This window comes from Cavia porcellus, unplaced genomic scaffold (genome assembly GCF_034190915.1).
Source record: "Cavia porcellus strain 051 isolate PalLab524CR breed Dunkin Hartley unplaced genomic scaffold, mCavPor4.1 scaffold_12, whole genome shotgun sequence".
In the NCBI taxonomy this organism is placed as follows: Eukaryota; Metazoa; Chordata; class Mammalia; order Rodentia; family Caviidae; genus Cavia; species Cavia porcellus.
In genome coordinates this window covers 8742695-8886873 of record NW_026947495.1, presented here as the reverse complement: position 1 = coordinate 8886873, position 144179 = coordinate 8742695, and the positions used below count along the sequence as shown (strand labels likewise).

The window sequence follows — 144179 nt, the reverse complement described above, 5'->3', positions numbered from 1 at the left end:
GCCATACCTTGGGGCAGCGTTATCCACTCGTATCTGAGATCAGGGCTTTCTTGGTTAATGGTGGGTAAAGTAAAGGCGAACCTATGAGTGTCCTCTGGATGCAGGGGGATTGAGAAGAAACAGTCTCTAAGATCTATAACATAAACTGGCCAGGACTGAGGGATGGCTGAGAGAGCTGGCAGCCCCCTCTGGACCGCCCCCAGGGACTGCATCTGCGCGTTGACCGCCCTTAGATCATGGAGCAGCCTCCATTTGCCAGACTTTTTCTTAATTATAAAAATGGGGGTGTTCCATGGGGAGGTTGACGGCTTAATGTGTCCTAATCTAAGTTGTGTACTGACTATTTCTGACAAGGCTAATAGCTTCTCCTTAGGCAGGGGCCACTGAGGTACCCAAACCGGATCATTTGACCTCCAGGTGATTTTGATCGAAGTGGGTAGGAGAGCTTCTTCAGCGGCCCCTAAGAAAAACCCAGCCCTTGCCTACCTTTTTTGTTCTCTACTGGTATTGGGGATGTCCGACCCTGTAGGGCATTGCCCAAGCCTTTGCCGGGGGTATATCCCTGGCTCCTGAGTATATTCTTAGCCTGGGGGGAGCAGTTTGATGTAAGCGTGACATCCATCTGAGTGAGGATGTCCCTTCCCCATAGAGACACTGGCAACTGCAACACAAATGGTTGGAAATGGCCCTGATGACCCTCCTCATCGCACCAGAGCAGGGTTGAAGCACTAACCTGAGGAGCTGACACCATCCCCAGGCCCTGCAGCGTGTTATCTGCAGTGTTGGTGGGCCAGTTGGAGGGCCAATCCTTTCTAGAGATAATGGAACGGTCAGCTCCTGTGTCTAGGAGCCCTGTTATATTCTTGCCATTGACCTTAAGTGAGAGCATGGGCCTTTTATCAAGTATTATATGGAGTCCCTCGAAGACTTCCCCTGAGGAACCGAAACCTTGACTTTCTCTAATTTTCTGCTTTGAGGGGAATCTCTTGTGGAGACTGGGGAGCAGCAAGAGCTGCGCTATCTTGTCTCCTTTATTGATTACCATAGTACCCACAAGAGATTGAACCATAATTTTAATGTGTCCTGTGTAGTCTGAGTCTATGACCCCCGGGACTACTATGAGACCCCGAAGGGCCGTGGAGGATCTCCCGATCACCAGACCCACGGAATTTTCGGGTAACGGTCCCTTAAAGGTGGTTTCAACCACTTGAACACCCATATCAGGCACTAATATAAGTCTGGAGGCGACACTGAGGTCCACACCTGCTGACCCAGGGGTGGCCCTTGTTGAAGGCTGCCATCCTGAGCTGTCCTGTCTCTGGGGCGGGGGCCCGCCTGTAAAGGGGGCCCCCTCTGGCCGTTTTTTGGCCCTCTAGCATCTAGTCCACAAATACGGTTGCCCTGAGCATCAAAGACCGACCTACACTCCTCAGCTTTGTGTGATCCCCTCTTGCATCGCCCACAAACATATGGTTCTTCATTCCTAGGGCGAGGCCTAGCATCTGTATTGTTTGGGCAATGACGTTTAATGTGTCCTGGCTCCCCGCAGGCAAAACACCCTTTAGCCTTACATTTCCCTTCTAACCCGCGAGGTCCCCTCTGCTGTACAGCCGCGGCCAGGAGAGCAGCCACTCCCGAGTTGGAGAGTGGCCCCCCTATCTCTCTACATATCCTAATCCAGGCGTTGAGGTCCTTGTTCTTATGAGGAGCTATCGCTGCCTTGCACTCCTTTGTACATTGCTCAAAAATCAGCTGCCTTACCAGCGGTCGAGCCACTCCCGGATCAGAAAATATCTTATCGGCAGCATCTTGCATTCGGGCCACAAAGTCAACAAATGGCTCTGTGGTACCCTGAATTATTTTTGAAAGACACAAGGAGGCTGTTCCGGCACCACTTACCTGCTTCCAGGCGCGGAGCCCTATGGCGTTGATTTGTTCATAGACAGCGCCGGGGAACTGAGTCTGATCATCAGCGTGCCGACCTTCTCCCATAAGCATTTCCTTGTTCCACCCCCGGTTTCCCCGACTGGCGTTTCTCTCAGCCTGCTCTGCAGAGAACTCTGCGTACCAGGCTCGCCAATCCAGGTAACTACCCGAGGGCAGACACGCCTTTGCCAGCTGAATCCAGTCCGCGGGGGTGAGGGGCCCAGAAGACAGGTTCTCCAGCATGGCAATGGTGTAAAGCGCAGTCGGCCCAAAGGTTGTAACTGCATTTTTAAGTTCTCTAATCTGCTTTATCTCAAAAGGCTCCCATGCATTACGTCCCTGGCCCATAGCTACTTGTACAGGAAATATCCCGTAGGGGCCACTATCTATCCCAGGTGGTGGATGTACCTCATGAGACAAACGTCCCCCCTGCCAAAGCCGCCTGTAAAAATACCGACCCGCCGGCGGCGGAGCATAAGACGGCGGCCGTGATTGGGCGGAAAATGGGGGCCCGTGCATCACTTCCTGTTCTGGCGAAGAGGAAGGGAGCTCCCGGGCGGCCGCCTCGTGGCGAGGGATCGCTTCCGGGAACAGCCCCCAAGGTGGGGCGGAAGGCTTCGCCTCCCTCTCGTGCCGGGGAGCGCTCAGGAGCTCTCTACTCCTCCGCAGACCAAGTTGAGCGGAGCGCAATTCACGGCGCAACGCTGGGAAAGAACCCTGCGACTCCTTATCGAGCGACTTAGGCTCCTGACAGCTGGTCTCTTTGGCCTCCTTGCCATTCAACTTTCCCTCGTCCTCGGAGTCAGACGACTCCGAGGCTAGAGCCCCGTCCTTCTCCTTAGCATCTTTGTTCCCCTTGACGGGCCCCTCTCGGGAGCTCCCCGACTGGGCCTGCTCAAATACCCTGCGTACTTTTGTAAGCTCTTGAGAGCTTTCTCCACAACCACCCTCGCTCTTAGTGTTGCTACCTAGCATGTTTCCCATCTTTTAATATGTTACTCACCGTGTGAGGCCCAAGGAATCCGCCACTTACGCGTGAGCCTGAGGGGAGTCTAAAAGCCCTGTAGGTGCGCGCCACCCAGAGCCCAGGCTTATCCCCAACTCACCTGTCTCGCAGCTCTGTACTGGAGCGTTGTCCGCTGTCACGTCTCGGGGGTGATCAGTCCCCGTGCGGGCCTCCAAATGTCGATGTCACTCCCGGCCGGCAGGAAGGACACACGACAAAGCCTGGCAGTGGACAACCTTTTCTTTTATTTTCCTTCTCCGTACAGTCTGCCCTGGGATCGCTCCCAGCCGAAGCCTCCTTTGGTCCGCTCCCCGCGGCTCCTTTTGGGCTTCTACTTCCGGGCTTCTTTTTCCCCCCCAGGGGTGGCACCAGTATATATACGGATACAGTGTCCAATCATGTTAAAGTAAGCAAGGCAAGCTGATTGGCTAACATCATCAGTTGCCAGGCAGACTATATTGTTGAGCGGGTTGCTTACGCGGTAAGCAGGAAACTAACGTGCTCGATGGGAGGGGTAATCTACCTCAGGCTTTACTCTTTACTACAGGCCTCACGTCCGCCAAGTGAGGCGACCAGGCTCGGGGCTGCGGCTCCCAACAGGTGAGCATGCGGGTTGGGCTCATAAAACAGATTTCCTATCCCTTCCAAAAGAGCACCAATGGGTAGTGAGGTACCGTCATGACTGTGCAGCATGACGCCTCACGAGGGGCGCCGACCCCTGGAGACCCTGCGTCAGTTATAAAGAAAGGGGGAGATGTTGGGCGCAGGCGCTCAACACAACCCGCATGGGACTAAGGACCACGTCAGCTTCCGCAATGCGCTACGTCCCTCTCCAAATTAGCCACCCCGTGCGCACCTCGTGCTCATTCCGTATTCGCCCCGTGCTGACTCTGTGGCAACCCCTGATTGACCACAGCTGGGTATATTAGCCAGAGCCCGTGTCTCATTCCAACCCTGCCTCCTTGTGGCAGCCTGTGATTGGTCACAGCTGAATATATAAGCCAGAGCCCGCAACAATAAAGTGGCAGTTACCTGTTACCCACAAGAGCGTCCTCTGTCTCATTGGGGGGCTGCGCCGGTCACTTGGGGGAACACTGTCCAAGTAAGTTGTTGAGACCTAAGTGTCTGGATCACTCCATGTAAATGCAAAGAAATTCTGACAGTCAGAGTGTAGAGGGATGGTAAAAACACATCTTTAAGATCTACAATTGTAAAGTGAGTGGTGGAGGGAGGGATATAAGAGAGAATGGTGTAAGGGGTTGTCACCACTGGGTGGAATGGGGTAATAGCACTATTGATTACCCTGAGGTCCTACTCTAGATGATAAAACCCATCGGGCTTGAGTACTGGGAGTATTATAGGGTGAATGGGTATGTTTAAGAAAACCATTATATAAAAGGCCCTTAATTATAGGTTTAAGTCCCTGTAAATGTTTGGGAGCTATGGGATATTGGGGAACACAAGGAAATATTGAAGGATTCCTGAGGTGAATTAAAATAGGCATAGCATGGATAGCGCAGGTGGGATTGGAGGTCTCCCAAACTATGGGATCAGCCAGAGAAGAAGGAAGGGGAGGGGATGACTTTGCAGCACACTGTGAGGCTGTTTGGAGGAGTAGAGCTGTGGGGAGGGAGAAGGTAAAGGAGAAGTTAAGCTTTTGAAGGAGATCTTTATCTAAAAGGGGTGTGGGGCATGTTGGAATTACTAGGAAGCTATGGGTAAAAAAGAGTGTCTGGAACCAGCATGGAATAGGTCCTGTCTGCAAAGGCTGTGTAGGCTGGCCATCAACACCCACAACAGAGACTGAGGACTTAATACCAGGACCTGAAAACTCAAGAAGTACACTATAAGTCGCCCCCATGTCTACAAGTACAGATAGTGTCTTACCTGAGACCTCCAGTGAGACTTGGGGCTCCAAGAAGGATATCTTAATGGGGGCTGTGGCCCCCAAGCCCCATCAGTCTTCAGCAGCATGGCCGAGTACATCAGTCAGCAATAAATCTGGCAGTGTTGGAATCTCCTGTGAGGGCGAGGAGTTAGAGAATGGCTTACCTGCCCTCTGGTGGCTAGGACAGTTGCTCTTCAAAATGGTCCTTGAGATTGCAATAGGGGCCAGGCCCCAAAGGAACACCAGGCTTGGGGCACTCTCTTGCCCAATGTCCTTCTTTGTTGCACTTGAAGCATGGTCTGGTAGGGGCTCGGGCAGCTCTGCCTTGTTTTGGCTTTCCTGTCTTGGGAGTCCCAAGTGCCACTGCTAAGAGATCAGATTGATATTTAGGAAATTTCTTTTTTTAATGCCTCTTTCTCCTCTTTTTGTGTTTTTTCTCTGTTGTTGAAAACATAGAAAGCTATATTAAAAAGGTCTCCTTGTGGGGTTTGAAGGCCATGTTCAGCCTTTTGTAACATTGCCCAAATATCAGGGGCAGACTGAGAAATAAAGTAAGAGTTAGCAATCATCCTTTCATTAGAGTCTGGGTTTAAATTAGTAAACTTAATTAAGGTGTCCCTAAGCTGATTCAGGAACACAGCTGGATTTTCATTAGCTTCCTGGACCTGTTCTAAAAGTTTGTTGTAGTTAGTATGTTTGTGAGCAATTTTATTAAGGCCCACAATTAGACATTCAGACATCTTCTCCATTTTGGTAATTCCAGTTAGGATCCTGTTCTGGCACTGCAGTAGGCCCAGGGCCATTTTCAGCGGTATTTGACTTATGTCTGTGATCGGCGTCTTCTTGAGCTGTTTGCCACAGCTGAGCTTGCTCTTGTGAGCTGAAGGTGGAGTTCAAAATCACATAAATATCCTTGAAATGTAAATTATAATGATTAGTTATAAATTCAAATTCTCTAACATAATTCTGTGGGTCAACAGAGAAGCAACCTAATTCATGGCTAGTCTGAGATAGGTCAGAAAGGGAGAAAGGTACGGGTATATTAACTAGTCCTTTGGGGCTAGCCTGTTCTCAAAGCAGGAGCAAAGATGGAGGCTGAGAAGGCTGTGGCGTAGATGGCCACTGAACAGCCAACCATCTGGTAGGTGTGTGTGGGCAATTACCTGATGATTGGCTTCAAAACAGTCACTCATCACCATGGGACAAGGAAATGCAGGCTGTTGGCAGGTCAGCCTAGCTGCTGCTGATTGCACAAGGAGCCACAAGGGGGTGGCCACTGACCATGAGACCCGTTGCAAGATGGTGGCACCCTGTCAGGTGGTGGAGGGCTGAGGGTTGGCAGCTGTCCTCCATGTGGGCTGCAACAACATGGCTGCTGGCAACCATGCGGCCTTCCAGAAGGCTGGAATGCCCCGGACTGTGTATGGTGAGCCGATGGAGAAAATGGCGACACAGTGGAAGGGGACAAAGAACTCTCAGATGGAACAGATGGCTTGGGTTGGGGGCATTGAGAAGTTGGAGACTGGGGAGAGATGCTAAGGGAAGGGTTAGAGACTGCTGTGGGTGAGGGAGGGGGAGAGGACGGCTCAAGGGGCAAAGAAACCTCTGGCTGAGAAGGCTGTGGGGTTTGATCTCAGGGATAGGGAGGAGGAGGAGTAAAGATGGGGGCACATCATCCAAAGGGTCTTGAGGGGAGGAGGGGATAGTTTCTGTACAGTAGAGTTAGCTAAAAATATTTGAGCTGCCATATATGATTTAATGAGAGAAGAGCATGTCCCTTAGGGTAAGGAAGGCCTGTACATACAAAATTTCTGCTAACTTGTCACTAGTGTAACAAAAGTCTTGGCAGTAAAAGATTGTTTAATTTTTATAATTTTCTTTAGACCAAGGGTACCAACATTATGAACCAGGCACCCCAGAGGTGTGTTTTTCAGGGGGCAGGAAATAGTATTCCCCATGACCAAATTAAAAGTGAGCCAAAAGGACAATTTTTCCTCAAGCTCTGAGAGCTCTGGTTCTCCTCCCAAGGAACGTGAAAATTGTTCCAGATCACACTTAACAAAAGAGATCATCACCTGTTTTGGAAGCATGATTAAAATGGCTCCAACCCGAATCATTGGCTGTCACCAAAAGGCGGGATCCCAGAGGACCAGAGTAACAGCTCTGCCTCAGATCATCCCAGGAACATGAGAACTGCTACCTTAGTCCAGGGATGGAATGGGTCATCAGATGTGGGCTCGGCCCTCAGAAACGGAAAGCCCCGTACAGAAATTGGCTCACCTGTGGTAAATGAGATAGGCCGGTGGTGTTTGCAGTTTGGTGATGACAAGTTGAGCAGCTCCTGCCTGTTGAGAAGTGAGGAATTAATCCAAGATATGATCCAGTCCGTGAATTAGCTGGGGGACTCAAACTGGGAGGACCCTGGAGTCACTCACGCTATCTTCTCGGTCAGGAAACCAAATGATAGGGTTTTTGGTGTGAGGAATGAGAAAAAATATAAAGAAACAGTAGCTTTTATTCCAAGGACATGGAGAAGAGCCCAAGGACTAAAGACGGCCAGGCCTCTTCTGATTGGCACGTGGGGTATGGGATATATATATATATATATATATATAAAACCTCTGACCAGGGGTGGGCTTAGGGCGGGCATTGGTGACGTATGAGCAGCTGAGTGGGACTTTCTTCGCACCACTGGTAAAGGAAAAGGAAGTTGTCATGGGGGAAGGAGGAAGTGACCTGAAGGTAAACAGCCCTTGGGTCCACTTCCCTCTGTTGTAATACTGTATCTAGGACAAAATCCTTTCAGCAACCACGGTGGAAATCAGTGTGGAGATTCCTCAAAAATTAGGATTCGAGGTCCCATTCAACATAGCTATTCCCTTTCTGGATATCTTCCCCCAAAATTAAAAAACATCATACCACAGTGATATATGTGCACCCATGTTTATAGCAGCACATTTTTTAGTAGCTACATCTTGGAAACAACCTAAATGGCCATCAATTGAGGAATGGATAAAAAGATGTGGTATTTTTATACAATGGAGTACTACTCAGCTGTAAAGAAGGATAAGCTGGAAACTTTTATATGTAAATGGTGCAACTTGAAACCATACTCATAAGTGAAATAAATAAGACACACATGTGGAAACATATTGTTTCACTAGTGTAAGAAACAATATATGTATATTATATGTATATTTTTATATATGTATGTAAAAATAGTTAAGATAGTTTTACTACTGATTTTCCTAAATTAACTGAAAAGAAAGATTTGTGCTGACACTGGTTCAGAAAATTGAAAGCAGATGTCTTGTGTTCTGGGTGAATGATTTGGATATGTCAAAGTGCAATGTATGTACCATTGTTGCCTCTTGATTGACGTGTTTTGAAGTTTTGTTTTAGCTCTTCTTTTTGTTCCTATTTGAAATAAAATGAGTTTAAAAATAAAGTAAAAAGCAACAGGTGAAAAAAAAGAAATTATCTGGCTGTGTCTAGATGTCCCCCTAAAGCCCTGTGGGGTCATAGGTGGGGTTTGGGAATGGCTGGATCTAGGGAATGTGACCCTGGAATTGAGAGTGCCCACTCTGGGGGTGTGAGTGGCATCACTCAAAGGGCAAGTGGCCTAGATGGAACAGAAAGACAGCTGTGGCTTCTGCGGCTTTGCTACCTCCTGCCTGCCCTGCGATGCCCTGTGCTGTTCTAATCTGCCTTGTAGCCAGCCAAATAGGACCAGAAACATCTACACATTGGGAACCAATACTCCTTTCCTCCTTGAACTTTGAGTGTCTGGTATTTTGTCTCAGCAACAAGAAAAGTGACTAAGACAGAAGCTATTTACTCCAAAAAATTTCATTGAACAGAGAAGGAAACAGCCTCAAAAACCAGTGACCAGCCTGTATCACAAAAGCATGGCCAACCAGTCAGAAGCACTGTCTAGGCTGAGGACCAGCAGGTCACACATGTTCCAGTGTATCGAAGCTGCCTTTCCTTCACAGTCCCCAATTTTGCATTAACCAGAGCAATTAGACAAGAGAAAGAAATAAAAGGAATAAGGATAGGAAAGGAAGAAAAAGTATTATTTGCAGCTGACATGGCATGATACTGTATATAGAAATCCCCAAAACTCCACCAAAAGACTTCTAGATTTAGTAAAAAAATAATTCAGTAGCATAATTGGAAACAAAATCAACTCTCAAAAATCAACAACATTCCTGTATATAAATAACAAACTCCCTAAGAGAGCAATTAGAGAAACATCTTTCTCAATAGCATCTAGAAAATGAAATACCTAGGAACCAACCTAGTAAAGGGAATAAAACCTCCACTTTGAAAACTACAGTATTCTGAAAAAGGAAATTGAAGAGGATATCAGAAAATGAAAGATATCCTTTGCTCTTGGGTAGGAAGAATCAATGGCCATACTTCCAAAACTGTTACACAGATTCAGTGCAATCCCAATCAAAATGCCACCAGCATATCTCACAGAGTTAGAGAAAATAATCCTAAAATTCATTTTGAACCAGAAGAGACCTAGAATAGCAAAGGTAATGGTGGGCAACAGAGGGTAGGGCAGGGGGCACTACTATCTATGATTTGAAATTATACTACCAGTCTATCATGATAAAAGCAGCATAGTGGGAAATCCCTGTGGAACCCCTTCTGTCTCCTAGGAGCTTTTCCTAGTCCCCATTCCTTTTCTCCAATAAATTTTCCTACTGTTAATCTCCATTGTTTTTCTTCATTCTTCATTCTTCCATTGTTTTTTGTTCGTTCTTCAACGTTGTGGGGCACGAACTGTAAATACTTCTGTAAAATGGGCTTGTAGGAGGCACACATGTAATCCTGGCACTCTGAGAGGCTGAGGCAGAAGGATCACAAATTTGAGCCCAATGTGCGCAAGTTAGTGACTTAATGAGAATTTATTTCAAAAAGTAAAAAAGGCTCAGGATATAGCTCAGTGCAGAGGTCCTGGATTCAGTTCTTAATACTGTGACTGGGTTGGAGTATATATATATATATATTTTTTTTTTTGTCTTTTTCCTTTTTATCGGTACCAGGGATTGAACTCACGACTGCCTGCTTGCAAGGCAGGCGCTTATGCCGCTGAGCTAAATCCCTAGCCCCCCCCCTTTTTTTTAAATCCTAATTTTTTTTTGTCTTTCTCTTTTTTTCGGTACCAAGGATCGAACTCACAAGCACACACTTGCAAGGCAGGCGCTTATGCCACTGAGCTAAATCCCCAGTCCCGGAGTATATTTTTTGTATAAAAATGAAATTATTGGGGCTGGAGATTTAGCTCAGTGGCATAAGCACCTTCTTGACAAGTGTGAGGTCGTAAGTTTGATCCCTGGTACCAAAAAAAAAAACAAAACAAAAAATGAAATCATGCCAGGGGTTTAGCTCAGCAGTGTAAGTGCCTGCTTGGCAAACACAAGGACGCGAGTTCGATCTCCAGCACCAAAAAAAAAAAAAAAAAAAAAAAAAAAAAAAAAATCATGACTATAAAACAGCAACATTTTCAGTTTCTGTTTTTCTGAGACAGCATGTCCCTAGTCAGCCCAGGCTGGCAGAGAATTTTCAGTCTTCCTGCCTCAGCCTCCTGAGTGCTAGGATAACAAGGGTGCACCACTGCACCGGCGGCCGTATTGTGTTGTTCGTCTTGCAGGATGAGGGGCTGAATCCAGGCGCTGACGCTCTGCAGGCCATGGCTGAGCCCTGCCCCTGAGCGAGCTCCCATCATCTTGTTACTGTTTGAGGATTTCTCATCTACAGGTTTTTCACCCTGATCAGATTAGCTAAATATTCGTCCCACAAGGGACTTGGCACTGTTAAAATCCCAGAGTATTCCTTTTAACCATCTCAACTGCCCGGAAACAGCAGGCTCCTGCACCCCGCTGGTTAAGGACCCCGGCGAGCAGTGGACTTAAATCAGCTTGGTTGGGGTGCTGGGGCCCGGCCCCGTCACTGGCCTCTCCCCACTTTCACACGGGACCAGGCTTTGGGCGTTGGACTCGGATCTCAGCTCTGCCTGCCCCGGTGCCCGCTCGGCCTGTGTCCCGCCAGGCCGGGCCCTGCTCCCCTCACAGCAGCCTGCGGGGTCAATGCACGAGCGTCCACTCCACTGGGAGACCTGGCTCCTTGTTCTGGCCACACCTCTATCACTGCAGCCCTCAGCAGAAGCCTCCTTCTCCAGCCCTGGAGGTGCCCGAGTGTCTGCCTGCCCTCCAGGACGGGCACAGCCGGCATCTGCCGTGACCTGCCTATTTTGCAGGAAGAGTCAGGAACCAACGCCCCCGGCTAGTGAGCAAGCGCTGTGTCTCTGAACACCAGCCCCATCCCCTTTCTGTGACCATTTTAGAATACACAGCCAGGAACGTGCGCATCGGGGTTGGCTGACTGCCCTCAAACTTAGCCCAGAGCTGCTGAGCTCAGAACCCTGGAACATGACAATGATGATGTCAGAAAAAAAGCTATCAGTGGGCAGGTGGGCACTGTAGGGTACCTACAAGCCTAGCACTCTAGGAGGCTGAGGCAGGAGGATTGCAAGTTGAATCCTGGTCTGGGCAATTTAATGACTTAGTGAGACCCTGCCCCAAAATAAAACATGAGAAAAGAGGCTGGAGCTGGAGCCCAATGAAAAGACCCTGAATTCTATCCCTAGTGCCACACAAGGAATAAGTTTTCTAAAGTGCAATTGTTTACATACTTAAGAAACACTGAGGGAGGACCAGCAGTACCCAAGACCCAGCTATGCTGGGACTTAGGCTTAGCTGCACAAGAAGGCAATTTGCCCGCCCTCTTGTAAGCACCCCTGGTGCCAACTGGGAGGAGAACCAGTCAGCTGTTCCCGTGAGCCTATCCTTGAGAGCTGAGAATCAAACATCCCCCCACCCCCCGCCGCCATCAGCAACTGGAAACAGAGTTCTGAGCATCTCTTGGGAGGATGACCATATGCAATATAGCAAATAAGGGGATGTCCTTCTATGTTCTGTTTGAAGGCAAAGGTTGTTTCCACTGTTATGTTTTGTAATGATTGTTATGCTCTATTCAATATTCTCCTTCAATTGGTTTTACAGTGTTCTGTTATTGGTTTAATTTTGCTACACCTAATTGACTGGACAACTATTGTGAAGATAGTGAGATTACTATAGTACCTATTACTACTATCCCAGTATCATGTGTTGAAGTTCTATACCAATGTCACTGCATTGTCTCAATTGGCTTTGTTCTGTCTTGCTCTGTTGTATTTTTACAACATTAAAAATAAAATAAAATCAACCACTGAACATACTGGACAAGGTGCATACATCTGTAATCCCAACACTCTTGGAGGCAGAGACAGGAGGGTCCCAAGTTCGAGTTTAGCCTGGGAAACGTGGCAACTTAGCAAAAGCCCGTCTCATGATAAAAAATAACAAAAGGGCTGGAGATGTAGCTCAGCATGGAGGCCCTGGGTTCAATCCAGAGCATCACACATACGCACTCCCCAAAGCAAAACACCCTCCAGACAAACCTGTCTTTGGTCCACCTGTGGTAGATTCTTACCCTGTGATTCACAACCTTTTCTTTTGTTTTGTATTTGGTTTTCTGAGGCAGAGTCTCACTATGCAGTTCAGGCCGGACTTGAACTCATTGTGTAATCCAGGGTGGCCTCAAACTCACAGCACTCCTCCTGCTTCAACTTCCTGAGTGCTGGGATTATGTGTGCCATCACAAGCTTAATGCTAACCTCCCTTTGAGTGTAGATAGGACTTGCAAACACTATCTGGTTTCACTTCTGAGATTAGATGTCTTCATACAACTGAGCTGAACAGATTTTTCAGCTGCCCAATACAGATTTTGGTATTGGGAGTGGCTCTAGAGAAACAACTGTAAAGATGAAATTCTTTTATGGCTTTAGGAGTTCTTGAAGTCAGTTCTCTAATTTGATGAGATCAAAAGATGCCACGGCCTTTCCTCCCAGTACTGCAGGGAGTAGAGTGCTGACAGTCCTTGGTGCATACTGTTTACAGTAGCATACAGTGCAGATCTGTGTGATCATCCTAGTCCAGCATTCACGAGGTGTAAGGCAGTTAGTGACTCCATATGTGATACTCCTGACTATTTTGGACAGCATGGGAAATATAACAGTGCTGGTTGGCTGCTGTTAGCATCTCTGGACAAATGAGTGAAGGAAAACAATTAGTTCAGAACATTCATTGGAAATCTAAAGTCTTCTGACTGTGAGGGCAAATTAATAAAGGAAAAGAAGGAACCCACGCTGGGCATGGTGGTACACGCCTGTAAGCCGAGCACTCAGGAGGCCAAGGTGGGAGGATCGCTGTGAGTTTGAGGCCAGCCTGGGCTACATAGTGAGTTTGAGATGAGTCTGAACTACATAGTGAGACCCTGTCCCAACCTCCCCTCCTGAAAAAGAAACCCAAAGATTCATATTCCCAACTTGGAAATTCTAAAACTTTCTAAGTGTGTTCTGAAAGAGAATCTCCTGTCCTTTAGCTACAGGGCCAAGGTTGCAGAAACCCAAACATGAGACCTCATAATTCAATTTTCTAAAATGCAGTGTGAATTTAATGCTCAGCTTCGAAGGCTGTCTGAAGCAAAAGTGCTGATTGGAAAAGAATCGGATCCTGTAAATCAGCTTATGGACATGTGGGAGGACCCTGACCAGGCTGAGGATGCAGTTTTAGTTACTTTTCTCTTGTGCTGAGACAAAATACCCAACCCCCAAAATTAGGGAAGGGAAATTTTATTTGGCTTACAGTTTGTGGAGGTTTCAGACCATAATCAACTGGCTCCCAGGCAGGGTGGTGTGTGCCAGGGCAACAGTTCATGGCAGAAAACAAGAGCAAAGGGGAAGGAGCACGCAAAGAAGACTCTGTCCCTTATTCTGTATGTAGGCCACATCCACCTGGGTGTAGCACTCACCCATCATCTCAGCATTGGATCATGAATGAACCACAAATTCTAGAAGCCTGCCTCCATGACTGTATGAGGCTTTGGGGGGACAGTCAGACACAAACCATAACAGGTGCTGAGCTCCTGGACTCTAAGGAGATTACTTTGCCACAGGAAGAGATTTCCCCACCCACAGTGACAGAGCCCCTGCTCTGCAATGTCAGCCTCTCTGAGTAACCCTGAGGAAACTAGTTCTTTGTTGACCACAGGACAGTGGAAACACTCCTCAGGACCTGCACCACTACCTGCTTTTACATCTAGTCCTACAATCAGGATCCACCAACAGAAGGCTCCTAAGGGCAAGGAACATAGTGTGACCCATGAGAAGATCTGCTGTTATCCCACAGAACTGCTTGAGTTTTCTAATTGCAGAAGCCTAATGACGAAGTATGGGAATGGATCTTACGGGTGTGGAATGACATCACAAAAACATATCTGAATCAGCTGTTTGTTGATTTGGGCCCATTAAGCAGAGATTCTGAATTTAATGTCACAGCTCATGGACTGAAGAAAGGTGTTAATAATTTATCTAGCTGACTGGCAGAAGTATGGCTCAAAAGACGGTCCACTGTGAATGAGTTAGAGTTACCTAATATTCCATAGTTTGTTACTGATGAGGGGATTCAGAGGCTCAGGAAAATGGGAATGCTAGAGTGTATCCTCCACATTGGGATGATCCAGAAAACATGCTCTTCACTAACTCCTTGAGAAACAGATTTGGGAGGGGAGCACCAGCACCTAAAGGGCCCTGTCACTGCTCTTTGTATGCCAGACCTTACACTGAGGATCAATATTACTCAGTTGAGAAACTTAAGGGGAGTGGGTTTGATTGGTTCCTGGAGTGGCAGGGTCAGGTAGCAGCACTTTAATCACCAAAGGCAGAGTCCACCCTGACCAGAATGAATAGCAGAAGCAGAATAATCTGACATGTATACATTAAGGTATTAGCTGATTGGCCAAGGTGTTTCCAAAAGAGAAATAGATGAAAGCCCTACTAAATTTTTTCTAGACTTAATAAAAAAATTAAGAGCAAAGGAACATAAATCTCCAAATTATAACAGAATCTCATGCCCTCAGCCAGTTCCCAGACTTGAGCCATTTTCAGACCCAGAACCTCTGCAATGAAGGGGAGGCCAAGATTCCCTTGAGGAAGGACCTTGGTGCACCAAAAGTTTATATGGTCAGTGTTCCTCCATCCTTAATAAGGCCTTCAAACAAAACAACTGCATATTGTGGGAACGGGAATGACCAGACATTTGGGGACTACTGGACACTGGTTCTGAACTAACACTGATTCCAAAGGTCTTTGTGGCCTCTGGTAGGAGTAGGAGGCCTATAGCATCAGGTGATCAATGAGGTTTTAGCAGCGGTCCGACTTACAGGGGGTCCAGTAGGTCCAGTGAGGCCATCCTGTAGCATTTCCTCTGTTCCAGAATGAACACTTGGGATATATAGTTAGTAAAGATATTCCTCATTTAATGGCTACCTGTTTAATGATCATTTGGACTTATAACCAAGGCTTGCAGCTTGGACTTATGAACACAGGAATTCAAGAAGCAGTGTGGCCTCATGGTGGCTTCTTTCTAGTATAGTACTCATTTTTGCTGATTGTACTGTATAGTACAGTAATGTGGTTTATGTTCTGCTATACATTATAGTACTGCATGTAAGAGTTATGCAAATAAAAGCAAAGTCATCAAGTAGGAGTTTCCTTTGATCACTTCTTTGTCTTAATATTGTACTGTACTATATATATGGTTACTCATTTAGTGAGCAAGTCCTTGAATGACTGAATTGAAGAATTGTAACTTAGTTATTAAGTGAAGAATGTCTGTATTTGGCCCAGCCCTCACATTGCGTCCTTTACCTGTAGTGTGAGGGCTGTTATAGTTGGAAAGCAGAGTTAGAGTTGCCTTTGCCTGGTAAAATAGTAAATCAAAGCCAATATCACATGTCTGGAGGGCTCACAGACATTAGCACCACATCAAGAACTTGAGGATGCAAGGGAGGTCGTTCCCATCACCTCTCCATTTCATCCTCTCATCTGGCCCTACAGAAGACTGGATGGCTCCTGGAGAGTGATGATGGGTTACTGTAAACCGAATCAAGTGGTGACTCTGACTGTAGCTGCTGTACCAGATGCTTCCTTGCTTGAGCCGATGAACACGTCTTCTGGTTCTTGGTACAGCTATTGATTTGGCAGAGGGCTTCTCCACACCTATCGATCAGGCCCATCAGAAACAATTTGCTTTCATCTGGCAAGGCCAGCCATGAACCTTTACTATTCCACCTCAGGATTCTACTAACTTACTGGCCGTGGGTCAACTTAGTACACACCGTTTTTGATCATCTCTCTCCCTCAAGGTATCACCCTGGTCCATTTCACTGGTGACGTTATGCTGAGTGAACTGGTGGTAGCAACCACTCTGGATGGATCTGTTGGTACAGCATTGAGAGACAGAGGATGGAAAATAAGGTCCAACTAAAATTCAGAGTTGTACCTCAATGAAATTTCTAGGAGTCTAGTGTGTGTGTGTGGGGGGGGGCATGTAGCCATACCCTTTCTAACATTTTATTACTTAATTTATTTATTTGGTACCGGGGATCAAACTGACAATCTCTTACTTGCCAGGCAGGTGCTTACATCATTGAGTTAAATCCTTCACCCTGCAATATCCTTTCTAAAATGAAGGGTAAATTGTTGCAACTGGTTCCCTCTACAAAAAAAAAAAAAAGGCCTAGTGGACCTATTTGGATTTCAGAAGCAACACATTTCTCCCATAGATATTTTACTCTGGCTAATTTACTGAGTGACTAGCAAACTGCTAGTTTTTGTTTTTGTTTTTGGTACTGAGGATCAGACTCACAACCTAGCACTTGCCAGGCAGGCACTCCTGCCGCTGAGATAAATCCCCAGCCCAAAGCTGCTAGGTTTTTTTTGAGTGGATCTCAGAACAAGAAAAGGTTCTGCAACAGGTCCAGGCCATTGTGCAGGTTGTGCTGCCACTGGGGCCATGTGATCTAGCATATTTGATGGTATCTGAAAAGTCAGTGGCAAGTAGAGATGTGGCTTGGAATCTCTGGCAGGCCCCATAGGTGAACCATAATGGAAGCCTTTAGGATTTTGGAACAAGACTCTGCCATCATTTGCAAATAGCTACTCTCCTTTTGAAAACCTGCTCTTGGCCTAAACACGGGACACTAGGTTATCATGTGACCCAAGCTGCATATCATGAGCTGGGTATCATCTTATCCACCACATCACAAGGTTGGATATGCACAACAACCGTCTATCATTATATGAGATCAAGCTGCAGCAGGTTCAGAAGGCACAAGTAAGTTACATGACGAGGTTGCCCAGACACCTGTGGCCTCTGCTTGTGCTGCATTGCCTTGTATCTCCCAGCATACACCTATAGCCTCTTGGGCTGTGACATATAATCAGCTGTCACAGGAAGAGAAGCATAGGGCCTGGTTTACAGATGGCTCTGCCATCCTTTAGTGGAAAGCTGTTGCATTCCAGTCCCTTTCTGGGACATTCCTAAAGGACAATGGTGAAGGGAAATCTTCACAGTGTGCAGAACTTCATATAGGGCACCTAGTACATCTTGCTTGCAAGGAGAAATGGCCAGGTGGGCCGCTGTATACTGATTCATGGGCCGTAGCCAGAGGTCTGGGTGGGTGGTCAGGATCTTGGAAATAAAATGACTAGAAAATTGGTGATAAAGATATTTGGGGAAGAGGTATATGGGTAGACCTCTTCTTACAAATAAGTGGTGTAAAGATATTTGTAATCATATGCAAATGCTCACCAAAATGTGACTTTAGTAGAAGAGGGCTTTAACAATCAGAAGGACTGTTCTATAGAAATTGGTTAACTTCTTTCTTCAGTCTCCCCATCACTGCCCGATGGGCCCATGAACAGAGTGGCCATGGTGGCAGGGATGGAGGTTATACATGGGTTCAGCAACACTAACTTGCACTTAGCAAACCTGATCTGGCTACAGCCACTGCTGAATGCCCAATATGCCAGCAGCAGAGACCAGCACAAAGTTCCTAATATGGCACTATTCCCACGTGTGATCAACCTGCAACCTAGGGGGCTGTTGATTGTATTGGACTGCTTCCATCATGGAAAGGACAGCACTTTGTCCTTATTGGCATAGACAATTATTATGAACATGCATTTTCTTTCACTGTACATAATGCTTCTGACAAATTTATGATTTGCAAACTCACAGGAAATCTTATCCACCATCATTGAATCCCACGAATCATTGCCTCTGGCCAAGGAATATATTTTACAGCCAAAGAAGTGAGTCCATGGACTTGTACTCATGGAACTCACTGGTTTTACCATGTTCCTCACCATCCAGAAGCAGCTAGAATGATAGAAAGGTGGGATAGCCTTTTGAAGACACAGGTACAATGCCAGCTAGGTGGCAATAGTTTTCAGAGCTTGGCAAGGGTCTTCAAAATGTTGTAGGTACTTTAAATCTGCATCTGCTATGTGGCACTGTGTCTCCCATAGCCCAGATTCATGGGTCCAGGAATCAAGGGGTGGAAGTAGGAATGGTACCACTCACCATTACCCTCAGTGACCCGCTAGCAAGAGTTTTGCTTCCTGTCCCCATGACTTCATGTTCTGCTGGCATAGAAGTCTTAGTTCCAGAGGAGGGAAGGCTTATACCAGGAAGCAAAACAATGATACCTTTGAACTGGAAGCTAAGACTTCCTCCTGATCATCTATTTTAAAGGGAAAAAGGTTTATTTAGCTTATAATATGTAGAAGTTTAATTCATAATCTGCTGGTTCCAAGGCAGGGTGGCACATGGCAGAGGGCAACTGTTCATGGTGGCATACAACAGTGAAAACAATGAGAGAGAAAGAGAGGGAGAGAGAGAGAGAGACAGAGAGAGACAGAGAGAGAGAGAGAGGGAGAGAGAGAAGCCCAACCCCTGGTCATTTTGGCCCCTTCATGACTCTAAAGAAAAAAGTAAAAAGGGAGTCATGGTATTAAGAGGGGTGATTGACCCAGACTATTGTGAGGAAATTGGACTACTACTCCACAATGGAAGAAAGGTAGACTACGGAGATTCTTTAGGGTACCTCCTAGTATTACCTGCCCTATTATTAAAAAAAATGGGAAACTACGACAAATGGTCTACAGCCTTCAGGAATGAAGGTGTGCGTCACTCCACCATGGAAAGAACCAAGACCTGCGGAGGTGCTTGCTGAAGGCCAAGGGAATACAAAATGGGTAGAGGAAAAAGACAGTTATAAAAACCAGGCATGACCCTGAGCTGGGTGTGGTGGCACACATCTGTAGTCCCAGCACTTGGGAGGCTGAGGCAGGAGGATCACTGTGGGTTTGAGGCCTGCCTAGACTACAAAGAGAGTTCAAGGCTACCCTGAACTGCATAGGGAGACCCTGTCTCAAAAGATCAACCAAACAAACCCTCAAAACAAAACCTATGTGTCTTAGTTACTTCTTACTTGTTACTGAGACAAAATACCTGATGCCCAAGGTTGGGAAAGGAAAGGTTTATTTCTTACAGTTTTTGGAGGTTTCAGTCCATACTCAGTTGGCTCCAAGGTAGGGTGGCATGGTGGAGCCGCAGTTCATGGCGGCTGCAAACAGCAAGGAGGAAACAGGCAAAAGAGAGTGAGACACACCTTCCTGCCATTACATTGTATGTTGGCTCCATCCCTAGGTGGGTGTAGCACTGACACCATCAATCCAAGCACTGAACAATGAGCCAATCACAAATGCATGAGGCCTGGGGGCCACTGACATAAACCGTGACACTATGAATCTGTGATCAGCTACAGAAATGAGGATTATATTTGTAATAGTTCTTTCCTAAAATGCTTGCTGTGTAATATAATTTTGATAGGCATAACACTGGTTTTTGAGCAGTGTTAAACCTATGTTATAATGTTTGAGGTTTGAAATGTTAGGGATAAGCAACACCCAAAAAGAGAAAACTTGCTTTCTCTTCTGGGGAAGGGAATTAGCACACTTCTTGTACACAGGGTAGCTGTACAATGTTAGGTGTAATTATGAACTTGTCTTTGAAGACTATGGAAAATGTGTCTGGTTGTCAAGTTGACAAGGGGTGGATTGTGATAGCTAATTGCTGGTGTCACCTCAAGTAAGAAACACCTAACTAAACTGGATCAGTACAGCTCTGGGTGTGGCTGAAGGGATTTACTGAAGACACAAGACCCGTAGGTGTGAGTGGTGGCACAGGCTTGGATCTCCTGAAGCGGACTGCACAGACAGCAGCAAGCTCCAGGCCTCCCATTTCCACTGGACCTGGAGCTCCAGCACACACACAGCCTATCGCATCCCTGCACACCTGACTCTGCTGGTGGCCGTGATCGGACTACTTTGTAAATACTTACATATCTGTGTGTTGTATATTAAATCTGTTTCTCTAGTTAGCACTGACTGGTAAGTGGTGCATGTTTGTAATCTCAGTACTCAGGAAGCTGAGGGAGGTAGATACTGAGTTTAAGGCTACTTAGTGAAACTCTGTGTGTCAAGAAAAAAAAGAAAAAAGGCTGGGGATACAGCTCAGTGGCACAGCGCCTGCCTAGGAGGCACAAGGTGCTGAGGTCAATTCTCGGTACCAGGAAAAAAAAAAGACGGGAACAGTCCAGTCACATGCCGTCAAATCAGAAGTCAATTTAAGTGACAGTTTGAAGGCACAGCTGTGTTTATTTGTATGACAAAAAATATATCCTTTATAAGGTTCGCTCCTGTGGGTGATGGGGTCTACGACAGGTTCCTGAGTTCTTGTGTGTGATTAATAAAGATTTGAACGTGGCACATGATGATAAGAAAAACGCAGCAGTTTCTAAAGGCAGCGCTGTGCTCAGTGTGAGCGGGCTCCTGGGAGAATGGCTCCAGCACCAGCGCAGTAGAGCCAAGGGCACCTCCCACCTGGCCTTCCAGAGCCACGCTGGCAGCTGACCAGCAGGTGCTGAGTCACGTGGGCAGCAACACCGCACATGTCCTTTCCCATAACAGGAAAAGACATGATCGGATATAACTGGATGTTGTCCATGCAGGCCATATGCATGACCTGTGACGAGCTCCAGGTGAAGAAAGGTCCCTACGCGTGATGGGGCGTGGTCAGCGCGCCTGTGTCACGGTTTGAAATTTTGGAATTTTCCAGCGCTGGGTTAGGGCGTCTTTGCTTTTTTTTTTTTTTTTTTTTTTTTTTTTTAATCTCGCCTCAATGTAGCTCTTGGCACAGGGCTTGGGGGTTGGCCCTGGGGTGCTGCTCAGGATCAAGGGAGTAGAAGGGAGGGCCCCGTAGCTCCAAGTGTATATTAGGGTTACGTTTTGTCTTTGTAAAATAAAAACTAAACTGTGTGCGAACTAAAATTTCTTTCTTATTCTTTCTTGAGTTGCTGGGGAATCAAATTTAGGCCTAAGCAAGTGCTCTACTACAGAGCTGTATTTCCGGCCTGAAATCAAGGATTTTTTAAAAAAGCTGGGTGCAGTGGGACATATCTGTAGTTTCAAGTGCTCAAAAGGTGAGACAGGCAGATGTCTTGCATGTAGCAATTCAGGGTCAGCCTAGACTATTCCAGCTAATAATAAGAAAAAATAAAAGTCTTTTATTATATACAATTAGGCATTAAGCATCACAAATGTCTGCTAATATCATACAAAAAGATAATCAGTGTGTTACCTGGGTCACAATACGCAACACCTACCACTTAAAGAAGGAGAAATGTAACTTGGACCGTGCTTTTATGGGACTTGGGCTGTGGTTGCCTGGTGCTAGGGCAGAATCCTCTAGCAGAAGGGCATGGAAGAACACGGAGGCTGGGCAGCCGAGCAGGGAGCAGTGGCAGAGAGGAAGGGGCCAGGACCAGAGATGACCACCCAGCAGGGAGGCCACTGGTTCCCTAGGTGGTTGCCAAGCCAGTCACACTGAGACGGTCATGGCCACCAGACATCAGGGATCCTAGTGAGCAGTGTAACATGTAGTCCTGCAGAGATCAAAAGTCAGAGCTGACTTGACCAGGTCTTTTCCACCATACCATGAAGTGCAAGCAGCAAAGACCAGGCCATGGAAAGGACAAAGGAAAGGACTGTATTCCTCATTTAGTGAACCGAGAGAGCGTGAGGGGGGAAGGGCCAGTGCCTCAGCCCACCAGGGCTAGGTGAGCAGCACGGCCTAGGGCCTGGAAGGTCCCGGATTGAGACACCCACAGATTCTGGGTCGAGCATGGGGCGTACAGGGGGGTGCCACCCACCTGGTCCTCCTGTGGAGGCGGGAAGTGGGAGCCCCCAAAGCCTCTTATGAAGACACTTGTCCCACGCGTGCAGGCTCTGTGCTCATGACCGATCGCCTTCTTCACTCCTGATAACGTGTACTAAGAGTTAGGGGTTAGTCCGCTGAGAGCATGCTGGGACATACACATTCAGTCTGTAGGAGTCACTTACAGATTAAAAATTGTCAAGGCAGGCCAAGGATATGGCTCAAAGGCACAGCGTCTACCTGGCAAGTGTGAGGCCCTGAGTTTAATTTCTGGTACAAAAAACTTTTGTTCAAAACACATCAAAGCTGGACATGGTTGGTGCACACCTGTGATCCCAAATTCAGGAGGCTGAGGCAGGAGGAGTCCAAGTTTGAGGCCAGCCCAAGTGACATAAGAAGATGCTGGCTCAAAAACAACTAGCAAATAATGGCAACAATAATAAAATAGGCAAGATAAATTATAATGTTTAGGGATATACAGTTCCCTGGTAAAATCATAAAGAAATTTACAAGTGTGATTACTATAAAGAAAATAGAAAGTGGATATGGCAGTACATGTTTGTAATCCCAACACTGTGGGAGGTGGGGACTGGAGGATCACAAGTTTAAGTACAGTTTGAGAAATTTAATAAGATCTTGTTTCAAAACTAAAAATAATCCCGGGCATGATGGCTTAGCCTGTAATCCCAGAACTTGGGAGGCTGAGACAGGTGGATTGTTGAAAGTTCACAGTCTGCCTGGGACACACAGTGAGACCTTGTTCTATCCCCCAGAAGACAATCAGGTATGGTGGTGCATGCTTGTAATCCCAGAATTTAGGAGGCGGAGGCAGGAGGATCTTAAGGCCAACCTGAGCTATATAGCAAATTCAAGGAGTTCCAGGCCAGTGTGGACTACATGATAAGACCCTGTGTTAACAGAAATAAAGAAAAACACTATAAACATTAAAAAATAAGGAAGGGGGCTAGAGATTTAGCTCAGTGGTGTAGGCACCTGCCTGGCAAGTGCAAGGCCGTAAATTCAATCCCCGGTACCAACAAAACAAAACAAAACAAACAAACAAAAAAAACCCCCAATAACAGAAAGGTAGAAAAATCCCAAAATGTTTGGAGATCAAATGTGTTCTAAATTAAAACATGAGGTCAAGCTGGGTGTGGCAGCTCATACCTGTCATCTCAGCACTCTGGAAGGTTGAGACCATGATTACAAATTTGAGCCCAGCCCATGCAATTTAGTGATTTATTGAGAACTTTCTCAAAATAATTGGAACAGGCAGAGATGCGCTGTGGTGTGCAGGCCCTGGACCCAATCCCCAGTACTACAAGAAAAAACAAAAGACACACAGGTTGAAAAAAATCTTGAGAGATTAAATATTTTGGTGCCAGGAACTGAACCCATGACCTCATGTTTGCCAGACAGGTGCTTATGCCCCTGAGCTAAATCCCTAGCCTGAGAAATTAAATATTTTGAACTAAATGAAAATAAAAATACAAATTATACAAACTTGTGGGATGCAGTGAAAGTAATATCTGGGAGGAAGTTCACAGCCCTAAAAAAAAAATCACAGAAATAAAGACCTGAAACTAAAAGTTCGCTTCCATGACAGGCAACTAAAGGAGTAGAAATTCTAAACCTCACAGGAGAAATCAATGAAACTATCAATAGGAAATGATCAACAAGCCCAAGTTGGTTCTGAAAAAATCCCATAAGGCTGATAAACTTCTAGCCAGGCTAATCAAGGGAAAAGTGGAAGTCACAAAATATCAAAAGCACGGTGTGATGGCACATTGCAACCTCTCCAGAGGCTGAGGCAGGAGGATGAGGAGGGAAGAGAGGAGAAGGGGGGTGGGAGGAGAAGGGGGGAGGAGGAGGGGCGAAGGGGGGAGAGAGGGAACAAGAGGGTACTGCTGAGCTTTACCAATGGGCACTTTCCTTGTTGTTTGGACAAAATACGCGACGCCCAAGGAGGAAAGGTTTATTTATCCTGGCTCACAGGTTGAGTCCATGGCCAGCAGGTGCTGAGGCAGAAACAGGAGGGCAGATGCAAGGGGAGTGAGAAAGGTGCTCAACTCAGGATGCTGAGAGAAGGGGGAGTTGGGCGGGTCATGCCCTCCGGGACACATGCATGCATCCATCCTGTCAGAAGTCCAAGCTAGGCCACTTCTTTTTTTTTTTTTTTTTTTTTTAATTTTATTTTAGGAGAAAAGAAAAAAAAGCAGAGAAAGGGTACAAGTCATACAGATTTGCAGAAAAAAAATGAACAGTAGGAAATCACTAGTTAATGGATTACATATTGTCATCTTAGAAATAATTGTTCAAGTCACAAAATTAAAGCTTGTAAAGTGGACATTCCATCAATGATACTGCAAACAGTTCTGTTCAATGATCCAATAAAACTCTGTGATATCATATTCTATCTTATACACTTAAATATACATGCAGTTATATAGTTTAGAGCACTTTCTTTTCCTCTCTTTTGTACAATGACTATTACACATTTTGGGTTTCATTGCTCCCACGGTTCTTATTGCTTTTTTGGAAGAGAGTAAAACCAAATGAGACATAACAGAACAGAATCGGTCAAGTCAAAAGGATGGACATAATAGATAATGTAAAAACATAATACAAGGTGATCAACAATGGTTACCATAATGCCTCCTGCTATCTCTAATAGAATTGCCTATATCCTTAGTTATAATACAATTGAACAAAACAGTAAAGAACAAAACCGACAAAACCAAACCATTGGAGACATTGTAGGTCTTCAAAAGTAGATAAAAGTCAACGAGAATGGGCGTTATAATGAATCTCATTATCTTCACAGCTGATGCCTAAATTTTCAAACCTGATACTATCCAGCAAAACAGAATAGGGGAACATCAGTTAAAAACCAGATGGTGAGAGTAATACAGGGCTTTAAATCGAGGTAATGGAAAGTCAAAGTGGGTTACTATAATATATCCTGCTATTTTTTTCCTTTAATTAAAAGGATAAAAAATTTTTAAAAAGTATTAAAAAAGTAAATAATGGAGTGGAGATTGAGATAAAAGAGGGCATAACAACGAAACAGCACAGATCAAAACATAACCATTTAAGCAGAATAGTGTTTCACCACCAGATAATCCTGACCTAAAAGTAGTTACCATATTGTCTCTTTCCTTGAAATCCTTGAGTACAACTTCGTATACTGTAGCATTAAGTATATCAAAACAATATAAAACCATTTAAGAGAATGACAGCATTACAGAGTATTTAGAATCGACTAACAGAAAATGAATAATGGTTTCTGTATAATCTCCTTATCTTTAAAAGGTTTTTGCTTATACTATCGTACATAATAAAATCCAGTAAGATACAACCTATTTAGACCATTGGAGACAGAAGGACAAAAGCTAGATGAGACTTCACAACAAGATGATACTAAATCAGTATTACCTATTAAGATGTCATTTTCTCCAAAATAGCTTTTCCTATCATCCAATCTTCTCTGTCTCATTTCTGTTGAGCTCTTATTCTGTCAGTAGCTGTCAGTTTGTCTTCTTCACTTTGTTCTCTGCTCCATTAGTTGTGGCCTCCACTATTTCTGGATTCTTTGTATTTTTCTTTTTTTAGAATATCCTGCAATACTCTCTGTAGAGTTGAATTGGTGGTTGCAAATTCCCCCAGTTCCTCTTTATCCTGGAAGCACCTTGTTTTTCCATCAATTTCCAGGGACAGTTGTGCAGGATATCTCAATCTTGGCTGGATATTATTATCTTTCAAAGCTTGAATTATTTCCCCCCACGCTCTTCGTGATTTGATGGTTTGTGCAGAGAAATCTGCTGTAATTCTGATGGGTGCTCCCTTGTAAGTGGTCTGTTTCTTGTCTCTGACAGCTTTTAATATTCTGTTCTTGTATTGAATTTCTGGAATTTTTATTATTATATGCCTGGGTGTTGCTCTGTTTGGGTTGTAGGTAGCTGGGGTCCTGTATGCCTCATACATCTGAGTATCTTTACCTTTTGCTAAATTAGGAAAATTCTCCTGGATTATTTCTGTGAGTAGCTTTTGTAGTTCATTTGTTTGTGTCCCTACTTCTTCTTTTATGTTCTTAATCCTTAAGTTATGGATCCTCTTATCATCTTCTTGTCTTTGTATTATTGCTGTTTGTTTCTTTGTTATTTTTAAGAAGTTTTTCATTTCATTCTCCCATATTACAATTCTGCCCTCCAGTTCAGATAGTCTGTCCTTAGTTTCTTTCAAGCTGTTATGCCAGTCTTCGATAGACTTCTTAGTTTCCTGGTAGTCTCTTTGAACCTGCTTCACGTATTCTATGCTTTCCCTGTTTTCTCCATCAAACAATTCTCCCCTCTTTTTCTGTTCTTCCATTCCACCATCTGTTTTTTCTTGGGTGGGGCTTAGCATTTCTCTAACTATTTTACATACTTCTAGCTTCAGGTCATTGATAACTTCATTCCTGAATTGGTCTATGAGGCTCTCTATATGGTGCTTTATGTGTATTGGTGCAGTGTCCGCTAGGCCACTTCTTGACTTGCAGCTCCGAGGCCCCTGGGCTCTGGGGCAGGTGTAAGCCAGCTGGAGGGTCACGCGGCGCCCGCTCCTAGGGTGCAGGGCGACCGAGTCAGCAGTGTGAGGGTGGCAGCCAGGTCCCAGAGGACCGGCCAGCCCGGAGCCCAGGCAAGGCTAAGGTGGATGGCCAGGTCCGTAACAGCTACCCTGGAGGGCTGTCCTGCCACAGCGTCTCTCTCTCTCTGCAGTCACCCCATTTGACCAAAGGTAAGTGTGGAAATACTTAGAAAATGCATCCAGTCTCATGAAAGCCAGCCTGATTTATTTACTTAAGGATGGCAAGAATAGTGAGCCTTTAGATTTTGTGAGTCTACTTGGCAGGAACTCCTTCCTTCCTTTCTTTCTATTTATTTTCTTTTTTCTTTCTCTCTGCTTTCTTTTTTTCTTTGTTTTTCTCTCTGTCTCTGCAATAGTATCTTGAGATGTTGCCTAGGTTGCCCACAACTCCTGGGCTCTAGTGATCCTGCCACCTGAGGCTATAAAGTAGCTGAGCCGCTGATGCCTGAATTTTTTAATGAGACTCAGACTGGAGCCTTAGAAGTATCTTGGACCTGGAAGTCACATCAAGGACTTGCTATCAGACTGTAACATCTACAGATTTCAGTGGATTCCTTGCATCCTGTGTCTGAGGATGACACAAATTGAAACTTTGCTGTGCCTGGTGAGGTTGTGCACACCTATAATCCTAGCAGTCAGGAGGCTGAGAAAGGAGGACTACCTCAAGTTTGAGACCAGCCTGAACTGTACAGTGGGACCCCAGGTCACGAAAAAGAAAAAACATAGTGAACTTAAGGCCAGCTTGAACTACATAGCAAAGCCCTGTCTGAAAACTCTAAAACAAAGTAAAATAAAATAAAATAAATTGACAGGAATTTCAGGCATGGTAGTGATGCCTGTGATCCCAGCACTCAGGAGCTGAGGCAGGAGAATTGCTGTGAGTTTGAGGCCAGCCTGGGTTACATCATGAGTTCAAGGCCAGCTTGAACTGCACAGTGAAACCGTGTCTCAGAACAAAACAAAACAATCTAAGGAGAGTAAGTCAAAATAAACCATCCTAATTTTCTTCCTTTGCTTCTTCCCTTTTAAAAGTTTATTTTTTTATTTGTATTTTTGGGACAGGGTTTGTTAGTGGCTACATCGCTGAGACAGAGTTTGAACTTGTGATCCTCCACCTCTGCCTCCCTGAGTGACGGGATTACAGATGTGCACCAACATGCCCAGCTAAAATCTCCTTTATCTCCTCCTCTGTAGTTCAGGCTGGTTTGAACTCTCTAACACAGGCTGGCCTCGAACTTTCAGCTCAGCCTCCCCAGTGTTGGGATTATGGGCTTGCACCCCCACACCTAGTCCTTTATTAAAAAAATGTGGTGGGCCAGTGAAGAAGTCATAAAGCAATACATTCTCCAGTGACTTTGGTGGGACCACTGGACCAGATGGGATCAGGGAGGTTAATTGTCGCAAGGTAAAGAAATCACTTCTAGAGGTTTCATATGTCAATAGTGTAGCTGTGGCCACCTCTTTGCAAGTTATCCTTAATATTATACACAGCTAAGCCAGGCCAAAAGGTTGTAGGCAGTCAAATGGGGCTAGGCCTAGAGAGAGCCAGGACAAATGTGAGACTCATCTCAACTGTAGCCAGAGACAGATCTGATGGAGACCAGGCCACAAGACACAGAAGAAATGACGGAGTCTGTGCACTTCCTCAAAGGCAAACACCAGGCCTGATGAAGCCTAAGTAGACGTCAGTCAACCCAGTGGGTGACAGAGACCTCCAGGCCCATCATTTCCTAGAAAAGGTCTTTGTTCTCTGCATGCACTCTTTTTAAAATTTTTTTTGCATGCACTCTTGTTATGTGATTTGTTCCCAAACAATTACACTCATTTCCTTATTGGTTACTCACAGCTGTAACCCACACTGCACCCACATGGGTTTTGTTTGTTTTTGCCTTTCTTGAGACAGGGTCTCACTATGTAGTCGAGGCTGGCCTTGAGCTCACTTTGTAGCCCAGGCTGGTCTCAGATTTGCAATGATCCCCTTGCCTCAGCCTCCTGAGTGCTGGGATTGCAGGTGTGCGCCATCATGCCTCTCCTATGTAGGTTTTGCTCTATAAAATTTCCCTGTAAAGCAGAGTCCTCGGCAACCCATTTGGACCCTTCCTGCCTCTCAGGAGTTGTATATTTCCCTCTTAATAAATATTTCCTAGTCTTAACCTCTGTTGTTCCTACAGTTCACACTTTGATTTTTAGAGAACATGAATTAGGCATATCAGACCTCCAGCAGGTTGGGGTTATAATATTTCCCATGTATCATATCTGGAGGTTCTGCTGTCACCCTGCAACTCTTGGCATTTCTCCCCTTTGCCTTTGGCATTGTGAACTCTAAAGCCCCATCGAAATGGCTGAGTGCCAGCTAACTGCTGCTGGGCCAATGGCTGCTCAGCCAGCTGCATGGTGAGAGGATCAGATAACAGGGATCCCGTCTCAGAACAGAAAGGGTTGAGGATGGGCTATCTGGCAGAGTGCTGGCCTAGCAGGTGCAAGGGTCTGGCTCAATGCCTCCTACAAACACAGCAGAACAGAACAAAAACTATTCACTTCTAAACAACTCCCTTTAGAGCCCCAAATCCACATCACCTTGTAGCCCTGAGATAATCTGAGCGTGTCACATGCCTCCTTCTTCCACTGCTGGGACCCACTAATGCAAAGTGCGGCTTCCCGTGCAGAGGTCATGTTTGACCAAGCAGCCCTGGGGGACAGGATGGGCTGCCCTTCATGCTGCTCGGACGAGCCTGCCCAGGGTCACTCCTCTGTAAGCATTCTCTGACACGTTTGAATTCTCCAAGATGACTTTTCTGGGAGACAGTAGCTACCCATCCTCTTCTCAGGGTACCAGGTCTTGAAAAAAACCTGATTCCCCCCACCCCATCAATTCCTGTCTTAGCATACTGGTTTTAAGTGCTAAGCAGATCAACCTGGATCTGGTGATAATAGCGTTCTAGCTCTCATTGTGGAGAGGAGAGGAGAGGAAAGGAGAGGAGAGGAGAGGAGAGGAGAGGAGAGGAGAGGAGAGGAGAGGAGAGGAGAGGAGAGGAGAGGTCTATTAAAGTTTCAAGTTCAGCTAATAATCATGAGACTTTTAGAGCAGACACAACAGGTCTGGATATTAAAGATCCCGAGGGACCAAGACAAAGTGGGCTTTCATTCTACTACACTGTGCTTCCCACAGTTGTGCCCTTGAGTCAGCCAACGTAGAGGCCACAGGTTGCTTTTACAATGCAGTTTCTTTGGAGAACTTTGACCCATCCTGGGAAGGTTGGTTGGATTCTGGGGCTCGCCCTCGCATGTGTGGCCTGCTTGTGAATAAGCCCTTTCTCTTTTACAAAGCTCAGTGAAGGGCAACACCTCAGGGTGGCTGAAGGGTCTGGGCTGCCAACAAGAGGATGCAAAGGTCTCACAGCTTTCCTTAAGCTTTTCACCTGCAGTTCCTAGATAGTTCCTCCCTCCTGATGTTGACCAGTCCTTCAATCATCTGTTGTGCTTTTTTTTTTTTTTTTTAATCAAATTGTCTTTCTGAGGAGCACCAGCTTCTTGACTTGCCAGCCACAGCGCCAGTCACAGTGGGGACAGAGATCACCTGCCTGGTCACCTCAGCTTCTCTCCATCACCTTGGCCTCTGGCTTTGAAAATTCCCTACACTGAATAGAGTGGTTTGGATTAGGGCCCTGTCAGCTTGAGGGCTGGCACAAGGTCCCTTCATTGATTTTTTTGTTGTTGTTGTTGTCTTTTTCCTTTTTTATTGGTACCAGGGATCGAACTCACAACTGCCTGCTTGCAAGGCAGGCGCTTATGCGGCTGAGCTAAACCTCCAGCCCCATTTTTTTTTTTTTTAAACTCCATCAGTATCTGTTCATTTTCCCAATTTTTGATTATCTAAAATTTTCCTCTTTAGTGTGCATTTCCAAAGGGATGAGTCTTAGATAAAATAGAGGCAGACCATCTATATCTCATCATAGATGGTTGTCAAATGGGTACAGATAGAAGCCCAGATAAAACAGGATAATCCAAACCGGACAGGGGTCTCACGGAGCCCAGGACTGAAATCGCAGGCAAAGGCGATAGCTGCGGGCGGGTCAGGGCCAGAGCGAGAGGCTGTGAGCCGGAGCAGGAGCCGGGAGCAGGCAGGAGCTGCACCGCCCGCCGCTGGGCCTGCGTCGGGGCTCTCCGTGTGAGCGGCGTGCGCGGTCCCCAGTCGCTGGCACAGGCGGCCCCGCGCTTTACAGTGACCAGAGGCTGCAGGCTTTCTACTGCAGAGCGGCTTTAAACTCCTCTGAAGCCTGCGCCCCCCGGGATCCCTACTGCGCCGCTCCTCCTCGTCTGTGTGTCTGTGTCGGGCTCTGCAGCACACAGGCTGTTTGCCTGGGCTTTCCGCCTGCTGGTTGCCTAGGGCGAGGCTAAAAAGCTAGTATGATAGGAGGATCCCCTAAAATCATGACCTGTGTGACAGGAAGGCTTATTTTGTAGAATAATTTAGGCAAGAGTCTTTTCATCTTGGTTTCTGGTTTCTTTTCTTTTCTTCTTCTTTTTTTTTTTTTTTTTTAACCAGATTGGATTCAGGGTGGAGTTCTTAGTGAAGAGGGAGATACAGTATATTTTGTCCCTGATTCAGTAGGAATGGCTCGAGAATGTTTTTATTTATTTATTTTGCGAAAAGGTTTCCTTACACAGTAAGGCTGACTTTGAACTCACTATGTAGCCTGGGCTGCCCTCGAATTCACAGCAATCCTCTTGCCTCAGCCTCCTGAGTTAGGATTACAGTTGTGCACCACCACACCTAGCTGGTTCAAAAATTTAACCAGAGTTAATGAAGTGGTTGAATGATTAAACCAAAGGATTTGTGTAAACACTTTATCTGATTGTTTTGATGGTCCTGGAGATAGAGCCCAGGGTCTCAAACGTGCTAGGCAGGCTCTCTGCAGCCAGCCCACATCCCTCACTCTGTCCACATTTGGAGAAGATACCAAAGTGAAAGGGTTAATAAATTCAGTTTTTCTTTCCAGCTCTTGCACTGAGCCCTTTTCTATTTCTATTTTTATTTATTTTTTAAATTTTGAGACAAGTTCTCACTGAGTTGCCCAGGCTGGGTCTAAACTGGCAGTCCTCCTGCCTCAGTTTCCGAGTGTGGGGATAGCAGGGCTCCCAGCACACGCAGCTTTCAGGGATTTTAATTTGTACACCCTGAAGAGGCCATTACAACAGACAAGTATGGCATTCTTTATTTTATTTTATTTCTTTATCTTAGAACTGGCAATCAAACTTACAACCTCATTCTTGCCAGGCAGGTGCTTGTGCTGCTGAGCTAAATCCCCAGCCCAGTGTTAAGTTCTTTGGAAATCAAGACTCCCATTTTTATATTGAATCTTGGGTTCTTCCCAGCCAAAATAAAAGCCACAGGGGGACACGGAGTTGTTTTGTTGCTTCTGTGAGCTGACAAATTACAGGTAGCCAGATGCGCCATCATCTCAGTCTGCTTACAGACCTCACTTGCTTGTAGAAAACAGAGCTGCGCACCCATGGGCAGCTCTCCACCACGGTGTTCTCACCACCACTGCACTGTCTCCTGGCCTGCCGGGGGCCATGATTGTGTCCAGGCAAACTTGGGCATCTCTCCAAGGGGCACGATGCTAATGCCCTACCAGAGCCCTACCAGTGAATCCAGTTTCCTGCCTGCTCCCAGAACCCTGGTGATTCGTGAATGACACGAAGTGGGAAAGGACTTAGAGGCTCTGTAACAGTCCACTGTTTGCAGAGGCCTCACTGCCCAGGAATGCGCTTGAGGCCCTGGGGCCCTGGAGCCCAGCCTCCCTGCTCCCTAGCCAGCTTCCCCGTCCACTGGAAGCCTCTCATGGGGCGGTGCTCTCACAGCTCTTAGGCGCCTTTCCCTGAGCTCACTCAGTGAGTAGTGCCTTTGCTGTGAGAGCCCCTTGATCACTGCAGCAAATGTTTCCCCTTCCCCTAGGGCACAGGAGAGCTAAATGAAAAGAAAACCCAAACCCTTGCCATTTTCCAAAAGTTAGAATCACTCCCGAGCAGTCTCTCTCGTGTGCCTTTCGGTTGCAGCCCAGAGCTCAGGAACAGGGTGCCGGAAGAGATGACAGAAACCTTGGTATGCACAGGTTACGCGGCCCTCTCAGCACAAGCTGGCCTTTGTTTGGAAGTCGAAATGATGATGCTCAGCAAAAAGTGCAAAGCTTAGACCCAAGAATGACAGCCTTCGGGGCTCCTGGAGGAAGACACAGACCCACAATGGTCAGTGGTGCCTTGCTTGGGTCCTTCAGAAGTTCTTCTGGGTCCCTCTGCAGATCATCAGAACTGCATATACACATGAGGACTGAAGCTTAGTTAAGTGATCTAACTGGCTTCTGGTTTTTTGGGGGGTGGGGTGGGGTGGGGGACAGAGACTCACCATGCAGCTTAGGCTGGCCTTGAACCCTCTCTGCCTCTGATCTCTCTGCCTCAGCCTTCCAAGGAATGCCAGGCATGCATCACCACAGTGGGCTCTGGGTTGGTTTGATTAGCAATTCAGGTATAAAGGCAGGGATCCTAAAAATTCAGAAAAGGCATTCCAATGAGTTGAACAGGGGCAGGTTGTCAGACAGAAAACAGCAGAAATGGAACAAAAAAGCAATCAAGACTCTGTTTCTCCATTGGTGTAGGCAAAAACTTTATGAATAAAACTCCGATAGCACAGGAACTATCACAGAGAATCAACAACTGGGATCTCATGTTATTAAAAATCTTTTGCACAACAAGAGAAACTATAACAGCAAAGCTGTGACCACAAACCTAGAGGCACAGAGTCAGCTTTATTACACCGGTGGACCTGCCTGAGTTGTCTCCAAAGAAACCAGCCCGACGGCCCAGGGAGTGAGAACTTCCTGGGGCTGCAGAAGTGGAAGCATGGAAGCAGAATTGTTTGTCATCTGGGAATTGGCTCTTATGGAAGTGGAAGTCCAGCCTTTTCTGGGGAGCAGAAGCTTGACTGAGTGACAGGAATTGAAGTAAAGTGGCGGTTTAAGCTGTCAGGATGTGAACATCATCTTACGTCCTGGGGGTGCATTTTCTTTTACAAAACCACCAACAGAGTGAGCCCACAATGTGGGAGAAAATGTCAGCTGTTCCTCAAGACACATGAAGAACTAAAAAAAAAAAAAAAAAAAATAGTCCTCCCAGATTTAAAGACCCAATCCAAAAATGGGCAGCTGAGATGAATACACACTTCTCAGATGAAGAAGTATGAACAGCAAATAAATATGTGAAAAAATATTCAGCATCATTGGTCCTTCAAGAGATGCAAATTAAAACAACACTGAGATTCCACCTCACCCTGGAAAGAATGGCTGCCATTAAGAAATCAATAACAAATGCTGGAGAGGCTGTGGGGAAAAAGGAACACTTCTCCACTGCTGGTGGGAGTGCAGACTAGTGCAGCCACTATGAAAATCTGTAGGAGTGGCTGAAGCTGGCGATGGATCACACGGTGTGAGGCTGGAGCAAGGTGGGTCCAAGAGCAAAGAGTGCCTGAGGTGAGCCACATGAGCACACTGCTGCCCTCCAGAGAACACTAAGCCCTGAGGTGACCATGCTTTCGGGTTGCTAAGCAGATGAGTGTCACTCCATATCAACCCGCTGAATGTATAAATACACATACCGCAGTGGTTGAGCAATTCCTTTCCTCCCATCTAGAGAGAGGGCTCCACCTGACCTCAGCTTTCTGTGTTCTGACTCTTATCTTTATTCCTCCATCCTCTCATTGTCCTTCCTCCCAGGAACTTCAAGAGCTGGACTGGATGCAGCAGAAATCAGTGTGGAGATTCCTCAGAAAACTAGGATTACAGGTTCCATTTAAGCCAGCTATTCCCCTTCTGGATATCTTCCCAGAAGAATTAAAAACATTACACAACAGTGACATATGTGCACCCATGTTTATAGCAGCACAATTTGGGAAACAACCCAAATGCCCATCAAGAAAAGGATAAAAAAGTTGTGGTCTTTTTATGCAATGGAATACTAGTCAGCCATAAATGAGGATAAACTGGAGACTTTTTATATGGATACAACTTGAGACCTGTCTTGGTTACTTTTCTCTCATTGCTGAGGCAAAATACTTGATGCCCAAAATGAAGGAAGGAAAGGTTTATTTAGCTTACGGTTATTTTGGAGTTCTCAGTCCGTACTCAGTTGGCTCTGAGGCAGGGTGGCATGGGTAAGGGGCAACCGTCATGGTGGCCACAAGTGACAGGAGTGAAAAGGGGAAAAAAAGGAAAAGCACACCTCAGTCCCTCCCTTACATTGTATGCTATCTCTGCCGCTGGGTGGGGGCAGCACTCACTGCCAATCCCAGGGCTAGATAAGGAGCCAGTCACAAATCTAGATTCAGCTGCCTCCATGACTACATGAGGTTTTGGGGGATATTTAAAAACAAACCACAACATTCCACCCTTGGTCCCCCAAGGCTTTATGCACAGCCTTTATGTAAAGTCACTTAGTCCATCTCCAAGAGTTGCCAAAATCCTACGAGTTTCAGCATTGCTGAAAAGTCCAAGCCCCAAGTCTCCTCCAAGATCTAAGGCAAATTCTTAGCTGTGAGCTCTGTACTAATGAAGACAAAGTTAAACAGTACCAACTTACAATGATACAAGATAAACATTTCCATTCCAAAAGGTACAAATGGGCTAGAAAGGAATGGGACCAAAGCAAGTCCAAAATCCAGCAGGGAAAACATTAAGTCATGGAGCTCCACGCTCAGCATCATGTGACACAATCTGGGTGTGAGCTCCAAAGGGCCTGTGTGGTTCCACCCCTATGGCACTCCTGGTGGTTGTAGCCCTTATGGGTTCTCTCTTAGTCTGGCTCTGCTCCCTCCTGGAAGGTTTCTTAGATGATCCATACTCCTGGCTTTTCCAAACTTCTGGGTTCTCCATTGACTTTTGGTTCCACACTCACAGCTTCACACACTGCCTGCTCAGGGGCACTCAGGCCTGCCTGGCCACTCAGGCCTTCTGAAATTGGGGTAGAAGTCTTTAACCTCAGAAATCTTGCTTTACGTATGCACCTAAACCCAGTGCCATGTGGATGCCAAGGTCTAATGCCAGCTGGAGCAGCAGCCAGGCTTTCCTCTCTCTTACCTGTAGGGGTCAAGTGCCTTGATTGATGAGTACTCTGGTCTTGATTGTGAGGAACACATTTTCTATGTTGCCTCCATTCTGGAACCTGGCATAGCTGCCACCATTTTGGAACCTCATGTGGCCTCTGTCACCATTCTGGAGCATGGAGCCCTGGGGCTTTTTCCTCAATGCAAAGTCTTTCACTTTTTCAGTTTTGGGCTGCAAAATATGGAGACCTTGTGTTGCTTGTGATGCCCCCAGGCCATCTTTTATATTTTACAGTTTGTTCTCTGCAATTGAGATCTCTTTAGCTTTATCTATGTAGTCCACAGCTTTACTAGAGTTTCCTTTCTGGCCAAACTCACAACGTTTTAAATCATCCTGCTGTGCTCTTTGCTCTTGATTCATAACATAGATCTGGCTAAAAGCCTGCTACAATAGCCACACCACAGCCTCAACATTAGACTGCCTTGAAATTTTTTCTGTCAGATCAATTAGTCCACCACCCTTAATCTCATTCTCAGGCAAAGTCTCTGGACAAGAGAAAATTTAGACAAATTTTCTACATCATCTGAAATCTAACAACCAATGCAGTCCTTCTTCCCAGCAGAAACCTCCTGAGCCTGGTCTCTACTGGCAGGATTTCTATCCATTTTCTGGTCTTCTGAGCTCTGACCAGAATCCCCCATACATAGTGGCCTAAGCTGGTCCAGTTCTGTGCTTACAGGTGACATCTCTGAACCTTTCCACTCTTCCCACAAGCCATTCCCAGTGGCTCTTGAACCACAAGGTCAGATATAGTTACAGCAATGGCCCCACTCCTGTGATACCAAATTCTGTTTTAGTCAGGGTTCTACTAGAGAAAACAGCTATAACACAAGATATACAAATATATAACAAATTATAAGATTGGCTTATGATGGTCATCCACAGAGTAGGATAAAGAAGTGTGCAGAGGGCATCTGCATGCTGGAGACCAAAGGATTCAATCCAAGGATTGGAGTTTGCTGAATGTACCATGCAAGTCTGCACCAGCAGACCAATGGGTCTGTGGTTGAAGGCTGAAGAAGCTATGCTGGAAGGCTGAAGAACCCAAGGCAGAAGCCCAAGAATCTGCATTAGAAGCCTGGAGATGACGTCTAAACTGAAGGCAAAGACTACTCCTCAGAAGAAGACAAATTCATCCATCCCTTCTCCTTCCCTTTTACAGCACTCAGGAGATGAGCCACCCGAGGGTGGGTCTTCTGCACCCTAGGATGTAGAATTGGTGAATCAATTTAGTTCAGCTTCTAAAGATCTCAAGTTGACACCATCAGTCAACCACTACAAAACTGTTGTAGTCAGGGGTTGTGCAGAGAACAACTGAAAACAGAACATAGAGTTTATAATATTATTTTTTGATGATTGCCCAGAGTTAACACAAGAAAATGCAGGAAGTCTTATCCACAACACTAAAGACAGAATATTTAGCCAAGGGCCTGAATCCCACAGCAATGTCCCACATGGGTTCTGATGAAGACCCAGAGCTCATTACAATACCTCCCATGAGTCCAACTGGAGGTGTAGAGCCCAAAAGAAGTACTCACGCCAGTCTCTTTTTGGAGCTGTACTGGGAAGGCCCAAAGGTTAGCGGTGGAAGCTAGAAAGTCTGTACCAGCAGGGTGAAGGAGCTGTGCTGGTAGGTTGAGGATTCTACGCTGAAGCAGAGAAGTCACACTCACAACAAAGACCAGGGCTGTCCTGAAAAGCACCACAGCCATCCTCAGCAACATGGAGGCCCTGAGCATGCAAAATAGTTAAGATAATTATACTACTAATTTCTCTAGTTCATTGAAAAGAAAGGTTTGTGCTAATATTGTTTGGACAATTAAATGCCTATATCATGTACTCTGTGTACCTAATTTAAAGATAACAACATGCAATGTATTAACTATTGTTGCTTTTCTAGTTTTGTTTCATTTTTTTCTCTTTAAAATAAAATTTAAGGGGCTGGGGATTTAGCTCAGCGGCATAAGCACCTGCCTTGCAAGCAGGCAGTTGTGAGTTCGATCCCTGGTACCGATAAAAATGAAAAAGACAAAAAGAATTAAAAAAATAAATAAAATTTTAAAAATAAATGATTTAACAACATCAACAAAAGGCTCTGTCTCTCCTCTCCTTCTCTTCCCCTGCCCTCTCTCCATCCCCAGATTTCCTGGCCAGTCAGGTAAATGACCTTGGTGTTGTGGAACTTTAGAATGAATCCATTTTGATTTGGAATCAAATGTAGGCACTTGAATCAAACCCACAGGCTCCTATAAACTTGGCTAACATATACTATTATAAACTAGTGCCTGTAGTCCAGCATCTGGGAGGCGGAGGCAGGAGGATTGCAAGTTTGAGCCTGCCCTGGACAATTTACCTTACTGAGGCTCTTTCTCAAAATTAAAAATAAAGATAAGAATTTGAGGGTCTGGAGATTTAGCTCAGTGGCATAAGCGCCTGCCTTGCAAGCGCATGGTTGTGAGTTTCACCCCTGGTTCTGATAAAAAAAAAAGTTACAAAAGTAAGAGTTTGAGATGAAGCTCTGAATTCAGTCCCTAGTGATAGGATTATATCCAAAAGATGAGAAGTATAAAACAAAAGAGGCCTTTATTCTGAGAACACGGAGAGAGAAAACCAACACTCCCCCCCCCCCTCTGGAGTCCGGCTTTCTCTCTGGCGGACACGGTGTAGGGGGTATATAAGTAGCCTAAGCTTAGGGCAGTGCCCTAAGGCCATTAGAGATGCACAGGTATCTCACTGGCACACATTTGGCGTCAGGGGCAGATTCCTAAGGGTGGGGGGAGTTAGAGTCACAGGTAAATCCCTAGGGGCGGGGGAGATAGGAGCTCCCTGGTTCTGGTTGAAGCTTTTCTGGTTACAGAGTCCTGTCTGGGCCAAAACCCTTACACCTAGTAAAGCAAAATCAAAACAAAACAAAACTAAGATGTTGAGCATACTACAATGCAGATTGCCCAACTTATTTTTATTTTTTTGGTACCAGGAATTGAACTTAGGACTTTGTTCCTGTCAGGCAGGTACTGTGCCACTGAGCTATATCCACAGCCCAGTCTCTGATTCATGATACTATTACATCCCAATGAATTTATTGTAAGTTGAAAATATACTAAATTGAACTTAATATACCTAAATTTACCAAACAGAATAGTGTAGCAACATAAAGCAGAATATCACATCTGTTTCTGCTCTCAATCTAAAGACTGACTGCAAGCCACAGCTACTGTCACTGTCCAGCCTAACGAGAGTGCTAGAGGCCTGGTGGGAATTAGGCCCTGGATTCAACCTTCAGCACTGTTTACAAAAAAAGTGGCACACACTAGTAATCCCAATTCTCAGGAGGCTGAGGCAGGAGGAATGCCATGATTTTAAAGGCAGCATAAGCTTCCTATTAAGACCATGTCTCCGACTTGAGCAACTATCTCTAAGATGATAATATGTAATCTATTAACTGGTGATTTCTTACTGTTTTTTTTTGTAGTTCTGTATTACTTGTACCCTTACACCACTTTGTTTTGTTTTTTCTCTTTTTCCTTTTAAATAAAATTAAAAAAAAATTAAGAGGTAGATAGGCTTTTCCTTTCTGCTCTGCATTAAACATTCCTTCTTAAAAAAAAAAAAAAAAAGACCATGTCTCGGAAAAAAAGATAGAGACTTCATGCAAATAACCACTAACATATAGCCAAATGTAAAATAGTGCAACCACTATGGAAATCAGTACGGAGATTTCTCAAAATTCCATATGACCCAGTGACCCCCTGCTAGGTATTCTCCCCGAGGAGCTTAAGTCATCATACTACAGTGATACTGGTACACCAATGTTTATGGCAGTGTAATTTGTAACAGCTAAATCCTGGAAGCAACCTGTATACTCATCAACAGATGACTGGATAAAGAAATTGTGGTACCTATATATATTGGAGTACTACTCAGCTATAAAGAAGAAAGATATTTTGAACATTTGTCAGAAAATGGATGCAGCTAGAAAATACAATTGAGTGAAATGGAACACACAAGCTTAAATGCCAATGACATCTTTCATCTCATGAAGGCAAAGTACAAACTAAGAGGAAAAGGAAGGTTAAAAGGAGACAAGGAGATGGCCCTCTTGCAGATGTGAAGGGGTCCAGTGGACCAAGGGGAGGAAGAAACAGATAGAGTAAAGATGTGCTAGGTACAAGGTCCTCATGGCCTCAGTGAGTGTGGACATTATATGCCATAAACATGAACCAGGATTAATATAAAAAAATTAATATCAATAAGAATGCAAAAGGGGAAATGGAGGCAGGGTACGAGAAGGAGATTAAAAGAGGAAGCAAGCTGTATTATGGACATGTACCCATTCCCCAAAGAGACTGTAAAATGTATGTACCACATACTAATAAAATTTTTAAAAGATTATAGCATAAATAAACCTATTTATACCTAACAATGGAACTCCAAAATATTTTACAAAGCAAAAACTGACAGAATTAAAGAGACAAAGGGATAGTCCTATAATAGTCACTCTCAGCCTGCTTGGCAGGTCCAAGGGAGAATTTTGAGGGTGAGGTCCCCAAGTTAAAGAATGCATGTGAACAAGACATCAACAACAGCAGGCAGCATGGAGGGGAGCAGAGCACAAGAGCTCAAGAGCCACCTGCATTTCATGATACAGCTCTGATACAGGACATTACCTTATGTTTACATTTTTCCATAGTTCTGTAACCAGCATGTGTTGACCTGTGCCTAGTCATGGTTACATAGCTGTATCTCACTGTGCACCTTCACTAGCTGAGTGGAATCACATCCTCACTTAAACACCCCTGAGCTTTGAAGCAGTCTTGAGTGGATTTCTACTGTCTTAGTTATTTTTTACTGGTCACTGAGACAAAATACCTGATGCCCAAAGTTGGGATAGGAAAGATTTATTTCTTACAGTTTTTGGAGGTTTCAGTCCATATTCAGTTGGCTCCAAGAAGGGTGGCATGGTGGGGCTGCACTTCATGGCAGCTGCAAACAGCAAGGCAGAAACCAGCAAGAGAGCAGGACGTGCCTTCTTCCTGCCATTACATCACATCCTGGCTCCACCCCTTTGTGGGTGTAGCACTGACACCATCAATCCAAGCACTATACAACGAACCATCACAAATGCACAGTGCAAATGCATGAGGCCTGAGGGCCACTGACATAGACCATGACACCCACTTTTTTGTTTATTTTTGCTTTTTGCTACTGAGTCTCCCTATGTAGTTCAAATTGGTCTTACTCATTATGTATTCTAGGCTGGCCTTGAATTCACAGTGATGCTCCTGCATCACCACGCCAGACTGAGGCACACTTTTATACTCCATTCTTAGTAATGTATTAACTAGCTAGATAGAAGCTGGGTGTGGCTATGCATGCCTGAAATCCCTGCACTTGGGAAGCTGAGGCAGAGGATTGCTACAAGTTTGAGCCCAGCCTGAAATACATGTTGAGACTCTGTCTCAAAAGCAAACAAACAAAATAACTAGATAAATCAATAAGGAAATAAGAAAGCCTGAACAATACTGTAAGCCAATGTGACCTAACAGACATATTCGTTAGGAAGAGCAGAATACACATTGTTCTGGACAAACGATGTGCTAGGGCACAAAACAAGTCCCAACAAATTTTTCAGTACTAGGGATCAAACCCAGGGCCTCCTGCGTGCTAAGCAAGTGCTGCTCTAACACTGAGCTACCTTTCTAGCCCTCAGTAAATTTAGAAAGACTAAAATCATATACAGGGGGGGATTTAGCTCAGTGGCATAAGCGCCTGCCTTGTAAGTGCGTGGTCGTGAGTTCGATCCCTGGTATTGATTAAAAAAAAAACCACAACTATAAAATCATATATGGTATTTTTTCTAATCACAATGGAATAAAACTAAAAATTAGCAACACAAGGAAAACCAGAAAATTCACAAACACGGAAATGAAAGTATTAATCAGTTGTCAAAAACAAATCACAAGGAAGTTTAGAAAGTACATTTGAAACAAACAAAACCAGAAACAAAGCTAAGTAAAATTTATGGTACACACTGGGTAGTGCTGAGAGAGAAATTTATAGCTAAAACTGTACATGCGGTGATAAAGAGAGATGATAAGTTAATAACCCAAAGATACACTAGGAAGTGAGAATAAGAAGAGCCAGGAAGCTTACCCAAGCAGAAGGAAGGACTTCCTAACAGTAGGCCAGCAATAAAAAAAATAGAGAAAATCAAGGAAACTAAAAGTTGGCTAAATGAATACAATTTATAACTGCTTAGATTGACTAAGGGGAAAAAATTACTAAACTCAGAAAGTGATGGTGCCACTAAATTTATTAGAAAGGGGAAGGATTAAATAATACGTCCTTTGAGCAACTGTCTTTATAAGGGCATACACTAATCTATTAGCAGACAAATTAGAACTTTTATAAGATGGAGTAAATGCCTGGAAACCCACAGTGCACTGAGCTGGCTAAAGAAGACAGGCACATAGGTGGGAGTCTCGGGGCGTGGGGCTGGTGGAGCAGAGCTCTGAGGGGCACTAGAGAGGGACCAGAGCCTGGCAGGAGCAGGGCTTGTCTCCTTGCCTTTGCAGTCACTGCATTGCCTTCCTGGGAGGCTTCCAGAGGGCTTGCGCAATGCTGAGGATTCCCACAGAAGGGCACATTCTTCAGACCAAGGCAGTGTTGCTATATATTCATGGCAAATCCTAGAGTGAGGGACCCCAGACCTAGTAGCCAAGAATATGTGGAATGGCTTTAGCAGGATGCATTACTCTGGGCTGGATTGGAAGCCTCTCTCTCTGCAGTGTGGTTTTCTTTAGTCAATGGTAATGCACAAAACCTACACGTTCATGCAGAGCTCATTCTGGCATTTTTAGGAAAAAAGAAACTGCTGATGCTTTTGGTTGTGGATAAACAATCGATTTTTCACCCGACTCCTGAAATTATGGGTTTGACTGAGCCTCTCCGGCAGGTGGTGTGGGGAGATTCATCTTTGGAAGATCTGCTGTGAGTGAAAAACATAGGTGAAAGGCCTCCAGAAAGCACCTCTTGGTGACTGCTCAGTGTTTTTTAATGGTGGTCCTGGGGCTCAAACCCAGGATCCTGTGCCTGCTAGGCCTTCAGCCCCAGCTGTCGCAGCTCAACTCTGAAAGACACTTCTCACACTCTTGAGAAGCATTTTGCTGCTTCAATTCTAGAGCACCTTAAGCAGTGGGACTGAGATTGAGGACCCAAAACGTGCACGGGCCACAGTGAGCAAAGGCTGCGGCTTCCACCCAAATCATGTACTGTGACAGTCGGCAGCCTCTCCAAATCAGAGTGCAAGGCCACCTGGCAGAAGCCTGCAGGAACCTACAAGGCTATTAGTGGATAATAAAATGCCTGTAGCTCTTCAGAAAGAAGGACCTGGAGAGGACCGGGGAAAGTAAAAGGAATTGAGATGTGTAACCTATGTGTTCCACACAAGGAATATAATCATCATGTTCTGCAAACACAGACTCCTAAAAATTTAATTAGACCACATTTTGAAAATTAAAAAACAACCTAGAAATAAGGATCTATAGTGAACATGATGCCAGTGGTGAAGGCTAAAAGTTTTTCCTGTCAGATAAGGACTGAGGCAGTAGCATCCACTTTTATCCTGTACAACGTGATGGCGGAAGTTCCAGAAAAATAAGCAAGATGCAGAAATAAAACACATGCAAATGGGAAAGAAAAATTTATCTCTGTGTGCAGATAACATGATCTTATAAGCAAAAAAAAACCCTAAAAATTCTACAAAATTTAGACAATTTAACAAATTAACAGGATACAAATTGACATACAAATTCAGCTATATTGTATACTCAAAACAAATAATCAAATAGCAAATTTAAGAAAAGATGCCAGTTTTGGTAGCATCAAAAAGAACACTTAGGAACTGAAACAGTGCAGTCTCTATAGAAAACAGCTTTGGTGGTTCCCAACAAAGCTAAATACACAGCATTACCAGACTCAGGCAATTCCAAAGTCCAAATGAAGTGAAACTAGAAACTTGAACCAGATACGCTTCCCAGTGTTCATGGAACCAGTGTTTATGATAGCCAGATGGTGGAGACAACCCCAGTATCCATCAACAGATAGATGAGAAAAATATACATATTCAATGGAGTATTGCTCATGCATGAAGTGCAATGAAACTCTGGTACATACTACAACAGGTACCAAATGAAAATCTGATGTTAAAACAAATATGGAAGAATACATGGGCAGTGGAAAATTTTGGAAATAGTGGTAATTTGGTGTGGTAGAACACACCTGTAATCCAAGAAGAGGCTGAGCCAGAAGGACTTGAGTTTGGGCCAGCCTGGGCTACATAGCCAGTTCAAAATTAGCCTGGAAGTCAGAGCCTGTACCACAAAAACAGGACGAAACCAAAAGGAAATAGAGATGATATTTGTGCAACATTATGCATGTAATTAATTTACATTTAAAGTGGCAAATTTCATTATACATTTCTTTAAAGTCTTAAAAATTAATAATCCACCCCAAAACTTCAAACTGTACCTTTATTTATAGTACTGGGACAAACTCATGGCTCTGCGCATGATGGTCAAATGTTCTACCTCGGAGCTATATTTTCAGTGAATTGTATTAAGTGAGGGAATGCTATGGTATATAAATTATACCTCAAATCTGTTTAAAACAAACATAAATGTTAAAATATTTACACCAGGTGTGGTATAAATTTTCCCAGGAAGATGAGGCAATAGGACTGTGCAATTCAGCACAATTGTTTAAAAAAAAACAGGGCTGGGGATGTAGGATAGTGGTACTAAGGCTCTAGATTCAGTCTGTAATACTCACAAGCAAACCATTGTATTTCTATGATGTAACACAAACAAACCAACATAAAATTATGTAAATGTTCTCATTTACAATGGTATAAAAAGCAATAAAGCAAAACAAAACAAAACAAACAAAAATAATAAAGTATAGCTCAGTAGATCTTTCTTAGTTTGCTTGCATAAGGTCCTAGGTTTGATCCCTGGCACTGCAAACACAACAAACAAATGCAAAAATTTTACTTTTTAAAAAAATTTTTTACTTAAAGGAAAAAAAGAAAAAAAAAACAGTATAAGGGTACAAGTAATACAGTATCACGAAAAAAAAAAACGGTAAGATATCACTAGTTAATAGATTACACATTGTCATCTTAGAAATAGTTGTTTAGGGGCTGGGGATTTAGCTCAGCGGCATAAGCACCTGCCTTGCAAGCAGGCAGTCGTGAGTTCGATCCCTGGTACCAATAAAAATGAGAAAGACAAAAAAAAAAAAGAAATAGTTGTTCAAATTATAGGATTAAAACATACAAAGTGGACATTCAAACAGTGAGACTGCAAACAGTTGTGTTCAATGATCCAACAAAAACTCAGTAATATGGTCATCTATCTTAACACACCTAAACACACTTGCAGTTGTATCTTTTAGAGCACTTTTTTTTCCTCTTTTCTTACAAAAAAATTTACACATTTTGGGTTTTATTACTACCATAGTTCTTATTACTTTTTTTTTGGAAGAGAATAAAACCAAATATGACAAAACAGTCAGTCAAAACAAAGGATAGACATAGCACATGACGTAAAAACAGAATACAAGGTTATCAACAATGGTTACCATAATGCCTCTTGCTTCCTTAAAAAGAATTGCCTATATCATTAGGTATAATAAAATTGAACAAAACAGTACAGAACAAGACCAGTAAAACCTAAACATTGGAAACATTACAGGACTTCAAAAGATGATAATAGTCAAACCAGAATGGGCATCATAGTGAATCTTATTGCCTTCAAAGTAGTTGCCTATACCCTCAAACTTGATACTATCAAACAGAACGAAACAGAGTCTAATCAGTCAAAACAAGATAGTGGGAGTAATACAGGGCTTCAAATCAAGTTAATAGGAAATCAAAAAAGTTACTATAATATATCCTGCTAATTTTTTTTATTTTTTCCCTTAACTAAAAAAATAATAAAATTTAATAAATAATTTTTTTAATGAATAAGGAGGAGATTGAGATAAAAGAGGACATAACAACATAATAATACAGGTCAAAGCATGACAATTTCAGCAACCTAGTGCTTCACCACCAAATAACCCAACTTAATAGTAGTTACCATAGTGTCTCTTTCCTTGAAATATTTGAATATAACTTCGTATACTATAGCATCAAACCTATCAAGACAGTGTGAAACCATTCAAGTGGATGAAAGTATTACAGGGTATTTAGAACCAGCTAACAGAAAATGAACACTGGTTTCTATATTATCTCTTTGCCTATAAAAATTTTTGTTTATACTATCACATATAATAAAATCCAGTAAGATACAACATGATAAAACTAACGGAGACAGAAGAGCAACAGTTTGGTGGGACTTCAAAACAAGATGATATTAAATCAGCACTAGCTATTATGATGCCTTGTTTTTCTTCAGAATAGCTATTTGTACTATCACAGACAATAATATCAAGCAGCCCAGAATAAAGCCATTCCAATTAATGAGTGAAAACTTTATAAGGCAAAAAATTTACTTTTTATTCATTTATTTATGCATTATTTATAAATTCATTTATTTTAACAAATAAAGTGAAAACCTTATACTTCAAATAGTGAAGATTATTCTTTGTTGAAAGAAATTAAAGTAGTATTTCTTTTCTTTTTTTTGTCTCTTTGAGACAGGGTCTTGCTATGTGGTTCAGGCTGGATCCTTTTATCTCAGCCTCCTGGGAGCTGTTTTACAGGAGTGTGCCACCACACCTGGCTAAAGTAGTACTTCTTTGAAATAAAATGAATTTGAATAAAAAAAGTAGTATGAAGTAAACTGAAAGCCAACCCATGTTCATGTATCAAAGACTTAATGCTGAGACAGTAACTTTTCCCAAAATATTCTACAGATTCAACATAACCTGTATCAAACTCTCAGTTGATTTCTTTGCAGAAACTGTCAGACTGATTCTGAAATTCACATGGAAATTTAAAAGAACAGCTAGATCAATTTTCAAAAAAAGTAACAGGACTAGGGATACAGCTCAGCAGCACAGCGCCTGTCTGGCAAGCCCAAGGCTGAGTTCGATTTCTGGTACCAGGAAAAAAAAAAAAAAAGAGTAACGGAGCAGGGTTATGGTGGTGTATGCCTGTAATCCCAGCATTTGGGAGGTTGAGGCAGGTGGGTCACTGTAAATTTGAGGCCAGCCTTGTCTACATAAGCCACTTCAAGGACAGCCTGCACTATACAGTGAGACTTTGTCTCAAAAAACACAAAAAGAAAGCAAACACACAAACCAAAAAGAGTAACAGAATGGAGAAACTACACGTCCCAACTTCAATACTACACAATTATAAGTAAAAGTGTTATGGTACATATATAGATTCTTGGAATAGAAAGTCCAGAAGTATACATTTGCACATATAAGTAATTGATCTTCAGTAAATTACTAATATAGTCCAATGGGCAAAAGAACAGTTTTTTTTTAAATGAATTGTTCTGGGACACGTGACTAACCACATTAAAAATTGAAGTTGGAGTTCCTATTTCACATCTTATACAAAAATCAGTTTAAAATGAATTAAACACTTAAATGAGGAAGTGGAAGAATTTATTTTGGGGGCAATGAAAATGTTCTAAAACTGACTGTGGTAAAAATGAACAATTCTATGAATATAGTGATCACTGAATTATACACCTCAAAGCAGGCAAATGTGTGAATTACATCTCCATATATTGTTTCCAATGAGGTAAAATAGGATGTAATCCCAGCATTGTAGGAGACTGAGGCAGGATGGTCTGAATACAGCCTGGCAATTTAGCAAGACTCTGCCAACAGTAAAATGTCTGGAGATGTAGCTCACTGTGAAGGCCTGGGTTCAATCTCCAGGACTGGCCAAAAAAAAAGGTAAATACTACTATCCAACTTTCAGTACCAACTTTGAGTAACCAAGTTCAACATGAGCAGTACTGGGTAAAGAACAAACAAGTAGGTCAAGGGAACAGAACAGACCTCTAAAATACAGCCAACTAGTCTTTGACAACGGAGCAACGGCAACTCAGCGGCTAAAGGATATTCTAACAACATGGGTAGGGCAAGATTTTTTTTTCTGGTGGTGTGAGGATCACAACCATGGCCTTCACCCTGAGCTATAATTCCAACCCCTTCCTTCCTTTCTTCATTCAAACACACGGCCTTGTTAAGCACTAAGTTGCCAGGCTGGGTTTTTTGATCCTCTTGCCTCAGTTTCCAAAACTATTGGGTTTACAGGTGTGCACTATCACACAAGGGTACACAAATGAGATTCTTTGGAATTTACACCTTCATAAAAATTAACTGAAAGTGAACTATAAACCTAAGTGGAGGTGATAAAATTCAAGTCTACAGAAGAAAACAAAAGAACATAAGTGATCTTGGATTTGGCAGTTTTTATTTTTTGCCATGTTCTGGGGATTGAATCCAGGGCCTAGTGAATGCCAGGCAAGTACTTACCACTGAGCTACACTCTCAGCCTTGAGTCTTTAGATGGAATGCCTAAAACAAGATTCATGAAAAGTATAAAACTGATGTTACTTTATTAAAAACTTTTTTTCAAAAGACACTGTTAAGAGAATGGAGGACCAGGGATACAGCTCAGTAGCACAGTGCCTGCCTGGCAAGCATAAAGTCTTGAGTTTGATCCCTGGTACAAAAAAAAAAAAAAAAAAAAAAAAAAAAAAGATGGTGATTAGCACATGAAAAGGTGCTTAGCTTCAAATGCCAAGGGAATGGCTGGGTAGAATCAGTGCACTGATGACACACTGGAGGCGATGGACATCCTGTATCCCTGGCGGCAGGAAGAACTCCTACAGCTGGCTCTGAAAGGCAACCTGACAGCTTCTCATCAAGCTAAGCATTGTTTCCCTCTGATCCAGAAATCACATCCTAGCTCAACACTTCCATACAAAAACCTACACACAATGTTTATAGTTTGGTTTGTACCAGCCCCAAACTGGCAGCAAACAAGATATCCTTCAAAAAGGAAAAGGGGAAACCAAGAGTTGCACAAAATAGAATGCACATGGACTACCCCTCAGCAAGAAAACAAACAAAACCAACCAAGCTTGATAGATAACATGCAAATAGATGTCAAAACAGGTTGTACCAAAGCCAGACACAAATAATTAGATACTCTAAATCAGTTCACTTGCAGGTAAAGGCAAAGCTAACCTGGCCTTGAACTATGCAGCCCTGGCTGGCCAGGGCTTGAGTCTCCCCCCTCAGCCTTGAGCACCGATTATGCAGGCACGCCCACACTAAAGACATAGGTTTCCAGTTGTCCATTTCATCACATGCTGGGTTGGACTGCATAAGCCTGAAGTAACATTTCAACTGCCCAAATGTGGGATTTTTATTAAGATAATAATTATTAGGATAAAGAAAAGATTACTAAATCTGTTGGCATTTCCTATTTAACAATCCTTTTGAATATCTAGGCTTCAAAAGTAGCATGAGAGGTTTTCTAGGCCAGGCAGATGGATTAAAACTTGTTTCCAGATATGTTGCTTTGATTTCCTATTGTAAATATCAGACACCATGTCTTATCATATTGCAACTGTTTTTAAGTAAGTAAATGACATTTTTTTTTGTAGTTTCTGGACTCCCAGTGCTGCCTCTTGGTCACAAATCCCTGGGACAAACAAATTTATCACTACTGAGAAGTTGTGCACAAGCATGTCTAGACAGATAATATAAATGCATAAAGTGGGGCTGGGGATTTAGCTCAGTGGCATAAGCGCCTGCCTTGCAAGCAGGGAGTCGTGAGTTCGATCCCTGGTACCGATAAAAACGAAAAAGACCAAAATAAATAAAATAAATAAATATTTATCTGTAATATTCAAAATCTGCTAATAACGCAGTGTCTTTCTACAGGTGAAGAAGCAACTTGTGGAACATCCAATGGCACAATCCTATTCACCAACAAAAGGAATGAACTGTTCAAACAAGTAACACAAATTATCTCAGTGAAAATTCCCACTAGGCTGAGTAACAGGGCCAAACTTCCTTGCCATTTTCACTTAGTTAAAATTCTAGAGAATACAAATAAATCTAGTGGTAGAAATCAGTTGGTGAGGAATTGGTAAGGGTAGGAGAAAAGAGATCCCAAAGATTCACAGGTAAGCTCTGGGGGCCAGTGGGTTCACTATCATCATTGTGGTGGTTTTGCTAACGTGTCAAAGGTCATCACCTCATTTAAAATGCGTAGTTTACAGCCAGCCATGATGGTGCACACCTGTAATTTCAGCACTCAGATGACATGAGTTCAAGCCCACCTTGAACTACAGTGAGATCCTGTCTCAAAAAATGTTTATCCAGGAGTTAGGGGTTTAGCTCAGTGGCACAGTGCTTGCCTGGGAAGCGTGAGGTCCTGAGTTCAACTCTTGGCACTTCCCCAAAACAAAATTAGTTTATAGACCAGGCATGGTAGTTCAGCAGAATCACCATGAGTTTGAGACCAGCCTGGGCTACATAGTGAGATTGAGGCTAGCCTGAATTGCACAGTGATACCCTCTCAAAACAAAACTTTAGTTTATAAAGTGAACTATGTATCTGGGTTTTTTTGGTACTAGGAATCAAACTCATAACTTCCCACTTACCAGGCAAGCACTTGAACCATTAAGCTAAATCCCTGGCCCTTCTTTAATCATTTTTAAAAGCCACTGTGTCATAACAAAGATTCATTTTGTTGCTTTTAGTGTATGTGCTGCCGAAGCAAGCACAATTCATTTTGTTTATCACAATTTTTTTGGGCAGTGTTGGAGATGGAACCCAGGGCTGTGTGCATTCCAGGCAAGCAATCTAACCTGGGCTATGTGCTCAGAACCCACTCCCCCAGCTTTGGATTGTATTATCTTTACAAAGTGAGCAAATCTACGGTCTTTGAGAAGGTTACATTCTGCTCAAAGGTTAAGTTCTGCTTAAATGGTGACAATACTTCTACAGAGCACATCTGTAACACAGGGTCACAAATACCTGACCTTTTCCTACCACCAGCCAGCAGAACACACAGGATCAGATGAAATTGGGAAGTAGGACCATCACCCCACTCTGCTGGTGCCTACAGACAACAGTTGGTATCTTCTTAGATCAGCTCCACGTTATAACAATGATGCAAGCCTCCATTAGCCTGTCCCTCTGGCTACACAGTGTTCTAGAGTGACATTCTGCACGGCTGCTTTCTACCCCGGTCCACTCTGATGAAAGCTAGCCACTGTAGAGTAGGGCTGTGTTGGAGAGCTGAGAGATTGGTGCTATGCACGCAGAGCGGAACATTGTGCACTAAAGAACAAGGTGGTCAGGTCTTACTGCTAGAAGTAACAGCCTCAGATGTAATACGATGGGTGGTCTTGTGTCCACAGGAAGCAAGACTGGGCTGCTTTACAAGACAGATTGAGAGAAATGAGAGCAATCTGTGAAGAGAATTCACCCACTTGAAGCCTCACCTGCTTACTGCAGCCTTAGCAAGTCCTGTAACTTCAGCAAGAAATTCTCCAGCATGACTGATTTGTATTAGCTGCGTCTTTAAGACAAGTGCCGGGGCTGGGGATTTAGCTCAGCGGCATAAGCGCCTGCCTTGTAAGTAGGCAGTTGTGAGTTCGATCCCTGGTACCGATAAAAATGAAAAAGACAAAAAAAAAAAAAAAAAAAGACAAGTGCCAACTGACTGTGTAACATGTTCAAATTAGTGGGGGTAAACAGAGCTCAATGCAGAATAACTGAACTTTAACAGAACAGACCCAGTGATGTGGGGAGGCCAGGTGAACACCTACATGATGTTCAATAAGACCCTGACATGCTTTAGAAAAGAACACAAACTGCTCATGTACAAAACCTCTTTGAGTCCTTTATTAACGTCTGGAAATGTGTGGCAATCACAATAAACAGCATCACACCAGCTACAGAAGTACAGAGAACCAGGAACGTACTTCAGAACAGGATCTCAGAGCAACATGAGGTACTGCCTGCTTTGAACTTCCATAGAATCTAATTCTGACACACCCAGGACAGACAGCGTAACAACTTCACTTGGAAATGGTTCTTTAAAAAAGCAACAAGAACTAATAGTTCAAACTTTTTAGTGTGCGATGTGGCAGCCTCTCTTGCTGTGGCACTGCTGTAAAGGGCAACTTGGCATCTGAAGCTTAGACGGAAGAGCTGACTGGGGCAAGGAGAAGAGGCTTTCTTTTCAGTGTAGAGAGAACAGATGGTCTGAGTGGACGCTTTCAATCCAGGTTCACTGTGGGTCCTGTAGGAACCCCACCGACACAATCCATAAGTTGGGAGGCTGAAAACGCCAGGTAACCATCTGTGTCACTATGGATTGGGAGTCACCATGTCACAGGACAGACTTAACAGGGATGTGCCTAAAGGAACAAAGGGGTTTGCTGTGTCGAGTCAGCTCAGATCCGTTTGTGCCACTGGATGCCAGGGGTCCCTCTGCTTTCATGTGCGAATGAAGGAACGCTGCCTTTATTTCAGTGCTCCTTTGAAAACAACCACCCTCCCCTCCCCCACCATCATTCTTCATAATAAACTGTTTCCAAATTCCTGATTCTTCTTGGTCTAGACTTTTTCCTTTCGCTTCAATTTCGACACTTTCTTGACAGTCCCATTCTTGTTTAGAAGCTTCAGGACACGATCTTTATGATCTAAAACCTTAAGCATGGAGTCTCTGGCCTCACTGATTTGATCCATCACCAGCTTGCACCTCTGCATGTTTCCCTGGAACAGAAGACATCACACCATCAACAAGCAGTATGCAGAGGTGTGCCTCTGCCAGAAACGCTCCCTTTGGGGAGAGGCATTTCAAGGTTTCCTCACAGACACACATCTGAGTGCTTTTTGGTTATATAGGCTTTCGTCCCTCAGTGGTGGGGACTGAGTTCAGGGCCTCAAGGCACACACTCTACCCCTGCATCCTCACCCCTTTAAAAACTTTGATACAGAGTCTAAGTTGCCAGGTTGCCCTCAGACTTCTGATCTGACTGGCTCAGCTGCCTGAATAGTTGCGGTTCTGGGAGTGTGCCGCCATGCCTGGCTGTAACAGTATGTTATTATGTAAGATACTAGTGGGTGAAGAAGGGGAATATAGGAAGTAGGACTCTAGTAGTAAATAATCTCAGAAGGATGAGATCAGATGAGAAAGGGCTCATCGAACCTGTATTAGCTCATTTATTCGGTGCAGATCATCATCAGTTGCCGCTTTTTTCTTTGGAATTATTCCTTCCTGTAGGTTGGTAAGTCTTTCATAAACATCATGTTCCAGATTTGTCTGTAACACACAAGAGGAGCATATTGTGACTCTTTATCAACCTCAGGCAAAGGAGCCCATCTTAAGTCTGTGGGAGAATGTTTAGGTAATAAAGTCCTTTTTCTAAAGAACTAAAGTATATTAAGGTTAACAGTGACGGAAACAGATCAATAATGATTTGCATTTTATTGTGATATTGTTCAGAGTTCATCTTCAAGGATAACTTTTAAATACTGCCCTGGATTCACAATTCCTCTGAAAAACAACTCTAGCAGTTTTGAGAAATACAGTTTTTTATAAGTAAAAAGCCAAGGAACTTATCTTTCTAGATACTGATAGCAGACTGTGTTTTTGAGATCATGGCTCCTCTAAACATAAGAAAACTTCATGAGGGGCTAGTTTCATTGAATCTTCGCTTCACCCAGTGGGTAAATGAGAGTCCTAGCCTAAGCTCATGAAGGTGGCTGATCACATATGATCCACCACTGGCTAGATGAGACAGACAGCATTTTACTGGTCACATTACAGCCAAAGGGAGGGGACAGCAGGCCATACAGGGGCATAGGAGTTGCACTCAGGACCAGCAGCAGTGTGAATCAGAGTGCAGGGGTGTGTGTGTGTGTGTGTGTGTGTGTGTGTGTGTGTGTTCCCTGCTCTCCAAGGGAGGATATGATTGGCTTGACCAATATCAGAAGCTGGCAGTGAAATGAAGCTCAGTGCTCAGAAGCAGCAACTCCTGCATGGCCCCCATGGTGAGGACAGCTATTGGGGGAGAGGGAATTATGGGTAGGCCATTAATGGCTCCCTCTGTTTGAGATGTTACCAAGTACCAAATGTTACTTTCAGGTTTTGCACCACAGCTGTTTCATACATTTCAGATCTAAGATTTAAATTATAATCACAAATAACCAAAATAGTTTTAATACTATATGGTAACACACAGAAAATCTACTATGACCCGTGTTAGTACATCTTCAGATTTACTCAGAGGGTACTGTTCTGAGAAGCTGAGCATCTCCAGCAGCCTTTAGAACTACACCTACCAGCTGTAGCAACTGGGCAGCACAGAGGTGGACTTTCCAGCCCTGGGCACGACAGGATACTCCTTTCTGATTAGCTATTTCCTGCAGCATAGCTTTCTTCTCCTCTGAAATCACATGAAAATAAGTTTCAGTTTTTATACAGCTAAGTCATTTATGTTCAAGCAGATTTAGTGCCACAATTTTATCAAGATTTCTTTACACAAATGTCTTTCAATAATTTCTTTGCATTTAAATTATTAGGAAAAGGGTTCAACAACATGAGTAAAAGTTTTCTTTTTGTTCAATCCAAAACAAAGTTTTGAAGCTATACTATACTGCCACTCTGGTAAGTTAAAGAGAGGTGATGGTCTTCAGTAATTCAGACTTGTTCAATGTGTGATACTTGTAAGCATGTGGAGGATAGGACATGGGATTTTGCAAGTTCTTTGGTGTTATCTAGATCTGAAATCCCATGAATCAAGTGGGAATTATATTGCAAATTTTGGAGCAAAGTCCAAGGACCAGCAATGTAATAAAATAAATATAAAATAGATATCAAGTCTAGAACTGAGGAATATGGCATAAAGTGAGTTTAGGAGGTCCTCCCCTGCCCTTTTTCGGGTCTTTTTGAGACAGGGTTTCACTATGCAGTTCTAGCTGGTCTTGATTGTAGCCCAAGCTAGTCTCAAATTCACAGTGATCCTCCTTCTCAGCCTTTTGTGTCCTGGGATTATAGGAGTGTGCTACCATGCCCAGCCTAAAAAGTGAGTTTAGTTCTATTTGTAAGGTTTTTTTTCTGTAGTACTGGGCTTCATGCATGCTAGGCAAGCACTATACCAATGAGCTACCTCACCAGCCATTTCTAGGTTTATTCTGAGACAGGTTCTTGCTAACTGTCCAGGCTGTTCCAACTGTGACCCTCCTGCCTGCCCTCCTAGGCACTAGGGTAAACAGGCTGTGCACTAATGCACCCAGATTTACTTACTTTTTAATGGAGATTTAAGATATTCACATGTAACATGGTTAATTGAAACCTCAGATGTGTTCATCTGCCCAAACTCACAGGCTACATGAAGAGTGAATGCGACTGGATACATGGACTCTAAGTGCTAGCTAGCAATGTATCAATGCAATTTTCATCCTCGCCTGTGCTGTGAAATGTGCTTATACAGCGGCAGGTTGTATACGGGAACACTCTACTTTCTCCTCAATTTTGCTGTAAGTCTAACAGTGCTTCCCAAAATTTAATTCATTAAAACCTTATCTAGGTGACAGATATCAAAATATTAGTGTGAATATGATTAAAAAGGTTTCCATCACTTTGACATAACTGCAGATTTACATGCAGTTATAAGAATACAGAGAAAGGGGGTGTGGTGACACATGCCTATACTCCTACTACTGTGGGAGATGGACAAAAGGACAAAGTTCAGGCCCATTCTGGGTAACTTAGTGACCTATTGAGACTCTGCCTCAAAATAAAAAAAAATAAAAAGGGCTAGAGATGTAATTCAGTGTGATGGCCCTGGGTTCAGTTCTCAACACCTCACAGCCCCAGTGGAAGCCAGGTATATTTGTAATTCCAGCATTCTGGGAAGCTGGGGATGTAGCTCAGGGCGAAGGTCTGGCTTCAATCCCTAGAACCGCACAGATAGACAGACAGAAAATAGAGATCTTGTATATTCTACATCTAGCGCCTCATCTCTATGGTGTAACACCACAACTGTAATGGTGCTAGAGCCCCCCATCTTGCTCAGATTTCACCACTTCTTCAGGTAAATTGCATACTTCATGTACTTGTATATTTTATTGTAAATCTTAAAAAAATTTTTTTTTGTAAGCTGAGCATGCACACCTGTAACTCCAGCACTCAGGAGGCTGAGGCAGGAGGATGAGCTTGAGTTCGGGGCCAGCCTGGCCTACATAGTGAGTTCAAGGCCGGCCTATACAGTTAGACCTTGTCTCAAAATAAGTTTATTTTTTGGTTTTGTAATCATATTGTCCTTTCTGTGGGATAAATCCCCAGGATTGCAACTTTGGCTCCCATAGAGAAGGTAGGCTGCATTTCCACAAAGCTGCCGATCTACCTTACAGAACAGCTCAGCACTGCAGATGAGATACAACTCTTTTTTTTTTTTTTTTTTTTTGTCTTTTTCATTTTTATTGGTACCAGGGATTGAACTCACGACCGCCTGCTTGCAAGGCAGGTGCTTATGCCGCTGAGCTAAATCCCCAGCCCCGAGATACAACTCTTGAGCACCCTCTGACCACTATTCAGGAGCACAATGTAAACTAACGTCTCCAGTTAACCCTTGGGAAATCATCTTCTGGGCAAATAGCAAATGAAGCAACATTTACTTAAGAAAATGTACTACAATTTGGCAAGGAAGATGAGGATCTGTGGTATTTGAACCTGACTTATCTATCCTTTTCCTTCCCAGCTCATCCAAGTCCATGAGGGTCCACAATAATGGGCCGCCTCTCCTCCAGCCCCAGCTCACTCCTGAGACGCACAGAGGGACACCTGTGTTCTCCATCTTGGCTTAGCTACTTGCAGCTGAGGACAAGTGCTGAGGGAATGCAAATGAGATACAGGCTCTTTTCTCCCACCTGACCCCCACTCGAGACACACAGAGGATGTGGGCCAAACGCTTCTTCTGGCTTGTGAGAAAGTGCAGCGGGGGGGGGGGTGCTCTCCACTCCTGCCCTCCACTGTGCAGATCTCCTGAGCAGGACTGCCCCTCACAGACCATAGCTAGGTCCCTACACTTCCTCCTGCGCCTGGCTCTTAGATGTGCCTGTGGAGCGGGGATGGGAAAGGATACATGCTGCAAAGCAGATGACTCTTGATGGTCTGCCAGAGTCTGGAAGAGTTCAACCCTGCAGGTGCTCCTAGGGTTATAGGCAGCTATACACAGACAGGGCTGGGTCCTCAAGGGAATCAGGACAAAAGGTGAAAAGCCCACTAAAGCTGTAGCTGGAGGGGTACCATTTGGAAGCCAAGCCTCAAGATAAAAACAAAAGGACCAGGATGTGGCTCAGTGGTAGAGCTCTTGTCTGCACACACAAGACCCTGGGTTCACTCCTCAGCACCACACACACACACACACACACACACCAAAAACAACAATAAAAGGACCACACCTACACCCTCCTTAGTCAATGAGATTAGTGACAATACATGGTTTAGACAGACATCAACTACCTCACTGTTTAACCAAGGCCCCTGGATCCATCACGTACCTGAGAAGGTCTTGTTCTTTCCATGCCTGGCTTACTATGTGACTTACTTCCGCTCTGGACCAGTGTTACTTAAGCAGCTATACTTAAAATCTTATTGGCTGATCATATCTGTGGCCCACACTGTACTCTCCTATTCCTCCAACAGGAGTTTTTTATCCTCTCAATAAACATTTGCCTACTCTTTAAACTCTGTTGTTTCTAGAATTCTGATTTTTAGAGAATACAAACAGGGCATATCAGACGGATTGGGAGTTCTAACTGATATCACCCCTGTAACATTAAGAACAGTGGAGAAGGAAGAAGAGGAAGAGGAAGAGGAGGAGGAAGTGGAGGCGGCAGCACTCCGCCCTGTCCATGCTTTTCTGAGGATTAAGACTGGGGTTATGGGTTTGTGGCAGCGAACTGAATGTAGGCCTTGTGCCCAACAACAGGTTGACAGTATTTGAAAAATGAGATCTATATATACTGAATGTGTACAGATCTCTTTCCTAAAGAATACAGAATATCGACTATTTGTGTAGCAAATTTATTAGGTATTACTAGTAAACTTGAGATGACAAAGTATGCAGGAGGGATGTCTACAGGTTATATGCAGACACATGGCATGCTGTATAAAAGGACACAGCATCCATGAATTTTGGTGACTGGGAAGTATTGGGACCAATTCTTCATGCACGTCAGAGAACAGCTATGTAGTCTGAGGAAGTACCGCTGGAAGGGCAGCCACCTCTGCACTTCAGAGCCCAAGCTGTCAGCACTTTCCCTGCATGGCCACTACATCCAACAGTGCTCCACCCCAAATGGACCAACCAGAAGCCTCAAGAAAACTCTTAAGAGCAGTGTCTAAGTTGAATTTGCATAAAAGAATGAGAAGTTCCCTGGAAACTCACAGTTCCTTGGCTGTCAATTGGATTTAGATGAAAGACACCAAAGTCCATTTGGAGAAATAGTTATGAAGTTTCTGCAGATGTTATCAGCCTTTTTCATTATATATGGGTTTAAAAAATGTTATTCTCATCTTCTAACAAACACTTATGAGGACTTGCCCTAGACCATTCCAAGAGGTTAATATATGTTAAAAATAAAAGGTCTTTTGAAAAAAAAAAAATGCTTATGATGTCAGGAATAACAATCCAGTGTAGCTCGTCCACAACCACTTTGGGGACTGAGGTCACTTTAGAAGCACATGTGAATTTTTACCCAAACCAAGGCTGCATCCTTCAATTATTCATTAGACTTAGATTTCAACAAATACGTGCAGGCAAAAGGTATTTTTTTCACCTCAGATTTTACGACAAAAATTGTGAATTGTGACCCTTCCGTTTTTTTTCCCCTCCCTTCCCCTCTCATTTTGCAATGGGGGAGACTGAATTCGGGGCCTGTTACAGGCTAGAAAGTTGTTCCATCACTGAGCTACATGCACAGGTCCCTGTTTTTCTTTTCTGCTGTTATTATAACGCAGTTCAGGGTAGAGCTAATTTGGGTTAATACTGGATACTAACCTTTGACGCGGACATCACTGTACCTCTGAAAGTGGTGGTAGGCAGCTTTCCAGGGGTTCCGGTAGTGACGAAGCAAAGTAATGGGAGGTCTTGGACGAACTGGGACATATCTGACACCTTCTTCATCTATTCAAAGGGCAGAAAAAAGAAGGCACTGAATACTTCATTACAAGTTCCCAATCCATGACATTCAATTCCAACATGAGAGCTGCAAGTGACACAGACGAAGCCTCCAGGCTTCAGTGGGAAGGGCTGGTGGCCGCAGTTAGCCTATGGGACCATTACCTATATACTCTTTGGGTGGGGACTTGCGCTTCTCAGCCTTCACCAGCAGACTCTTAGCAGTGGACTTCTCATCATCAGTGCTGTTTGTCTCCATCATGTCCCCTTCTTCTGTTGAGATCACGTGCTGTTGTTTCCGAGGCTTCTTCCTCGGGGAGGCACCAGGTGGTAGGTCACTTGGTGGCATGGACAGATTGTTCGCCAGCAGTGCGAGAGATGGAGACACAGTGTTGGTGGCCAGTGGAGGAACTGCTGTCAGAAGAAAGGAGCAGACACTGCTGAGAGCCTAGGCGTAATAGAAAGCTTTGCTTCCTTCCCAGCAACAAGTAAGAAAACAGTACAGCCAGCCAGCACAGTAGCTGAGGCAGAGGCTATCAAATGCTTCCTTGTGCTTCTGAGCGTCACTGTGCTTAGTTCTAGTCTCATCACTTTCGCAGGGTACCATGTCACTCAGCTAAAACAATGTATTACTTAGCCTTTGTTATAGGTTCTCAGATAAGGTGGAAGCCGGAGTGTTTCACAGCACTTTTAGGGAGTTTTCTTAGATGTGAGCCAGGTGATGTGGTGCACACCTATAATCCCAGCAATAAGGGAGGCAGGGTCAGGAGGATTTCAAGTTCACAAGACCCTGTCTTGAACAGATAAAAAAGGACTAGAGATATAGGTTGGTGACAGAGCTTTCCTGGGTTTGATACCTAATACCACTCTCCCCTATCCAAAGAAGAAATGAAGATGTCATCTACTATTCCTTGACGTCTTTCTGTGCCCTAGGTTTTAGCTGTGATAGCCAAAGCTACAACAGCTGCTCTGAATCAACAGCAAGCTCTCCTTGAAAGACCATTTGTCTCCATGTTGGCTAAACCGGGCCCTGATTCTGTGTACTGATATGTACAGAGCTGTACATATCACTCATAATACTCTACCTCCTCAATTGGCTTTAAGCAATGCAAATGGATCTAGCCAAGGTGCTGATGAGGAGCCTTTGAAACAATTCCATAGGTCAGGGATGTCCTGCCTATAATTCCCAACTAGTACATGTGAGCTAGGCTGAGTGTACTGTTGAGCACAGAGGCTCAAAGACAGTCTATGAAGTCTCAGGACAGGAAGGCCAGACAGCAAACCTGAAGCACTGCCAAAAACTCAAGCTACCTCCTCAAACCGATGTAGATTCCTCTAAACTTTGGGGCTGTTACTGGAACTGGAATTTGTATTCTTTCTGCTACTTCTCTGCATACTGCAGAGGTGCTAATGAGCCTCCTACCTAGCCCAGCTCACAGCACTCATGAGCCTCTTGCCTTTCTCTCAGTCACTCATCCCTGAGCCACTCCCCTCTACATGAATTAGTAAAACCCAGGTTCAGCTCTGGGTCGAGGGCTTGTTCTGGCCAGCCATTATTCTGACTGGACTCAGGACGCTCTTGGCTCCCCACAACAGCATATATGTGTCTATCTCTTTATTCTGGCCAGGAGATGCACTAAAAGTGGTAGATTAGAATTTACTTGCTACAATTCCTGTAACTTTTACTTTGGATTACAGACTCTTCTGGACCTCAATAAGGCTGGTGGGATGGGCTCTCCTTAGTTGTAGGTAAAAGATGGGAAGGAGCTGGATCTCTAATGATTTGATGGAGGCCACATACTATTCTTGGACTGTGTTCCTAGGGCTCCCTTCAAGGGAGATAAAACCTTACCATGTATAAGCCACTATTCTTCTGGACTTTAAACAAATTCCTAACAGGTAACCAATTAACTGACAATCTTAAAAAAACAATCAGAATAAGTATACATTACTACTATCCCCTGTGACAGTTAAGCTGGACTGTCAACTTGATTAGCTTAGAAACAACGTAGGGCAGTGATGCACACATGCCACAGTGGGCACACACAATCCTCTGTCTGCATAGGTGCTGAGTCACCATGTTGTTTTCTCTAAACTAAAACCTCAGTATTCAGGTTTAACTGCAGTGTTGGCACTTTGCAATAAATAACTAGGTTCTGGGTGGCAGTCTGGGCCTTGTCTCTGAAAGGCTCTCCTATGATGGCCTTAGGGATTAGTAAAACACATTTCTGGATGCGCCTGGGTGGGTCCCTGGTTTTGGTATCTGGCTCCTGGCACTATCCTCTCTGGCACCGTTTTCTTGCTCTGCTTACTGAAGCAACTCTGTTCTGCCATCCCGTTTAGTCATGATGTTCCTGCCTTGGAGCCATAGGTCTATGGACTGAATTTTCTTCAAATCATGAGCCAAATGTAAGCTTTCCTCCTTTAAAACTATGGGTGTCATGCATTGTATTGCAGCAACAGGAAGGCTGACCAATATATCCCTCAATTCAGATAAAGCGCATGTGGCATGTCAAGTGTGGTGGTGCACACCGGTAATCCCAGCATGAGGAACGTTAAGGCAGAAGGTCGCCAGGAGTTCAAGGCCAGCCTGAAATACACAATAAGACCCTCTCTCAATCGCCCCCCCCAAAGAAAACAGAATAAAACAAAATAAAAAACAAGTGACACAAGCCATAGTCATATGAAGTGGCAGAGTCAGGAGGTGACCGAAGCATCCTAGCTTCAGAGATAACACTGTTAATTATCAGTGTACAGTGTTCAGCTAAAAAGCATTTGGAGTTTGGATGTAAACCTTAGTTTGCTAAGACACACATACAAGGACTTACGAATCTTGCTAAAGCTTCACCCCAACTCTTATTTTCATTCTCCCACATTATTTGCCCCATCCCCATTTCCTCCACTCATCCTTAGCTTCCTACTCCCTACCCCAATGCTGGCACACCTTTTAAGAGACTGAGTGCCAACCTGCAACGCAGAGTCCACTTACCCATTGCAAAGTGCCAGCACTGCAATTAAACATGAATGCTGAAGGGTAGTTTACACAAAACAACACTATGTCAACATTCACTGTCTTAAAACAAAAACAGCAAGTGTGCCATAGATTCACCACCACTGCCCTTCACTGTTATCAACAATAATTACAATTGGCTTCACACTCAACTCAGCTTCTAGCCCCCAAATCTTTAGCCAAAACTAACTCTCTAAGTCACTCATGTTGGTGCCCAACTTCCAACAATCCTTCACCCATCCTGGAGACTCCTGTCCATCCATCCTCCCCCTTTTCTGCGGTCACTTATCCCTTTCATGGCCATTCTCTCTCACTGGCAGATTCAAATTCTACACTTTACTCAACTTATCCCTTCCTTGCCCCTTGCTTTGCTTTGATTAAAACTCAGCAAAAGCAGAAGAGATCAAACACAATCTCCCAAGGGGCCAGCACTTAGGCTCGAAGGTGGCTGGGGAGAGCACACAGCAATGCTGGCTCTTCTCCCATGGGAATCTCACCACATCTGCTAATTCCATTTCTTCCCTGGATGATGAGTTCACACCTTCTCAGCTTCTTCTTCACCTGTAGTCTTAGTGAGCTTGCTTCCACTTTACCGAAAAAGAAACCATTAGGAGCTATGTTCATGAGGCATCCTCCAGCACCCCACTCACACGGTGACTGTATGTCCTCCCCCTCTGTTCCTCCAGCAAAGGCCAGCCCCTTTAGGAAAGCACACATTGCATTGTGTCCCTCACTCCTCCTCAGACACTGCCCCAGGAATCTGCACTGCTTTGTCTTTCATCACCAATTCTTCCCTCCTAATGAATCACTCTCATTAATACACAAAACTCTTGCCTCAAACAAGCCAAAAACCCGAAGGCTCTAGTGGAGAGTCCAAGAACCCAAGGCCTGCAAAAAACAAAACGACGATATAAAGAACAAAAACAAACTTTCTGACATCGTTTCTCTTCGGTTACTACCTTTTCTCCTTTCCTTTTATGGCAAACTTCTCAAGTGTTGTTCATATGCATTCCTATTTCTCTCCTAGCTTTCCTGTTCCCACCTCTCACTTACATTTGAAGTACTCTAAGTTAGTTTTCTGGTAGCGGAACATAAATGCCCAATACCCACAAGTTAAAGGAGAGATTCAGTTTGCTTCACCATTTTTTTTTTTTTGGTGGCATGGTCTCAATATGTAGTCCAGGGAGGCCTCGAACTTGTGGATAATCCTGCCTCAGGCTACCAAATACTGGGATTATAGGTGTGTGCTACCAACCTGGCAAAAAATGGTTCAGGTTTCAACAGCAGCCACTGTATCATCCCTGGCTCCAAGGCTGCAATAGTAGAAGTGGGTGATGAAAAAAGTGGTTTAGCTCATTGAAAACAGGAAATTGAGATGGAGAACAGCATTAGTGGGCAAGGGTGGAGACCAGACACAGACCGGAAGCCCCATCTCCATGATCCACAGACCCAGCATTATGCACCATCCATGCTGTGGGGCTGACCTTGAGTCCCCTCCCCCGCTTTCTCCTCAACTTGCTTTCAATCTTGTTTTCACTCTCTCTATTACACAACTATCGTGTGACCAAACCTCAGGGTCACCTGCTCAGGCCTTAGCTTCCTTGATCTCTTGGCACCATGTAACACAGATGAACATTCTCTCCTAAAATATTGTTGCCCTTGTCTAACAGACCACATCACACTCCAATTTGGATTCTACCACGCTACTTCTCCATTCAGTCTCCTTTGCTTCTTCTTCCAAAACTCACAAAGGTGCAGTGTACTAGAGCCCAGTCTACGAACTGCTTCAGCTTTTATCTGCATTCATCTTCTAGATGACTGTATCTCCTTATTTAGGCTGTGGTTTGGAAGACTAAATATGTATATCCAAATCCAGGTATCTTTACTCAACTTCCTACTTGATGTCTACATTTGGATGTCTAGTAGACACTTCGAACTTGAGCCAAAAACTAAAGCCAAAACGAAACAAAACAATTTCTACAAACTCTCAGCCGCAACTTAAAAACATATTAAGGGCCTGGGGTGTAGCTTAGTGGTGGGGTGCTGTGTAGCATACAGAAGGTGCTGGGCTTGAAGCCCAGCAGAGGAAAAAACCCAGAACGCAACCACCTTACAGCACATCCACTACTATCACCTTAGCTGAAGCCTCATTGTTCCCTACAGTTAGTGCAACAGGCTCAAGACAAGTGTTCCAGCTCCCTCCTTTGCTCCCACCACAGCCAGAATGCTATGCGCATAACCTAATTGAGCTCCTGGCACTCCTCTCTTTTCATACTTCAACAGCTTCCCACTGACCCAGCATAGCCCAAGGCCTCATGGGGGTGAGGTATGCAGTGTTGACATCTCTAATCTTGTCCTCTGCTACCCCTGCACTCAGGTGCACATCCAGTGCTAACTTTGAGCACTGTAGGCACACTCCAATGCCACACTCCCAAGGCTTGCACACTTGCCACTCTCTGGGTCTGGAGTGTTCCTTTCCCAGACAGCCTGCACTTCATCTTTCCTAGCTTTACTCAATGGCATTTCCTCCATGAGGCCCCTTTTTACAGTTCCAGCCTCAACTTTTCCTGTACAGTGCTTTGCCTTTTTCTTTCAGCAGAGAACATATCACCTAATAAACTTACATGCAAGTGTGCAAGTGTGTGCACACACAAACACACATACACATACATGACTATTATTAACTGCTTGCTTTATTATTTTATTCTTTGTCTTCCTGGCTAGAAGGCATGCTCTCAGAGGGTGGAGAGATGCACTTGTTTTATACAAGGCCTTGTCATCAGTATAAGATCAATTTCTGGGGTACAGGTTAGATCACTCAGCTTACTGGCTCATACAAGTAAGGAGTACTTTCTAAACAAAAGAACTCCGCGGACAGCAAAACAGAAGCTGGGGATTTAGCTCAGTGGCATAAGTACCTGCCTTGCAAGCAAGCAGTCGTGAGTTCGATCCCAGGTACCAATTAAAAAAAACCAGCAAAACAGAAGACATTTCATTCCCTCTGGCTATATGAGGCATCTTTCAAAGAAGTGCCAAGGCTACAAAAACCTATGGAAGAACATTTTTGCAGTGTAAAAAATACAAATAACAAAACCACACCTCACTGAATCACTGAGTAGGAAATGGAGGCCCTCACAAAGAAATCGCAGATAGCACTGGGTAACTGGAGCACAAAACAACTAGATTTCATTATTTCATACATTTCAACAGTGTGTTACTTTTGTGTTTGGGGGGGGGATCCCACAATAAATTTTGTAACCCAAAACTAATTTACAAAACAAAAAAACAAAGTTTCTGAAGTTACTTGACTTTTACAAACTGAAACTTTATAGTTGAAGGGAGGCAAAAAGGGGTGATGAATAGCATTAGGATTTGACTAGTCACATACAAGTTTATCAAGAGAGTATTTTAAAACCATGAATCTTTAGTCTGTAAGAAAACACAACAAAATTTGATAAGAACAAACTATAAATCTTAATGTTGCACCCCCTCTTCCAATTATGCATGTTATAAAAATTTAAGTTGGACATGGTGGCAAAACCCTGTAATCCCAGCACTCAAGAGGCAGGAGGATCACTGTGAGTTTGAGGTCAGCCTAGACTTCAGAAAAAAAAAAACAAAACAAAGTCTAAATGCCATTAAGGACATTTGTTTTGCCATGAGAATACTGGGTTTCCTAGTGGCATCTTCATACATGCATGGAACATACTTTGATCATAGCACCCTCCTTCACAGTTCCTAGCCCTCTGTCTCCCTTGCCTCTCGTCCTCTTCCTCTTCTGTAATAGTCTCCCTTGCAGCTTCATGTCCTCTTTATTTTTTTCTACATCCCCAAAGTACAATAGTACATAGCTATGACCATTCTTGACCCCTTTTTCAAGGCAATATTCTTCCTCCCTGTCTCTTTTTTTTGGATAGTATTAGGGATTAAGCCCAAGGCCTTCACACTGTGCCAAATTCTTAGCCTTTTTTATTTATTAGCTTTTAAATTTTGAGAAAGGGTCTTGCCAAATCACTAAGCTGCCTAGGCTGGCTTGAACTTGCAATTTTCCTGCCGCTGCCTCTCACACCCAAGGATTACAGGTATGTACCACCACACCTGGCTGTAATATTTCTGTATTAAAGAATATGCATGGGGAAATATTACTCTCATGATTTTAATTAGAGATTAAAATTAGTGGCCAAGGATTTAGCTCAGTGGCATAATCACCTGTTTGGCAAGTGTGAGGTCGTGAGTTTGATCCCCAGTACCAAAAAAAAAAAAAAAAAGAAAGAAAGAAAGAAAGAAAGAAAGAAAGAAAGAGAAAAACAAATTAAAATTGATGATGAAAGGGCAAAGAAAATGGTCTCAATATGCAAAACAAGTGCCTTCCATTTACTAAAACCATGAAGTGCTACATTTAAAATGGGGCACGAAGGAGTCGTATGACCTGGTGTGTGGTATTCAAAAAAGGGTGAACTCTAGAGTGATAAGCAGGATAGAAGTAACTGTTAAGGGAGAGTGCACTGTGAATAAACTTACCAGAAACTGGCCTCATGATGTCCATTGGCTCTACTTCCTCTTTCACTTTGATCTCAGGTATAGGGGGCCCTATGACAGAGGAGAGGCTGCCACCCACAGTGGCTGTTGGTGGTGGTGCAGCTGCAATAGTAGTGATGGGTGGAGTGAGGGCAACTGCCCCAGGAATGGTTGAGAGCGCGACGGCTGGCTGTGATGGAGGACTTGCGGAGGCAATCATGGCTGGAATGATTGGAGGAGGCTGCTGGGCAGTGGGAGGGACCGCGATGGTAGGCTGATCATTATTTTGATTGGATACAGTCTCCATGGACACAGTGACTGGAGTGGCCATAGATACGTGGATTTCAGATTTAGGTTTGGCACTGAAACATAAAAACATGCACATAAAGCAAATGAGAGAAAACCACCTGAGGCTGCAACATCTTGGAGGATGGGTATTTGCCCCCTTCTTTGTATAATTTATAGCACAACTGATTAACTGATTTGAAATCTGAATTTTTAAAGGGAATTCTGGTATGTATTTTTCATGGTGCTAGTTACTGAACTCAGGGCTTTGAAATTAATAAGGATGGGCTCTACTTGAGCTATACATCTAGCCTGGAATCTACATTTCCTATGAAACCCCATGCTATCATGCTTTTATAAACAGTAATTCAATTAACCTAGAAAACAATACGTCATTTGAAGTCAGGTCATTATACATGAACTACCAATTTTCATGAATGAAATATTTCCTCTAAAACTCTTTACTAAATATGAGTCTTTGTAGTTTTTTTCCTTTTAAACTACAGTTGTATTCATACATACTTTTTTATGAACCTATTTCTTACAAATGAGAAAACTCATTAAAGTAGCAACGTTCCAAAGTATAACAAAGAATACAAATTAAAAGTTAAATTTTCTCTACACAGCCAGTCATATACCCAAGGGACCACTCTTACAACTTATACTTCAGGCAGGTTAAATAAAAATATACTGTCAAAGCATGTGTCCTAGGTTTTCAATTTTATTGGAACTTCCCCTTTTCTCCCTTTCTCTCTGTGGAGGACTGAACCCAGGACCTTGTGCATACAAGGCAAAAATACTGTCACTGAGCCACATTCCCAGACAGCATTTATTAATTTCTGAAAGTTACAGTATTCTTACACATTATTTTTAAGTGATAAAATACTTCACTTAATAGCTATACTGCTTTTGCTTTGCTAGTACTGCCAAAAGTTGAGGTATTCAAAACCAAAGTAACATTCCTTAGGTTCAAGGCTAAAACTGGACATCCACAGGCAAAGAAATGATCACTGAACCCAAATTTCACACTGAATGTTAACATCTACTCAAAACAGGTCATAGACCTAAATATAAAAAAATTATGACTTTTAGAAAATATACAAAAGAAACTTTAGGATTAGGTGAAGAGCTGTTAGATACAATTTAAGTTACTGATAAAAAATGATAAACTTGGCTTTATCAAAATTAAAAAAACACTTTTGCTTTGTGAAAAACCATTACAAGGGGCTGAAAAACAGTTACAGATTGGAAGGAAATGTTTGCAATGTACACAACACCTTTAGCCACTAGGGAAAGGCAAAGTAAAGCCTTCATGATCTACTACTATATAACTATTAGTTTTCTTTTTGGGGGGGGGGGCGGGCAATGCTGGCAATTGAACTCAGGACCTTATGCTTGCCAGCCCAGCACTGTGCCACTGGGCTAAATCCCTGGCCCTGTTTTTGGCTTTCTAAGAAAGGGTCTCATGATGTAGTTTAGGCTGGCCCTGAATTCATGGAGATACTTCTTTTGTAGCCTCCTAAGTGCTGGGATTTTATAGGCATGTACCACTCACCTGGCAAGGCTTAAAATTTTTAAATAAGATTTTAAAACACTTTGTAGTAGTGTGAGAAAGAATGTGAAACAACCAGAACTTCCTAGCTAGTGATAAAAAAACTTCCTAGCACTACCGAGTTTAGCAAGGTTGTGGGATAACAGAGTGTTTTGTTGCCAGTGAAAATTTAAAATGGTACAACTATTCTGAAATACAATTTGACAAATTCTTATAAAACTAAAAACACATGTATCATATAATCCAGAAATCGTACTACTGGGAATTGTATCCTAGAGGAATTAAAATGTATGTCTTCCAGTAAAGCTATGAGTGTTCATAATTAATGATTGTTAGACTCCCTAAACTAAAAACAATCCCAATTTACTTCGGTAAACAAGTGGATAAATTCTGGTATATCCATATAATAAAAACAAAACAAAACAATCTAAAAAGAATAAATTACCCATACATGCTACAACCTAAATGGCCCTCAAAAAACTCCAAAAAGCAAAAACTAAGTTGAGTGAAGATAAGGTAGTATCATTAAGTGATTATGTCAAATATACTCTTATATTTCTTTCTACTTGTAACTATGTGATTCCATTTACATTAAACTCTCAAACTACAGTGACAGACAAAAGTGGCAAAGGGAAAGGTGTTATTTATAAATGAGGGATTTCCTTTGCAGTAAAGAGACAGTCCACTATTCTGCTTATAATAAGTTACACAGATCTAAGTATGGGGTAAAAATTTAAAAATACTATATAGCTTCCCACAAACAAGTGCTTAACAAAATCTGGACTTCAGGGAAGATGGCAAAATGGTAAGCAGCAGAGAAAACAGCCTCTGAGTCACTGTCCAGATGCTGGAATAGAGCATCAAGCGGAAGACAGGAAGGAAAGAAGTGGGGCAAGCGCCCAGGAAGAATCTGAGTGTGAATTGAAGCCTACAGAGAGAGTGAAAAGAAAAACTTCAATGAAGGCAGCAGGTGGTGGTGACTTCACCTGGAGCTGGCTCACCACCTGTGTGAGAAGAGCCGCTGGAACCTGGGGACATACAGTCATGGTGACGGCTGGTGACCCCAGAGGCCTCTGCAGAGATGTGGCAGTGGAGGGGAATAGTGGATGTGGAGGACTGCACTGACTGGTGTTGAGTGCAGAGCAACAATCCTCCCACGTTAGACAGTGAGTGGCCAGAGCCATTTTGGAGCTGGGCCGATAAGCCTGGAATCCAGAGATGCTGCCAAATTTCTCCAGCAGCTCCTAGCTTGGCGCAGATACATGGAAACTGAATGGACAGTGGCGAGCCCAGTGAGTCTGGTCTCGGGGTAGGCCTGCTAAGGTTATCTACCACTCTGCCATAAAGCAACAGCTATCTTAATGGGGCAGAGTGGCATGATTCGGGACTCTGTCTTCACAGGCTGTCTACTACAGAAACCAGAGGCAATCCTGAAAGTGGACTGTTTGCTCTTTTTTTCTTCCTTATTTTTCTTTTCTTGTTTTGTTTTATTCAGTTTATTTTTTCCTCTTTCATGAGTGTGAGAGTGGTTCGTAACCTCTTTGTGGGTGTGGTTCTGTTCTGTTCCATCTTTTATCTCTTCGATCTCTCTTTTCCTTCAGTCTTATGCACCATTTTCCCCAAGTGGGCAGGATCCACCTTTTGTCCTTCAACCTTACTTTTAATCTCTTTCTCTTCTTCCATCTTCTCTATTTTCTCCTTAATCCATTTTAAATTTTAATCCAAAGGACAAAATTGACACATTTGGACTTATATACTGCGTATAATTATTTGGTTTGTTTTACATTTTGTGGATAATCACAAATTTAGTTCATACAGTTAAAAGTTGTAAATTAAATGTTAGCTCAGTTTGTTTCATAGGCTGTTTGATGGTACCAGTACCACGATAGCCAAAATTGACATAATTGTTCTAAAGAGCTGTTGGTCCTGATAATTCATGACTGAGAGTAACTAAGGGTCACAGAAAATACAGTGGCACAGTGCCAAAGAACCAGAGACTAGGCCAAACAAGCAACAGCTTCTCATCTCCAAAAAACAGAAGAGGTAAGATCTTCCAACACACTCAAAACCCAAAAACCAGCTACACTTGAAAGATACCTCAGAGAACTAATCATCACTTAAGGGTCCTAAATAGTACCAATAAAGAAATCCACCATACGCAACTTATAAGCATCATCCAAGGTTCTAAACTAAAAAGAAATGAGAAGACATTTAAACAACAGGCAACCCCAAACATCCAGTTCACCAAAGGCAAACCCAGGGGGCAATGAGGTGGGACAATCTGTAGTCCCCCACCAGGTCTCTCTGAGTAGAGACAACAAAGCAACTGAATAGGCTCTAGAAATAATCTCTCAAATAGCTACATAGATTACCAAAATACACACCATGCTTAATGACATTACAACAGACACAGACAAAAATATAGATGAGCTTAAGCAAATTATGGAAGCTCAGTACAGAAAAGAAATGGAATCCATAAAGCAGATTCAAGCAGATACCCAGGAGATTAAAAACTCCATTGAAAGTATCTGAAGCAGATTAACCCAGGATCTCAGATATTGAACACAGGCTTGCAGGGCAAAAAAAAAAAGGCAGGAAAGAAAAGACTCAAATCCATGCAATTAAAAATGAAAAAGGTAAAAGAATGAAAAAGGTGAAATCACAACAGACCCTGCAGACATCCACAAAATCACCTATACCTATTTTGAAAACTTGTATCCTAATATGGTGGGAAATACAAAATGGATAGATTCCTAGAGATGTATGAATTACTAAAGTTGAATCAAGAAAATATAAAAATCCTAAATAACCCAGAATTAATCAATGAAGTTGAAGACAGAATTAAAAACCTATCAAGATAGAAAAATCCAGGCCCTGATAGATTGACTGCTGAATTCTACAAAAAAGTTAGTGAAGACCTAACACCACTACTTCTCAAACTTTTTGATGAAACTGAAAGGGAAGCAGTTATTTCCAAATTCATTCTAGACCCAACTAAGAAACAGAATTACAGGTCAATCTTCCTAATGAACACTGATGCAAAAATCCTCAATAAGATACTGGCAAACAGACTATGGCAAATCATTAAGATTGTACATGATGACCAAGTGGGATTCATCCCAGGGATGCAGAGATAGTTCAACATACATAAATCCTTATATATGTAAATCCATACATGTAAGTACATTATATTGACAGAGCCAAAGACAAAATTAATACAATCTGGAAAAATCCTAGTAAGGTTTGCAGTAAGTTAATAGTGTTTAATCAATGATTATTTTTTCATGCTGAAAATATACTAAGGTTATGCAATATGTATAATCACCAGGGAAAGTTAAGTAGAGAGTCCATGATTTTTCCCATTTTTTGTGAATCTTAAATTATTTCAAAATAAATATTCTAACAATGGGTTGGGTAGGGGTAAGGACTCTTCTGGAATTAAAACAAAGTAATTTCTCTGTAACAGTAACAATAAAAAGGCATAATTCAAAAAACAAAATCCAAAATTTTCAGAACCCTGGAAATTAACCAAAGATTTTCAGCAATCCAGCGAAATTACTGAAGCAAATGGTTTGAATATCCGTTTATTTACTTCTGTCTTTTTGAGGCAGGGTCTCATTATGTCATGCAGGCTGGCCTTCGAAGTGCTGGGACCAGAGGCATGCACCATCGTGTCCAGCTATTCTGCAGTGCTGTCAGTGCACTGTTTCCTTTTACTCCACTCCAGCTCTGCAGCAAGCCTACCTACACAGCAACAGCCCACACTCACTGTGAAAACCAGAAGCTTAGCACTACAGAAGGGGATGGTGCTCTTTCAAACCTCCTGTTTCAAAACACTGTCACCACGCCTCTTGGTTAAACCAGGAAGACTCAGTATGTAAAACTGCGCTTGACCAGACTCTACACGCTCAGTGCAAATGTCTTGTAAGGGGCATTTCCAAAAAAAAAAAAAAAAAAAAAAAAAAAAAGGAAACAATCCATTTTGTGTCACATGACTAAGAGAGTGGTGGCAGCTACAGCAGCTGCCCAAAAAGCTTGAAAGGACTTTGAAACACTGATACATTTCTGGCAGTCTCGGAAGGACCATGACAATATGTCTAGGAAGGATGGAGAAGCCCTTAAATTGTCCTCTTCTGGCTGACCTTAGGCTCAGATCTGCAGTAAGTCTAAGGCAGAGCTATTTTCATTTTGGTTTTTAGAGAGGGTCTTGTTATTTTGCCAGGACTCAAGTAATCTTCCTGCCTCGGCTTGTCTGATAGCTGTGATGACACGCATGTGACACCATAGCCGGCTGAGGCAGAAATGTAGAAAATGGGCTTGCATTTATTTATTTACTGATTTTTTTTTTTTTTTTTTTTTTTTTTTTTATATTTTTTTTTTGTCTTTTTCATTTTTATCGGTACCAGGGATCGAACTCACGACCGCCTGCTTGCAAGGCAGGTGCTTATGCCGCTGAGCTAAATCCCCAGCCCCTATTTACTGATTTTTTTGAGACAGGGTTTCACTATGCAGCTGGCTTTGAATTTGCAGCAACCCTCCCAATTCAGCCTCCCAAATGCTGGGATTATAGGTATGTGCCACCGTGCTTGGCCAGAAATTTTTTTTGGGTACTCAAAATTGAACTCAGCACTCAGGCTTGCCAGGCAGGCACTGTGCCATTGAGCTACATCTATGGCTGCCAAGAGAACGGACTTTCAGAAAAGGCACGAAAGAAACTATGACAACTACAGTAGACAGCAGTAAGAACAAATTCTGGGAAGAAGTAGAAATCTGATTCTCAGGGCTGTTATATATACCATTTAAAATGCCCACTTTTCAACAAAAAATTATGAGATGTTTAAAGAAACAAAGTATGACCCATACATGGGAAAAAGCAACTGATAGTTACTGAAGAATCACAGATGTTAGACAAAAAATTTAAATCATCTAATTAAAATATGCTTTCTGGACATGGTGGCACAGGCTGTAATCCTAGTACTTTAGGAGGCTGAAGCAGGAGTACTGCTACAAGTGTGAGGCTAGCCTGGGCTACACAGTGGGTTTAATGCCAGCCTGAACTGCACAGCAAGACCCTATCCCTACACCCCCCAAAAAGGTCCTGAAACAACAGGAGCCTCAGACTGACGTTACGAAATTTTTTTTCTCTTTGAAATAAAATGGATTTGAAGATAAAATAGAAACCACACAAATAGAAAAAAACAAAACCAGGAGAAAGAACAAAAGGAAAGTATACAAATGGTGTCTTAGCAAATTGAGTGTATCAGTAAGAGACAGAAATTATAAAAAGGATCAAACAGAAATTCTGGAGTTGAAAAGTAAAGCCTAAATATAGAAAGGAAAAGTCACTAGAATATTTGAGTAGCTACAAGAAAGTAAGCTTGAAGATGGGTCAACTGAGTTTATCCAGTATAGTAAACAAAAATGGAATTGTGAGGCAAAATAAACAGACTCTCTAGGAATCAATACATTTACAGTATAAAATCTAAAGACAGTAGAAAGACCACTGGTAAAGTAACCATCTCCTAAGCCCTACCCTACTTTCTTTTTTGTGGTGCCTGGGGTCAAATCCAGGGCCTCTAAACCAACTGCCTAATTCCTAAATCTGATGAAAATATTAGTCCAAATGTTTAAAAAACTCCATGCAGCATAAAGTGAAAGAAACCCACACCTGGTCATATGAATAACTGCCAAAATGTAGCACACAGTACTTTAAAATCTTTTTTTTTTTTTTTGCGGGGAGGGGTGGTGCACGGGATTGAACCTAGAGCCTTCATGTTGAGCTTCTTCCTCAGCCCTAGTCCATACCTCTGGGGTTGTGGTGGTTTGCTAGTCTTTGGGTTCTGTGCCATCACCCAAATCTCTACATTCATGGTCACACAGTGTTTTCCCTCTATTTATGATTGTGCCCTAATTATGCATTTTAAAAGAACACTGGCAAACTCGAACAGGGGCCCATTGTTGCTTCAGTAGTGCCTCACCTTAACTAATTATACCTGCAATAACCTGATTTCCAACTAACGTCAGATTCTGAACTGTTGGGGATTAAGACTTCAATAAAGCAACCAGGAAGGTGGCACAGCTTAAACTGTAACAAGGCCATGGGTTTCACTTTTGTTTCTTTTTATTCTGCAACCCTCATTCTATGCTTATGCCCTATTCTGCTTGCTGCATTTTTATTCTGTCTTTATTCTGTGGCACTGTCTAGACAACTTGTGTTCTCTCTGCTTTGCCATTTATACTGGGAGTCTTTGCATTTTGTGTCCTTCATAGATATGTAGTTATTTTATTAAGTTTAAATTCGTGATAGAACGCCTTATTATAAATGTCATCTGTTCTCTGTGAGCTTATTAGTGAACTGATGATACTTTGTTGCACTTGTCCTACATTTTAATGTAAGTTATTTCATATAAAACTTTCTACTATTACTCATCAATGAATAGGTTGGGCTAACCCTAAAAATAGCCATTTATCTGAGATTGTTTTTACCTGGATATGGGAAGGGATCCTTTTCTTCCAATTGGTTATTTTTGCACAATCTAAACTGATTACTGCACGTAATGACTACTGCATGGAAGGCTGTCCTGAGTGCCAGTATGGGGTCCAATCTCCACAACTTCTCAGAACCATATAAAATTCCAGTCTATAAACAGCCCTTCCTCACCTGCTGTTTCTTACAAGGATAACCTGTATATTTCATGGTGTACTCTTCACCTTTAGGAACTAGATTATGTTATCTAATGCTTTAAAAACAAATCTACATTACTGTGCTTTTAAAAATGTATCTTAATAAAAAATGCATTTCACTTAAAAATGTACTATCTAGAAGTATTGGTATTATACTACGGCAGAGCACTTGTGTATACAAGGCTGTGGACTCAGTACCTAGCACCACCAAAAAATCCCAAACAGAACAAAAAAGTAGCATCAAGTATTTGTAAGAATGTGGGGAAGACTGGGAGACATATTCCATGATGATGCAATACTGAAACTGCACATTTGCTTTGACCCAGCAATGCTATTTCCAGAAATACAGTTCAGAGCTATGTCTGCACAGGAACTCAATGATACAATGACAAAGGGCTTCATTTTGGTATTGTTACCATGATAAAAGGAAATAATCAAAGCACTCACTACACAAACACTAGTTATGGCACCAACACACCTCACAATTACTCAGTATAGCAGTCTTCTTTTCTGCTTTTTCGTTTTACTGACCTCTAGAGATGGCAGGTCCTGAGGTATGGACCATGTACCACTTCTATTCTCTATTTATACTGTCTTCCACTCTTGTAGCTCTAAAGAGCATACATATGATTACAACTCTCATATCTGTATCACCAGCCTGGACTGCTGGCTTCAATTGCAGCAGTCCAACTGTATTACTTCAGAATTTTATACTCAACTGTATATGTGACGAAATATGCACCCCAAAACCCCTAAAATGGTAATGCTGGAAGTGAAGCTGGATGTGAGTAGAAGATTTAAAAATGGTACAGCAAGGAGGAGGATGAGATCTAGGCTGATACATAGAATGGTATGGACCATACTGAAACAATTCCATGATAGTAAAAAAGAATATAAAGTAGTTTTAGTAATATCTTACACGTTAAATTGCACTAGAAAGAGAAATTAAGTTAGGGCACAAAGAGGAATACTGTATTTATTTATTGGTTTTTTTGGAGACAGGGTCTGACTAGTAGTTTGGGCTGGCCTTGACTATGCAGCCCAGAATGGCCTTGAACATATGGCAATCCTCCTGCATCAGTCTCCTGAGTGCTAGGATTATAGGAATGTGCTACCACACCTGATAGGAATACCTTAAAGAGAGAAATTTTAAAAATCACCATTAGGGCTGGGGATTTAGCTCAGTGGCACAAGCTCCTGATTGGCAAGCACAAGGTCCTGAGTTCGATCCCTAGTACTAAAAAACAAACAAACAAGAAAACCCCCCCAAAAAACCAAATTACTGATGTGGTGCACATCTATAATCTGAGGTGGGGGGACTTCTAGGTGTTTAAGATCTGCCTAGGGAAACACTATGACACCCACTGAAGAGCAAACAAACCAACAAACAACAAAAATCTAATGTAGGTACAGAAAAAGATATGCAAAGATGCTCATTGAAATGTCACCAATCAGTATCATTCTGAGGGGTGGGATGACAATGTAGGTAGGGAACAGAAGGATGATTTTGACTTTATAGTCTGGGGGGGGGGGGAATATATATATATATATATATATGACTTCTTGTGAGTTAACTGTTATGCCAACTTGAGTAAGTAACACTCAACTGACGGGCTGAGCATAGCTCTGCTGGTCTGAAGAAATTTACAGCATGAGGAAGACCCACCCTGGGTGTGAATGGCACCGATCAATAGGCTTGTTGTCTGAAGGAAATAAAACCAGAGACAAGAAGGTTCAGTTTCCAGAGGAGCTCCAGGCTTCACCTTCACCTTGGACTCATCCTCTGGCTTCTGGCATAGACCTTCCACCTTCCTGCTGTGGACTCTCGTGGGACACTGCAGTGGCTCCCGATTTCTGACTCTCGACCGCACTCTTTGGATCTCTAGTATGTAGGCAGCCCTTCTGCACTCTTCCACATGACTCAAGCAGGTGGTCCGTGGGAGCCTACCTTGAAAATTCATGCACACACACATGCATACATACACATATACTCTCATTTTTGAATGTTTCTCTAGTGAGCACTGACTGATAATACCTCTTTTTATTTTTCAAAATTGTATTAATTTTTTATATTTTCTGGGTGCTGGGAATTGAATCCAGGGTTTTATGTATGACAGGTAAGTGTTTTACCACTAAGCTACATTCCCAGCCCCAAAGGTGTTTTTTTTTTTTTTTTTGAAACAGGGTCTGACATTGCCCAAACTGGTGTCAAAGTCCTAGAATCAAGTGATCTCACCTCAGCTTCAGTAATAAATAGGAAATACAGGTATACGCTACCATACCTGTCTTTTCATACGGTTAAGTATTTTTATATTGTCTATTTTTCTAAAATAATATTATTTTTGGAATTAGAAAGATTATGAGTAAAGAAAAATCATGCATTAACTATTGTTATGATACATTTTGACAGCAGTAACAACTGGGTGTGTACCATTTTGCTTAAAAACACAAGAATTCTATGAGGCAGGTATTATTAAATACATACCCTTTTAATCTTAGCACCTGGAAGGCTGAGGAGAGGATTGCCAGGAATTTGAAGCCAGCCTGAACTACATAGCAAGATCCTATCTCAAAAAACAACTAAAAAAAAATAAAGACAAAAAATAAACACACTTACTTTATAAATCATGCAAAAGGGAACCAGAAGGGTTGAGAAATGTTTCTAGGTCGAACAGTCAGAAAGGGCATATAAAAAAGACACACAGGAAAGCTATGTGAAGCTGGGCACATTTACTAAACTTTCCTCCAAAATGATGTGTACCTGAAAGCAAGAGTGATAAAAACACTTAGGTGCTCACCCTGCAGGCCTTGGTGACCCTGATGTACTCCTCACAGAGCTCTCCACTCGAGGACTCACCACTTCAGGAGGCTGGGGAGGAATAAGGGTTTTTCGAACTGCCATTCTGAAAGAGACAAGAGACAAACCCAGATATTCAGCAGTCCCAGGGTATCAACACATTTGCCAGGCAAACCTATGGCAAAATAAAAGCAATATATTGATGAGTATAAATGGATTTTTACTTTATCGAGTAACACAGGGACATTATTGAGTCACATAATACTAAAAGGCTTTTAGTGACATGTAGGAAATTCAGGTTTTTTCCCTTTCCTACTGTCCTTCTGTTATCTCCCTTCAGGAAGCAACCACTGCAAGTCTTTCAATTGCTGTTTCCATTGTGCCATAACTCCTTTCTATCTAAAGTTATTAAAATTGAAACCTGAGACTTCTGGGAAGATGGCAGGGTAGTAGGCAGCAGAGAAAACAGCCTCTCGTGAGAGATACCATCTAGATGCAGGAATACACCATGAAGAGGAAGATAAGAAGGAAGGGAGTGAGTCCCTTTGATCCAGGAAGAATCTGAAGTCTGAATCGAAACTCACAGAGAGTAAAAAAAAAACCTTCAAGGAAGAAGGTGGTAGCTGGCAGTGTCTTCCCCCAGAGCTAGAGTCACTGGGTTAGAGGAGCTGCTGGAAACTTGGGATGCAGACTCATGGTGACAGTGGTGGCGAGGAGCAGCGCATTTGGAGGACTGTGCTGGCTGGTGTTGAATGCAGAGGGCTCAGCCCTCCCACTGGAGACAGTGATTAGCTAGGAGCCATTTTGAAGTTGGGCTGGATAAGCTTGGAACCTGAACTGTGGGCAGCTTCCTCCAGCAGCTCCTAGCTTGGCGCAGACTGGTGGAAACTGCTTGCACTGTGGTGAGCCCAATGAGTCGGGTATCAGGGCAGGCCTGCTAAGGTTGTCTACTACTGTGTCATAAAGCAACTCCTGGCTTGCAGGGATACAGTGGCACAATTCAGGATGCTGTCTCCACAGGCTGTCTACAAGTGAATTCAGAGATAATCCTGGAAGTAGACTATTTTTTTTTTCTTTTTGGAGTGATTCCTAACTTCCTTGTGGGAAGGGTTCTGTACTACCTTTTATGTCTTCCAGCTCTCTTTTCCTTCAGTTTTCTGTATCCTCGAGTTAGTGGGATCCATCTTTGTCCTCCAATCTACTTGTGAATCTTTTTCTCTTTTCCACATCTCTGTTTTCTCTTTAATCGATTTTAAATCTTAACCCTTGAGGGCTGAATTGATATATTACAGTCTTTCGTATTGTATATAACTGTTTTGGCTTTTGTTGAAAAGACATGAGGAGACACTTAAACAAGATACAACCTCTGACACCCAGTTCACCAAAGGGAAATCCAGGGGGCAATAAGGTAGGACAATCCAAAAGCCCCCTACCAAGTCTTTCTGAAGTGGAAACAACAAACAATTGAATGAGGCTTTGGAAAAAAGGAAATAAGAAATAATCTCTCAAATAACTACAGAGATTACAAAAATACATACCATGCTTAATGATGTTACAGCAGACAAGACAAAAATATAGATGAGCTTAAGCAAATTATGAAAGCTCAGCATAGAAAAGAAATGGAATCCATAAAGCAGATTCAAGCAGATACCCAGGAGAATAAAAACTCCATTGAAAGTATCTGAAGCAGATTAACCCAGGATCTCAGATATTGAACACAGGCTTGCAGTTAGTGACCAGGAAAACAAAGATTTCTCAAAACTAACAAGGAACTATGAGAAATCAATCAGCAGCTGCTACATGAGTCAAAGAAGAGCAATTTAAGATTAACTGGAGTCATGAACAAGCAAGAGATACCACAAATGACATTAAAAAGATATTCACACACATCATGACAGAAAATTTTCCTGGTAGAGAAAAAGAATTTGATATGCAGATAAATGAAGCATATAGAACTCCAACTAGCAATGATCAAAAAATTCTACAGCCAGACATATCATAGTCAAGATTCTAGAAATTCAACACAAGAAGAGAATTTTAAAAGCTATTAGAGAAAAGAAACGAATCACCTATAAAGGAAAGCCCATCAGAATCACAGCTGACTTCTCAGCACAAACTCTCAAGTCAAAGAGTTTAGAGGTACTCCCAACTTCTAAAGGAAAACAACTTTCAACCCAAATTGATGTATCCCACAAAACTATCTTTCAAAATTGATGGAGAAATAAGATACTTAAATGACAGAGAACAACTGAGGACATTTATGACCACCAAACCAGCACTCCAAAATGTTTTGAAGGATATTCTAGAAAGAGATAATAAGGACTACAGCTCCATAAACCCAACAGAAGGAATCTACCAGGAAAGGCAAACAATTAGAAGAAGGGGACTAAAAAGGGGGAACCAACAACAGGAAAATAACACGACAAGGATAAGCCAATATGTATCAGTTTTAACTATCAATGTTAATGGTCTCAAATTTACCAGTCAAGAGACACAGACTGGCAGAACGGATCAAGAAACAAGATCCAACAATATGCTGCATACAAGAAACACAATTAATTCAAAAAGAAATGTATAGACTGAAAGTCAAAGGATGAAAAACAATACTCCATGTGAAAAAACCCAGAGAAAAGCAGGGGTAGCTATTCTATTTGCAGACAAAGTGAGTTTCAAGCCAAGATTGATTAAGAGAGAGAAAGAAGATCACTGTATCCTCATAAAGGAACAATCCAAGAAGAAGAGATATCATAAATATATATGCAACAAATACCATTGTACCCAACTACATAAAACATACTAACAGACATGAAAACTCAATCCCTGGGCCAGGGATTTAGCTTAGTGGCATAAGCACCTGCCTGGCAAGCACAAGGTCATGAGTTCAATCCCCGGTACTTCAAAAAACAAAACAAAACAAAAGAAAATTCAATCCCTAATACAACTATATTGGGAGACCTCAATACCTCACTGTCACAAAAAGACAGGTCAACTACACAAAAAAATCAATAATGAGATAGTAGAACTAAATCAAACTTCTGAACAAATGGACCCAGTGGATGTCTATAGTGTGTTCCAGCCCACAACATTAGCATACACATTCCTCTCCGTTGTGCATGGGACATTCTCCAAAACGGACCATACACTAGCTCAGTATCCCATGCATACTATCAGACCACAATGCAATGAAAGTGGAAATCCATGCCAAAGGAAACCATAAGAACTTCATAAACCCATAGAAATTAAATAGTACCCTACTGAACAAGCAATGGGTCACAGATGAAATTAAGGAAGAAATTAAGACAGTTTTTACAGTTGAATGATGACAATATAGCATACTGGAACCTCTGGAATACAAAGCAGTCTTAAGAGGAAAACGTATAGCAGTAAATACCCGTATCAGGAAAACAGAGCAAGCACATATAAACAACTAAACATTGAACTTCAATCTTCTAGAAAAAGAAGACTAAGTCAAAAGCTCATACAAGGGAGGAAATTATGAAGACCAGAGCAGAAATTAACATACTGGAGAGTAAAAAAACAACACAAAGGATCAATGAACCAGAGTTAGTTGTTTGAAAGAGTAAATAAAATTGACAAGCCATTAGCCAACCTTATCAAAAAGCAGAAAAGACTCAAATTCACGCAATTAATGAAAAAGATGAAATCACAACAGACCCTGCAGACTTCCAGATGATCATCTAGATCTACCTTAAAAACTTACATTCCAACATGATGGAAAATACAGAAGAAATGACAGATTCCTAGATACATATGAATTACCAAAGCTGAACCAAGAACATATAAAAATCCTAAATGACCCAGTATCAATGAAATTGAAGATATAATTAAATACCTATCAACAAAGAAAATCCCAGCCCTAATGGAGTCACACCTGAATTCTATAAGAAAATTAGAGAAGACCACCACTTCTCAAACACTGTAATGCAATTGAAAGGGGAGCAATACTTACAAATTCATTTCTAGAAACAAGTATTACCCTGATAGCAAAACCAGATAAAGATCCAACTAAGAAAGAGAATTACAGGGCAATCTCCGAAATGAATATTGATGCAAAAATTCTCAGTAAGAAACTGGCAACAGGCTGCAGCAAGTCATCAAGAAGATACACCATGATCAAGTGGTATTCATGCTAGGGATGGTTCAACATACATAAATCCATAAATGTAATACATCATATTAACACAGCCAAAGACAAAAATCATATGATCATCTCAATAGATGCAGAAAAAGCTTTTGACAGAGTCCAGCATCCATTCATAAAAACGCTACAGAAAATTGGAATAGTCTTTATCTCAATCTGATAAAAGCCATCTATGACAAACCAACAGCCAACATCATACTAAATGGACAAAAACTGAAAGCTCTCACTCTATAATCAGGCACAAGACAAGGATGTCCAGTGTCTCCACTCTTACTCAACATAGTCATCAAAACTTTTGCTTGAGCAATTAGACAAGAGAAAGAAATAAAAAGAATAAAGATAGGAAAGGAAGAAGTTAAACTATCGTTACTTGTAGATAACATGATACTCTACTTAGAAGACCACAAAAACTCCACCAAAAGACTATTAGATTTAATAAGCAAATTCAGTAACATAGCTGGATACAAAGTTGATGCTCAAAAATCAAAAGCCTTCCTCTACACAAGTAACAAACTCACCAAGAGAGAAATCAGGGAAACAGTACCTTTTACCGTGTAACTCCCAAAATGAAATACCTAGGAATCAATCTAACAGGAGATAAAAGACCTCTACATTGAAAACTACAGTGTGAAAAAGGAGACTGAAAAGAATATTAGAAAATGGAGAGAGATCCTGTGCCCTTGGAAAGGGAAGAACCAATATAGTGAAAATGGCCATACTTCCAAAACTGTTACACAGATTAAACACAATCCCAATCAAAATTCCAATAGCATATCTCACAGAATTAAACAAAACAATCCTAAAATTCATCTCAACCAGAAGACACCTAGAATAGCAAAGGCAATCCTGGGTAACAAAAACAAGACAGGGGGCATCACAATCCTCCACTTGATATTATACTATAAAGCTACTGTGATTAAAAAGTGTTGTATTAGCAAAATACAACACAAAACAAAAACAAACAAAACAAAACAGACCCAAAGATCAATGGAACAGATTAGAAGATGCAGTCACACTAAGCCACCTTATCTGACAAAAGTGCCAAACACATTCAGTGGAAGAAAGATACCCTCTTTAATAAATGGTGCTGGAAAAACTGGCTCTACTCTTGCCAAAGATTAAAACTAGACACATTATCTTTCATTAGACACAAAGCTAAAAATCAGCATGGATCAAAGATATTAATATTAAAACATAAACATTAAATCTGCTGGAAGGTAGAGTAGGTAAAACTTTTGAAGACAAGTGTAGGCAAAGACTTTATGAATAAAATCTGGATTGCACAGAACTATCACAAAGAATCAACTACTAGGATCTCACCCTATTGAATAGCTTTTGCATTGCAAGAGAAACCACCAACAGAATGAACAGATGACCCACAATGTGGAAGAAAATGTTTGCCAGCCATACATGAGACAAAGGATTACTCTGGAGAACACACAACTCAAAAAAGTCAGACCTTCCAGGTTTAAAGATCCAATCCAAAAATGGGAATCTGAGATGAATACACACTTCTCAGATGAAGAAATACAAAGAGTAAATATGTGAAAAAATGTTCAACTCCACTGGTCATTAGAGAAATGTAAATTACAACAACACTGCTCAGTGTCATGTGCGTGCCACTGCCAGAGTGGGGACAGTGAGACCCAAGCCTCTCTCTGTGAGTCAGTGCCATTGTTGGACTAGGCGAGGGGAACTAGGCCACACCAGGAGGTGATTCCTGCCTGGAAACCATATCATTTCTGTTGTTTTCTTGGGTTGGGTTTTACTGTCTTTTGTTTTGTTTGATTTTGTTATAACTGACTGCATGAATAGCTATTTAAAAGACAGTAAGACATTATGGTAGGCATTTTGAATTTATTATTAGCTTCTTTTGAATTCCTTTACTGAAATCATTGTTTTGTCTTTATTGTTTTTATTCTATTCTGTTGTGTTTGATCTTTACTATGTCTGAAGGTATGTGCAGCTATTTTGAAAACAACAAAAGGCATTATGGTGACTATTGCTGATTTCATAAGGTTCTGAAGTCCTGATTCCCTTATACTAGTTTATTTTGTTTGATTTTATTGTTTGATTTTCCTTGGTTTTAACTTCTTTTAAAAACCAAACCAACAAAAAACAACACTGAGATTCCAACACACCACTGAAAGAATGCCTACTATCAAGAAATGAACCAATAACAAATGCTGGAGGGGCTATGGGGGAAAAGGAACCCTTCTCCACTGTTGGTAGGAATGCAGACTGGTACAACCACTGTGGAAATCAGTGTGGAGATTCCTCAAAAAACTAGGACTACAGGTTCCATTCAATTTAGGTATTCCCCTTCTGGGTGTCTTTCCAAAAGAATTAAAAACATCATACCACCGTGATATACATGTACCATGTTTATAGCAATGGAGTTTTTAATAGCCAGATCTTGGAATGCCCATCAGCTGAGGAATGGATAAAAAAAGACTGATCTTTTTATATAATAAAGCACTACTCAGCCATAAAGAAGGAGGAACTTGAGATTTATAGGTAAGTGGATCTTTTATTTTATTTTATTTTTTATTTTTCGTACGGGGGATTGAACCCACAACCTTGCACTTACCAGGCAAGTACTTAAGCCACTGAGCTAAATCCCCAGCCAGATGCATCTTAAGAACATACTCATTAGTGAAATAAATAAGACACACATGTGTAAAGATTGTATTTCCTCATCGGTATGAGGCGAAAAAAAAAAGAAAAAGGCAGAGGGGGCAGAGAGACAGGCAGGCAGAGGACATTTGCATACTGAAATGTGAACGAGAGGGAATGGCAAAACAATCTTGAGATGACAAAAACTAGGAAAGGGGCTGATATTTTTGTCTCCAGTGCTATGAAATTTCAGAATAATGGCCTCAGTTTATTGTATACTCTGCATGTAATGTGCTAAGCATTTCTTTAAATCAGGAAACTCATGCTCTCAAGTTCTCATAATTTTCTCTGAATTACTCTGTAAATGAATCTTTTCCATTTTTGTGATCTCTCTCTAACCCTAACCCTCATTACCTGGAGACTAGATCTACATAACAGGATTTGTCTTCTATTTTTTCTGCCTTTTGGGTCCACTTTTTAGATTTTGTATCTTTCAACCCTTTATCTTAGTTTTAATTGTTGCTATTGTATTTGGGCTCTGTTTCTCAAACAGAGTTTAGCTCACCCTCTTTTAAAGAACAGGCCTCTTTCTCTCCCCCTACTTATTCCTGACCTTGGTCCTTCTGAACACTGCTGTTTAAGTAAGGGTGATGCCTAACTTACCCCAATGTAAACTTAAGTAACTTCCTCATAGTCTATGACTACTGTATTTGCCTAGCTGCTTTCCAGGTTCAAAGTTTATTTCTATAGTCACTTCTTTTGTGCTTGTAATCTTTTTATAAAAATACCTAAGTGCTCTAGAGGTTTAAGAAGGAGAGGAATTTAGAAGTGCTCAATCTATGTTTTGTTTTTTAAGAGGCATAGAAAACATTTATTAGGCATAGTCAAAGAAGTGTATATTCATTTGGGTGTAGTGGTCCAAGTATATAATCCTAGCACTTTGAGATTGAGTCAGGAGGATCATAAATTTGAGTCTAGTCTATTTAGTCATCTTAGTGAGTGAGACATTGCCTCAAAATTAAAGAGAGAGAGAGAGAGAGAGAGAGAGAGAGAGAGAGAGAGAAAGGAAGGAAGGAAGGAAGGAAGGAAGGAAGAAAGAAAGAAAGAAAGAAAGAAAGAAAGAAAGAAAGAAAGAAAGAAAAAAGCAAAGCAAAGCAAAAGGAATGTAAAGGTCCTGGATTTAATCCCCAGTACCATACATATGAAACTGTACCCATACAGAAAAAAAAAAAAAGAATATCAGCCATCAACAGCAAGAGGCATCTCAATCCACTACCTTAACTTCAAGATTCACCTCTCAATTTTTATTGACAGGGTTATTTCATTATATGCTGACTTACACTTGCCTCCCCATCTTTAAAAACTATTCATAATCAGGAAACACAGGAACTGTGGTCCATGCAAAGCTCTATGCATATGAAAGCCCTATTTCCAGCGAGCATATACTATGCTTTAACTACTTACCAATCCAACTATTTAAATAGAAGATGACCAAACATTGCGTATTTTTAAAATTTATGTAAGATAACAAAAGAAATATAAAAATGACACTTTTATTGAATTTATTCAGTAATTTACTGTATATCTTAAAACATTCAACACATAATGCAGTGTTACATAATGGACAACAGTATCATCTCTTTTTAGAAATCTTTTTGCATTATTCTTTTTCTGTGGGGTGGGTTGGGAATCAAGTTCACAACCTTGTGCTTGCTAGGCAGGCACTGTGGCACTGAGCTATATCCCCAGCCCTACTGTCTTCTTTTGAACAGCATACTGTTGTGTGGACTTTTTTTTCTGTGGGTGGTATAATTTCAGTATAATGGCTACCCACCAAATGTATGGTGAAGATGATGACAGATATCCTGGTTAGCATTTTCCTATCCCGTATTTTTCAATTATTTGATCTGTCTGACCTAATCTAAATTGTAAATGACTTTTTGAACCCTCTTGTTTTGAATAAATAACAAATGAGTTCTATACTGTTTGGTCCAGAAGCTGCATAAATATTTTATAGTAATATTTTTCCTCATTTTTGAGTATAGGATGACTTGTTAGAACATGTTGGTCAACTCTGTCAGTACCACCCATAGAATTCTTATCACCAGAGCCAGGTGTAGTGGCAGTAATCCTGTAATCCTAGCACTCAGGAGGCTGAGGAGGATTGCTACAAGCTCAAGATCAGTCTGGGCTACACCATGAGCTCAATGGCTACACTGTGAGCTCAAGGCCAGCCTGAACTGCATAGTGAGACTGTGTCTCAAAAAGACCAAAAAAAAAAAAAAAAAGAATTCTTATCACTGACCACTACTGGAATCTGTTTAGTTTCATTTCTTCTTTCAATTTCCATCATTTCTGTATTACGAATACAGCAGCTGACAATAAGGAGATGGCTCTTTTGTCTTTCCATTTCATAACACAGACTCTTCCTGTCTGATCTGCCAACATTTCTCCCTTTCTCAGTTTTTTCTTCTGCTATTCCATCTCAGTGTCTCAAATGTGTCCATTTGGTATTGTAAAAGAATATCACCGAGTTCTGGAGAAGTATGAAAATTGTATCTAATGTATTTATGATAAGTGTTTTTATAGATGACAGCACAAAATTATGGGTTATTTTTCACACACAACACAAATTAGTAAGAAAATAATGAGAACTTACAAGATTTAGATTTCACTAGGAACCAACATAAAAGGTGCATATAACATTCTAAGTAAAAGAGTATACACACTATAGAACAAATAAGATATATGAGTGTATGTCATGTGACTAAGAATCACTGGTTGAAATGACAGGGGCCTGAGTTTTGCTGGGGATAGTCAGTTTGTAACGCACGTATTGCCTGAGGGAGGCTGGAGGTGAACTGCTAAGTGGGTAATGTGCTGCTGCTGCTGCTGCTGCTGCTGCTATCAGATCAGCAGAGCCACAAAAACTGTTCTCTGGAATGTGCAGCTCTACTCCACCACCAGAATATTTAATAGCACAGCACCCACCTTCCTATGACCCATCAATGGGGAGACCCGCACAGCAACACAAAGCACCGTCTGCAACTAGTAGTCTTAATACACTCTGAGAATGACTTGTTCCTAGCAACATTCACAAGACTGCCAAGGAAAAAGTACATGGTGCACAATAATGGAATACTCTGACAAGACTGACGATTTAATTGTAAGCTACCTTACGGCTGTGATTAAACATCCAGAACTAGCAAAAACTCCAAGAGCAGCACTGAAAGCTCCACTGACTTGGATTTCTTAATTTCTTACAGTCTGAGCTGGGAAAGACTCTCTTGAACAATCCTGACAGGTTGTTTTAGAGTAAATTTTAAAATGACATAGAGATGGAAGCTTAGGTTGTTTCTAGCACTGGCTATAAGAGCATTGTTTACTGTTTATGCCAATTATCTCCAGAATCAGAGGTGTCACCGAGTACACCCAGATCAACTCACCCATCTGTGGCAGGTTTCTTCCGGAGTATGCTTGGCCTGGGGGAAGAACCCTGGGCGGGAGCGTTGGTGCCAGCATTTTGGCTGTGGGTCTGTACCACAGTGGTCGCTGCTGGAGCAGCACTGAATGGATTGCTGATAGGGTTGGCTACAATTGTGGCTCCATCTGCCAATACCACTGCTAGAGGAAAAAGATGTGGCAGTAAGAACAATGAAGAAAGGGAAAAAGAAACGCTACTAAAATGGCATGTAAGACAAATAAAAATCTGGAGAACACTGACATTAGGTATCCATGTTTTAACCATTCTACTTCAAGAGGTAGGAGGATGGCAAGATCCAGCCTAGTCTGGACAACTTAGTGAGACCCTGTCTCAAAATAAAAAATAAAAAAGCAGGGGATGTGGGACTGTGCAAAGGCCCTGGATTCAACCCCCAACACCTGGAAAGAAAGAAAGAAAAAAATAAAGAATAAGGGGATCTGGGGGAGAGACATAGTTCAGTGATAGAGAATATCTAGAGAATACCATGGGCCTTGACTTTATTTTCTAGTTTGGAAAAAAAAGGAGAATAAGGACAGCACCATGGAGAAGATTAGGAAGTCTACTGATAAAGAGTGACAGAAATGATATCCTTATTTTTTCTTTGATCTGTAATCAATGACTAATAAAATACACAAAGTATATAGAGTATCTAGCAAGGTTTGTCTACATTTTTAACTTATGTGATTCTTATGACTATTACTGACCCTATTTTAAAAATGGGAGAACTAATGATGTGATACAAAGAAGACCAACAAACAGAAAGCATAATCTGCTGGCTTGATAGCATGTTCTAAAGTACCCTTACAAGAAAGGGGTAATGCAATTTTTGGAAAGCATGACTCCTTTTCGTTCTCTAAGAATGGCACTACCCTCCACTCTTATCTTTAGAGTGATGCTCATCCAACAGATTTTTTTTTTTTTTGGTCTTTTTTTCGTTTTTATCAGTACCAGGGATCGAACTCACGACTGCCTGCTTGCAAGGCAGACGCTTATGCCACTGAGCTAAATCCCCAGCCCCCAGATATTTAATTACATAAAGTTAGCATCAATATACTGGAAACCAGGGTCAGGGAGATAGCTCAGTGGCATGGTGCCTGCTTGGCAAGTGTGAGACCTTGAGTTCGATTCTCAGTACCAAAAAAACAACAAAATACTGGCAACCATAATTGCAAACTACCTGTTCTGACAGTTTTTGACATATACAAACAGTAATTTCACAGTAATCAATTCAAAACAAGTTTCTTAGCAGGTACTATTATCGATGCAGCCTTCCAACTGGGAAAACTGCATCTCTATCACAGACATTTAGTAAGAGTCTGAGAGGAATCTGATTAAACAAAGATCTACACATAGCATGCTGAATGTTGTGGTGCACACCTGTAATTCTAGCACTCTGGGAGGCTGAGATAGGAGGACAGCATGATTAAGCACAGCCTGAGCAACTTAGTGAAACCCTATCTCAAAATAAAAATAAGAAAAAGGGGCCAGATATACAGTTCAGTGACATAAATGCCTGCCTGGCAAGTGCAAGGTCCTGAGTTTGATTCCAACAACAACCACCACAAAAAAAAAAGGGGGAAAAAAAAAAAAGAAAAAAAATGGTGGGGATATAGTCAAAGGATTTTGAAGTAACAAACAAACACAAACACCTATATGGCATTTAAAATTTTCATGTTTAGGCCAAAGATATAACTCAGAGGTAGACCCCTTGCTTAGCATATGCTAAGATCTAGGTTTGATTCCAGCACTGCAAAAACAACAATTAAAGCAAAGCAAAACAAAACAAAATTTGATTCTAAGTGAATCTACGCATTTTATAGTTCACATAATACAAAAGGTATATTTATATTTTTATTTATGAGACAAACTTCCTGGCTCAGCTTCTTTGAGTGCTGGGATTATAGGCATGTACCAACATGTCCAGCTGTACAAGACAATCTTTAAGATCAATACACTAAAGCCCGGTATGGTGGCTCATGCATGAGGATTGTTGCAAGTTCGAGACTAGTCTGGGCTACAAAGTGAGCTCAAGGCCAGCCTAAATTGCATAGAGAGACCCTGTATAAAAAAAAAAAAAATAAATAAATAAATAAATCAATACACTGGATGAGAAACAATTTTTAACATGTGGATAACAGGGCTGTAATCCATGTTTCTTGCTGCTGGGTGGATTTGAGGTGAATTAGATCCTCCTGCTGCTGAAATCACAGTTGGTACATTTGTGACTATATGAAAAAAATGGGTGCTACTGTGGCTATGAAAGAAGCCAAACACATTATGACATTTGCATGCTGTGCAAAAATTAGCTGCCTTTATAGATAAAAATGTTTTCTAAAAATTCATAAATGTAATAAATTTCTTTTAGTTTAAAAAATATATTCATTGATTAATTTAATAATTAAATTGGTATAAGCTGTTAATTTATATTTGGCTATAAGTATTCAAATTCAAGCAACTAACTAGATGGGTTTATTTATAAACTTTTTTTTTTTGGTACCGGGGATCGAACTCGTGACCTCGTTGTTTGTCAGGCAGGCACTTAAACCATGGAGCTAAATCCTCAGCCCCTTATTTATACATTTTTTATTGATTTTACTAATGAAAGGACAAATAAAAGTGATTAGATCCATTTGTATCACCAGCAGTACAATCCCCCAAAAAATCAGTCAGGGATGCACAAGGACAGTGAGAACACATTCAGCATATCAGAGAAATAGCTAATTAACTAATAATTCCAAGCATAGATATTCCATTTCACAAAATATCTACACTACTACTATTTGTAGGCACTGACAACATATGCTAACAATAGGATAAGAGTTTACAGCTTTACATGCAAATCTGAAGATAGCTGTAAATTAAATGAGAATACTTCTTGAAAGGTAAATTTGTTCTCTCAACTAAGTAAGTTTTATAGACTGCTTCTCACAATATGCTAACACATATTAGGTTGTTTATATATTATTTCTAACGTTTACAAAGAAAGGTCATGTTATAACTCATGTTATAAAAGAAACTAAAGCCTAGAGATATAACCAGAGACCATGAAGCCAGCACGTCGTACAGCCAACATTAAAATTCAAATATACTTCTTTTCTACATAGCACCTTCCATGCAAAGATTTAAACTTACCTGAAGTCTTCCCTTCAGGTTGTGGTTGCTGCGTACCCATCGGTGCAGGCTGAAGCCCTTGAGTGCCGATTGGAGTTGCTGAGTGGATTCCCTGGGTGCCAATTGGTGCTGGCTGTATACCTGGAGTTCCAATGGGTGCTGGCTGGATCCCCTGTGTACTGATGGGTGCGGGCTGGATCCCCTGGATATGTCGCGCATGAGATGCATCCACTGTCATCAACTGCATGGGGTTCAGATGGACTGTAGATGCCACCCCAACACCAGTCTGAGCTGTGATGGCAGAGTTCGGAGCCTGAGCTGAAACTAAATATCAGGTAAAAGGTGATAACCACAAAGTTAGCATTAATTAGGAACAGCCCATATAAAGAAAGCAGCACTAAAATGAAAACAGTTTTCCACTGTGGCTACTTGAAACTATATATTAGGAACTCTTTTTTTTTTTCCTACTAATGTGATATAGTCTTTCTGCAAATTATTAGAAATGTTATTAAGGGGGGCTGAATGTTTAGCTCAGCGGCATAAGCGCCTGCCTTGCAAGCAGGCAGTCGTGAGTTTGATCCCCAGTACCTATAAAAAAGAAAAAGACAAAAAAAAAAAAAAGAAATGTTATTAAGTCAGATGTGGTAGTATATGCTTACAGTCCCACGTCATCCAGAAAATGAAGGAAGATCGAGCTCTTGAGCCTCTACATTTGAGAGTAGACTGGGAAATTGCAATGAGATCCCATCTCAAAAAATACACACACACACACACACACACACACACACACACACACAATTAAAACAGGAAAAAAATATTAAGTTGCAAATGTTAACCAGTCAACTGTGCTAAGTCATCATTATAAAATAATTATAATAAAACCTCTGAAATAAACCCACAGGTCCCAGGTCAAGAAGTTTTGCTTAAACTAATAAAACCACTATCATAAAACCACTTCTGAAATATAACAGTTATTAATTTAGATGATTTATATCAACTGAAGAGTGAGAACTGCAAACATTCCTTTTCTTATAATGCAAATATATATAAACACTAAAAAAGCAATCCTAGAAAGCAACAAATAGAAGGAGGTTTTCATTATTCAAGGAAAGAAATCAAATATAAAAGATTAATTTTATCAGTTATCATAATGTAGAGTCTTGTTTCCAAAGATCTCAAATACCTTTCAAAGTCTGGAATAAATGAATGAATGTATATATGTATGTATGCATGCATGTATTTGTCTTTTTGAGACAGGGATTCACTATGCAGTTCAGGCTGGTCTTGAACTCACTTTGTACCCCAGGGTGGTCTTAAACTCTCAGTGAGCCTCCTGATTTAGCCTCCTAAGTGCTGGGACTAGAGGCATGCACCAAATCTAGCAAAGTCTAGAATTTTAGATTAGCACTGTCCAAATAGAAATATGAGATCACCTGCAATTAAGAATTTTCCAGTAGCCTCATTAAAAAAGTAAAAACAGGTCACATTAATCTTAAATTTTATTTAACCCAATATATTCAAAATACTAACTTTAAAAATATATAAAATTAGTAAGATACTTTACATTCTCTTTACTGTATATCAGAAATCGAGTGCATTTTACTCTTAAACACATCTCAATTCAGATACTAAATTTTTATCAGAAAAATTTACCTTGTATTTTGATTTCATAAAGTGTGTGACTAAAAAAGCAGTTCCAAACATATCTGAAACTACTTATTTTAACTAAATAAAACACTGTTTTTCATTTCTTTTCTTTTTGAGACGGTTTCATTCTGTAATTTAGGCTGGCCTTGAATTCACTATGTGGCCCAGCTAGCCTCAAACTCACAGTGATCCTCCTGCTTTGTTCTCCTGGGTGCTAGAATAATAGGTGGGCACCATCATGCCTAGCTGTCGGGTTTTCATTTGTTCTCCACCTGTCTTCAAGCAATGCTCTCCACATGCAGGTCTGCCCCCCACACAGGACTACGTAGCAGAAACGCAAGGTCCACACTAGATACTCGGGATTTCTAAGTTCTAAAGTGAGCCACGGGTCCCACAAGAAAGGCTCAAACTCAGACTTAAGAAATTTTTTTTCTGGAGGATTATCAAAAAACAATCAGGTTGCTGAGGTATGAACATTACATGGACTAAAACTAAACATGTAACAAATATTCCACAAAACAACAGATGTTCTGTGAAAGCAATCTTTATGATTTTATGGTACGAAATAACATCATTATTGTGAGGCAGGAATAAAATATGCAAATATCATTAATAATTAACAAACTTCACACAAATCACAAAGATGGAATTAAAGACCTCAAAGCATCACGTTTCAGCCTTACCTGAACCTGGAAATGGAAGGTAAAATAATTAAATCCCATACTGGAAATAACCTGATTTATTTCTCACTGCTAGAAAAAGTGAAAATGTAAAAAGTCATCTTAAAATTGGGCTCATACCTGGGTACTGTCGAATAGTGGACACAGAACTGGTGATGGGGGTGTAGGTGTGTGCAGCCAGTGGGTATGCAGAAGGTGGGTAAGTTGGCAAAAAGTACTGAAACTGGACAGGAACCGATGGTCTAGAGATAGAGCACATAACATTTGAAATTGATGATTATTTTCTTCTTTACTTTCAAATGATCCTCTCACCTTGGTCTGTCCCTTTATAACTAGCACACCAGCTTCTCCCAAATTGTAGCCCAACCTGTTAGATTAGGAACTTATATTTAGAGGATACAAGCATTTAAACAATAACATTAAAATACCTATGTCAATAAATGTAGATACATAGGTAATGTTTTACAGGTGGCTTTGGAGAATAATGAGTAAAAGTGGCTCAGAAAAACCCAGTAACCAAGAATATTTCCTGCTCAATTGCACTTGAAAGAAAGAATGCTTTCACTGGTAAATTTTATCAAATACGTATAAAAGAAATAATTATAATCTCATAAAAACTGATTCATAGACCACAAAAAGATGAGATCTAATTTATTTTCTGAGCTTTACATAGTTTTGACATGAAAATTGGACAAAGGGAATAAAGTTTGACATTTAAGTCTTATCTGAATCTGGGAATACAAGGGGGAATAATTAAATCCCACACTGAAATTCCCCAAATAATTTCTCAATGCTGGAAAAATGCAAGTGTAAAAAGTCATTTGCATCTGTATGTAAATGTAAAAATGGATCTATTTCTCTGTAATGATACAAAAATTCCTAAGTAAAATTGAACTACGTCTCTTATAAAATTAAATACATAATGATCAAATAAGTTGTCACGGGAAGACAGGACTGATTCAGTATCAAAAGTTCTATTTTATACATTTAAAAAATGTTACAAAAGATATACAAAAAATGTGTAACAGTATTTGATCATTCATGATATAAATGCCAGGAAAACAGGAATAAGAAGTTTTGCTCTTAAAAAAAAATTATATCTAGCAAAATCTGTAATAAAATTTCAGAGTAATTTTCATTCAAGTCAGAATAAGTCAAGATGGCTCACCATCTCAGCTCTATTAACACTGTACTGCTGACATTAAGAAGGGAAAAACAAGGTCATAAAAAAAAAATGAAGACGTCTTATCCACCTACAAAAACTGTCCTTATTTGTATATACATATCTGCATAAAAAAATCCAAAAAGAATATATGAACTTTTAGAGCTAAAGACTGTTTAGCAAAGTAGACCCAAAAATCAATACAAAAACTATAAACATTCTTATATACAATAATCAAATAGGAGTGTATAAAAATCATCCATTTGTGAAACAACTGTATATACAATGTACGGGATTCTTACTGGGGGAAAAGGATATACAAATATGGAATGCGGGAAGAATAAAGTAGAACTACAGCTATCAGTATGTATTTAAATGTTTGAAAAATCTCACCTACTTCCTATCTCTGCCTGCTGAAAGGCCTAGAAAAGTAACAATCCAAAGCAAAAGAAGAGCTAATACCTAAATGTTGGCTTCTAAACAGTGAAAAGGCTCCTTGGAAAAACAACAGATTCCAGTGATCAGTAAGACTTAAACTATCTTGTAGAAAGGAAGAGTTGGGTATGCTGGTGTACACCTGAAATCCCAGCACTCAGGAGGCTGAGGCAGGAGGATTGCTGCAAATTTGAGTCCAGCTTGGACTAGAGAGCAAAACCCTATCTCAAAAGACAAAATACCACCACCACCACCAAAAAAAAAAAAAAAAAAAAAAAAAAAAAAAAAAAAATCCAATACATAAAATAAGGAAAAGCTTGAGTGGAGGGGACATGGTGAAAGCCAAAGAAGAGGCACCCAAAAGTCAAACTAGAGACCATCTTAACACTAAAATAGATAACAGTAATAGATTATATTAATGAGTAAAACCAAATCCATTATGCCTAGAATGTTTAAAAATATACTCAAAATAAAAAATGTTGACAGGAGAAAATTTCTTCATGTCAGAATGCCAACTTACAAACATGGAAGAAACAGCCAGGTGTGACGGTACACAACTGTAACCCAGCACTCAGGAGCCAAGCAGGAAGAATACTGGGAGTTTGAGGCAACCCAGGACTATATAGGGAGTTCAAGACTAGCCTGAACAGTATTAATGAGACTCAAAGAGTGGAAAAATTTTAAAAAGTCATCATTTGCAACTATTATATTAATAAATAATTCAGTCAAGAATCATTAATATACTAAAACCGAGTGAAAGTTTATTGGAAAACAGGATTTGTATAGCCTCAAACTATTTCCGTATGACTTGTTTACAAAGGAGAAAAATGAAAAACTGGCAGAGATTACCTTTATTAAGTTATTAATATAACCAATAATGGGGCAAATACATAATATGAACTCTGATACAATAACGATGAGATCACTTAAGTGATAAACTTTCCAAAAATGTATAACCTGAATCCAACCATAAGGAAACATGTGACAAAACCAAATTAAAGAATACCTTGCTGCTGAGCTAAATCCCCAGCCCCCATAGGCCTTTTTAGTTTGGGACTCAGTCTTGCTAAATTGCCTAGGCTGGGCTGGAACTTGAAATTCTTCTGTTTCAGCCTCCCAGAGTCCTGGGATTTTAGGCATGTACCACCATGCCCAGCTTGGACTAAGTATACTTTTTAAAAATGTCAATACATGGAAGAGAATGGAAAGATAAAGAATCACTTCAAGTATCTGTAACTGTGATCAAGAAAGAGAATACACTGCTCTTAGGCAGTAAAAACAGAGGCACTTACAGGTAAAGGTTATGATGCCTCAACGCTGACTCAGATGGTTCAAGAAAAATAAGTTTAAAAAATGGAGCATGAGAACACCTGTCAAAAGGAGAATGGCTTAACAAAACACATTTTCCAATGTTCAAATGTGGAAGGGAACAAGGTGGGGGCAGGGGGAAAGGAGAGAAGGGAAAAGTAAAAAAACAGTGAGAAAAAAATGGAAATAAATCTTGCCATTTTTGGTTGAAGGGAGGGTAGGAAAATAGGAATCAAATTATATCATGTACAGGTGCAAATTCTCTGTGATGAATGTGATCATTATGTATGTTGAAAATGTACTCAAAAATTCTAATTAAAAAAAACATAATCCAGGGTGGGGATTTAGCTTGGCGGCATAAGCGCCTTCCCAGCAAGTGTGAGGTCATGAGTTTAATTCCAGTATCAAAAACAAAACAAAATGTAATCTTTGAATAGGGCTAATTTATAATATTCTTAATCCATAAATATAATTATGTTAATAAATATTTGGGCCAAAAAAAGGTTAAAAACAAACAAAAGTAAAAAACAAAACACCCCCAACAAAATCCCATATTTCACTAACACTAAAATAGAAATTATGTAATGTATCATCTTCAGGGGGAAGATTTGAAAATATAAGGGGCTGGGGATTTAGCTCAGCAGCATAAGCTCCTGCCTTACAAGTGCACAGTTGTGTTTGATCTCCTATACAAAAAAAAAATACATATATATATATATAAATACATGTTATAGTTGTAGGACATTTTGTTTTTTTCAAAAGCCAAACTAATTAATAACACATAGGTGTGGATAAAATGGTACACTGACTCCTACCTGTTGTCACTCCGGGTTTCCATGGCCACAGGATTTGGAGAGGCCCGGTGTCCTGAGATAGGAATCAGGCTACTCCTCTCTGCAGGGTAATCAGGCTGGATCCTTGGAGAAGTGTGTGTGATCTGCTGAGGCACCACTTTAGCTACAGACATTGAAGCCCATGACATTAGCAATCATGGGTCTTTACTGGCATGTCAAAACATTCTTGGCTAATAGCAATTTTACAGATGCAAACAAGTAATATGCCTAGATTTTTAGCTTTAGTTAAAATAAATAAAAGATGAGTGAAAAATTGAACTGAATTTATCAGTCTAAAACCCACTAATATATTCATATTATTTGTTAAAGCTTGGGTAATAATTGTTATTTTATAAAATATCAGCAACCAGACCCTTTTTTCTCAACTTAATTTCTTATAGTGCTCCCTGTTTTAAAAGGGAATAAACTCATTTTAATGGTATCAGTTTTATTAATGACAGGAATAGAAACAGGCACAGTGAGTTTTGGTCCAGTAAAAATAGGAAAAGTACTACACACTACAACATGGGGGTGGGCCATCTTGCAAAAGTGAACAGAGTAGACAAGACAGAGTAAACTAAACAAAAATCAATACAATTTTAGTTGCAAAAATGGCAGTTCACATTCTACACCAGAGTCAGAGTCTTTTCCCCATGACCCAATATATGTTCCGCATTGTTTAGCAACAATGGCTAAATTCAAGATTTAATCTCAACTGCAAAAAGCAAGGCCAACTTACGAAAAGCCATTGATATGACTTTTATTATATCCCATATGTATTAATTTGAAAATCAATGCTCTGGGATATATTGAGTTGCCCATCTCAACATCTTTTAGGGGGATCCCAATATGATGCAACAAAGAATTACATGGATTACTATGGTGGGAGAGGGGTGGGACCAAACTAGATAGAGCACCACCTAATGGAATTTAGGAATGAACATATTCATGAACCCTAGTACAGGAAATGAGTTTACTTCCAGTGTGATCTGTTAGGAAGACACAGGGCCACTAACAAAAAGGAATCTCTCCAAGACAATTCTTCGCAGTGAGGGGGCAAAAGGAAACCAGACATCCCCTTCAGGAAAGAAGCTCTCTTGATTGATCTGATTCCCAAATAAGGTTTCTGACTGCCTACCTCTGTTATTATAGTACCTAAGACAGCTAATGACACTATCAAGTAATGCCAGAAAATAGTCCGAATGACAATATGAAATGCAGTCTTTTCCAACAAAAATGCCCCAAGGCTGAAGCAATCAATACATATTCACATATAACAAACTTGTGTTCATAAAAATGCATTTGAAAAAGAGTACAAGGTAAGTTTGGCCAATCCACTGTCAAGTCATAGTGAGCAGCAGGATGACAAAGACCAGCAGCTGGATTCTCTCTGCTGAAGTGCTTTTGTGAGCTAAGCACATAGGCTGATGTGGCTTTGCTTACCTAGAGGGAGAGAGATTTCCTGGCTCAAATCACTATTCCACAAAAGTGTCCTCAAGGGTCACTGAGGGGCTGGAAGCCGTAACCCTTCTCATGTGTGTCAGAAGGAAGGGACTGGCAGGCAGAGAAGCCATTTGTTCAGTTCAGTTTGTCTGTGTGTCCTTGACAAAAAAAAAGCAGTCTGACTTTTAAATGTACACTGTTAAAAATAGGGCAGATACCTAGTATCTCTGAGAGAAAACAGTAAGATGGCATACTCAAAATTATGGAAGTAAGCCAGGGAAAACACTACAAACTAAAGTCTCATGGCCAGAGTCCATGAGAGCTGCTTTCTGCCTGTTGGCCTCAGACTCTGCTTTGGATTTGGTGGAAGCAGTGTATCTGCCCCTACAAAAGACCACGGCAACCCACAGCCCTGAGGGGCAATCTGGCCTGCTGCCTGTATTTGTATGTCCTATGAGGTAGGAATAGCTTTACATTTTTAAATAGTCAGGAGGGAAAAATCAAGAGTACTTCATGAACTGTGAAAATGATAAGACATTTTACATTTCTACATCCTTAAGTGAAATCTAGCTGGTAAACAGGCACACTTATTGTTTAAGGCACAGTGCATGGGTCCTTTCATTATACACAAAGCAGAGTTAAACAGTTATGATGGATTTATGTGGGCTTTAAAATCTAAAATGTTTACTCTCTGGCTTTCCAGGAAGTTTGCCAGTCACTGCCAACTGATACATCTAATGTTCAGCTACAAAAAATGAAAGGCTCAATATTCAAAGAATACATGTAGCCAGGCACAGCATTGCATGTCTGTAATCAGCATAAGGAATGCTGAGGCACAAGGATCGCAAGTCCAAGGACAGCTGGGGCTACCTAATGAGTATGAGGCTAGCCTAGGCTACACAGCAAGATTGTCTCATAAAACCTAGTAACAGATATACTTAAAAATGGACTAAACGAAGTTTAAAGAAATTACAGGATGCTCATGAGGTTCCTTGGGGTAACACAGAAGAAAATTAAAGTGACCACCTCGAGGTCTAGTGCTCTCCAAGTGCTACACCCTCTAGACTTCTTCCTAAACGATCTACCAGACTACACACATTCTCCTCATTCCATACAGCTTTTCCTATTTTTAATCTATCAGTAAAGTTAACATTTCCATACAAGGTACACATAGAAGAGGAAAAGTTTGAGAAGAAGGAAGTCAAAACCACAGTTAAAATTTACTTTGAGCACTCCAAGACTGTTATCTTTTTTCTTCCCATGTCAATGCCAAATCTGTATAACAAATGTTTTTAGAAGTCAGGTTCAGTGCTGTTTTGAAAATAAGCAATTAAAAAACAACCAATATTAGCCACCAATGAGTGCTGGTCAAGAGGATGAAAACTTCCTGAGAGGTTTCTGTGTGAAGGTCACACAGCACTTACCAACTGGGATGTTGGAGGTGGTCACTGCAGTCGCGTGGGATGAATGAGAGGGCATTGTCATGGTAACAATTGTACTCGTGGGAGCTTGTGTGTGTGACACAGATCCTGAAATGAGGGAGAAAAGCACATTCTTTAACAATTCTTTAACTCCCTGCACACATTACAGATTATTTTGGGGGGTATTTTTGCTGTGTAGTCCAGGCTGGCCCTGAACTCACTATGTAGCCCAGGGTGGCTCCCAACTTACAATCTTCCTGCCTCAGCCTCCTAAATGCCAAGATGACAGGTGTGTGCCACAGATTCTTAAGTCTTGGAAAAGCTCTTCAGAAAAGATAAATTAGCTCACCACTTACCAGCTGTGGTTGCTGAAGGAAGGGTGTTGGTTGCCAAAATAGGTGCTACGGTTGCTGCAGCAACTGGAGTACCAGTACTGAAGATGGTTTTCTGTGGGGAGAACCCCACAAACACAGGGTTATAAACCAAGACACGTCCCAATCCCTCCAGTGCAAGAGCAATCCCAGCCTTAACATCACAGTCTTCAACAAGCTGTGCACATTGCTGGGGTCATCTCGTCAAATACAGATACTTCTTCAACTCCTCTTTACCTGAGCCATTGTATGAAGCTGCTGCTTTGGTGTCCCTAGCGCCGGGTGAGATGGGAGCGTGATTCTCGTCGTCACATCCCGTGACTGTGCAGGACGTTGAATACTAATTGCTGCAGATGGTGGATGCTGGATAGACAAAGTAGGCCGACTGAAAGACAGAAAGATATTATGCAATTTACAACTTGCCCGTAGACCAGTGTCGGCAGGCAAGTAAACTTCTTGTTTACTATGTTGTGCTAGAATACAGTCATACAGATTTTCCATTGGCCTGTAAAACCCCACAGTTAAACTGATACTTCGTGTTGGTCACACCAATGAAGTAAATGATCCACTGGATTTTTCTCCTAAAATTGCCATCAGTCTTATTGTACAAGTTATCAATATGTACTACATATTGGGTATGGTGGCTCATTTGTAATCTCAGTTCTTGGAAGGCTGAGGCAAGAGGATTATCATGAGTTTGAGGCTGGCCTGGGTTACATAAGCAAGTTCAAGGCCAGCCTGCAATACATAGCAAGACCATCTCAAAAACACCCCAAAAAACAAAATCAAAACCAAAAAATCATGTACTAAAAACTGAATAATCCTTTGTGACAATATATTTAGTCAACATTTCATAATGATCTTTTTCTTTTTGGTGGTGTTAGGGATGAACCCAGGGCCACACACGTGCTAGGTAAGTGCTCTACCAATGAAGTACATCTCCAGCCTCCACAGCAATTTTGAGTGAGCATTACTAGGACAATCATACTTCAGTCTGTGAGAAAACCTGAAGATGTACAATAAAGTTCTCACACTAAGAAGTTTTGACAAGTTTCCTGATGGAAAATAACAGAAAACTAGGACTAATAGCATTGTAACCTGTGATTCTGGAAACACTGACTTCCCCTCAGTTTTACAGCATTTCTAACTAGAAAAAATATTCTTAAAACAATACCAACTTGAAGTTATGACTGAAAGGGATAGCAACGGCATGTCAAATTAATTGATAGCAAGCTAGCGAAACTGCAACGACAGCACGAAAAGCTGATACTATAATAGCAGTGGTTCGAAAATCTGAGGGAGGAAATGTACTATTTAATAAATGGTATTAGTAAAACTACACAGCCATTTGTAAAAAATAAGATTAGATCTTTGCCTCACACAGGATACTAGGATAAATATTAGCAGAATTAGATTTAAGGTATCTAAAAAGGTACATGCAGAAAAGATGACAGAAGTCTTTTATAACTCAGAAGCCAGGAACAACCTTCTATCTACTAAGCCTCCAGGGACTGCAGTGTGATTTGTTGCTTGCTTAGCGTGGATGAAGCTTTGGGTTCAATCTCTAAAATCTTTCAAAATTCAGAAACTGTAAAAGTTTCTAGAAACCACAGAAAAATAAACAATCAGCAAAAAAGGACAAAATATATAAACAGCCAATTGGCTAAAAAGAAAACAGAATGATTTAAGAAAGAAAAGATAAGCTGGATATGGTGGCTCATAACTATAATCCCAATACTCAAGAGATTGAGGCAAGAGAATTTCTGTGAGTTCACAGCCAGTCTAGGTTACATAGTGAATTTGAGGATAACCTGCCTCAAAAAACAAAACAAAGCAAAAAGGCACATGCCTCTAATCCCAGCAGTATGAAAGGCTGAGGCAAGAAGGGTACATGTTCAAGTGCTGGGCAACTTAATGGGACTCTCTTTCAAAAAAAAAAAATGTTTTTAAAAGCTGGGGACGTCACTCACTATGCAAGTCCTGGATTCAATTCCCAGTATAGCTGAGAGAGAGGGAAAAGGAAACAGAGGGAAGGAAGATGGGAGAGAGAAACAGAGATAGAGACAGGGACCCAGAGACAGTCTCACTATGTCCCCCAGGATGGTCTCAAACTCCTAGGCTCAAGGGATCATCTTATCTAAGCTTCCCAAGTTACCTGCTAAAACTACAGACACATACCATGGTGCCTAGCTCATTCTCATTTTTAAAAAGAACAATATAATTTAAAATATGCTGAGACATCACTGTTTTCCAAGATAAAGGGCATGATAACTGGTTATAAACTCACAGGAAGGCACTGATACCTAAGGAAATCAAAATTACAACTTGCACATGCCCTTTGATCATTATATATTTATATAAATATATAATGAAAAAATGCGAAGAGGGATATGATACGTGAATTAAATATTTTGGATAAACTGCACTTGAATCTAGTATTTGCAAATAGAAACATTGAAAGGATACCCAAAAAGCTATGAACAAGCTGCCTTAGAAAGGCAAAGGGCTCTCTTGGGTCTTTGCCAACAAGATGAGAAATAAGGAACAAAGACTATGCCAACAAGGCCTGGGCATGAGTTACCCGTTCTCTGCATGAGGAACTGCATACCTGTTTGTCAAGGGACAAAACCATCAGAAATGAAGCTGACTAAAGGTGAGAGGTGTAGCTCAGGGATAGAGCACTGCCCAACACACAGGGCAATAAACTGAAATACAACAGACATCACAGCTGCCAGGGACACTTCTAAAGTGAGGGCCTTCAATGCGTATGTGTTTCCAAAGCTGTACCAAAACATTGTGTGAGTTGTGCCATTCATAGCAGGTAGGAATTAATCTTGTGAAGCCCAAAAGATGATCCTCACTCCCATTTCAATCTGCTGGAGCTATCCCACAACCACAAAGCACGGTAGGAGGTAAGGCCTGGGGTGGGGTACTGGAGATTAAATACAAGATTTCTTTGCACTGAGCTACATTCCTAGTCCCCTTGAGACTGGATCTTGCTAAACTGCCCTAACAAGTCCCAAGCTTGTCATCTTCCTACCTCAACCTCTAGAGTACTGGGACTATAGGTATGTGCTACCGTGTCTGGCTGCGGAAGTGAAGGCTGAAGGACTGAAAAACATCTGCCTTTTGAAGAAAAACATTAAATGGAAATAATGAGAAAAAAAGAAAAGGGAAGTTAATTAAACAGGAACCTGAGAGAGGGAGACAGAGAGAGAGAGAGAGAGAGAGAGAGAGAGAGAGAGAGAGCGAGCCAGAGAGAATACAGGAGAAAATAAATCACTATGTATCTTTTTATGCTTGTATAGTTTGGTACTACATGGCTGGGGGCCGGAGGTAGAGCACTTGCCTAACCTGTGAGGCTTGGGATCAGCTGTGTAACAGTACAGCCCATAGTATCAGGTACAGTATGTAATGCTTAATAAGTAACCACTATGCATTTACTACAGTATCCACTCTCGAGTGTCCTCCTTCTTAGCCATCATTTAGACGGTTGTAAGCATACTGTACGATGTTCACATAAAGCCCAACAATCCACTTTTCAGAATGTGTGCTCAACACTTAACGATACATGGAGAGTACCATCACAAATGCTTAACAGCACATCCCAAAATGTCCACCAGAACACACTGCCATGCAGGGCTATCATGCAGCCAAAGCAACTGAGTGAAGTTCTATGTACTCATCTGGAGTCACCTCTAGAATTTGCTGTTAAGAATTCAAGGTTAAAAACAGGCTATATTCTATATTTTCTGCAAGAAAGGAATAGAACCAAGGAAACATCTTGTGTTTATATGTGTATACTTACTATTGCTAAAAGTAACTGTGAGAGAATAATCCACAGAATAAAAAGGTGACCTAACAAGAGAAGACAGTAATGCAGGAGATGCCCAAGACCATCTTTTAAGGTAGCTTTGTTGACTTTGAAAGGCAAATTTACAGCCAGGTGTGGTGGTGCATGCCTGTAATCCTGTCACTGGGAAGGCAAAGACAGAAAGAGCACTGCAAATTTGAAGGCAGCCTGAGCAAGCAGAGTTTAAGGCCAGTCTGAACCACATAGCAAAACCCTGTCTCATAAGACCATCTCCACCGCCAAAAACCAAAACAAAACTACCTCATAAAAACAGAAAAAAACAGGGGCTGGGGATTTAGCTCAGCAGCATAAGCGCCTGCCTTGCAAGCAGGCAGTCGTGAGTTCAATCCCTGGTACTGATAAAAAGGAAAAAGACAAAAAAAAAACAAAACAAAAAAACCCAGAAAAAAACAACAAAATAAATTTACACAAGTAACTCTAACTATATATAAAAACTATAATAAACTGGAAAATATCCAAAAGTCAGTAGCCAGTTAATTACAATGTAAAGGCAAAAACCCTGGGAAATGTACCTGTAGGATAATGGGGTGGTTCTCCTTACTGTATACTTTTTCATGCTTTCATGTTTTAGAAACACATGACTTAGAAAAATGAAAATACCACATATCTCTAAGGGGAAAGAGTAAGTTGAAGTGACTTTTCACGTTCTCACTCTGGTCAGTGGGACCCAGTCTAGAAAACTGTGAGTCAGTTCACTCAGCAGTCTATAGGAAGGCAGGCACTAACTTACAACCAGCAGATCAGAACTTTTCACCATTACTCTGAAAGGACTTTTTGCACACCATAAGATGAATCAAAGCAAGCAGCTATCCTAATGCCTCTAAGAAAACAAGGTTTTCAGTGTGTGATGATTAATCTTGCTTGGCTTATTTGGATTAGTTAAGGGGCTATCACCTTGGGGAGCACTTCTGGTCTCTGCTCTTTCAATATACATGAAGTGCTGCATTTAAGCCCAACACTGCAGCACTTCAAAAGTTCTTTTCTGCCATGCCCTTTGCCATGGTGCTTCTTTCTTGGAGACAGCTGATATGAACTGGAACTTCTGAAACTGTGACCCACAATACAACTTTTCTTTTTTAAATTGTACACATCGGGTATTTGGTCTCAGCAATGAAACACTAATACACAGAGCAAAAGAAAAGCACACATATAAACTCCAAGAACATAAGATTTTTATAAACAGTTATACTAATTTGGAAATCACAGAAAAAGAATACAAAAATGATGTCCTAGATGCAACGAGCATCCTAGCACCCAGATAATGGGTTTGAAATATGCTTCTCTACGTGAAGGAAGTAAGTGTCTTGGAGAAATGGTTGATTTAAAGACTAGAGAAGCAAGGAAAGTAAGACAGAGCATAAAATACGACAAAAGAAGTAGGGCTTCTCACTGTGCGCGGGGGTACATGATGTAACCCCATATATTTAGGAGACTGAGGCAGGAGGACAATAGTGTGAGGCCAGGCCAATTTAGTGAGTCCTATCTTGAAATAAAATATACATGAAGTGCTGCATTTAAGCCCAACACTGCAGCACTTCAAAAATGAGAAATTAGGGAGTTCTTGTCAGCCAAATTTAGGGCAAACAGGAGAAAAAGGGACTTTGTAATATTCACAGCATCACGACAGTAATCTCTTATACCAGAAAACAAGGCCAGAGATTAACATACTATAAAGTGCTCCCAAATCTGTAGTCTTAGCCCTATATTCTGCCCCCTACTCCATTTCGTTCTCTCTCTTTCTCTTCCTCTCTGTCTCACACATGTCCTCTCTCCCTGCTCCTGCCCCCCCAAAGTGAATGAAGGGCCTTCACAGTGAACTACTTCTTAGCCCCCTTTTTATTTTTCATTTGGAGACAAGGTCTCACTAAGTTGGTGAATTGCTCAGGCTGGACTCAATGTGCAATCCTCCTACCTTAACCTTCCAGAGTGCTGGGACCTCAGGCAAGCACTGTCATGCCTGGATGCAGATACACGAAGCATACAGAAGTCCAATAGCAATGATTAAAACAAAATGTACAGCCAGGCATATGATAGTCAAGACTCCAGAAATTCAACACAAGAAGAGAATCCTAAAAGCTGTTAAGAGAAAAACAAATCGCCTATAAAGGAAAGCCCATCAGAATCACAGCTGACTTCTCAGCACAAACTCTCAAATCAGAGAGTTTGGAAGTACTCCACGTTCTAAAGGAAAGCAACTTTCAAGCCAGACTGATGTTCCCCACAAAACTATCTTTCAAAACTGATGAAATAAGATACTTAAATGACAGAGAACAGCTGAAGACATTCATGACCACCAAACCAGCACTCCAAAATGTACTGAAAGACATTCTAAACAGAGATAGTAAGGACTACAGCTTCATGAACCCCTACAAAAGAAATCCACTAGGAAAGGCAAACAATTAGAGGAAGGGGGAATAAAAAGGGGATCCAACAACAGGAAAATGACATGACAAGTCCAGGCATATCAATTTTAACTACCAATGTTAATGGTCTCAATTCACCAGTCAAAAGACACAGACAGGCAGAATGGATCAAGAAGCAAGATCCAACAATATGCTGCACACAAGAAACACATTTAATTCAAAAAGGAATTCACAGACTGCAAGTCAAAGGATGGAAACAATACTCCATGTGACAGAAACCCAGGGATAGCTATTCTATTTGCAGACAAGGTGAATTTCAGGCCAAGATTGATTAAGAGAGAAAAAGAAGATCACTGTATCCCCATAAAGGAACAATCCAAGAGGAAGAGATAACAATCATAAATATACATGCAACAAATAGCACTGTACCCAACTATATAAAACAATTAACAATTACTAATGGACATGAAACATCTAATACGCCCAAATATAACTGTATTGGGAGACCTCAATACCCCAATGTCACAAAAAGACAGGTCAATTACATAAAAAAATCAATAATGAAATTGAACTAAATCAAACTTGTGAGCAAATGGACCTAGTAGATGTCTATAGAGTGGTTTACCCCACAATATCAGAATATAAATTCTTCTCAGCTGTGCATGGGACATTCTCCAAAACAGACCATGTACTGGCTCATAAAACATGCATACGTAAATACAAAGGAACTGAAGTTATCTCATACGTATTATTAGACCACAGTGCAATGAAAATGGAAATCCATGCCAAAGGAAAGCACAAGAACTTCATAAACCATGGAAATTAAGTAACACCCTACTGAACAACCAATGGGTTAAAAAGAGAAAAATGAAGTGTGTTATATTGGGCAGATATGTCTCTTTATACATCAGGCAACCTATTTAGTTATCACAAAGTAAAGTATTCCAATTTATTGGAGGGAACTAAGCATGGAGTTCGGAAACCTGCTCAATGTCACATGGGTTGTAGGTGATGTAATTTGTGGTTAAAAGTAAGTCCTATGCATTAACTTTCATTTAAATGTTATTTCCTTCAGTGTCCTGTTCTAGGTCCTCTTTCCATTTCATCTGTTGACTGGACAGACTCAAGTTACCTCAAAACTTTAAGTGTGGTCCATACACTGATCACTTCTAAACTCTTATCTCTGCCACACACATCTACTCAACCACCTGTTGACAGCAGTCACTTGCTTTTCTACAGATAACATCAGAATTGCAGTGTCACTAATAAAAAGCCTGTGTGATTACTATTCACACACAAGATTCAGTCTATGCATGGCTCTCCATTCCTTTGAATTGCACTATCTTCCCCCCTCAACACCCAGCCCTTCCATTGTACCTGCTGCACTGACAATTCATGTGGAGCAGTGATGGCAACGCTTTATAGACGAGGTCCCAAGCTACAATCCAAAACTCATTTATTTACTGAAAAGTACCAACACTGCAAATAAACCCAACACTGAGATTTTGGCTTATGGAAAACAACTCATATATTAACACATTTCGTCCTAAAAGAAAAACAACACACATACCATAGGTTTGCCACCACTAATCTATAACAAAAAAGCTATCTTCCACACTCAACTTCTTCTCTGAATGGATCCTTCCCTTTCTAACTCAATGAACTGTGGCTGGTAAGAATACTCCTCTCCAGAGGGAGCCCTTCTCCTCTTACACTGCCCCTTTCCCTAGCTATAATGTCTCCTTAAATTACGTTCTCTGGTTCTTTGCCCTATATACTGGCTTTATCAATCAGCTTCTCCAGAATCTGCACTTGGATGCTCAGAAATCATCACAACCATAAAATGCCTCTCTGAAGCCACCTCTCCTCCATTCTTCTCCATCTTGAGCTAACACAACTCTGCTGTGAGGCACACAGGCCCAACGAGTACCAGGAGGATCCCAACTCCTCTTTTCTCACACCCCCATGCAATTCCTCAGAAATTCTCAACTCCATCTTCAAATCAACCCAGAAATTAACCATGTCATTCTACCTTCATCATCATCTTTCCTACATTCTGCTAGATATTCTCTATATACAGAACCTCTGCTTTTCTACAAACTGTAACAACTACTCTAACCCACCTAAAGACCATGGCTCTACTCTACACAAAAGTCCACAGATTTCCCAAGATACCACAGCAAAGCCCAAGATCTTGGAGTGTTCCATAAGGCTCTTCTGGACTTGGCACCCCTACTACCTCCACATTAATTTGTCACCATTCTCGCTACTGGTCTCCTTGCTGCTCATTATGCATGACAAGCACATTCATAATGCTGTCGCCAGGTCTTTACACTAATTCTTTTGCTGCCTGCCTTATAATTCTCTCAAATAACCCGATAGGGCCCTTCATTGCATCACTCAATTACTTGTTCAAATGTATTATAACCCCACAAAGCCTTCCCTGATCACCTGATACGTAAGAGGAAGCTTCTTGGACCACTGTTTTGACACTTCAAAGCCCTTTCACCTGACTTCTCACCAAGACTCTTTTCATCATCTAAAAAACTATGTATTTATTACAGCTACAACTCCTAAAAATAGAATTTCCATGAGGGTAGGAATTTCTCTGCATGCTCACTGCTTTATTCCAAGTATAGAAAACCTACTACAAGTATGGAGTACTTACTAATAATCAGTGAAATGGGAAAATAAAAAAATGTAAGGACTAATAAAGGGAGTAAGGGAGTCTGGCTCTGTATTCACACCCCCAAGTATACCTCAATGCTGAGTCAGTAGCGTGTGCTGCTGTTGTAGTGATGACTGGAGACTGAGCTCTGGTGGCTGAGACAGTTGCTACCACAGCAGGAGAGATGGTATTCGTGGTGGTCACAGGTGGTCGAGACTACCAACAGGAGAGAGAGTTCATTAAAAACAAAAGGAAAACTAAAATACAGTAAGCAAAACACTAAAAATACAATATGAAACTTAGCTCTCCAAATGAGTATGTTTGCCTCCTAAAAAATAAAGTTTCACCATTCTGTCTGAAGCTCTTCAGACAGACTGTTTTTAAGACCACGAGTTGGTATTACCAGAAATCCTAACTTGGTTGCACAGCACTGGAGATTCTCCTTTTCAAACATGACTGTGATTAAAACAGTCCCCTTTTTGTAATGCAATCTGACATTTAACCATTTGGATCTGGTGTTCCCTTGGTCTGCCATGGGTCCCAGTGCACTATTTTAGACTATCACAGTCTCTAGGTAGGGCTAGCTGTTCACTTCTGGATAGTACTTTGGCTCTAAGGTCAAAGCAGCATGCAAAAGGACAACAGTAGGGGCTGGGGATTTAGCTCAGCGGCATAAGCACCTGCCTTGCAAGCAGGCAGTTGTGAGTTCGATCCCTGGTACCGATAAAAACGAAAAAGACAAAAAAAAAAAAAAAAAAAAAAAAAAAAAAAGGACAGCAGTACTCTGTGCTGTCAAGAATTACAGTACCCAGAGAATAAGAGATGCAGGTGTCTATGCAGATGCTTTCTCCATCTTTTCATATGGCTGTATGACCCTAGTTCTGATCACTATATCCATGGGTATCTGACAAACGAGCTCCACAGAAGGCTTCCCTTGCTTGTCCACTCTTATTCTGAAGACCTTGGTTCAACCCTTTTTTTTGTACCAGGGATCAAACTTATGACCTCGCACTTACCAGGCAGGTGCTTGTGCCACTGAGCTAAATCCTCAGCCTTCAACCCTCTTTCTCGGCACAAATACGGTCATATACTAGCAAACTGTCTATTCTTTACCCTCTTTTTTCACTCAGCTTTTCTATATGCTTCTTTTACTGTACAGCTACTTGCCTCACCCTGGCGCTACCATCCCTCCTCATCCTTAGTGAGCTCTGTACTTTGGCTCTCATTCTTCTCCAATTAACCGTATATTCCATGTGGTTTTCTGGGGGCCTAACTGTCCTCCCACGACATTTTGTTGGCCACCAAGGTCTTTTGTTTTAACCTGAGAGCCAAAAAGGACTCTTCTTTATTATCTTAAAACACAGTTGTTTCACGTTGTTTCTGACCCCTGAAGGCATTTGGATTTCATTATTTTATATAATTCAGCTAATCTTTCAGATTTTTAAAAAACTGTAACATTTAAAAAGAATTGTAGTTGCTCTCTACTGTCTACTAAATCAAGTTTATATTCCATATCTTACGGTCCTGAATTGATAGATAAAATATCTTCTATATTAATACCTCAATAGTACTGAGGTCAGAGATTTCCCTGGGGGGAAAAAAAAGGTGAAAGGCACAGACTCTCCTTCTGGAAAGCATACACATATGTATAAAACTTTTAGGAATTCATGGACCCCATCCAAATTAAAATCCTTCTCAGTTTATTTGCTTTGTTATGTTTTTTAAAACAGGGTCTCAGTATACAGGTCTTGAACTTGTGACCTTCCTGCCTCATCCTCCCAGGCACTAGAATTACAAGTGTGTACCACCAAGCCTAACTCCCTCTTTATTCTATTCCAACTTTACTACACAGTCTATAACCATTATTTTCTTTCTATCCTCTCCACCTCTCTGAATCCTCATTACCATTCCCATCTCAAAAATCCTTCCCTTCTACTCCTACTACCCATTATCTGCATTCCTACTGCACATGGCATGCTGCATATCTTTTGAAGCTTCCTAAGTCAAGTCACTGAGGTCTGCCCGGCAGTGAATGCCTGCCATCAGACACGTGACACTTGCTGGCTGAGTACCCATGGCCTGACATGCCTGGATTGGTTGGTGAATGATGTGCTGCACTGCTGGTTGCGCTGTGGCAGCATTTGGCAACTGTGAGGTCGGCCTCAGGACTGTGGTTACTTTAGAACTGGACATCACAGCAGCAGCAGCTGCACCTGGAAAAAATTCGGTTTTGTTAGCATGGCTTATGGACTCACACTTTAAATACATTTATGTTCTCTAGGAAAATAATGATTTAAATCTCAGATAGTGTGTTGGCATTTAGCTGAAGTATGCTACCTATACTCCCACTATTCCACAAAGGAAAGTGAAAAAAGGCTGGGCATGGTGATGCATCTATGCAGGGAGCTGAGACAGTATGATTGTTCTTGATTCCAGTTTAGGAAAAGGAAAAAAACCAAAAACACATACACTTCGTAGACTTGAGATCTAATAAGATAAAAAATTCACACCCCTTCTTCAAGGATATTCTTAAGTGAAACTAGCTACTGCTTTTCTTTACTTTTAAATTTTTTACTGTATGTACTGAAGATAATAAATAGCAGCATCGCACTGCTGCATGCGTGCTGAGGTTCTGGCACTTTAAGCACCAGCAGTGATGCTTTGCCTGCCTACCACTGGCTTTGTTCCACTGATGCAGGTGTCAATGTTGAGAAAAAGTGTCTTAGTGTTATCACAAAAATGGCTGACACCACAGAACCCTGAAGGGCTCGTGAATTTTAAGATGGGCCCCATGGAGTTATGCTACGGCTGAACAAACTTGATTAAACTGATTTTGCCAACAAACAACTGTTTTATACTCTTCAGTAGAAAATAAAACTTTCTGGTCAAAAGTCATAATTAAAACTTATAAGAACTTAATTAAAAATTATGGTTATATAAATACTTTATTTATTGTCTTTCTTGAGACAGGGTCTCGTTATGTAGTTCAGGCAGGCCTTGAGCTCATTTGAAGCCCAGGCTGGTTTTGAACTCACTACAATACTCCTGCCTCAGCCGCGTGTGCCACCACGCAATAAATACTTACTGTCATGTGAAATAAGAAAAATAAGTAACTGTTACCACTAAATTTAAAAAATATTCATTACTGGGCTGAAGTATAAATCAAAGGTAGAGCACTTGTCTACCACACACAGGGTCCTGGTTTCAATTCGTATCACTGTTTAAAAAGAAATACTCAGTTATTTCTGAGTTATTTATTAAAAATAAAGACTATGTTTAGATTGTGACAGCTTTGAGAAGGAAATTAAGAATTTGCACTGCTTTAAGTTTTCACACATACTTGTTTAATGTAACAAGATGCACATATTGGATCCTGTTAAAAACAAGTACTGCATTTACTGTCTTGCAACCTTAGTAAGTTGACCTTGGCAACACTCACTCTATGTTACATCTTCTACCAAGCATGTATGCACCACTGTGGAGTTTCAATAGAACATGGAGGCTTTTTTTTTAATCCTTTTGGTTTTTAAAAGTTTTGCTATGGAGTCTAGGCTGTCCTTGAACTTATGGCAATCCTCTACCTCAACTTCTTGAGTGCTGGGATTATAAGGGTGCACCACCACACCCAGTAAAATATGGTGTCTTTACCTCGAGGTAAATGAGAAGCTCCAATATGAAGAGGGGGCCCAGGAGCATTGCTGCGGATAATGGACATCTGTACATTTGTGGTCATGATATGATGCAGGTTACTAGGATGTCCCTGGAAGAACAGGATATAAAGCCATTTTTATGTTGCTCACAGACATTGCCCCTAGGAAGCCATCTGCTTACACATGTAAGTCAGGTTGCTCCTTTTAGTGGGAACTTCCAAGGGAACCAGCAAGGACATTTAGCTTTGGTTGTTTTACACACATCCTCTATAACGATCCATGCCATTAGGCATGTCACAAGAAGTGTAAGTCTTCCAATGCTTTAGCCCTAAATGCTAGATCCCAGGAAGAAGATATTTGACTCTACTTTTAGAAGCTCTTATCTCAGACATTAGCCTTTCATGCTTGTTTTCCCTAATTGAAGGCTTATTTTTCCCTAGTTCCTTAATATGTCTCTGCACATATCTTTCTTTATGCTACAAAAGATTTCTGAATGTCAGTATTCAACAAGTACACCCTTATGAGTTCTTCAGCTCATGTGTTAAATTTCCCAACCCTTGGTCATCACTGCTTCTCAGGTGAGTGTTCCTGGGGTCCAGTACTCAGTGGTAGGACAAAAGGAAGATAACCTAGGTTTTTGGGACACTCATTTTTCTTGATAACATGATAGGAAAGAGTAGAAACTTAGATATTTTTCACAGGTAATATATAAGATTTAATAGCCAAATACACTTGAATGAAGATTTGCAAATAAAAAAAAGAAGAAAAAAAGGAGACTTTAAAATAAAGATTTACAACTAAAGGGACCTCTGAGGTAACATGCCAGCACCCCAAGAGGCACACATCTGCAATCCTTCAAGAAAACATAGAGCAAGAATGCCCAATGCTAGTGCTATGAGGTGGTTTCCAAGTCCTCAGAGTTGTCTCTATAACCAAGGACAAAGTGGACTCTGACTCCTTGCAGACACAGACTGACACAATTTGATTTGTACCCCAGAATGAGGGTAATGCCCAGCACACAACAGCAGATGCTTGTGTACTGCCTTCTTTTTTCTATCCTCTTTCTCAAACTACTATATTCCCCTTGCAGATATACATGCATGTGTAATTTTTTTATTTAGGACATTGCTCAATGCATGCATTCAATATATAATGAACAACAACTTGGCATCTTAGTTTGAAAATTAGCAAATTAAGGAAAACACCTGTTGTCCACTGATAGTTGCCACGGGAATGGCTGAAGCTTGAGGGATGCTACTCTCCATGGTAACAGTAACCTGCCCCGGAACCTTGGGGGGAAGTGACAAGGTAGAAGGTGGAGCAGGAGCAATGGGACGGCTAGGCATAGTGGGCTTCGTGGGTGGCTGTGAACAGAAAATCACACAAAACATATCAATAGTTTGTTCTAACAATCCATTTCATCTCAGAGCTAAAAAGTACACAAATAGACTTGGAGAATACCAGTAAAGAAGCCACTAGCCATATATGGTGTATCTGTTGGCACCATAGCTTTTCTACTGAAGCATTAGCATGTTCAATTTATAGAGGAGGAAATGTACAAACCAAGGCTAAGTGACTTCTCAGAGCCACAGAGACAGAAACAGAAGTGAGACTAAAGCCTAGATCTGCATGGCTCATAGCCTACACTCTTTCTTCCACACAATGCTTTCTCCCATTTATGTGCAGAAGTAATTAACAACTCCCAGTAACTGAAAAATAATCCAAAGGAAATACATAGGCGGTATGTCTAGAAACCTCAAATTTCAGCTACTAAACAGGAAGACAGTTAGCATGCCCGTAAGCTGAGTAATGTAGAAATGGCTAGTGGGAAACATCCTATGACGCCAACTGCCCATCGGCACAAATTTAGGCACTGTGGAACAGCAGAGCTCTGTTACAAAGAGCTGAACTAACAGACCAAAAAGAAAATATGAAGTATGAGTGTAGGATACAGCCTACGACTTTGTTAAAATTCTTTTGCTATGGTTTAGTGTAGTATCTGAACTCTCTCCATTACCTTCATAATTCCCTCCGAAAATGAGAGTGGCACTGCTGGCGTCAGATGTGCTGGTGGGGCTGTCACTGCAACAGGTGTGGCCGATGCAACAGCATGGTGAGTAGACAACATCTGCACCTGTGGATAGGGCCTTACCACAACGGGCTCCTGCTTCTCCTCCCTGGCCTGGAGGGAGCTGCTGGAACCCATGTGCTCCCTGGTACTGACTTCAGACTCTCGACCAGATTCATCATTGACTAGCAAAGACATGAAAAGTGAGGAAATACATCACAGTTTCCAACAAACTCAATATAGTGCACAGACAGAATGGTACTGATAGGATTTATTCTGGATACTACAGTTTTCCTACCTATGAATAAAGGGCCTGGTAACCACTTCAGTATACTCAAAGAGTTTAAGGTGCATTACAGAATATGGGACAATTTCATTTAAAAAATTCTTAAAGTTATATAAACCTAATATTACAAAGTTACATTTAGTATAGTTCCTAACTCTAAGAACATGTTATTTTTCAACAGTGAAGGACAGGGATAAGAAAGAGACTTTTTACTGTATACTTTTTGTTTAAATGGTGCTAAGGATGGAATCCAAGGCACTGAGTTACAACCTACCCAACATACACTAGTTTGTTCTTTTTAAATTTTGAACTACCAGAACATATAACCTATGAAAAATTAAGACAACTCAGGAACAAACACTAATGTGCTAAAGAGTTTGTGAAAATATTAACTCACACTTATTTACTGTTTTTCCAAAATAATTTAGTGTTCTTAGTTTTTCTGAGCATAAGTATTTAGTATGCAGAAAATCTAATTTATAAGACTAAAAATAAAAAATTTGTAAAACTATAAAGAAATTAAAGGTGTCCAAAGATCTACCTCATACAGACACCAAGAATCAATATTTTTTCTTTTTTTTTTTGGTCTTTTTTGAGACACGGTCTCACTATGCAGTCCAGGCTGGTTTCCAACTCACAACAATCCTGCCTCAGCCTCCTGAGTACAGGTATGAGCTAACATGCCTGGCTTAACAGTTAATATTTCAAAACATTCAGATATTTCTCACTTGTTTTTAATTTGGGGTGAGTTTTTATTTAACCATTACTCACTGGAGTATATGTTAACTTTTGTAAAGTTAGGTGCACAGAAAAAAATTTTTGAGACAGGGACTCACTCTGCAATTCAGGCTGGCCTTGAACTTGTGGCAATCCTTCTGTCTTAGCCTCCCTAATGCTGAGATTACAGGCATGGACCACCATACTCAGCCCAAAAATATTAACTGTGTAGCTCAATGGACTCTCATAACATGGTCACCAGGATCCAGCTAAAGAAACCAAACACCCTCTGATAAGCACTCTTCCATGTCTCCTGTGGAAACCAACTGCCATAACTTGTCACACTCAGTTAGTGCTGTCTATTCAGACTACCCAATCAGACTCCTAGCATAAACACTCTGTTGTCTTGCTTCTGTCATGTACAGATAGATATGACTGATCCATATTACTGCATGCAGTAGACTCTGCATTCTCAACATTCTAAAACATTCCATTTTTTGAATAGACCACAAGTCATCCACTTTACTCTTAAGTAATTTAGATATTTTCAGTGTTTCGTTATAATGAGTAACAATAATATTGCCAGTTATATTCTTGTATTGTGTTTCTTGGTGAATACAGAGATCATTTCTAGTCCACATATACTTAGAAGGGAATTACCAAATAATACAGGCTATGTGTATATAGCAACATTTTTAAAAGGCAATGTGGGATTGTATTGCACACATATACTTTTTTTTTTAGCCACTATGTTACTGATGGTTACTTTATTTCAAATTTTTACTATTAACAATCTCTTGAGGAAAAAATTTCTAAAAGTAGAAGTGTTTGGTGAAAAGATTGATACGTATCTATGTTGTCATATATTGACTTTTCTCCCAGATCATTCGGAGTTTTAAAATTCTGATATAAAACCAGCTGACTGAATTATAATTTGCATACAATAAAATGGCTATTCTATGGGTAGGGAATTCAAAAATTATTTTTTAAGAAACAATCCCAGCAACACCTACAAAAGAACAGTTTGATCAGTTGTTGAGCATGTTAAAAACTTTCTAAAAAACTGCCAAAGTAAGTTCCAAAGCAGCTGTACCATTTTATGTTCTCCCCAGCAGAGTAAGGGAATTGTACTTGCTCATCCTTCTTTTCACAGAATACTTCTAGTTTAAACAGTGCAGATACACAGCCATACTAGTAAGAGTGCAGTAGCAGCTCACTGTGACTTTAATTACCATATCTTTTCTTTTTTTCTTCATTTTTTTGAGGGGCTTTCTGAGACAGGGATCTCGCTATACAATTCAGACTGGCCTTGAACTCACAGTGCACCTCCTGCCTCAGCCTCCCAAGTGCTTGCATGTACCACCACGCCCAAGTTTAATTACTGTTTCTACAATGACTAGCAATGTTGACCATCTTTTTATGTTACCACAGGCCATTCACATATATCTTTATTTTGTGACAAGTATGTCTGTCTTAACCATTTTAATCAATAGGTTTTACTGATGTAATTTACATATAAAATTCTCTAATTCTCTGCAAACTTAGATCAAATTTCACAAAAGGATATAGTATAGCCACAATACAACGATACACAACACTTTTCATTGCTCCAACAAGTTTATTCTTGGTCCTAGGCTGTCAATTCCCTCCATTCCACTGCTACTGCTAGAGAGCATCCATCTGCTTCCTCTCATCACAGCTTTCGCATCAACAGTACCGCACGGTTTGCACTCCTGTGCATCTCCCTTCCTTCCTTTCATAGAATGCTTCCTGCTACAACATAAAAGTTCATCAGTGCTGTGATGTTTTGGTAGGTTGCCTGGTTCTTTTTATTGCTGAGTAGTATTCTGTATTGTGGATATAGCACAATTTACTTGCCTAGCTTTGAGGCCTCCCCTTTTTAGAAGTCATTAATAAAATTTTTAAAACTACTGAAGTGCAACTGAGCCAGGTATGGTGGCACATGCCTGTAATCCTAGCACTTAAGAGGCTGAGGCAGGAGGAGCACTGTAAGTTTGAGGCCAGCCTGACTACATAGCAAGACCATCTCTCAAAAAAAAAAAAAGTATTTAAGTACAAAACTTTATATAAACATATTTTTCATTTATCTAACAAATGCGATTGCTCACTGCTTAAGTATATGTTTAATTTTATAGGAGATTATGCCAAGTTGTTTCTCAAGGTGACTGGACCTTTGTGCATTTCCATGCATGATGGTTTATTGAATTCTATGTCCTTCACATCTAGACTACCTCTTGGTGCTGTTGGCCTTTCTAACACGGTTACTCTAGTGGATGCACAGTGTTTTCTCATTGTGATTTTAATTTGCACTGCTCTGAGCACAAATGGTGAGCAATTTCCCATGTGCTACCTTGACATTTGTATGTTCGTCCTCATCTACTCAAATATGGTGTTCAAGTATTTGTCAAATATTTTTACTACTGAGTTATGAATTGTTTATATATTCAGAATGTGTCCTTTAACAGATTAAACATTGAAAACATCCTCTCTTGATGGTACAACACATCCTCTGATTATCTTAGTAGTGTCTTTTTTTTTTTTTGTCTTTTTCTTTTTTACCGATACCAGAGATCGAACTCATGACCATACACTTGCTAGGCAGGTGCTTATGCTGCTGAGCTAAATCCCCAGCCCCCATTAGTAGTGTCTTTTGAAGAGCATTCATTTTTAATTTGCATCAACTGCTTCTATGATTAGTTTGTAGATGTGACCTACGAGATTTTTGTTTATTCCAAGATTGTAAATACTTTTTTCTATGGTTTTAGACATTTTGAATTTTATATTTAGGTCTATAATACACTTTAAGTTCAAGTGAAGATAAGAGTCAAGGTTCATTTTTCCAATATGGGTAGGTATCCTGGTGTCCCAATACTATTTTGTTACAGTTTATTATTTCCCTATTGAATTATGCATTTTTGTCAAAAGTCAACTGATCATATATGTTTGTGTCTATTTTTGCATCTTCCACTTTGTTTGACTGATACATATTTTTATCTTTATGTTAATATCACACCACCTCGATCAGTGGAATTTTGTAGCAAGTTTTAAAATGATAGTAGTGCTTTCCAATTTTCTTCTGGCCAAAACTGTTTTAGCTATTTTAAGTTCTTTGTATTTCCAAATAAATTTTAGAGTCAGACTGTCACATTATAAAAAAAGCATGGTGGAATTTCAACTAGGATTTTTTTTCTATTCTCACAGATCACTTTGGGGAGAACTGATAACCTAAAAATACTGAATTTCCAAATTCATGAACATGACAAACCTTCTCTCAGCAGTTATACAATCTTTTAACTCTATGTCCCATATATACATTTTTGTTATATCTATCGCCATAGGATTGTTTTGTATTCATATTCTGTATTTTGGATATAGGGTCTCACTATATGGTCCAAGCTGGACTTAAACTCACTGTGTAGCCAAGGCTGGCCTTATACTCTTGATCATCCTTCTCTAGACTGCCAAATGCTAGGATTTCAGACATGTGCCACCATACCCAGCTGCAGTATTGTTTCGTATGCTGTAAATGACACTGCAGCTGGGCGTGGTGGCTCACGCCTGTAATCCCAGCACTTGGGAGGCTGAGGTGGGAGGATCGTTGCGAGTTCAAGACCAGCTTGGGCTACAAAGTGAGCTCAAGGTCAGCCTGAACTGCATAACGAGACCCTGTCTCCAAAAAGACAACAACAACAAAAAAAGACACTGTAAGAATTTCATTTTTCACTGCCAGTATTTAGGTGTGTACAGTACTAGTGGATCTTATATTCTACAACTTTACTCATTTTTTATTGTTTTTATGAGACAGGGCCTTGCCTTTAGTTGAGGCTGGCCTTGAACTTACTATGTAGCTCAGGCTGGCTTCATGGTAATCCTCCTGCCTTGGCCTCCTAAGCACTGCGATTGCAGGTATTGCCACTATAACCAGCTCAACTGTACTAACTTTACACACCAATTCTTATTGGTTTTTTTTTTTTTGTTTTTAAAGATTTTCTACAGCTGGACAGTGGCATATGCCTGTAATTTCAGAACTATGGGAGGCTGAGGGGCTGGGGATTTAGCTCAGCAGCATAAGCGCCTGCCTTGCAAGCAGGCAGTCGTGAGTTTGATCTCCGGTACTGATAAAAAGGAAAAAGGAAAAAGACAAAAAAAAAAAAAAAAAACAGAACTATGGGAGGCTGAAGCAGGATGACTACAAATTTGCTCACAGTTAGGCAACTTAGTAAAACTCTATCCCAAAATAAAAGGGAGATTATGTAGACAGCTCAGTGCAGAGACCCAGAATTCAGTTTCCAGCACTGGAAATAAATATAGAAATAAAAGATTCTTTTGAACCTGGTACAGTGGCAAATCCCTGTACTCCCAGCATTCTAAAGACTGGGGCAAGAGGATCACAAATTTAAGCTCACAAATTCAAACTCAGTCTGGGAAACATATCATGCATGTGCATGCACATACACAGACACACATGTACACATATACACACAAAAATCTAAAGATGTAGCTCTTTGCAATGGCCCTGGGTTTCACATATATAAGTAAAATTTAAAAACACAAATAAGATTCTTTAGGATTTCTACATATATGATCATGTTTATGACTAAGGACAGTTTTGCTTCTATCTTTACGCTTTGTATTCATTTTTAAACTTTCCTTCTTGTCCAGATAAACTTTCTCTAATAAAGTGTTGAAGGAAAACACAATTTCATTACATCTCCCTATTTGTTCGCTATAGACTGATTTTTAACAACTTCATATTAATCATTTCCAGTTAGGGTCTTTGGAAATTCATCTATCATTTTCTTTCAGATATTTGGGCTCATTTCAGTCCGTTTTTACCCGAAAAGAAGCATGGAATATTAGTTCTCTGTACAAGGGTTTTTTTTTTTGGGGGGGGGGGTACTGAGACTCGAACTCACAACCTCGCACTTGACAGGCAGGCACTATGTGGCTGAGCTAAATCTCAGGCCCTCCACACTTAACTTTTAAACTTATGTATGAAACTCTAACATGCTTAAAATCTCCAATCATTTCTTATGATATACACAACAAGAAACAGAGAAATACTAAGCTACTTAGAAAAAACTTCTATTTTCTTAAGGGCTACTGAAAGAATAAATACATATGTTCTCTTCAGAAGTAAATTACAGGGCTGAGAATATGACTCAGTAGTACAGCACCTGTCTGGCAAGTGAAGGATCTTGAGTTCAATTCACAATACCACAAAACAAAACAAAATCTTAAAAAACATCAAAACAGAAGTAAATTACAATACTTAGGCTCTAGATCAATGATTTTTTAATCAACAAAATCTGAGGACAATTACTGCTAAGAAACACCTTTTTAAACATAGAGCTTAATTCTTTGCAAAGTTTTTTAAAAAATGATCTCCTTACTATGTTTCTTCATATTATCCTGTTGTGAGTTTATATCAAAGGCAAAATACTGTCAAAAATATCTGTTAAGAAATCAAGAACTAGCCAGATGTGCTGGTGGATGCCTGTTATCCCAGCACTCAGGAGGCTGAGGCAGGAGGATTGCTGTCAGTTCGAGGCCAGCTTGAGCTACATAGTGAGTTCAAGGCCAGCCTCTGCTACATAAAGAAATCCTGTCTCAACTCTCCTCCCCCCCAAAATGAAACACACAAATGGAATGAAGAACTTCAGGTAGCTGTCCAAGAATACAAGAAATTTCTGAATATACCATGGCCTCCTCAATAGCATGCACAGCATATACAAACATGCATGAAAAAACAGTCCTGGCTCTCCTGTAGCATTCAAACTCATAACTTGAGTTTTTGTGAAAGATGGAGTCAGCAAAGACTTCAAGAGAAAATGATATCGAAGACACAATCTCAAGGGAGAACAAGAATCAGCCAGATAGTGAGTAGAGAAAGGAACACAAAAACTGTGACAGGAAAAGAATGTACAAAGCCCCAATGTTATAAAAATTGGGAATTTTACATCATTCATTCATAAAATATGAACAGATGCAGCATAACAGGAGTCACAAAGTACCTTAAAGGAACTTCAAATCTAAAAGGAATTAAACTTGTAACAATTAAATTGGTGGGGGAAAACAAAACAACAGGAAATAAAGCTAAAACATTAGAGAAGGGTCACCACTGACAGGTAAGAGACAAAGACCACTCAGTGGCTTCACCTCCTGATTTGAACAATCAGGAGACAGAGGCACCATTTACCATAATGAGCACAAGAACTGGGTAATAACAGACGGATAGAGTGGTACATGCCTCACAAGATTTTGGTGAGCTGAGGCAAGAGGGCCATAAGCTTGAGTCCAACCTGCGCCATTTGATGACTTAATGAGACCCTGTTTGATGAGTTTTAAAACACTGTTATAGCTGTAGTTCATGAAAAGACCTGGGTTCATTTCTCAGTACCACCTTCTATCACCTATAAAACTGTAGAGAAGGAAAAAAAGACTGGAAAATTTTGCTTCATTCTGCAATGTCATCTTTTTACTTAAGGTATAGAAAAAATTATTTGAAGGAGCTCCTTAACTTCTGTACTGTTAACTGGGCTGGATAACTGTTATCTGATGCCAGCAGCACCCTCTAGTTGTGACATCAAAAATATCGCTAGATACTCCCTAATACTCTTCAAGAGGTGAAATCACTCCCTACAGAGAATCACTGATCTATAGCTTTTAAAAGGGTTACCATCACTAAAAAATCAAGCTACATAAAAGTACTACTTAAAAACCTTCCTGAGACATAAAGGCTTTTATATGCATGTGCTATTTCAAAATCTCTTTTCCTAGACAGTAAACTCCTAAGAGGCAAGACCTTTATGAGTTTATCCGTTTGGGCTCTCTCATGGGTACTATTATTGTCTCTGTGGGAGTTAAATAAGAACATATGAGTGCATTTAAAACCCAGTTCTTATAGGCATGCTTTACTATAGTAAATGCAAAAAAAGTCATTACAACAAGAGAAAAATACCTTATTTAAATTCGTAAAGTAATACAACCTTTCTTCAAATTCAATAAATAGTATTTACTAAAATCTCAGCAAGGAAAAAAATATCCTAGTAGGAATTAAAGTTATAAAACTGGTAACACTCTTCAAACAGGAAAATAGTATTGTAGGGTACACATCTCACCTGTAGCAGTTGTGTTGATCAATCCTGCAGAACCACTGTTAGCAATCTGTGAAGGTGGCTGGCTCAGCCCAGTGGAAGGGGTTCCTAATCGAGGAAACTGTTGAGAGCTCATTTCAACCTGCAGTACACAATCATATAGTTATTACTAGCTTGTAAGATTAGAACATTGAGCAAGCAAGGAATCTTTAGCATCCATGCTATCTTCCCATAAAAGAGCAAATGCAGCATTATTTACCTAAAACATTAGCTTACGATCAAAATAAACGAAGACATCTAAATTCGAAGTTCATGTGATAGGTTATCACAATATGCATCTATGTAAAGTTTTTTAAAAAACAGCGTATCTCTTTGAAAGACTCAAGCCTTACACTAAGGTAAACAGAACTGTAATTAGTATGTCATAAGAAGATTCAGAGGAGAAATACCAGCCCCAAGAAAGGATTAGAAACACTACATTAAAGATTTGAAGCGAAATGAATTCTCGTATGCTTTTTTGCAAAGGCCTCCATTTACGGATTTCCTTTTTCTTCTTTTATAGACCCTCCCCATCCTGCCCTTCGCCAAAAAAGACTCCAAATCTCTACCTACTTTAAAAAACATCACTCACTTTATCCTCAGGAGTCATGCTTTACCGATCTCCTCGGCTGACCCCTAACCTACCCCGAATTCCTGGTAAGATCGGAGGACACGGATTCCTATACACTTGCGTGTCCGACTCTGCGTCCCATGAGACCCTCCACATGGTAAATAAACAGTGTGCCTCTTTACCCGTGGCCACCGCGCGCCGCCCGCACCTCCCGCTTCTAAGGCGCTGGCCTGGGGGTGCCGCGGAGGACCCATCCTGGTGACAATGCTAGGCTCAAGAGAGAAGGACAGAGCTCATGCTGGAGCGTCCTGGGTCCGCCACTGTCACCTCCGCCGGCCCCACTCACCCCGCCGCCCGGCCACAGATCAGCTCCCGGTCCTCTTCCCCCAGAACCAGCCCCTTCCTCCCCCGCCCGCCCATTGGCTCCGCGCCCGGAGCGTCACTGGAGGCTCCGCACCAATCAACAGCGGCCTGCGCGCTCAGGGTCCGCCCCACCCGCCCGCCGACCGCCGACCAATTAGGCACGAGTCTCGCCAGGGCGGCCCAAACCCCTCGAGGCTGGGCCAATGGCAGAAGGAGGCAAGCACTCTCCGGCAGAGGGGCGGGGAGCGAGGAGGCCCCGCCTTGGCCGGGGTCTGAAAGCGGCGGGCGCAGGGCCCGGATGTAGAGAGTCACTTTAAACTGCTCCAAGAGCCAAACTCCCTGGGCCGGCCGCCCGCCCGCTCGCTCGCCTGCGCGCGCGCGCCCGCCCTGGGCCCTTCAGCTTCCCCACGGAGGTCTACGTCCGCCACGCCCCCACGCCAGGGCCTGCCCACCCCTCCTGGTGTCTCTCCCTTCCTCGCCACAGGGACACCCTGCCTCTGCCGCTGGCTCAGCCGCGTTGTCCAGCTTGCGAAAGAGCCGCAGCGCAAGGTACAGGAGCCGAGGCACTGCTGCCCTTCCCCGGGGACGCGCGGCGAGACGGACACTGCAGTCGGGCTCGGCCGCCCCGCCCCCTCGTCGCCTTCTCTGCCCTCCCAGGCCCCCGTCCCGCCATTGCCTGGGCGCTCCGCCGAGTGGCCACCGCGCTTCCTCGAACTCCTTCGCGTGCGCTCCCCGCCGGTGAGGCCGACGTCCTCGGGCTCCGGACCCGCGCCGCCCGGGCGCTAGCACTCTGCCACCCACCCCTCACTTCAGTGCTGCTGCTTCCGCCGCCGTAACGAGCCTCTCGCCGATTGGTGGAGCTTGGCCCCGCCCACCTTCCAGAAAGCCACTCTGCTCTTAGCCTGAGCCGGAGAGCGGACGGCCCTGCCTCTTGGTGCCGCGGATCCCTCTGGGAAATGTAGTTCCTTGGCTCCAGGAGGGCGGGCTGCCAGGGAGGTGGTGAGCGCCGGGGCGGGGCTTCAGGCTGTGGGGCCCGAGCAGCACACCCCTTTCCTGTGTAGAGTGGGTTCGGCTTTTCCTCTTTATCGAGAGGGAAGGTGCTGCATTCCCTCCTTTTCGCCCCAGCCTGACGACACTGGGTTTCATTTTTCCGAGGTGGAGTTGTGCGACGCGGGAAGGTTCGTAGAGGCTTGGCGGGCCGGAAGGCGTCCCGTGTGCCGCCTTCGCGCGCCGCGAGTGGCTCTGGGTGTCACCGCCACAGTCCGCGGCCGTTGGGGCCTTCGCACGGCGGGAGGATCGCGCCGCGTTTGGGCAGCCGTGGAGGGTCCGCGCCTGTTCCAGCCGGCCGGTGCGCGAGAGCTCGCACCCAGCTCGGGGCGACGCGGCTCCCCTGCCAGGTCTCTAGTCCCAGAGAAGCTCGTGCAGCGCGAGGTTTGGAATGCGGAGGGGATGCTCCTGCAGAAGCCGCAGTCAGAGCTGCCGAGGCGGACTTCGTCTCTGATGAGAGTGCGACTGTCCTCCCCAGTGCTATTTTAGACCAGTGATTAGTTAAAAAAATAAACAGTTCACCTCCCTTCTTTCTGTCACGGCTGTGTAAGCCTGCTGCTTGATAAGACAGCAGGCTCTGGCTACAAGGATAAGGCGCAAATACCTCTCCTCCCTCAGACCGCTTTTTTCTCCCCTCATTTCACATCTTCATTCTTAACTGTCTGAAAGTAACTAACATAATATACTGTAGCCTGCTCTTTATTTATTTATGTCTTTTTGAGACAGCATCTTGCTATATAGTTCAGACTGGCCTTGAACTCACTTTGTAGCCCAGGCTGGCCTCGAATTGACAGCAATCCTCCTGCCTCAGCTTCCCAAGTGCTGGGATTACAGGCATGCGCCATTAGGCCAGGCTCTAGCCCACTCTTGAGGTAATGTACTCCTTGGATGCTACTCTCATCACCCTTAACAAACTGCCCCCCCCCCAGTCACCAGTACCTACTCAATTTAAAATCCAATGGGCCTGTTGACGTCTCTGCTTTCACTGAGCAGTAATTCCTTAAAACATTGCTCCCTCCTTCTCTGGGATTAAATATAATCTCTCAAATCCTCTAATCTTTTAGTACTATACTATCTTCCAAAATGTCTTCATGTACTCCCAGTTTCAGTTATTCTTGAAGATTTTTATACCATGAGCTCTTGAGTTTTATACCCCTAGTTCCACCTTGCTGTGTCATCCTCATAGATGGGTAACCATCTCATGAACTTAACATATTGATTCCTGGGTTCCTTTAGGGGCATCACCTTCCTTTCTGCTTTCAAGTTTATACTCGTTTCACATATACTTCGTATTGCCAAAATTACCGCTGATTTCAGTGAGTTCACTAAAGAGGAAAATTTGTGCTGGTACTGTTCAGACAATTGAATGCAAATATCTTGTGCTCAAGGTGAATGATTTGGGGATGACAGTGCACAATATGTGTACCATTGTTCCCCCTGATTGACATGTTTTGAAATCTTTTTTTCTTTTTCTCTTTAAAATGAAATGGCTATGAGAAAACAAAATTACCATATTGCCTGATAGGTATCTTTGTATCTCTTTTCCAATCATTTCCACAGTCCTTGTTCAAACTTTCATTTGTTTTATTTTTTTTGAAATGGAGTCTCACTCTTTTGCCTAGCCTAATCTCAAATTTGTGGCTCAGTGATTCTCCTAGTTTGGCTTCCCAAAAAATCTGGGACTATTGACATATCACCATGCCCAGCCCCAGGTTTCATTATTTTTATAGAATGTGTTCCCAACTCAAACGTCTTTCTATCCCTCATCTGTCCTCCACAGAATTATTTTATTAATTCACTAATCTGAGTCCATCTTTTTCATTCATGGTGTTTCAGTAACCTCAGAATACATTCCAGAGCCGGTGATTTAGCTCAGTGTCATAAACACCTGCCCGTCAAGTGTGAGGGCATGAGTTCGATCCCAGGTACAAAAAAAAAAAAAAAAAAAAGCAAAACAAATAAAAAACAGAATATATTCCAAACCCCTAAGCCTAGTTTTCAAAGGCTTACTAATTTAGTCCCTCATCCCTCTCCAAACACTGGATACTACACAACAGTTTTTATCCCTTCTCTGCACAGTTTAGCTTCCAGTTTAGCTACTCTAGCCTGAAGTTCTTCCTATGATTGGCCTCAACCTTAGCAATCATCTAGAGGCCTTAAATAGAAAGAATTGAGTTACTTCAAGGCTTCATCAAATTCCCTAATACAGCAAAAATGGGAAAAGATCTGGTTCCAGGGAAATGGTTTTATGTAGGTTAAAACCCAAAAGGCCCCCGGCCAGGTCCAAGCCCTGAGTAAGGTTTTGGTTTACTAACTGGTGTTTGTCCTTCTCCCCACCACTGTGTGTGACTTGACCTCTGTTTCTGTTTTTATACACTGCCAGTTGTCCTAGGAATTCCATGCCCTTTTTTGCCTTATGGTTTCAGCCAATTCTTGGCTCACTTTTACTATGAGGTTCACGGAGTTTGGGCTTTTCAGCTTCTGTTCCTTCTGTTGTGTTTATATCATTTTCAAATTTTGGATAAAATTGAGAAGTTATGTACATTCCTCTTAGTTTGCAGAACTTTCTTTCCAGACTGTATCCTCTCTGAAAGCCAGGAAAAGTTTTCTGAACTGAGCCTTCCTGGATAATCTGTATCCTCTATTTTAGTAAGGCCATACTTTTTTTTTTTTTTTTTTTAGGCTAGTCAAGTGAAGCAGTGGGAGTGGAGAAGGAACAAAGAAATCTGTAACTGGTTGTGATCAATTAGTTGTAAACACCACTGCACTCGGACCAGCCTTTTTAAATTTTTTTATCGGTACTGGGGATCAAACTCATGACCGCTTGCTTGTAAGGCAGGTGTTTATGCTGCTGAGCTAAATCCCCAGCCCCTGGGACATACTCTTGATTAATCTGTAGACTCTCTCTTGTCATGAAAGGTAATATATTCACAGCTTCGATCAGGGATTCAGATGTGGGCATTTTGAGGAGGGGATCACTATACTATCTATCACACTGTAAGTCTGATTTACCTCTGGGAGTCAGGAGACCTGATTTCTCTTCCAACTCCACTGCCAGTCTGACACTGGATCAGACATGCTTATCTGTGAGTAACTATGTCACATGGGGAGTCAACTGTGCAGCGGCATCAGTGTGGATTGAACATAAGAGTGAAAGGGGATGAGCATAGCGAGGTACAGCAAGAGCACTGGTGCTGGGAGATTTCTACAAAGGTTGGAGGAGCTGGCCTAGCAGAGTTCTAAGTGCTGTCACTGTGAGGACAGCATGATCAGGTCTCACACCCACCTTCTGGGCTCTGGGGCCCCCTGAAGACTCTAGGTGACTTTTGAGCCACCCAATCTGGCTCCTTTTACTTATGGTGGTGTTGTGGGCTCATTCAGAATGGTTCAAATGTGATCGTTTCCTGAACACAGGCCAATGGATGACCTCCCCAGGCATAGGGACTTGTTCCTGATGTGCTTTCCTGCCTTCTACAAGGTTCTGTCTGGCAAGCCCCATGGAGTACCCCCAGATGTGTCTAAAGACTAGGAGGAACACAATAAAAAGAAATAGATGTACTAGTCACAGATCTAAAATAGGAAAAGCATGGTCAAGTTCAGGTCATTCTTCCCTGTCTTGACTCACGTAACTCCATTTCATTTGACTTCTCAAGAAAGGTTGGTTGTAGACTGCACTAGAAATAGCAATGCTATTTTTCAGCATTTGGATATGCCATATTATTTCCTTACTTTATCTTGAAATTTTTATCTAGCCTAGCAGAAGTGGTTTTGTTGATATAATGCTATTAATGCAAGTATTGGAGAGCTGGGTTTGTTTTTCCTTCTTAGGTTAGTCTCCAGTCTCTCTGCTGTTCACACAAGCATGCCTGATGCTCTTTTACTTCCTATTCTACTTCCTCTTTATCCCCTAGCTCACAACTGCCCAGCCTCCTCTGTTGTACTCACCAAAAATAAAAAGTAAAAGCAAAATAGAGACCTAGCAGAGCAATTCTCTGGGGGAGGGATGGCATCAGAACATGACAATGCAAAGACTGTGTCTCTGATTAATGAAAATAGATGAAAATGGCTTCATTGTGACCCTGGCAAGGCTGGAGTTGCTGCCCAGACACGTGGGGGCCTGGGGTGACAGCAGAAAGGTGGAGAAGCTTCCTTTATTTTCACATTTTATCAATTTTGTACATTCAAAATACATTGCCACTTATAATTCCAGTGTTTTGGTATGACCCCAAGTTAAAATGATATTACTAGACTTGACCTGTGTTTCACCATTATAATTGCTTTATTACTTAATCTTGATTACTTGAGAAGGGCCTGGAAAATTAGCTCATGGAAGGAACTGACTGCTTTATTCTGTTATATAGCTATAGACTTTGTTTTAGAACCAGGAAGCAAAACCAACTGGACTTGTATGCTAGAACTCTAGAGAATCAGAGAATGAGGACAGCAACAAAATACTTGAACAAGAAAGTAAATTTAGCAAGCTCAGAGGGATACAAGGTCAATATATAAAACTTAGTTGTATATATTTTCTAACAAAGAATTTTTAGAAAATGAAATTTTAAAATATTACCATTTAGAAGGCTCAAGGTCATGAGTTTGATTCCTGGTTCAAAATTAACACCCAAAAACAAAAACAAAATATTACCATTTAGAATAGCAATAAAATTAAAATACTTAAATATGTGATTTCTGTATAATGAAAACTTCAAAAGGTTACTGAGAGAAATTAAAGAACTATGTAAATGGAAATGTATATAATGAGTTTGAATTGGTAGATGAAATGTTAAGGCAGCAGTTTTCCCCAGTTTGATCTGTGGATTCAACACAACTGCAGCCAATATCCCAGGAAACTCATTTGACAAAAATTGATAAGCCAGCTTTAAAATGCATATGTAGATGCACCAAGCATGGTGGAACATCCCTGTATTTCCAGCACTTGGGAGGCTGAGGCAGGATGATTGCTGCAAATTTAAGGGCAGCCTAAGCTATGGGGTAAGTTTCAGACCAGCCTGAACTATATAATGAGACTATGTCAAAAGAAATAAAAAAGTGGAGGGGACCTTCACAGGACCCAGCTTGGGAAGAATCTGAGAATCAGCAACTGGCCCCACCAGAGGAATCCAAGTGATTGGCCCCTCCCCCTACATCCAGGGGAATGCCAGCCACACAGCAGGAGGACATCTAGGGCATATACAATGGACAGATGAGACTAGCAAGATGGAAAAGTCTGAAATATGAGCCAACAAGTGGTAAATTAGGTGAATCAGTGTTTTACTTAGGGGCAAAGACACATGAAATAAAAGCAGGTAAATGGGGCTGTCCCTCTTTTTAAAAATTTTTTAATATTGTTTTATGTTTTTTAAATTTTGTTTTGAAAGTAGTAAAAATGCAACAGCACAAGACAGAACAAAGCCAATTGAGACAATGCAGTGAAATTGGTACAGGATTTCACAGTAGGATACTGGGATATTAGTAATAGGTACTATGGTATATCTCTTTAACTTCACAGTAGTTTTCCAGTCAATTAGGTACAGCAAAATCAAACCAAAAATAGAACATTATACTGAATAGAGGAAAAGAAACATAACAAAACAAAACAAAACAGTGAAAATAACCTTTGCCTTCAAACAGAAAATGGGAAATCCCCCATATTTGCTATACTGCATATGGTCATCCTCTCAAGAGATGCTGAGACATCTATCCCCAGTAGCTATGGGGGGGGGGGGCAGGGGAAGGATGCTTCATTTTCAGCCGGCACGGCAGTAGGCTCACAGGTAATGATGCTCCTCCAGGCCCAGGCCACAGGCGCTTACCAAGAGGGCGGGTGAATAAGCTGCCTGAGTCCCACCTTGTTTTATGTTTTTTAATCTTTTTTTTCCTTTTTTTTTTTCAATTTTTTCTTTTGTTTCTTTTTCTTTTCTCTTCCTTTTTGTTTCTCTTTTCTAAATGTCTGGGGAAAACTCCAGTCACAGAAAACTAATCCTATCCCCCAAACCTGGAGACCAAATGTCCCTCAAATATTCCTTTATTCTCTTCTACCTTCTTCTCTTGCTCCCCAGACCTTTCACAATCACCCTTTGTCCTCCAGTCTTGCTTCTACTTCCTTTCCAGTTCTCTTTGTTTTCTACACTATCTTCCCTGAATTTCCCCACCACATGGTAAAAACACTTTTCAAGGGGAAACATTTTGCATACAAACACCTAATTTATGATCGGTTGTTGTATAACTGTAGATTTTGCTCCTATAATTACTGACTTTTATCTAAAGGACAAAATCAATAGTTATCATAGTTTATCAGGATTTAAATTGTGCTCCATGCTATTTTTTACTGCTAACTGTACTATTCTAGCTAAGATGTTGTATCTGCTATAATCAGTTGTTTTCCTTTCTGTAACAATACTGGGAAGCTCTGGGGTAATAACCTCACCACAACCAAATAAATACCAGCATCTCATTCTTAGTTATTTGAGAAGGAAGGATTTTGGGATAGACACAAACCAAGAACCTCCTATACACAGAGGCCATCCCTGAAGAGCAGACTTTTCCTAGAGAGGCCTTGATATTAATGATGTAGCTATCTACTGCCAAAATTCAGAAGGATCATCACAGAAAACAAAATTTTTTTTGAAATAGAAACAACAAGAAGAAGCAAAATGTAGTCCCAGACCTCCAGCCCACCCAGAAAAAATCCAGGAGACAGAGACACAGAAGAAATTAGAAGACCTACATCTTAAATTTCTGAAACGATAGCAAGTAAAGTAAAGAAATACCCATGAGGCCATAGAGGAAATCAGATCAGAAATAATCTTTCGGGAAAAAAATGACAGTTATAATGAAGGAAGCACTCAGTATACCTAGAGAAGGCGTAAATAAAGAAGCATAAGAAAATGATGGAAACCTGAATGAACATATTGGAAAGATAGAATACATGAAACAGATTCAGGAGATATCCAGGAAATTTAAAATTCCATTCAAAGTAGGCAAAACCATTTGAACAAAACTGAAGATAGACTTTCAGACCTTGAATACAGGATCATAGCTAGTGATCACAAAAGGAATGATCTCTTAAACATAACAAGGGGTGAGGGACTAACAATTCAATAACTGCAAATTGATGAAAAGAAAAGCAATATAGGATTGACAGTTGTCAATAAAAAAGCAGGAGTTAACACAAATGGCAAAAAAAAAAAAAACTATTTGCAGAAATAATAGAAAATTCTCCAAGCATAGGAACAGAATCTCACATACAGATAAGTGAGATAAGTGAACTCTGAACAGCCATGACCAAAATAAATCTACACCCAGACATAATAATCAAGATTCCAAAAATTTAGCACAAAAGCAGAATATGAAAAAGCTGTTAGAGAAAAGAAACAGATCATCTATAATAGAAAGCCGATTAGAATCAAACCAAACCAACCCTACAAAGAGTACTGGAAGATATTCTACATAGAGATAAAAATGACCTTAATTCCAGGAACATCAGAGAGAAAGAAGGGCATGACATTAATCAGAGGAGAAACATAAGGAATCAACAGCAAGAAAATAACAAAGGTTAGCTCATACATATCAGTTACAATCACCAATGTAAGTGGCATCAATTTACCAATTAAAAGAAACAGATTTGCAGAATGGACTAAGAAATAAGATCCAACAATATGCTGTATACAAGAAACACATTTAACTCAAAAAGAAACTCATAGACTGAAAGTCAAAAGATAGAAAATAGGGGCTGGGGATTTAGCTCAGCGGCATAAGCACTTGTCTTGCAAGCAGGCAGTCATGAATTAGATCCCCGGTACCGATAAAAAGGAAAAAGACAAAAAAGAAAAAAAAAAGATGGAAAATAATAGTCCATGCAGCAGGAAGCTAGAAAAAGAGATAGCTATTCTCTTTGCAAACAATGTGAACTTTAAACCAAGAATAAGCAAAAGAGATTAAATAGGTCACTATAGACTTGTTAGAGGAAAAATTCAAGAGGAAGAGATTACAATCATAAATATATGTGCACCAAATATGGGGGCACCCAATTATATAAGAAAAATATTAATAGACATGGAAAAATCAAATAATCAACATGGTTGTAACAGGGGACCTTAATACTCCATTGTCACGAAGGGACAGATGAACCAGACAAAAAATCAGCAAAGAAATCACAGAACTGAACTAAACCTGTGAACAAGTGGACTTAATAGATGTTTACAGAGTGTTCGACCCAAAAACATCAAAATACACATTCTTCTCAACTACACATGGGACATTCTCTAAAGTAGATCACATACTAGCCCACAGAACATGCTTAAGTAAATACAAAGGAATTGAAAGTATCCCATGCATATTAGTTGACCATAGAACAATGAGATTAGAAATTAATGACAAAAGAAAAGCAGGGAAATTAAATAACACCCTCTTAAACAACCAGTTGTCTCATAGATGAAGTTAAAGATGAAATTAAACAATATCTACAATCAAATGAAAATGCAAATACAACATACTGAAACCTGTGAGATACAATGACAGCAGTCCTAAAAGGAAACTTTATAGCAGTGAATTCTCACAATAGGAAAACAGAACAAGCAGGAATAAACAGCCTAATGCTACACCTCAAGCTTATAGAAAAAGAAAAACAAATCAAGCCCAAAGCCTATACAAGGAAAGAAATTATAAAACCAGAGCAGAAATTAATGCAGTTGAGACTAAGAAAACAGCACAAAGAATTAATGAATCTAAGAATCAGTTCTTTGAAAGAATAAGTAAAATGGATAAACCCTTAGTCAAAAAAAGGAAAGGGGAAAAAAAAAACTCAAATTCATGCACTAAGGAATGAAAAGGCTGAAATCACCATAGATCTTGTAGAAATTCAGAAGATCATCAATACTTCAAAATTTTTTACTCTCATAGGATGGAAAACACAGAAAAAGTGGACAGAGTCCTAGAAATATATGAATTATCAAAACTAAATCAAGAATATATAAAAATTCTGAATAACCCAATATCAACTAATGAAATTGAAAATGTAATTAAAAATTTACCAACAATGCTGGGTGTGGTGGCACATGCCTGTAGTTCCAGCACTTGGGAGGCTTATGTAAGAGGATCATTGTAAATTTGAGACCAACCTGGGCTACAAAATGAGCTCAAGACCAACCTGAACTGCATAGTGAGACCCTCTCTCAAAGAGACCAAAACAAAGCAAAAACAAAAAAACCAACCCAACAAAGAAAAGCCCAGGTCCTGATGAATTAGCCAAAAAAAAAATGAGATTTAATGCTAATACTTCTCAGATCCCTTAATGAAATTGAAAGGGAAACAATTTTCCCTAACTCATTCCTATAGGTAAGTATTACCCTGATACTAAAACTAGAGAAAGACCCAACCAAAAAAGAGAACTACAGGCCAGTCTCCCTAATGAACATAGATGCAAAAATCCTCAGTAAAATACTAGAGTACAGCAAATCATCAAGATTATATACTATGACCAAGTAGCATTCATCCTAGGAATGCAGGGATGGTTCAAAATATGCAAATCAATAATACACCATATCAACAGAGCCAAAGATAAAAATCACATGATCAGCTCAATAGATGCAGAAAAAGCTTTTGATAAAGTCCAACACTTATTCAGGGTAAAAACCCTATTGATGATCTTTACCTCAATCTGATAAAAAAAAAAAACCATCTATGCTAAACCAATAGCCAGCATCATACTAAATGGACAAACACTGAAAGCTTTTATTCTAAAATCAGGAACAAGGTGAGGGTGACCACTATCACCACTCCTATTCAATATAGTCCTGGAAACATTAGCTAGAGCCATTAGATAAGAGAGAGAAATTATCAGGAGCCAGGCCAAGAGTTCTGTTTTAAGAGTATAGGGAGGAAAACAAAAACAAAAACAAAAACAAAAACAAGAGACAAGTGTAGTATTCCATCAATGGCTGGGAAGTCAGTGTCTCCAGATCAGCCCTCCCACTGCCAAAGAAGCCGTTATTTATTAGGTGAGGCTGAGGCTGGTAAAGGATTAAAATTCAGCAAAAGACTCAGACTCAAGAGGGTGTAGATGATCATGCTATGAATGAAATAACCCAAATGCCCATCAACCAAATAATGAATAAACAATATGTGGTATTTTTACACAATGGAGTACCACTCAGATATAAAGAAGGGTAAACTTGAGACTTTTATAGGTAAATCAATGTAATTTAAGACCATACTAATAAGTGAAATAAATCAGACTCACACATATAAGCATTATATTGCCTCTGTAGTGTAATAAACTGAAAGCAAATGAGATCCAAAATGTGCAATAGATACTGTGAAAGTAGAAGAAACTTCTTGAAAAGGAAAGAACAAATGAGATGAGAGAAAGGAGAAAAAAAGGAAGGGAAAAGAAAAACTATATAATAGCAAAGATAATTATACTATTAATTTCTATTAGTTCATTGAAAAGAACAGTTTGTGCTTATATTGTTTGATAAATTTTTCATGCCTATATCTTGTAACCTGAGCAACTACTTATTTTTGGGTCTTTTTGGGAGAGGGTCTTGCTGTGCAATTCATGCTGGCCTTCAAGAGCAACTACTTTGAAGATAACAATACAGGGAATATTAACCATTGTTAATCTCCTATATCTTGCTTTGAAATTGTCTCATTATTTTTATTCTTTTCTCTTTAAGAGAAAAAAGTATATAGAGGTAGAAAACAAAAGAATCAAATATCTTGATGATGTGAAAAATCTGAAGACACACCTGCCTGATTTTAAAAATGACTGTAAAGGTACAGTCATCAAGATGGCATGGCATTATTGCAGTAAAGATAGACAGGTTGGGGGTGTAGCTCAGTGGTGGAGTACTTGTCTAGCTTTCATGATATCCTAGATTCAATCATTAGTACTACAAAAAACAAAACAAAAATAAAAAATGTACTGATGGTTGGAACAGAATAAACAGTGTAAAATGTACCCCACTTGTGGGGGGTATAGCCATTTTTTGGGTAATATTGCTGGAATAACTGAATACTCCTATGGAAAGAAAAACAAAAACTTTGACCCTCAAACTATTTGTAGAATTTAATTCATGCTGAATTTAGGAGTAAGCCCTTCAAACACAAAGGGTGATTGAAATAAAGAATAGTTAAGTTAAAAAAATTAGTACCGTAAAAGACACATTGCCAAGAAAACACAATAATTATGTTCAAAGTGAGGGGAAATATTTTTGAGCATTTGGAGGGAGATTTGTAGCAATGTGTCTTTTACTATAATTTTTAAACAGTTCCCATATTTTTGTATGTTCAAGGAAGAAAATAAAAGTTATTTTGATTTATTATTTGCCATGTAAATATTAACAAAATAGCCTGCAACTATCATATTTAATGCTATATTATGTAGTAAGGAAGAGGACTGTGTCAGATTAACTAATGGGCAACTTGCGACACCCAGCTGAACTGAATCAGTATGGTTCTGGTGCAGAAGACCCACATGAGGATTACTGCCAGCTGCAAAGGAGGACAACTGGCAGGGAAGATGGTGTACTGTTGGTTCTCATGGTGAAGCCCATCACACTTGTTTTCCTGATATGAACTAGGCTGTAATTATTGTTGGAGGAGCCTGGATCTTCACTGTCACTAAGGATGGCTATGGGTGTCTTCTGGGGAACTCTGGTCCTGACCTTGAGTGTCACATCCTGATTCCAATGCAGATCCCTCAGTATTCTGCTGGTCAAACGTTCTAGCTTCTGTTGCTGCCCTTTGGGCCTTCCCAGTGCAGATCCATGACACGAAACGAACTTGCATGAGACATTGTCGTGGGCTCTAGGCCTCCAGCTGGGCTCGTGGAGGACACTGCTGTGGGATCCAGGCCCTCAGCTGGATTCTTTGGGTCTCTAGGTGTGGAACAGATTTCCTGTACTCTTTTGCATTTGACTCTTTGGGGACTATTATAAAATAGTCCTATAAATTATATGTCCTGTATTAAATTGTTTCCCTGGCAAGCCCTGACTACAACAAAGAAATATAAAAATTCTCTTCCAAAATAAAAATAAGTAAATAAATGAAAAAGAATATTTTCCATCATGCATGAGTATGGACATTTAACCTTTGATATGTAAAAAAATGCCTTTAAATCCTTTAAATATCTTTGTTTTATTTCAAATATGCCTTGTACTAAAACAAAACAAAACCAACCAACCAACCAAACAAACAAACAAACAAAAACTTTAACAATATATCTCATCTAATTTGTGCCACTAAGAAGCATTGACAAGAATGTAGGATTTCCAATGTGCCTTAAGGGTATAAGTCTCCAAACCCTTTTAGCCTGGTATGTGTGGTAAGACTGTCATATGGAGTATTTGCTGATTTACTCATCATATATTTATATCATGCCTAATGTGGGCCAGGCCTCATTTCAGCATAAACCAAACTGACCTTGGTGTCAACTAAACTTTCAACTCTGACCTGATTAAATTCAAAAGGAAGGCTTGTCTGTGCATCCACTGTGCACATTGTATTGTTTGTTAGGTTTCTGTTTATACCAAATTTGTCAAAAAGCAAGCACATCTATTATGTATTTCCTAAATTGGTTTTTTGAGGGGCCAAGTGATGCGGGATACAGTTTCACCTGTTTGTAGACACACTGAATGTTTCTGTTCCCCTTTCCAAAATTCCTATGGTGAATGCTAACACCCCAATGTGACAGTGTTAGAAGTGAGTGTGGAAGATAATTAGGTTTGAGGGTAGAGTCCTCAGAAGGGGATTCATGCCCTAATAAAATAGACACGGGGTGCTGGGCAAAGTGGATTAATGCCTTTAACTCCAGATACCCAGGCGACTGATGCAAGAGGATTACAAGTTTGAGGCCATCTGTGCAACTTGGTGAGACCTTGCCCAAAACACACAAACCTGCAGTATAGGATGAGAGGCATGGAGGCACACACATGTGATCCCAACACTCTGGCCAAGGCAGAAAATCATGCCTCTGAGGACAGCCTAGGTGACAATGAGTTCAAGACCAGCCTGGACTCTGGAATGAGACCCAGGCTCAAAAAGTAATAAGAATATCAAAAAGAAAACAAACAAGCAAACCAAAGCCCAACCAACCAGACAGACAAATAAAAAACCAAATAAACAAGCCCAAAAAAGGAAGGTGGTGATATAGAATACAACAAAGATCCAGTAAACCAAAAAGGAGGCTTTCATCAGATTCTGGACCTGCCAGGGCCTTTAATCTCAGTCTTTTTTTTTTTTTTTTTTTTTTTTTTTTTTTTTTTTTTTTTAGACAGGGTCTCATTATGTAGTCCAGACTGGATTTGAACTTCCTAGATAGCCCAAGCTAGCTTCAAACCCACAGTGATCCTCCTGCCTCAGCCTCCCAAGTGCTGAGATTACAGGCATGCTTCATCATGCCTGGCAGTCCTTTTTTTTTTTTTAAATTTATGAATTATTTCAGAATTTTTTTCTTTTTACTTTCTTTTTTAAATCTAGTCTTACAGTTTCCAGAACCATGAGAAGTAAATGTCAGTTGTTTAAGGCACCTAGTGATTCTGTTATATCAGCATAAATGGCCTAAGACTCTTGGAGTTAAATATTAGTGTGTGACATTGTATTTGATGTAAATGTATTTGTTTCCACTTGTGGACTGGATTGTGTTCTTCCTAAATTCATATGTTGAATTTCTAATCATAAGATTTCAAAATGTGACTATATTTTAATCTAAGACCTTCAAAATAAAATTAGACAGCTAGCTATATCAGTGCATGACTGTAATCCTAGCTACTTGGGGGACTAAAGCAGGAGGAACCCAAGTTCAAGGCCAGTCTGCATAACTCCAGGAACATGCTTGTGTGAGCTGCCTGGTCTGTGATATTTTGTTATGGCAACCCTAGCAAATTAATATTCTACGTGAAGTAGGGTATTGTTTTGTGGTTTCACTGTGTATATTGTACACTAAGACATGGGTCTGATTGTAAGATGTATTTCTTCCCGTGGGGTGTAGGTAAAAACATTTGAAAAGCACAAAATTAGAAGAAATGGTGAATTTTGCCTCTTGCTTTGAAACAAGACAGCTGCCCAAACGTTTCTACAAGCCAAACCTAGAGAAACTCTGGCCACCTTATCCGGAGGAGGGACAAGAGAAAAGATACAGCCTCTATGGCTATAGGTTTTATTTTTTTGTTTAGAATGTAGTAAAAATTCAATAGAACAAGATAAAACAAAGCCAATCAAGACAATGTAGTGAAAATGGTATAGAACTTCAAAGCAGGATACGGGGATAGAAGTAATAGGTACTATAGTAATCTCACTATCTTCACAATAGTTGTCCAGTCAATTAGGTATAGCGAAATCAAACCAGTAAGAGACCATTGTAAAACCAACTGAAGGAGAATATTATGCTCTATTGAATAGAGTATAACAATCATTACAAAACATAACAGTGAAAATACCCTTTGCCTTCAAACAGAACTTAGAAATCCCCCTTATTTGCTATATTGCATATGGTCATCCTCCCAAGAGATGTTCAGAGCTCTGTCCCCAGTTGCTGACGGGGGGGGGGGTGTTTGGATATGTTTGATTCTCAGCCCTGGAGGATAGGCTCACAGGAACAGCTGATTGGTTCTTCTCCTGGCCAGTGCCAGGGGTGCTTACCAAGAGGGTGGGCAAATGGCTTTCTTGTGCAGCCACCTGAGTCCCCACATGGCCAGGTCTCGGGTTCTGGCTATGGGTTTTGTATGAAAAAGACTCTATAGCATTGTCCTAAAGTGGAGTCTGGGAACAGAATTTAGATATATTTAATGCCTGTATGAAAATTTCATTTATTTGAAAGATAAATACAAGCGACAGCTTTCTGGACTATTAGCTGCATCTACAACTTTGTCACCCTTAGAAATCACATATTTTCAAGGGATTTAGCTCAGCGGCGTAAGCGCCTGCCTTGCAAGCAGGCAGTTGTGAGTTCGATCTCTGGTACCGGTAAAAACGAAAAAGACAAAAAAAAAAAAAGAAGTGTAGAACACTAACTGCATCCATCACCATGCCACAAGTCTATTGGTTATTCGATTGACTGATGGAAGTTGGTATTTAATGCATTGATAAAGAAAGACATGTATTACTAAATGTATATTTTAAAATTTATTTGGGTAATACTATGTGTTTATATAATTTGTTTACTTTGAACCCTGTGTAGTTTGTGTTATGCTCTTAAGAACAGTTTTGGGATGTTGGGGATGCAGTTCAGTGATACAGTGCTTGCCTGCCATATACAAGGCCCTGGTTTCAATCCCTAGTATAAACAAAAAAGCAAAACAAACAGAACAATTTTCTGAGAAGGTCCACAGGATTCAGAGGAACCTTGAAGGGGGTCTTCAGCAGAGAAGAACTTGACAGCTAAATTCTTGTGGACTCAGGTCCTGCCTCTGTGCTCCATGCTGTCTTTTTGTTACCTGCTTCTTCCAGTGCCTACCCGCTGGCTACTACCAGGACTGTCCTTCTGACAGGACGCTTCTAATTGAAGACTGCTTTGCTCTTGACTTGACATCTTCCCAAGGTGCTGCTTCATTTAACACCTTTTCTCTGGCCATGCAGCTCAAAGATAGTGGCCCTGCACTGGCACCAGCTGGGAAATAGCCCACAAGGCTGTAAATTTAGAACAGCTGAGGCCCATCCAGAAGGAGGCGTGTTAGCTAGCCAGGCCACTTGGGTAGCTAATGGGCCTTTGAAAAATAGCTATGTCACCAACTGCACTGAAAGGGTAGCCCTTTGGTTCCAGGTACCAGTGGACTTATTCTTGCCTCTGGAAGTGCTTGCCTTACTTGTGTGGCTTCCCTGACCACCTCATTTCATATTTAAAGCCCTGCCTCATAACATGCATTGGTAGCACCATGAAAAAGCCCTTTAGTTCAAAGATATCCACATTTCCAGTGCTTTCTTGGCTTCATTAGTGACATGCGGAATATATCCATCCAGTACATCCATGAACAACCAGCTCACAGTGATGGGGATCCCCTTCCCTTTGATTTTCCCATGTACACGTACTCCCATACTGGCACCTGACCAGAATATGGAGGGATTTCGTGCTCTAACAAGAGCACACAATTGCGTTCATGGAGCAGGTAAGGACCTCAACTAAAGCTACTTAAGTGAACCGCACTGGTAAAGGTCATCTGGAAGAAAATTAGTACTGCTCAGCCACTTTACAGTCCATATGTCAGTGGCTCACTTTGGCCTCTAGAGGGATCTCCAGAAACGAGGAAGTGGAGAAGCAGGCTTGCAACTTCTGAGAATGAATTGGGAGTCCAGAAGCTTGAATTAGCAGGTGTCTTGGAAGAGTGCAGCTGATCTTTTGGCCACACACCCTAAATGCAGTGATTGCAGCGATGTCCTTTGGTAGCATTAGGGCAGAAATGACCTATTTAATGTATCCTGTCTAGTCTGTTTTCCTATCAGTCTCTGCCCACCACAATCATTTATTTATGTGGCTGTCAAGATGCAGATTCTTGATTATCGAAGCTGAAGATGGTCTCACCATTAGTACTGGTACTTCCCTGGTTGGAGTCCCAAATATTGGCAAGCAGTTCATTGGTTGTGTTCTGAAAGTAATCAATTTGAGCAAAGATATATGTCACCAATCTCATCCAGATTTCTACCTAAGAAGAAGCAATGGCCTTTGCTATCTTTAGTTTGGACTTTCCTCTTTCTATGACTATTAGAAGTACTTCAATACATTTTTTTCTTTTCCCAGCTTGTTCTTAAATATTTCAAACATCACAGAAGACTTGAAAGAATTATATAATGAACAACTATATTCCATCCATCCAGATTCAACAACTTTTAAGATTTTGCATACTTATGTCATTCTTTCTCTGACACTTGTGTGTGTGTGTGTGTGGGCGCGCGTGCGTGCATGCATACCTGTGTTTGTACATGTTCATTGTTTTTTTCTGGGACATTGGAAAGTAAGTTCAGGCATAAAGTTTCTTTAACATACTTCAGTAAGCACCCCTTAAGAATAATTTTCTTCTTTGAAGAGGGTATCAGAAGATGGTAAGATATCCCTTGTTCTTGGATAGGCAGAATTAATATTGTTAGAATGGCTATACTTCCGAAACTGTTATATGAATTTAATGGAATCTCAATCAAAATACCGATAACACACCTCACATAACTAAAGAAAACAATCCTAAAATTCATATGGAACCAGAAGAGATCTAGAATAGCAGAAGGCATCCTAGGCAACAAATGCAAGGCAGGAGGCATCACAATTCCCAATCTGAAGTTATACTACAAAGCTATCATGATAAAAGCAGCATGATACTGGCAAAAACAAACAAAGCAAAGCAAAAGACTTAAGGGTCAATGAAACAGAAGAGAAGATGCAGAAACAACTCCAAGCACACTCAACTCCCTTATCTTTGACAAAGGGACCAAACACGTTCACTGGAAGAAACATAGTTTCATTAGTAAATGGTGCTGGGAAAGTGGTTTTCAGTGATTAAACTTAGACCCATATCTTTCTTTTTTTTTTTTTTTTTTTCATTTTTACCGGTACCGGGGATCGAACTCATGACTGCCTGCTTACAAGGCAGGTGCTTATGCCACTGAGCTAAATCCCCAACCCCTAGACCCATATCTTTCACCAAAGATTAAACCTAGACCCGTAAATTAAAGGTCAAGGTTAAACCTAGACGTATGTTTCAGCATGCACTAAATTAAAATTGAAATGGATTGAATATCTAAATATTAAAACAATCTACTGGAAGAAGAATAAGTAAAACTCTTGAAGCCATAGATGTAGGCAAAGACATTATGAACAAAATCCCAGTTTCACAAGAAATATTACAAAGAATCAACCACTGGGATCACATCACATTAAAAAGCTTTTGCACAGTGAAAGAAACTACTAACAGAGTGAAGCAATAACACACAGACTAGGAAAAGTTTTTTTCCTGCTGTTCCTCAGACAAAGGAATAATACCTAAGACAAATAAATAAGTAAAATATATCAGGCCCCCAAATTAAAGACCCGATCCAAAAAGGGGCATCTGAAATGAATAAATACTTCTCAGATGAAGTACAAATAGCAAGTAGATATTCAAAAAATGTTCAATGTATCTGATCATTTGAGAGATGCAAATTAAAACAACCCTGAGATGCTATCTCACTCCAGAAAGAATGGCTATTATTGAGAAATCAACCAATAACAAATGCTGGAGAAGCCATGGGGAAAAAGAAACATTTCTCCACTGTTGGTAGTGTAAGTATAAACTCTATGGCAAACATTATGAAGATTCTTCAAAAAACTAGAATTAGAACTTTCTTTTGACCCAGCTATTTTCCTTCTAGAAATCTTTCCAAACAGTTAAAAGTATCATAAGACGGCAATATGTACACATCCATGTTCATAGCAGCACAGTTTATAATAGTTAAATCTTGGAAACAGACCATATACCTATCAAGTGATGAGTAGATGAAAAAATGGGGTTTTGATATATCTGGAATACTACTCTGCCATGGTATATTTATCCCTTAGGTAAATGGAGAACATAAGTTAAGTGAAATAAATTGGACAGACATATAAGTGTTGCATTCCTTCTTTCGTGTTGAAGGGCACCACTATAGAATAGCAAACTTATGGATATTTTATAACAAAATGAAAAAACCAACTAGTGGCCTCTCCCTATGCTGCTGGTACTTGTCATGTAGTTAGCCTGCTAAATTTAGTCAGCCTTGACTGTCTGCGTCCAGCTGCCTCACTTTGATAATGTGCTGGGTCAACTTGACTGTGTCTAGCTTGTGTTTTTCCTTGGTTAGAAGATAGTTTCCAACTTGCTTCACATTTGGGACAAACTGGCCCAATCAAGGACACCTTTAACTCCACTTGC

General features: G+C 41.2%; 1 protein-coding gene across 6 annotated transcripts; it reads right to left on the bottom strand.

Moving 5' to 3' along the window:
- Positions 1-51710: 51710 nt before the first annotated feature.
- On the bottom strand, positions 51711-125168 carry Sap130 (Sin3A associated protein 130). Of its 6 annotated transcripts, none has more exons than XM_063258793.1 (21): positions 124937-125168; positions 123312-123429; positions 115116-115351; positions 114304-114462; positions 113097-113208; positions 111537-111661; positions 109540-109664; positions 100781-100928; positions 100529-100619; positions 100176-100280; positions 97291-97432; positions 93691-93812; positions 91265-91567; positions 88095-88272; positions 77872-77976; positions 66556-66914; positions 59190-59438; positions 58905-59030; positions 54181-54284; positions 53045-53158; positions 51711-52608 (listed from the first exon to the last, which is right to left on the bottom strand). In XM_063258793.1, the coding sequence occupies exons 2-21, from the start codon at positions 123421-123423 to the stop codon at positions 52450-52452; spliced, it is 3174 nt and encodes a 1057-aa protein (XP_063114863.1). In that variant the 5' UTR covers positions 123424-123429; positions 124937-125168; the 3' UTR covers positions 51711-52449. The 6 variants fall into 6 exon arrangements, with proteins under 6 accessions (XP_063114863.1, XP_063114864.1, XP_063114862.1 ...); XM_063258794.1 differs by lacking the exon at positions 124937-125168 and adding an exon at positions 124244-124267; XM_063258792.1 differs by lacking the exon at positions 124937-125168 and adding an exon at positions 124080-124235 and having other exon boundaries at positions 59190-59435.
- Positions 125169-144179: the final 19011 nt, after the last annotated feature.

What these genes read in the sequence shown, in the direction of transcription:
- Sap130 (XM_063258790.1), bottom strand. Translation starts at nt 124,151, where the DNA reads ATGGGTCCTCCGCGGCACCCCCAGGCCAGCGCCTTAGAAGCGGGAGGT. An exon ending in CATCATGAGGCCAGTTTCTG is followed by an intron (nt 59,439 to 66,555) that starts GTAAGTTTATTC and finishes TTCTTCTGACAG; the next exon opens with CAGTTCCTCCACTGGCCACC. An exon ending in GAATAAATGAGCTAATACAG is followed by an intron (nt 52,609 to 53,044) that starts GTTCGATGAGCC and finishes CTTCTGTTCCAG; the next exon opens with GGAAACATGCAGAGGTGCAA.